Source organism: Pyrus communis, chromosome 14 (assembly GCF_963583255.1).
Source record: "Pyrus communis chromosome 14, drPyrComm1.1, whole genome shotgun sequence".
Classification (NCBI taxonomy): domain Eukaryota; kingdom Viridiplantae; phylum Streptophyta; class Magnoliopsida; order Rosales; family Rosaceae; genus Pyrus; species Pyrus communis.
Window position 1 is genome coordinate 21,486,432 of NC_084816.1, and position 140,369 is coordinate 21,626,800.

Below are 140,369 nucleotides of genomic sequence, written 5' to 3' on the forward strand. Positions count from 1 at the left end.
ATCCGCCTCGACCACCATAACCGACCACCATAACACAATTCATATCACCAAGCTAAAGCATCGACATATTCCTCAAATTCTTCACTTCCGGGCCTCCGGTCCCCAAATTCCACTCCCCGCCCAACAAAGAGAAATCACTTGGGACGAAAAGAATGGGGCGAGAAGACAGCGAGACAACTCAAAATCACATCAGACAGGAAAAACGTTCCACAGTTTGAAAAAGGAAACTATTTTCCTAGGTGTAACGAAAAAACTATTTTTCGGACAAGAACAGTCAACATTATTGGAAGGGAAGAGTAGTTTGTCAATCAAATAGCACCAAACCATCTAAAACGGAAAAAGCGGGACAGCGAAAACATAACACAACACTGTATTGGATGGATATAACAAGATACGATGTCGAAATGACTCCACTGGAGGGTACCGTCACATAAATTGATATTCAGCACAAATGTCTACTAAGAAAGAAAAAAAAACAATCTGAATACATAACAAGAACACCAAGGAAAACCCCACAATATTCACAACGTATAAAGGAACTAATGGATAAACACATCATAGTCATACGAGACCATAGGGAAACCCACAACTGTTGCAGTGTGGGTTAAAAACCAATGAAATGTAACCAATCTTTTTCACCAAAAAGAAAGCTTGAGATAACCTCACCAGCATAATTTTACAGCAAACATAAGTTGTAAACTCAATGTGGTAACCTATGTGCACTTGTAAGACACATATAACAGCAGCAAGCCCCCATCTTGAGAGCTCCGTACAAACAAAGTCATATCAATTATCAACTAAAGAAAGAGCAACAACCACCATACATGCATTCTCAAAGTAAAAGAAACATAAATCCCGTTATTATAAAAAACAAACTATACTTTATGGTAAAAAAACCTACAGAGCACATCAATTCCCGACAGAATACAGAAAACTAGTCTAATTCGGTCACTTTGGCTACCATAACTCGGAAATGACCTACATCTTAAAAGGTGCAGATGAAGAGGCGATAAAAGCACAGCTAATACAATCATCAAACCACAGCATATAGTCTGCAATCACGCAATCACCAGAACCATATAAAGCATCTGCGCCAACAAGCGGTCATACACCTGAATCAAACATCAATCAATAACTCAATCCATGTTCAATTGAACCATAAAGCACACAAACACATCAATTCAATAAACACGCCAACAGATCAAATCAATGACCCCTCAAAACACATTTCACACAACTTGAAATAAAATCAAAACGAATCACAGGGCATAGTGCTAGCTCATGTACCTTTAACACTAACATACAAAATCAAAACATCCTTGCTACCTTACCAAAATATTAGAAAATACTCACACAACTAGAGAACAATAAAATGATAAGATAATTCAAAAGTGACAAAAAAAAAAAAAAAAAAAAAAAAAAAAAAAAAAAAAAAACAAATAATACGACTGTATCAAAATTTAGAAGATGAATTCATCATCTTACAGCAAGCTATACTTCATTGAACATAAAAATAATTAAATAAAATTAACAACCAATAGTTGGCTTACATCAATAGAATACTGGAATGTGGAAATGTTTTGACGGTTTCATTGGTAAGTCAAGCTAAACTTTGCACTGACCAAGAAAAAAGCAAATCTTTCCTCAAATAAATGTATGAATGATATGAGGCAATCGTATGCATGATTTTTTGTTTTTAGGAGAAGAAAAGGCAATCACATAATGATCGCACTACTTCAATAACCCTCCAAATCAATTGTTACAAAAGCTCCACACACACATTATTAACCACAATTCCTAAAGCCAAATTTATATCACCCTTCGAATATTACAACTACAAAGATATGAATGCTTTGAATATTACACAGTGCGGTCACCAGAGCAACCACTAACCTCCAATAACAAATAAACAGCTCTTCGTAGAAAGCAGCGATTTAGCTCAAGTATTTGATACTGCATGTATGTTCTTAAATATACATATACATAATTCTGTATCATATACATATTTAAATATTTTTAGTACTAATATTCATGTCTCAAAGCCTACACTCGATTTGCAAGACGGAGAAAGCCCTATACTTTTTTTTTGCGTATTAAAACACTGGATGAAACCCACACGCTAAAATCTGACTATGAGCAAAGCTCATCATCCATGTAAGTCACTTGCTATACCTCCTATGGCATGTTTACTTGATTGGATTTGGGAAAGTGATGAATAGGAATGAATCTGGTTGTATAGGTATGGAATAAACTACCCTCATGTGATATCTTATTTTACAGTAAGACCCACTATTTTTTTTATTCCTCATGTCTTAGGCTCTTAGCAGACACAGAAAACGTCACTTATTGGAATCTATAGTGTTGGACTAATGACATTACTGTTGGACTCTATCACTTAAAGTTATGATAAGTTGCTCAATCAATCCCATCAAATTCCCAACAAAAACTGTATACAAATACATAAAATATAATAAAAGTCACAAAAGAGATAATTAAATTCCTTCTCAAGTATTAAGCTTCCACGCACATTGATCAAAGGAAAAAAATGCACACAACTCCATCCACACTCACCAAACAAAAAAGGCTTCACTATGTGGACTGGAGAAGCATCTTGTAAAGATTAAAGATTGTAATATCCATATTACTCCATAATTAAGGACTAAAAAGTTAACACTTAACACATAATTCAAATTTCAAGTCATATAAATTTCATCGGTTAAGAGAAAATAGAAAACACTAAAATTCATTTGGAAACTCAATTGCTAAAGTTCTTCACTAAATATGACCCAACATCATAAATTATAATGAAATATCCACATCTACTATTTTTGCTAAAATTAAAACTTTGGAGGCAACACAAAAAGTACTGTTAAATCATTTCATTGAAAATAAAAAACAAGAGAAATACTACAGAAAAGGGAAAACATCTTCGTCTTATGTAAAAATGAAACACTTGATCGCCTCTCAATCAACAAAAGCAAAGGGAATTCACGCAGAAGCATGAACAAAGACGTCCTAGGAACACATGTAAACAAAAGGAAAAAACAAATGCAATACACAATTAGTCTAAGCCACAAATTTTGTAGCGAAAGAACCAAAACAAGAAGCAGCAATCATACACAAGTATTCTAACCAGGCACCAAGAAATTCAACCTACACCACCAAGCTATACACATAATAGCAAAAGATAAAACAATGAAAATACCTCAGAAATAAGGTGGCACATTTGGGTACATGCCACCTTGAGGAACCCTTGGATGCGGGGATGTCCCAGCTTGCTGGTGGTGCTGATTCTGATATGCTGACAGGGCGTAGTGCCCGCCCTCTGGATACCTACCAGATGGTAGCCCACCTGAACTCGGAGGCAATCCATACAAAGATGACCCGGTACCCACACCCGGACCACCCCCAGCCGACCCAGCACCACCTAGTCCAACACCCAGCCCACCAGCACCACCTAAACCATAACCCCCAGGGCCGCCATAGTTACCATAAGGCCCACCCAACCCTCCATATCCGCCACCACCACCCAAACCCGAATTCACCTGGTTTCCAATACCAGACAACCCAGGCCCACCCAATGGATGGTGACCCAACGGAGGCTGGCCCTGAAGCCCACTGGTATACCCACCATAAGAACCAATTCCACCTGGGATGCCGTACTGCCCAGGAATCGAAGACGGTGGTGCCATCCCCATCCCATCGCCGTGCGTATTGGACCCACTCCCGGGTCCTTGACCCTGACCCGGCCCGTCTGACTTGCCCTTTTTCCCATCAATCGCCAATTTACAAGTCAATTGCCTCCCCTCGATGTTCTTCACCGGATCGACGAGTGCCGCCTGAGCCCCCTCCGGAGTCTTATACACAAACAGCGCATACCCCTTGCACTTCCCAGTCTGCTTATCAAAGCCTAGCGGCCCCTCCTCTATCTCCCCGTACAGGGCAAAATGGGCCAAGAGCTTATCCGACGGCATGTCGTACGGAACATTGGCCACATATATCTTCCGCAACGATACGTCGGCAACGTTGTTGGAGGCAGTGTTGGAGTTCGAATTCCCCGCGGAGGCGAGCTGCGTGACGGTCATGCGGCCGTCGATCTTCTTGCTCGGTTCTTTCAGGGCCATGAGAGCGCCGTCGACGTGGCGGAACGTGACGAACCCATAACCCTTGGATTTCCCGGTGGTTTTGTCGAGGATGACGATGGCCTCCTCGATCTCTCCGTAGGCGGAGAAGAGGGATCGGAGGCCCTCGGTGGTGGTGTCCCAGCCGAGGCCGCGGATGAAGAGCTTGCGCTGGGAGGCGTCGGGATCGGCGATGGAGCGGACGGCGTCGAGGACGTCGACGTGGCGGGAGAGGGCGTCCTGGAGAATGTCGAGGAGTTGATCGGGGGTGAATCGCTCGATGAGCCTGCGAGCGTCTTCGGGGGAGAGCTTGGGGGCGGAGGAGGGATCTGTGTCCAGAACGACACCGTTTTCGTCGAGCTTGCGCTTCTTGGTTGCGTCCATAGGGAGAAGAGAGAGAGAGAGAGAGAGAGAGAGAGGGAGGAGGAGGTGGTGAAGAGAGAGGATAAACCCTAACCCTTTGGGAAGAGGAAGAGAGCGGAGAGAGAGGGGTGAGGGGTTGGGAGTTTTCCGAGTAAGTGATTCTTCTGTGTGTTTTTATACCGGATGGATACCTTGGGCCTCTTCATATGAGTAAATATTCGAGTTAAATGGGCTTTGTCGAGAGTATGGGCTTTTCGTAGTATGGACTCGACGGGAACATATGTAGCTAGTTGGGCTTCTCGTGGTATATTCATGAAACATTTTTTTTTTTTTTTTTTTTTTTTTTAACGAACGATTTTATCTATGCTAAATAAGAGGAGTCGGGCTTAGTCTCACAATGAGTTAACAGTAATGTAGTTCAAATTCGGCTTTGGCAAGAACTGAACTTAAGACCTCTCACTTATAAGTGAAAATAAATATAACTAGACCGTAGTATTAAGTGACATGAACCATACTTTATTACTAGTTGGGATTTATATAAATGTGATTAATGTACAAGAAAAATGAGGCTGTATGGTGATTTTAGTGGTGGCATTGCATATCTGATACTGATTGAATAATAAGGGTTATGTAGCTCGGTTGATTAAGAGCATTCACTCCCAAACCCGAGCTTCCGAGTCTGATCACCTCGTCTCGTCTCGTGCCTGTATGGAATAATCTTGACAGGTGATTTACACACAGTTATGGATGTTTGCATTATTTTTTGGTTCATAATTTGTATGAATGAAATCAGCGTCTGATCGATGTTCGGGTTTCCATCAGGAGATTGGTTGCTCCATACTCAATTCTCAATCATGTTCCACTGGTTGGTTATATGGGGGAAGCCACTCACATTCGGCAGAACACAGAGAACTGGAGCTATTATTTACCTATTTTGTCACCCTTGGTTGCCTTTGTATCCTTCCCTAGACTTCACTGTTTGGGAGCCGCATGCATCAGTGCTGTCATGGGTGAAAATTGTGATATTATCAACATCCATCATTCTTTCCTCGACATAAATGCATACGAGGAGCAAAGTTTAAGCAAGGAGGTTCCATCAGTTAATGACAACGAGTCTCTGATGAGTATTAGGAAGGAAGAAAAGGAGAGACACAGACGGAAAATAATAGGACAAGCCAACAAAGGGAGGATACCATGGAACAAAGGCAGGAAACTTAGTTCAGGTACATAGAAACTGAGAGTAAATGTTTGTTGGATTTTAAACCTTCATAGTTTGGTTGAATCTGAAGTTTTGATCTTTCGTATAATGCTGAGACTTGTGAGTGACTCAAGCAGAGAACGATACAAGCGTTAAAAGACCCCAAGGGTGAAGTCATGTATGATTCAATGATATTTTCTTCGAATATTTATGCTTTTGAATCAGCATATAAGATTCAATCAGCTATTTTTCTTTGGAAAATTGCAATTTCATTGACATTCAATGTTTTCAGGTTAGAAAGAAGATGTTTGAGCATCCCTGTCCTCATAGGTACTAAGTCTTTGTCACATATACTCGTATGAAACATAAGAACTTCATAAATTAGATGGGTTGTCTCGTTATAATATCTAGCAACATTCTCACTTACCTTCTCATGTCAACCTTCTCACTTCCACTCATGCTACATGTAATTAATGAAGATGATGAAGAGTTGACAGTTCCTCAGGGGCTGAAACGTAACAAGAGATTAACTAAGGTAATTGCTAGTTAGCAGAAATTATGTAGTTCAATGTTGTTTGTTCGTGTCTTACTGCATTCTACTCTTTATTCTTAATGGCTTGACAGAAAGACTTTAACCGATGGCCGGGTTGCTGCTCAACGGGACATAAGCAAGCATGTCACATATCACATCTTTGGAGAAACTGGATCTAGAGTCTGTAAAGAGAGAGAAAATTCGAAAGAAGTTTCGATCGCAGACCAGATCAGAGCTGCCAAAAACAGAAAAATGGAACTAGCTATGGTAACCTCATCCTCTGTTAGCGCAGCGAATGAGAAACGAGGGGAGTGTGCTTAAGTTTCTACATTCCTAGGAACAGAGGAAATAGCGTATGGTAACCTCATCCCTTATTTGTTTACAAAGTTTCATGCCGAATTGCCAATATTACAACGAAGCGTTCATCGAGCTGAAGTGCAATATTCTTTTCATGAGAAAAATGTGTGTTCGGTGAACTGCCATTGCCGGAAGATATGTCTCACCTTCACACACATGAAATATCCGGCATGCCTTGCCAATATTTTAACATTGATCAAAAGCCTTGCGGGTGTGGTCGATGGATTTTATTTTTCAGATTTGGCTTCTATTTTCCAGTTTGGTCACAATTTTATTGATTACAATGTTGTGTTGTGGATGCAGAATCTACCGTAGAACCGTAGTCTATTCTCCAAGATAAGTTGAACAGCAGCATAACCGTATCTTTTCTTTGCTTTTCTTTCCGTAACCAGCACACTACAGGTCGTAGACTTCTTTCTACCGCTGAACTGCGTTATAATGGCGGTACGGTCGCAGTGGTCGCAATGGTGATATGGCGGTGATAGCGATGCTGGTAAAGTGAAAATGTCAGAACAAAGGACCAAACCATGCAATAGCTTATAAGAGAGTAGGGTACTCTCCACATAACCAATTAGTTTTATGATGAAACTTCAACTTTCTTACGGTATCAGAGCAAGTTAGCTCAAGTGTGGAGCCTAATGGCAACACGTGCTCCAAGTCACCTAATTTATGTTGTCTATGTGTTAAGCTTGAAAATTTGCCACACGTAAGGAGACGTGTGAGAATGTGATGACAAAGTTCCACACCGGTGAGGGACCAAACCATGCAAGGACTTACAAGGAGTTGAGTTATTCATCATATTGTCAATTGGTTTGTGGTGGAATCCCCAACTTTCTTCATGTGAGAATGTGTGGACAAAATTCCACATTGATGAAGGACCAAACCATGCAAGGGCTTATAAGAAGATGAGATACTCCTCAAATTGCCATGGTGGAACCCCCAACTTTCTTCATGTGAGAATGTGTGGACAAAATCCTACATTGGTGAAGGACTAAACTATGCAAGGGCTTATAAGAGGATAAGTTACTCCTCATATTGCCAATTGGTTTTGTAGTGGAACCTCAACTTTCTTCATAATGCCACTTGCCCAGCCCTAGAGGCAATATTAATTACGGTCAACAACTATTATGGCATAAAAACGGCATCTTAATGGATAGATACTGCAAGTATGATAGGTCAGATACAAAACTCAATGCTTTGAAAAAATGAGAAATGTCTAATCTTCCAAGAAAAATCGTTTCACCGGGAAATTAACTTGAACGTGTACACTAATTCATATGAAAAGTCCAGATGCATAATTATGGACCAAATCGAGGAATGAATTAACTTGAACGTGTATACTTATTCATATCGAGTACATTTTGAGACTTTTCAAGGTTGTGGTACTCGATATCCTATTTGTGCCCTTAATACACGGCAAGATGAACAACACTCACTGTTTCTCTACAATATATATGCATTTTAGCCAAATAATGTCATTTTGCTAGGTCAAATATGCATTTTAAGTTTTGAGATAAAGAACACTTACTACTTCTCTATTATTCTTAATTTGAAGTTGGGGCTTGGCAAGACTAGGCATGTTTGACAACGTTTTAAAAGTTACTAAAAGTGTTTGAAGATCACCTAAAGAGTTTTTAACAACGTTTGGCAAAAAAAAAAAGCTAACCGTAAATGTGAGTTAAAAAAAAAAAAAAAAACACTACTTGAAGTGCTTTTAGAAGGAAGCACATGAAGGAGATAAAATGCTTTTTTTTCTTCTAAAAAGCACTTAGCATTTTTTTTTTAATGTTTTCATGTGCTTCGGGCCTAATTAAGCTTATTATCTTTGTTGCTATCATCTCCCCATCTTGAATTCTCTTTAGTAGATCCAATTAGCGAAGGTCGTCGTTTGTGGTTTCTTTAGTGGAAAATCTCTATTCAACGTTGGGAAAAAAAAATTACATTGTGTGATTATGGTTGTTTGCCAAATGGTTGACAAATTGCATTGGGTTTTTTTTATAAATGCAGAGACTCGAGATCCTACAAAGACAAAAAGCATTAAACTGGTACCACAGCCTTCTAACACAATGGCAAATGGCTTCCTTTTCATGATCCTCTTATTCACGTCCATTATATCTACAAATATCCATGCATGCAACCAAACTGAACGTCACTCTCTCTTGTCCTTCTCCCTTACTCTATCCTCTTCTCCTTTAAATTGGACTTCCGTTAACTGCTGTCGTTGGGAAGGCATCGCTTGTAATTCGGAAGGTCAGGTCATCCATTTGCTCTTACCCTCAAAAGAGCTCGACGGAGATATTTTTACCTCGTCATTGTTACTTTGAAACCTCATGCATCTCACCCACTTGAATCTCTCCCACAATTCACTTCATGGTTCACTTGAAAATAAACACTTCTTGTCCTTGAATCGTCTTCAGGTTCTTGATTTGAGCTATAACCTTCTTTTTGGAGAACTGCCTTTGTCTCTAACATTCGACAACATCCGGACACTCGATTTGTCAAGCAATCGCTTCCATGGTCCAATTCCATCTTCGTTCTTCATGCATGCTTGGAAATTGACAAGTTTCAACATCAGCAACAATTCCTTCTCCAGGTACATCCCATCCTCTATATGTCTCCATTCTAACTCCATGATTAGAGTGTTGGATTTTTCCTCAAACCAATTCAGTGGCAACATTTACCGCGGTTTTGGGAGGTGTTTCGAGCTGCAAATTTTTCGTGCTGGTCACAATAATCTCTCAGGGCCACTTCAAGAAGATATCTATAATGCTATCAAACTCGAAGAAGTTTCAGTACCTCAGAATTCACTATATGGAGGCATTAGTGATAAAATTGTCAACCTCACCAACCTCGCATTCCTTGACCTCTCCTTCAATCAACTAAATGCAGTGCTCCCTCTCCGTTTGGGAAAGCTCTCCAGGTTAAAAATTGTAAAGCTCGATTTCAATGACCTACAAGGTCCGTTGCCCCAATCTTTGATGAATTGCACCAGCCTTGCAGAACTACATTTGGGACGAAATAACTTGGAAGGAGACATTACCAAGCTTAATTTCTCCAAACTTGTTCAACTTACTAAACTTGACCTGTATAGGAACAAATTCACTGGTAAGTTGCCAACAAGCCTTTACTCATGTAGATCCCTGAAGGCAATTCGATTAAGTTCGAACAATCTAGAGGGGCAAGTACAATCCGATATTCTTTCGTTGAACTCTCTGTCCTTCCTCTCTCTCAGTTACAACCGATTGGAAAATGTCACAGGAGCAATGAAGATATTGATGCATTGCAAAAGTCTTCGAGCACTAATCCTTTCGGACTCCTTTAACGGTGAAGGAATGCCATCTGACAATAATATGGTTGGTTTTGATGGATTCCGAAATCTACGACTTTTGAGCTTGGCGTATTGTGATCTCACTGGTCAAATACCTGATGGTTAGCAAAGCTAAAAAGCCTAGAGATCTTGGCTCTGGGAGGCAACAAAATCACAGGGACAATTCCTAGCTGGTTGGGGACTGATCTACCAAGACTTTTTCATAGGCTTGTGAATGAACCTTATTTCAGGTGAATTTCCGAAAGAACTTTGTAAAGTACCGGCTATGGTACATGAACCTGTTGCAGCTCAAGCAGACCATTATGATCTCGAATTTCCTCTTTACACGGTGATGAATCCCAATGGCTTTCGCCGTAGATGGTCTTGCAGATCGTCTAACTTTCCTCCATTCCTAGATCTTTCTTTCAACAACATTACCGGTAATATACCTACTGAGATCGGCCAACTGCAGGTTCTCCAAGGGTTATATCTAAACGACAACAACTTCTCAGGCATCATTCCAGAACAAATATCTAACCTTAAGAATTTAGAGGGTTTGGATCTCTCCAAGAATCGCTTGTCCGGAAAAATCCCATCATCTCTGGTGAGCCTTAATTTCTTGAAAAATTTTGATGTCTCTTACAATAATCTCGAAGGACCAATCCCAACAAGCACTCAGTTCCAAAGCTTCGAAGCTTCTGCATTTGACGGGAATCCAAAACTTTGTGGTGCTCCGCTTCCGAACAAGTGTCACATTGATGTGCATGATAAGAACAAACGAGATGATGATGAGGACAACCAAAATGATGAGGACGATCGGCATCAACTTCCATGGTTCTATGTTTCCGTTGTGTTGGGGTTTATTTTCGGATTCTGGGGAGTATGTGGTTCTTTGATCGCAAAGAAGACATGGAGATATGCATACTTTCAGTTCATAGACAATGTACAAGATAGGCTCTTTGTCATGTTAGCAGTGCGCATGAATAGGATGAAAAGATGGCTTAGCTAAATAATCTCTATTAATGATTTGTTTGCTCGGTTACATTTGAGGGTTTCTAACATAAAGCTATGATATGCATTTTATTTCATAATAAACGTCCCTATGTTATCAAAGTTATTGCTTTGTAAATGACTCGTAAATCTTGATTTGCAAATCCCACTAAAAAACAATATACGAAAGAACGGCAACACATAATCTTCACAGAAGACTGCGAGCGTCTTCGAGGGAAAGCTTGGGGGCGGAGGAGGGATCTGTGTCCAGAACGACACCGTTTTCGTCGAGCTTTCACTTCTTGGTTGCGTCCATTGGGAGGAGAGAGAGAGAGAGAGGAGGAGGAGAAGAGAGAGGATAAACCCTAACCCTTTGGGAAGAGGAAGAAAGCGGAGAGAGAGGGTGAGGGGTTGGGAGTTTTCCGAGCGGGTGATTCTTCTGTGTGTTTTTATACTGGATGGATACCTTGGGCCTCTTCATATGAGTAAATATTCGAGTTAAATGGGCTGTTGACGACAGTATGGGCTTTTCGTAGTATGGACTGGACCAGAACCTATGTATCTAGTTGGCTTCTCGTGGCAGTTTCATGAACCAGATATATATATATATATATATATATATATATTTTAACAAATGATTTTATATACACTAAAGGAGAAAAAGTAGGTTTTACCTTACAATAGGCTAACAGTAATGTGGTTCAAATTTTCCTTTGGCGAAAATCCAATCTAAGACCATACTATTAACTTACAAATGAAGATAAATACCATTAGACCATAATATTAAGTGGCATAAACCATACTTTATAGCTGGTTGGGATTTATATAAATGTGACTAATGTACAACAAAAATGAGGTTGTATGGTGATTTCAGTGGTGGCATTGCATATCTGATACTGATTGAATAATAAGGATTATATAGCTCTGTTAATTAAGAGCATTCACTCCCAAACCCGAGCTTCCGAGTTTGATCCCCTCGTCTCGTCTCGTCTCCTGCCTGTATGGAATAATCTTGACAGGTGATTTACACAGAGTCATGGATGTTTGCATTATTTTTTGTTTGATAATTTGTATGAATGAAATCAGCTTCTGATTGATGTTCGGGGTTGCCGTCTGGGGATTGGCTTCTCCATACTCAACTCTCAATCATGTTCCACTGGTTGGTTATGTGGGGGAAGCCACTAACATTCGGCAGAACACAGAGAACTGGAGCTATTATTTACCTATTTTGTCTCCCTTGGTTGCCTTTGTATCCTTCCCTAGACTTCACTGTTTGGGAGCCGCACGTATCAGTGCTGTCATGGGTGAAAATTGTGATATTATCAACATCCATCATTCTTTCCTCGACATAAATGCATACGAGGAGCAAAGTTTAAGCAAGGAGGTTCCATCAGTTAATGACAGCGAGTCTCTGATGAGTATTAGGAAGGAAGAAAAGGAGAGACACAGACGGAAAATAATAGGACAAGCCAACAAAGGGAGGATACCATGGAACAAAGGCAGGAAACATGGTTCAGGTACATAGAAACTGAGAGTAAATGTTTGTTGGATTTTAAACCTTCATAGTTTGGTTGAATCTGAAGTTTTGATCTTTCGTATAATGCTGAGACTTGTGAGTGACTCAAGCAGAGAACGATACAAGCGTTAAAAGACCCCAAGGGTGAAGTCATGTATGATTCAATGATATTTTCTTCGAATCAGCTATTTTTCTTTGGAAAATTGCAATTTCATTGACATTCAATGTTTTCAGGTTAGAAAGAAGATGTCTGAGCATCCCCGTCCTATGAGGTGCTAAGTCTTTGTCACATATACTCGTATGAAACATAATAACTTCATAAATCAGATGATTTGTGTTGTTATAATATCTAGCAACATTCTTGTCACATCCCGACCCGGGCGGGACCACTTCCCGGGCTCAACTCCACCGTAACACGATATTAACCGCTTTGGACCTCCAGTACACACTCACGGTTTTGTTTTTGGGAACTCACACGAGAACTTCCCGATGGGTCACCCATCCTGGGAATGCTCTCATGCGCTACTCGCTTAACTTCGGAATTCCTATGGAACCCGAAGCCAGTTAGCTCCCAAAAGGCCTCATGCTAGGTAAGGATGAGAATATACATATAAGGATCGCTCCCCAAGGTGATGTGGGATGTCACAATCCACCCCCCTTAGGGGCCCGACGTCCTCGTCGACACACACGCGACCAAGGTTAGGCTCTGATACCAAATTGTCACATCCCGACCCGGACGGGACCACTTCCCAGGCCCGACTCCACCGTAGCACAATATTGTCCGCTTTAGGCCCCCAGCACACCCTCATGGTTTTGTTTTTGGGAACTCACACGAGAACTTCCCGATAGGTCACCCATCCTGATAATGCTCTCATGCGCTACTCGCTTAACTTCGGAGTTCCTATGGAACCCGAAGCCAGTGAGCTCCCAAAAGGCCTCGTGCTAGGTAGGGATGAGAATATACATATAAGGATCGCTCCTGGATGATGTGGATGTCACAATTCTCACTTACCTTCTCATGTCAACCTTCTCGCTTCCACTCATGCTACATGTTGTATTCCACTAGCACGCGAACATAAGAGCAAAGAAAGTAGGACAAGCTAAAGCAAAAACGGTGGCAAGGCTTGATTGCGAAGAAGATGGAGTAATTAATGAAGATGATGAAGAGTTGACAGTTCCTCAAGGGCTGAAACGTAACAAGAGATTAACTAAGGTTAAATCACTCTCATCCCCTCTTATTTGTACTGTCACAGTTAAATCACGTCAATATTTTATATCACTATCATTTTTTGTCTTATTATCTCTATAAAAAAATTAATATAAAATGTTGACGTAGTTTAACTATGACCGCATAAAATAGAAGAAAATGAGAGCATATGAGAACTGAGAGGGCAGAGAAGCCGGGTCCAACCCAATAATCCCCATTCCCTTTATTTTCCACTATCTTTTCTTTCCTCTTTCCATAATGCCGTGTGTTCCGTCCACACTTTTATTTTATTTTATTTTTTCTTCTCTTTCTTTCCCACTTCCGTGTGTGCTCCTCCCTTCTGTCCGTTCCTCTGCCTTTTTTTTTTCTCTTCACCCGTTTAAGAATTGTATTATAAAGACAAGACTTACTATTTGATCCACCACAAGACAAGACTACTCCACTTAAAAGTATTCACTTTGGTTTAAAATCTTCTTTTCACAACAAAATGGCCGTCCTCCATTTTCGTTGTCCCCAACCTTATCTTTTTGGTCAGATAGAACCAAATGCTACGTTATTAAAATGTGCAGATGCAATTATTAATCTCTACTCCAACTAGATTCCACTAGATTTGGCTTTCAGTAACCTTTGAAGCCCATTTCCTGTGAGAGGACTACGACAGACGTATGCTTGATATGATTATCTTCAGCTGACCTCAAAAATTCAACCGTTTGCATACTTTTCTATTGTTAGGGAGTTACACTAGTTAATGACACTAATTATAGAATATTGGCCAATTGTCCGTTATGTTGTAACTCCATATTTATGTGTATATTTATGGTCTTTAAGATGTAAGCGTAGAGTATTAGCTACTTACTTGTATGCGTGTGTGTGTGTGTGTGTATAATGTAGATTGATGGTGTAATAACCAAGGAAAATCAGTTTCTACATCCACCAAACTCGATCATGCTACTCCTAGAAACACAAAATGGCAAAAGTATCCCAAATACTTAAAACTTCCAACTAAACTAGACAAGAAAACAAATATAAAAGGACGAAATATATAGTATAAAAATTGGTTCATCACGGTACCATAGTACCACTTGCCCATCTTCAAGGGGCTATCTTAATTACAATCAATAACTATTGATGCGTAAATACAGCATCTTAATGGACATTGCGAGGAGAAAAATGAGTGACGTCCAATCTTCAAAGAAAAATCATTTCAGCAGGAAAATAACGTAGAGCGTGGAATTTAATTCATATGAACAATACAAATGCATGCATTTAATTAGACCAAATTATTGAGCAATTCGAATACAGTTTGAGACTTTACGGTTGGGGTCTCCAATTTGTGCCCCTAATACACGGTGAGATGAACGACAGTTATTGCTTCTCTATGACATGGGCGTTTTAGCCATATAACTAGCAAGAGTGCCCGCGCGAGGCTGCGGGTTTTAAAACTGTATAAAATATATCACAAGTTTTAAATATACATGATAAACCGTACTACTTGTATATGTGTGGAAATCCAATTACAGCCCTGTCACATCCCGGCCCGGGGCGGATCACTTCCCGGGCCCGCTCCACCACCGTAGCACGATATTGTCCGCTTTGGGCCTACCATTCCCTCACGGTTTTGTTTTTGGGAACTCACGAGCAACTTCCCAGTGGGTCACCCATCATGGGATTGCTCAAGCCCTCTTCTCGCTTAACTTCGGAGTTTTTACGGAACTCGAAGCCAGTGAGCTCCCAAAAGGCCTCGTGCTAGGTAGGGATGAGAATATACATTTAAGGATCACTCCCCTGGGCGATGTGGGATGTCACAATCCACCCCCCTTAGGGGCCCAACGTCCTCGTCGGCACACCACGGCCAGGGTTAGGCTCTGATACCAAATTGTCACATCCTGGCCCGGGGCGGATCACTTCCCGGGCCCGCTCCATCACCGTAGCACGATATTGTCCGCTTTGGGCCTACCATTCCCTCACGGTTTTGTTTTTGGGAACTCACGAGCAACTTCCCAGTGGGTCACCCATCATGGGATTGCTCAAGCCCTCTTCTCGCTTAACTTCGGAGTTCCTACGGAACTCGAAGCCAGTGAGCTCCCAAAAGGCCTCGTGCTAGGTAGGGATGAGAATATACATTTAAGGATCACTCCCCTGGGCAATGTGGGATGTCACAAGCCCTATCTAAAATAAGAAACAATGAGTAGAGTTGAACTTCCTTAGTCAAATGAGTTTGTTTCTTCACTTTGTTCCTCCTTTCTTCTCATATATGCAAATGGTGGAAAATTTTAATTTTTAAGTTATTAACTTTTTAACATACATAAATCACCATTTACATAGGAACACGTGATGTACCACCTCGTGTGACGGCCATATTGAAAAATCTCTCGATAGAGGGTGGGTCGATGTTTGACGCGTGGAAAGGTAAAGTAAAAACAATGCGGTCTAAGCAGAGAAAGAAACGATGAAAGGCCCGAGTCTCGGAAGGGCAAAAGAGACTTTTTACTGTAGAAAGCCTAAACAGTATGTTATCCAAAGAAGAAACTGAGGGCATTTCTGTCCTTTCACTGTTAATGAACAGTGCTAGAGAACTGAATTTTAGTATATGTATAATATCATTTTGCTAGGTCAAATACGTGTTTTAAGTTTTGAGATATAGAAGAAAGAACACTCACTACTTCTCTATTCTTAATTTAGAGCTAGGCTTCGCAAAATTAGGCATGTTTAACTGCTTTTAAAGTAACTAAAAATGTTTTAAAATCGCCGAAAGAGTTTTTAACAACGTTGGCAAAAAATTGACAGTAATTTTGTGAGTTTTATAATAAAATAATAAAAACTACTTGAAATGCTCATAGAATGAAGCACTTGAAGCAGCTGAAGTGCTTTTTAGAAAAAAAAAACCACTTTTCCGTGTACTTGGGGCCTAATTAGGCTTCTTATCATAAAAAATTAGGCTTATTATCTTTTGTTGTTATCATCTGCCCCACCTTGAATTTTCTTTGGTAGATCCAACGAGCGAAGGTTGTCGTTTGTGGGTTCTTTAGTGGAATATCTCCATTCAGCGTCTTCAAGGGGTTGGAAATATTGCATTGTGTGGTTACGATTGTTTGCCAAATTCTCAGTCGGGATCTTGGAGGGCCCCTCGACTTCTAATGTGTGATTATGGTTGTTTTCTAATGTTGCAAAAGCTGCTTTTTCATCTAATCAAGCATCATTTTTTAAATGTAGAGACTCAAGATCGTGCTATATATATACGAAGACAAAAGGCATTGAACTGCAGCAAACCTTCAAACAAAATGGCTCATGGCTTCCTCCTCATAATCCTCTTATTCACGTCCATTATATCTCCCAATATCCACGCATGCAACCAAAATGAACGTAGCGCTCTCTTGTCCTTCAACCTCACTCTATCCTCTCCTCCTTTAAATTGGAGTTCCATTAACTGTTGTACTTGGGAAGGCATCACTTGTAATCCGGAAGGTCGGGTCACCCATTTCCTCTTACCCTCGAAGGGGCTACACGGAGTTATTTTTACCTCGTCATTCTCACTTGGAAACCTCACTCATCTCACCCACTTGAATCTCTCCCATAATTCACTTCACGGTTCACTTGAAAATAAACTCTTTGAGTCCTTGGATTCTCTTGAGATTCTTGATTTGAGCTATAACCTTCTTTTTGGAGTACTACCTTCGTCTCTAACATCTAGAAACATCCGGACACTCGATTTGTCAAGCAATCGCTTCCATGGTCCAATTCCGTCTTCGTTCTTCATGCATGCTTGGAATTTGACAAGTTTCAACGTCAGCAACAATGCCTTCTCCAGCTACATCCCATCCTCTATATGTCTCTTCTAACCCCTTGATTAGAGTGTTGGATTTTTCCTCAAACCAATTTAATGGCAACATTTTACGTGGTTTTGGGAGGTGTTCCGAGCTGCAGATCTTCCGTGCTGGTCACAATAATCTCTCAGGGCTACTTCCAGAAGATATCTATAATGCTACCAAACTCGAAGAAATTGCAGTACCTCTGAATTCACTATATGGAGGCATTAGTGAGAGAATTGTCAACCTCAACAACCTCGTAATCCTTGATCTCTCCTTCAATCAACTGAGCGGAGTACTCCCTCTCCGTTTGGGGAAGCTCTCCAGGTTAAAAATCATAAAGCTCGATTTCAACGACCTACAAGGTTCGTTGCCCCAATCTTTGATGAATTGCAGCAGCCTTGTAGAACTACGTTTGGCAAAAAATAACTTGGAAGGAGACATTACCAAGCTTAATTTCTCCAAACTTGTTCAACTTACTAAACTTGACCTGTATAGGAACAACTTCACTGGTAAGTTGCCAACAAGCCTTTACTCATGTAGATCCCTGAAAGCAATTCGATTAGCTTCGAACAATCTAGAGGGACAAATACAACCTGAGATTCTTTCGCTAAACTCTCTGTCCTTCCTCTCTCTGGTAGCCTCCGATTGGAAAATGTCACAGGAGCAATGAAGATATTGATGCATTGCAAAAGTCTTCAAATAGTCCTCCTTACGCATTCCTTTAATGGTGAAGGAATGCCATCCGACGATGACATGGTTAGTTTTGATGGATTTCGAAATCTTCGATTTTTGAGCTTGGCGCATTGTGATCTCACAGGTCGAATACCTGTATGGTTAGCAAAGCTAAAGAGCCTAGAGATCTTGGCTCTGGATGGCAACAAAATCACAGGGACAATTCCTAGCTGGTTGGGGATTGATCTACCAAGACTTTTTAATATAGGCTTGTCAATGAACCTTATTTCAGGTGAATTTCCGAAAGAACTTTGTAGACTACCGGCGTTGGTACATGAACTTATTGCAGCTCAAGCAGACCAATATGAACTCGAATTGCCAATCTACATTATGAACAATGGCCGGGTACTAGTTTCCTATGGATTACGCAGCCTATTGTATGGCTTTCCTTCATTGATAGATCTTTCTTCCAACAACATTACCGGTAATATACCGTCTGAGATCGGACAACTGCAGCTTCTCCAAGAGTTGTATCTATACGACAACAACTTCTCCGGCAACATTCCGGACCAAATGTCTAACCTTAAGATGTTAGAAGTTTTGGATCTCTCCGAGAATCACTTGTCGGGAAAAATCCCATCGTCTCTGGCGAGCCTTAATTTCTTGGCTATCTTTATTGTCTCATACAATAATCTCGAAGGACCAATCCCAACAAGCACTCAGCTCCAAAGCTTTGAAGCTTCTGCATTTGAGGGGAATCCAAAACTTTGCGGTGCACCGCTTCCAAACGAGTGTCGCATTGATGCGCATGATAAGAATAACCGAGATGATGAGGACGATGGGCATCAACTACCGTGGTTCTATATTTTCACTGTGTTCGGGTTTATTTTCGGATTCTGGGGAGTATGTGGTTCTTTGATCGTAAAGAAGACATGGAGATATGCATACTTTCGATTCACAGACAACGTACAAGATAGGCTCTATGTCATGTTAGCAGTGCGCATGAATAGGATGAAACGATGGCTTAGCTAAATAGAGTCATTTGTTTTTTCTCGGTTACATTTGAGGGTTTCGAATATAAACCTCTGTTATGTATTTTATTTTATAATAAACGTCCCTATGTTATCGAAGTTATTGCTTTGTAAATGACTCGTAAATCGTAATTTGCAAATCCCTCTCATATCGTGAAAAAACAATCTACGAAAGAATAGCAATACATAATCTTCACAGAGGACTGCAAATTAACATGTTCCATTTAACAAGGATCCCCATGCAGTCTGCTTTCTGTCAATATAAAGAACACTCACTAGTTCTCTATTATTAATTTAGAGTTGGGGCTTCGCAAGACTAGGCATGTTTGACAACTTTTTTAAAGTAACTAAAAGTGATTTAAGATCACCAAAAGAGCTTTTAACAATGTTTAACCAAAAAAGCTAACCGCAGCTGTGAGTTTAAAAAAAAAAAAAAAAAAAAAAAAAAAAGAGGCACTACGTGAAGTGCTTTTAGAAAGAAGCACATGAAACAACTAAGGTGCTTTCCGGGACAAAGCACTTAGCTTTTTGTTTTTATTTTTATTTTTTAAGTTTCCGTATGATTCGGGCCTAACTAAGCTTATTATCTTTGTTGCTATCATCTCATCGTGAATTCTCTTTAGTAAATCCAATGAGCGAAGGTCGTCGTTAGTGGTTTCTTTAGTGGAAAATCTCTATCCGAGGCCTTGAAGGGGTTGGAAAAAATTGCATTGTGTGATTATGCTTGTTTGCCAAATTCTCAGTTGGGTTTTTGGAGTACCCCTCGACTTCTAATGTGTAATTATGGTTGTTTTCTAATGTTGCCAAAGCTGCTTTTCCATCTAATGAAGCTTAATTTCTAAATGCTGACACTCGAGATCCTACTATATATACGAAGAGAGAAAAACATTGAGCTGCAGCAAGCCTTCTAACACAATGGCTCATGGCTTCCTTCTCATAATCCTCTTGTTCACGTCCATTATGTTGTGCCTTGGCTGATTATCTTCACCAACATACAAACCCACAGTTGAATAGTTTAAAATACAAGAAATAAAGACATCGAGAAATTTACGAGGTTCGGCAAAAAACCTGCCTACGCCCTCGGAGAGATATTGCTCTTCACTATGAGAAAAACAGTACAAGTTACACATGAGTTAAATCGACATAACCCAATCCCATATCCCTTGTACACCCACTCACAGAATTTTCCCAAGAGCCTCACTCTACCCCAAGAGTTCTTTCACAAGAGACCTTTCACTCTAACTCTCTTGATTTCTCTCTGCAACTCTCTCTCACCCGTGCCCTTATTGAGCCAAATGCTCTCACCTTCTCTTTTTATGCTTTTCTTAATCCAAGCCTTCTCCCACCCGAAAGCCAAATAATTATGGCTTTGAAAAAGCCACAAAACATGGCTTTGAAAAAGTCACAAAACATGGCTTTGAAAAAGCCACAAAACAAGGAACAAATCAAGCCACAAAACAAGGAAACATAATCCTCATCATGATGTTCCCTCATCAATATTGTTTTGTTTCCTAGCCTAATTTGGCCACTATCCAACACATTATATCTACAGATATCCTTGCATGCAACCAAAATGAACGTAGCTCTCTCTTGTTTCTCAACCTTACTCTATCATCTCCTCATTTAAATTGGACTTCCGTTAACTGCTGTAGTTGGGAAGGAATCACTTGTAATTTGGAAAGTCGGGTCACCCATTTGCTCTTACCATCGAAAGGGCTCGACGGAGTTATTTTTACCTTGTCATCCTCACTTGGAAACCTCACGCATCTCACCCAGTTGAATATCTCCCGCAATTCACTTCATGGTTCACTCGAAAATAAACTCTTTGAGTCCTTGGATTCTCTTGAGATTCTTGATTTGAGTTATAACCTTTTTTCAGGAAAGCTACCTTTGTCTCTAACATCCGGAAACATCCGGACACTCGATTTGTCAAGCAATTGCTTCCATGGTCCAATTCCATCTTCGTTCTTCATGCTTGCTTGGACTTTGACAAGTTTCAACGTCAGCAACAATGCCTTCTCCAGCTACATCCCGTCCTCTATATGTCTCCATTCTAACCACTTGATTAGAGTGTTGGATTTTTCCTCAAACCAATTCAGTGGCAACATTTTACCCGGTTTTGGGAGGTGTTCCGAGCTGCAGATTTTTTGTGCTGGTCACAATAATCTCTCAGGGCTACTTCCAGAAGATATCTATAATGCTACCAAACTCAAAGAAATTGCAGTACATATGAATTCACTATATGGAGGCATTAGTGAGAGAATTGTCAACCTCAGCAGCCTCGCAATCCTTGATCTCTCCTTCAATCAACTGAGCGGAGTACTCCCTCTCTATTTGGGGAAGCTATCCAGGTTAAAAATCATAACCCTCGATTTCAACGACCTACAAGGTCTTTTGCCCCAGTCTTTGATGAATTGCACCAGCCTTGTAGAACTACGGTTGGGACGAAATAACTTGGAAGGAGACATTACCAAGCTTAATTTCTCCAAACTTGTTCAACTTACTAAACTTGACCTGTATAGGAACAACTTCACTGGTAAGTTGCCAACAAGCCTGTACTCATGTAGATCCCTGAAAGCAGTTCGATTAGCTTCGAACAATCTAGAGGGACAAATACAACCTGAGATTCTTTCGCTAAACTCTTTGTCCTTCCTCTCTCTTAGTGAGCTCCGATTGGAAAATGTCATGGGAGCAATGAAGATATTGATGCATTGCAAAAGTCTTCAAATACTCATCCTTATGGATAACTTTAACGGTGAAGGAATGCCATCTGACGACGACATGGTTGGTTTTGATGGATTCCGAAATCTTCGAATTTTGAGCTTGCCATTTTGTGATCTCACCGGTCGACTAGCTGTATGGTTAGCAAAGCTAAAGAGTCTTGAGATCTTGGATCTGGCAGGTAACAAAATCACAGGGTCAATTCCTAGCTGGTTGGGGACTGATCTACCAAGGCTTTTTTCTATAAACTTGGCAATGAACCTTATTTCAGGTGAATTTCCGAAAGAACTTTGTAGAATACCGGTGTTGGTACATGAACCTATTGCAGCTCGAGCAGACCAATATGAACTCGAATTGCCAACGTACATTATGAACGATGGCCGGGTACTAATTTCCTATGGATTACGCCGCATATTGTATGGCTTTCCTTCATTGATAGAACTTTCTTCCAACAACATTACCGGTAATATACCGTCTGAGATCGGCCAACTGCAGCTACTCCAAGAGTTGTATCTAGACAACAACAACTTCTCCGGCAACATTCCAGACCAAATGTCTAACCTTAAGAAGTTAGAAGTTTTGAATCTCTCCAAGAATCACTTGTCCGGAAAAATCCCATCGTCTCTGGCGAGCCTCAATTTCTTGAATAGCTTTGTTGTCTCGTACAATAATCTTGAAGGTCCAATCCCAACAAGCACTCAGCTCCAAAGCTTTGAAGCTTCTGCATTTGAGGGGAATCCAAAACTTTGCGGTGCCCCACTTCCAAACGAGTGTCGCACTGATGCGCATGGTAAGAATAACCACGATGATGAGGATGATGGGCATCAACTTCCGTGGTTCTATATTTCGGCTGTGTTCGGGTTTGTTTTTGGATTCTAGGGAGTATGTGGTTCTTTGATCGTAAAGAAGACATGGAGGTATGCGTACTTTCAATTCATAGACAATGTACAGGATAGGCTCTATGTCATGTTAGCATTGCGCATGAATAGGATGAAACGATGGCTTAGCTAAATAGAGTTCTTTGTTTTTTCTCGGTTACATTTGGGGGTTTCGAATACTCTGTCATGTATTTTATTTTATAATAAACGTCCCTACGCTATCGAAGCTACTGCTTTGTAAATGACTCGTAAATCGTAATTTAAAAATCCCTCTCATATCCCTCCCACATTTCCAATCCCCTCTAACTTGGTCTCGATTCCTTGAGACTTGGAAATCCCTCACCCCAAACATAGCCAAAAGAAGTCAAAATTTTGATTCAGGGGCCAAACTGAGAATCGGGTTACCAAATTGACAATGTAACATGTCATTTTTCTAGCAAAATAACATCACCCCCAAAATATGCAAAAACAATCTACGAACGAATAGCAACACATAATCTTCAAAGAGTACTGCAAATTAACATGTTCCATTTAACAAGGATCCCCATGCAGTCTGCTTTCTGTCAATATGTGCACTACCTGAAAGAACTCATGCTGCGCACCAAAGTAAAGACACGACTAATCGCATAAGATGACCTTGAAAGTGTAATCATATTCGGATGAAAGGCAACCACGATCCGACCACAGCAATATGCCAATATTGCTCCTGATCACTCAATCACGACAATGGCCTATGATGCAGATGGTAAAAGGTTGGTATACCACTCCTTTCAAATGTTATTGCGACCTACACCTATATTCCAGGCAACAAGAAAATTCAATCTTTACATTAAACGCAATGCAGGCTCTTTTCATGCGGGACAAGTAAAGATGGAGAATCTCATGTTGTTGAATGGAATGAAAATGATGGTGTAATAAAGAGGAATTACGTAGGATTTCAAAAACCATCTTTGGGTGTTGTTCAGTTTGATACAAGCAAGAATAAGTATTTGGCTGTTGGCGATGACTATGCACTCAAAGTTTGGGGCATGGATAAAATCAATATTTTGACCACTGTTGATGCTGAAGGCGGTCTACCAGTAAGTTTCCTTTAAAACTATGAATAACGAGTAGTGACTATATTCTAACGAAGTTGCTATAATGCACAAGGGATTGCTTTATTTTTTAGGAAACTTGGATTCACAAAGGATACCACAATCTATTTGACCGAATCAAAATGGGACAGCAGTCTTGATGATCTGAAAGACATCTTCCCGAAGACGTATATCAAGGTGCACACATCTGTTATGCCTTGCATTTTTTACCATGTTTCAGTTTCTTTCCGAAACCCATATCATTGCAATGCTATTTCGGATGTAGATTTTGTACTTAATGAGTCTGGAATTCATTGCAGGATGGCATTATCCCAGCAGACAAGAAGTCAAAGTACCTGGATTCTGAATTAGTTATAGAAAGCTGCTTGGAACCCCTACTGGTGCATTTCTAGATCTGTTCTCTACTGTTCGAGAAAGCTGCTTCACTGCTTAAGAGAAGAGCAAGAGATAATGTGCACGAAAATTCCTGAAATCAGATACATATCAAACCAGGATGGACTCCTGCAGTTTGATAATTGTAGTATTTCATACTCTTTTTCTAAGGGGGTTGCAGCACAAAACTTTACGATTATGCAAGAGATACCGATATTGCTAATCACATGTTGTTTTCGGGCTTTTTTTTTTTTTTTTTTTTTTTTTTTTTGTGATTTTTATGTGGTGTTTATATGTGCAGGTGACAGTCGCCTTGAGGTTGGTCTCCAACGGTTTCTCATCAACTCATCTACCGAATCCACAAAACCAACTGCAGCTTCTTTGACTGAATGAACTGATGCCTTTACTGCCTGCTTGGACTTTTTCTTCACGGATCTGGTGAGTGATTTCTTCAGCAAATCCTAAATTTTTCTTGGATGATCTGGGTGTACGTGCGTGTGTGGAAATAATAAATGTTAAATTTGAATGTAAATTTGGTTGAAAGATTGATTTGTATTGAATTGAAATGATATATTGATGTGTTGTTAAGAATACAAGATAAAGCCTCTCTTATAGAGAAGCCGAGAAGGAGGCAAAGACGCAAGAAGCAATTAGTCGTGCCTCAATCACTCCAAATTTAAGGAGAGAAAGTAGCAGAAAGTGGAAAGGAAAAATAAGGAAAAAAAAAGGTGGGGTATGGTGGAGATGATGGTGTCCACGGAAAGCAAATAATGATGAATATAATTATTAATAATAAATGTATTTGGCTTCTATATATGTTCTCTTAAGACCAACTCCAAACCCAAATTACCCTCTAAAAGCCAAATTACCCTCCAAAATTTCCCCCCAAACCCACTCCAACTCAAGGGAAAATTTTGGGCTAAATGTTAAATGCTAAACCAATGCCAAATTTCCCCCAAAATTTAGCCCAGAAATCGGAATAGACTCCACCCAATATTTATCGGAATTTAAATTTTTTTTAGATTAAAATGTTCATAAAATTAATTTACGATAGTTTACATATTTATTTATTTTTTAAAAAAATTAATTTAACAAAAAAAAAGCCTAAGTTCATTCTTTAATAATCCCGGGCTAAAATTTTAGACTAGAACGGTTAGAGCAAAAAAACTGTTTCTGGGCTAAAAGCTAAATTTTTCGGGCTAAAAAATTTGGCTTTTATCCCAACCATTGGAGATGGTCTAATGTACATTATTTTTTGTATATTTCAGAATTTCAATGTATACAAAAGGAACAACCCTTGGAAGTGGAACTCCCTCCAAGGCCTCCCCTGAAGAGAAAGTGGAGGGGTCTATTGCATGTAAACATCTGCTTCAAATTTCTATGTTTCAATAATTTTTTTATGATTTTGTAGTATTCTTCGTATAATTTGCCATTGATTTTGGTTTTTTTTTTTGTGCATTTTTTAAGTGAATTTGGTCGTGAGTTTGGATTTTTGTCTATAATTTTTTTGGTAATTTCATTTTCTGCATTCTGATGTTTGTTTATAAAATTTTGGGCCATTTTAATTTCTTCGTTCTGTATTTATTTGCCAAAGGATTGACCAATGATATTCTGTATTTTGAACTGTAATTTGGATTTTGAAATGGTTTTCTGTGCAAGTTTAAATTTGGGTAACAACCACAAATCTTCATTACTCCTCAATGTTTGTCCATTGCAGCTTCAAATTATTTTAAAGCCATGTTTATGGAAGAAAAAAGGAGCTCCCAAGTTCCCAACCATGAAACCCAATAAAGGTAGTAGTCTTCTCTTTCATTGTCAACTTATTAGAAAATGATAACCTAACCATTGTTGTTTTCAACTTATTTGCTTAGTGTGAAGAAGTTGTTAGCCTTTGTTGTGGCCATAATTGATACACATTTCAATTCACCTTTTGTGAGTAATGTTTCAATCTTTCTCCATATTTCACACTCAATTGTTAATGGGAATTCAATATGCTGCCTTTATACGCCTGCAAAACTGTCTTATACATAATATCAAGTATGTTTTATATGTAGTTGTGGTAGCTGCAAGGAAATGAAATATTTGTGCTGATAATTGGTCGTTTAAATATATAGAAATAGAGAAGAAATATAAATGGAGCACCTAGGATATTTAACATTGTTTTCTTTTCTATGTAATTTTTCTCATGTTTAACATCTGCTTTTGCTTATGCATTTGATTCAAGTGCTATTTTTATTAGTGTTAATTTTGGGTTGCATATCCACAAACTAGCTCAGTTAATTTTGCTTAGTGTTGATGTATAAGGAGAACTCTCATTGCATCAACTTGAACAAACATTCTTCTACTTAGTTGCTTAGCTGCTGAAACAAGAACGATTTACCTTTTATGTTTTTTTGTTTAACTGCTAAAACAGGCTGGCTGACCTGCAGGACATATATTTTGCCATCTTAACTTCAAGGGCAATATTTGTGTAAAATGCATGTTGCTTAGGGAAACAAAGCATTTTTTGCAACCACATCTTTTGTAATCAACTCGGTTGAATGTATATAAAAGCCAAGCTGCTTATCTTGCCTACACCATTCACTCATCTAAGCCTTTTGTTTGTTCATGATTATATTGATTTTTTTTCAGGTTAAATGTGTCTTATGCATGTAGTTAAGACTAGTGCATTCAAGTCATGCAGCAACACGGGGGCATTTTACCAGTTCAAGCTAAAACGCATGCCACTACATGCAATTCATCCATGACGTTTGGATTAAATATAAACATGAGTGATTCATTAATCTTGGTGAAAATCCTTTTGGTAAACCATGTGATTCCCAAGAGAATGATATTTACGTTAGGAGAAATTACAATCCTCACTCACAAGAAGCATAACCAATTTTAACGTGACATTCGTTCAAAATTGCATCCGATGACTTTTCTAAACTTCTTAATGGTGATCAAGCATCAAGGCACATGTTTAATTCATTGATTGAAAATATCAAAGCAAGCATGTAACAACATATAAGCAATTAAAAGAGAAATCTACGTATTCAAGTTAAGGCTCATGGCCTCACTTTAACGAAAGGAAATTAGTTACACATACTTGTATTAATACATAAGAAATTATCTATGAAAAATCAAAGAAAGAAGACACCCTTTCTTACTAGACGAGCTCTCCATTCCTTTGCTCTCCTCTGCTCCTGACTTCCTCTCCTCTGCCCTTCAATGCTCTTCCACTGGCCTTTCGTCCGTTTCTCCCTATGCCTTTTGTTTTTCCTCTCCGAGTCTGTTCCTTCTCTTTTGCTCTCTCTTTGTCCAAGTAACTGTAAAGTTGCCAACCAAAACCCAATCGACCTGGCTTCTCTACCCTCCCAATTTCCATACACTCTCATCCTCTTTTATTTGTACTGTCACGGTTAAATCACGTCAATATTTTATATCACTATTGCTTTTTGTTTTATTATCTCTATAAAAAAATTAATATAAAATGTTAACGTAGTTTAACTATAACCGCACAAAATAGGAGAAGATGAAAGCATATCGGACTAAGAAGGCAGAGAAGTCGGGTCCAACCCAATAATCCCCATTCCCTTTATTTTCCACCATCTTTTCTTTCCTCTTTCCATAATGCCGTGTGTTCCGTCCACACTTTTATTTTATTTTATTTTTTCTTCTCTTTCTTTCCCACTTCCGTGTGTGCTCCTCCCTCCTGTCCGTTCCTCTGCCTTTTTTTTTTTTTTCTCTTCACGCGTTTAAGAATTGTATTATAAAGACAAGACTTACTATTTGAATTTTGATCCACCACAAGACAAGACTATTCCACTTAAAAGTATTCACTTTGGTTTGAAATCTTCTTTTCACAACAAAATGGTCGTCCTCCATTTTCATTGTCCCCAACCTTATCTTTTTGGTCAGATAGAACCAAATGCTACGTTATTAAAATGTGCAGATGCAATTATTAATCTCTACTCCAACTAGATTCCACTAGATTTGGCTTTCAGTAACGTTTGAAGCCCATTTCCTGTGAGAGGACTACGACAGACGTATGCTTGATATGATTATCTTCAGCTGACCTCAAAAATTCAACCGTTTGCATACCTTTCCATTGTTAGGGAGTTACACTAGTTAATGACACTAATTATAGAATATTGGCCAATTGTCCGTTATGTTGTAACTCCATATTTATGTGTATATTTATGGTCTTTAAGATGTAACCGTAGAGTATTAGCTACTTACTTGTATGTGTGTGTGTGTGTGTGTATAATGTAGATTGATGGTGTAATAACCAAGGAAAATCAGTTTCTACATCCACCAAACTCGATCATGCTACTCCTAGAAACACAAAATGGCAAAAGTATCCCAAATACTTAAAACTTCCAACTAAACTAGACAAGAAAACAAATATAAAAGGACGAAATATATAGTATAAAAACTGGTTCATCACGGTACCATAGTACCACTTGCCCATCTTCACGGGGCTATCTTAATTACGGTCAATAACTATTGATGCGTAAATACAGCATCTTAATGGACATTGCAAGTATGATGGATCAGATATGTAACTCAGTGGTGGAGAAAAATGAGTGACGTCCAATCTTCAAAGAAAAATCATTTCAGCAGGAAAATAACGTAGAGCGTGGAATTTAATTCATATGAACAATACAAATGCATGCATTTAATTAGACCAAATTATTGAGCAATTCGAATAGTTTGAGACTTTAAGGTTGGGGTCTCCAATTTGTGCCCCTAATACACGGTGAGATGAACGACAGTTATTGCTTCTCTATGACATGAGTGTTTTAGCCATATAACTAGCAAGAGTGTCCGCGCAATGCTGCATGTTTTAAAACTATATAAAATATATCACAAGTTTTAAATATACATGATAAACCGTACTACTTGTATATGTGTGGAAATCCAATTACAGCCCTATCTAAAATAAGAAACAATGAGTAGAGTTGAACTTCCTTAATCAAATGAGTTTGTTTCTTCACTTTGTTCCTCCTTTCTTCTCATATATGCAAATGGTGGAAAATTTTAATTTTTAAGTTATTAACATTTTAACATACATAAATCCTCATTTATATAGGAACACGTGATGTACCACCTCGTGTGACGGTCATATTGAAAAATCTCTCGATAGAGGGCGGGTCGATGTTTGACGCGTGGAAAGGTGAAGTAAAAACAATGCGGTCGAAGCAGAGAAAGAAACGATGAAAGGCCCGAGTCTCGGAAGGGCAAAAGAGACATTTTACTGTAGAAATCCTAAGCAGTATGTTATCCAAAGAAGAAACTGAGGGCATTTCTGTCCTTTCACTGTTAATGAACAGTGCTAGAGAACTGAATTTTAGTATATGTATAATATCATTTTGCTAGGTCAAATACGTGTTTTAAGTTTTGAGATACAGAAGAAAGAACACTCACTACTTCTCTATTCTTAATTTAGAACTAGGCTTCGCAAAATTAGGCATGTTTAACTGCTTTTAAAGTAACTAAAAATGTTTTAAAATCGCCGAAAGAGTTTTTAACGATATTGGCAAAAAATTGACAGTAATTTTGTGAGTTTTATAATAAAATAATAAAAACTACTTGAAATGCTCATAGAATGAAGCACTTGAAGCAGCTGAAGTGCTTTTTAGAAAAAAAAAAACCACTTGCATTTTTTTTTAAATGTTTCCATGTACTTGGGGCCTAATTAGGCTTCTTATCATAAAAAATTAGGCTTATTATCTTCATCTGCCCCACCTTGAATTTTCTTTGGTAGATCCAACGAGCGAAGGTTGACGTTTGTGGGTTCTTTAGTGGAAAATCTCCATTCGGCGTCTTCAAGGGGTTGGAAATATTGCATTGTGTGGTTACACTTGTTTGCCAAATTCTCAGTCGGGATCTTGGAGGGCCCCTCGACTTCTAATGTGTGATTATGGTTGTTTTCTAATGTTGCAAAAGCTGCTTTTTCATCTAATCAAGCATAATTTTTTAAATGTAGTGACTCAAGATCGTGCTATATATACGAAGACAAAAAGCATAGAACTGCAGCAAGCCTTCAAACAAAATGGCTCATGGCTTCCTCCTCATAATCCTCTTATTCACGTCCATTATATCTCCCAATATCCACGCATGCAACCAAAATGAACGTAGCTTTCTCTTGTCCTTCAACCTCACTCTATCCTCTCCTCCTTTAAATTGGACTTCCATTAACTGTTGTACTTGGGAAGGCATCACTTGTAATCCGGAAGGTCGGGTCACCCATTTGCTCTTACCCTCGAAGGGGCTACACGGAGTTATTTTTACCTCGTCATCCTCACTTGCAAACCTCACGCATCTCACCCACTTGAATCTCTCCCGCAATTCACTTCACGGTTCACTCAAAAATAGACTCTTTGAGTCCTTGAATTCTCTAAAGATTCTTGATTTGAGCTATAACCTTCTTTCTGGAGAGCTACCTTTGTCTCTAACATCCGGCAACATCCGGACACTCGATTTGTCAAGCAATCAGTTCCATGGTCCAATTCCATCTTCGTTCTTCATGCATGCTTGGAATTTGACAAGTTTCAACGTCAGCAACAATGCCTTTTCCAGGTACATCCCATCCTCTATATGTCTCCATTCTAACCCCTTGATTAAAGTGTTGGATTTTTCCTCAAACCAATTTAGTGGCAACATTTACCACGGTTTTGGGAGGTGTTCCGAGCTGCAGATTTTTCGTGCCGGCCACAATAATCTCTCAGGGCTACTTCCAGAAGATATCTATAATGCTACCAAACTCGAAGAAGTTGCAGTACATATGAATTCACTATATGGAGGCATTAGTGATAAAATTGTCAACCTCACCAACCTCGCAATCCTTGACCTCTCCTTCAATCAACTAAGCTCAGTGCTCCCTCTCCATTTGGGGAAGCTCTCCAGGTTAAAAATCGTAAAGCTAGATTTCAACGACCTACAAGGTTCATTGCCCCAATCTTTGATGAATTGCACCAGCCTTGTAGAACTACGTTTGGGACGAAATAACTTGGAAGGAGACATTACCAAGCTTAATTTCTCCAAACTTGTTCAACTTACTAAACTTGACCTGTATTGGAACAACTTCACTGGTAAGTTGCCAACAAGCCTTTACTCATGTAGATCCCTGAAAGCAATTCGATTAGGTTTGAACAATCTAGAGGGACAAATACAACCTGAGATTCTTTCGCTAAACTCTCTGTCCTTCCTCTCTCTTGGTGGCGGCCGATTGAAAAATGTCACGGGAGCAATGAAGATATTGATGCATTGCAAAAATCTTCAAAAACTCTTCCTTCCACAATCCTTTAATGGTGAAGGAATACCATCTGACGATGACATGGTTGGTTTTGATGGATTCCGAAATCTTCGATTGTTGAGCTTGTCGCATTGTGATCTCACCGGTCAAATACCTGTATGGTTATCAAAGCTAAAGAGTCTTGAGGTCTTGCTTCTGGCAGGTAACAAAATCACAGGGACAATTCCTAGCTGGTTTGGGACTGATCTACCAAGGCTTTTTTATATGAGCTTGGAATCAAACCTTATTTCAGGTGAATTTCCGAAAGAACTTTGTAGACTACCAGCGTTGGTACATGAACCTATTGCAGCTCAAGCAGACCAATATGATCTCGAATTGCCAAGCTACAGTTACAACCGGAGCGTAGGCCGCATATTGTTTGGCTTTCCTCCATTGATAAGTCTTTCTTCCAACAACATTACCGGTAATATACCGTCTGAGATCGGCCAACTACTGCTTCTACAAGAGTTGTATCTAGACGGCAACAACTTCTCCGGCAACATTCCAGACCAAATGTCTAACCTTAAGAACTTAGAAGCTTTGAATCTCTCCAAGAATCACTTGTCCGGAAAAATTCCATCGTCTCTGGCGAGCCTTAATTTCTTGAAGAGCTTTGATGTCTCGTACAATAATCTCGAAGGTTCAATCCCAACAAGCACTCAGCTCCAAAGCTTTGAAGCTTCTGCATTTGAGGGGAATCCAAAACTTTGCAGTGCACCGCTTCCAAACGAGTGTCGCATTGATGCGCATGATAAGAATAACCGAGATGATGAGGACGATGGGCATCGACTACCGTGGTTCTATATTTCAGCTGTGTTGGGGTTTATTTTCGGATTCTGGGGAGTATGTGGTTCTTTGATCTTAAAAAAGACATGGAGATATGCGTACTTTCAGTTCACAGACAATGTACAGGATAGGCTCTATCTCATGTTAGCAGTGCGCATGAATAGGATGAAACGATGGCTTAGCTAAATAGAGTTCTTTGTTTTTTCTCGGTTACATTTGAGGGTTTCGAATACTCTGTTATGTATTTTATTTTATAATAAACGTCCCTACGCTATCGAAGTTACTGCTTTGTAAATGAATCATAAATCGTAATTTAAAAATCCCTCTCATATCCCTCCCACATTTCCAATCCCCTCTAACTTGGTCTCGATTCCATGAGACTTGGAAATCCCTCACCCCAAAAGAAGTCAAAATTTTGATTCAGGGGCCAAACTGAGAATCGGGTTACCAAAATGACAATGTAACATGTCATTTTTCTAGCAAAATAACATCACCACCAAAATATTCAAAAACAATCTACGAACGAATAGCAACACATAATCTTCAGAGAGGACTGCAAATTAACATGTTCCATTTAACAAGGATCCCCATGCAGTCTGCTTTCTGTCAATATGTGCACTACCTGAAAGAACTCATGTTGCGCACCAAAGTAAAGACACGACTAATCGAATAAGATATGACCTTGAAAGTTTAATCATATTTGGATGAAAGGCAACCAGGTTCCAACCACAGCAATATGCCAAACAAAATATCATTCAAGACTAGAAACATTGAAACCGACAGCCCATCTCGAGCAACCTCCTCGTTTATCTACAACATGCCTACAAGACTCATCATACCGCAACTAGCCTCAAGCTTAGTAACGGTTTGGACCAGGATTGACTCCAGCATCCATGTCTGGCGTGTAGTTATTCTAGTATTGTCCAGGGTCCTTCCATCCTGCATTAGAAGGCGGAGCCATGTTTGTTGGCACGAGAAGCCCAAGTAGCTACATATGTTCCGGTCGAGTCCATACTACGAAAAGCCCATACTCTCGACAAAGCCCATTTAACTCGAATATTTACTCATATGAAGAGGCCCAAGGTATCCATCGTGAAACATAATTTTGTTTGTTTGTTTTTTTTTTTTTTTTTTTTTTTTTTGACAAACGATTTTATCTATGCTAAAGAAGAGGAGTCGGGTTTAGTCTCACAATGGGCTAACAGTAATGTGGTTCAAATTCGGCTTTGGCAAGAACCGAACTTAAGACCTCTCACTTATAAGTGAAGATAAATACAACTAGACCATAGTACTAAGTGGCATGAACCATACTTTATTGCTAGTTGGGATTTATATAAATGTGATTAATGTACAAGAAAATTGAGGTTGTATGGTGATTTTAGTGGTGGCATTGCATATCTGATACTGATTGAATAATAAGGGTTATGTAGCTCGGTTGATTAAGAGCATTCACTCCCAAACCCGAGCTTCCGAGTCTGATCACCTCGTCTCGTCTCCTGCCTGTATGGAATAATCTTGACAGGTGATTTACACACAGTTATGGATGTTTGCATTATTTTTTGGTTCATAATTTGTATGAATGAAATCAGCGTCTGATCGATGTTCGGGTTTCCGTCAGGAGATTGGTTGCTCCATACTCAACTCTCAATCATGTTCCACTGGTTGGTTATGTGGGGGAAGCCACTCACATTCGGTAGAACACAGAGAATTGCAGCTATTATTTACGTATTTTGTCTCCCTTGGTTGCCCTTGTATCCTTCCCTAGACTTCACTGTTTGGGAGCCGCACGCATCAGTGCTGTCATGGGTGAAAATTGTGATATTATCGACATCCATCATTCTTTCCTCGACATAAATGCATACGAGGAGGCAAAGAGGTTCCATCAGTTAATGACAGCGAGTCTCTGATGAGTATTAGGAAGGAAGAAAAGGAGAGACACAGACGGAAAATAATAGGACAAGCCAACAAAGGGAGGATACCATGGAACAAAGGCAGGAAACATAGTTCAGGTACATAGAAACTGAGAGTAAATGTTTGTTGGATTTTAAACCTTCATAGTTTGGTTGAATCTGAAGTTTTGAAGCAGAGAACGATACAAGCGTTAAAAGAGCCCAAGGGTGAAGTCACGTATGATTCAATGATATTTTCTTCGAATATTTATGCTTTTGAATCAGCATATAAGATTCAATCAGCTATTTTTCTTTGGGAAATTGCAATTCATTGACGTTCAATGTTTTTAGGTTAGAAAGAAGATGTCTGAGCATCCCCATCCTCATAGGTACAAAGTCTTTGTCACATATACTCGTATGAAACATAAGAACTTCATAAATTAGATGGGTTGTCTAGTTATAATTGTTGGAGTTTTGAGCTCCTTTAGTCCCACATCGGGGAACTCAAGGGAACTTGAGGTCCTCATATTAATTTAGTCACCTGTTAAGGTAGTCATCTTTATTAGTGATTAGGTGTTGGACCATTTGAAATAAGGATTGAGGTTTGGGCTATTAATTAAACAAGACAAGGACCTCGGGGCACTTGGAGCTTAAGAATTAAAATTAATCAGATCATTAATTTTAATTTTGAATAGATATAAAATAGCCTATATCCAAAAGGTATTTGAATAGATATAAAATAGCATGCATATCACTATTTCATCAAGTTTTGGTAGGCCTGAAGTCATTTAGAAGGGTATAATGCACACCTGTTAATGTATACAAGGGGCAACACCCAAGGTATCCATGGACATTCACCGAGTCTTGGTAGGCAGTTGGAGGGCATGTATGAAGCCAACTCTAATCTTCAAAAGGGAGCATCCAAGGTATCCATTGGGTGCTATCCATGGACATTCACGGAAGTTCGGAGAGTTAGCACCGAAGGTATCTATGGACGTTTACCAAAGTTCGGGGGGTCAGCTAACCCCCTGCCCCTCAATGCATCCGCCACTGAGAGTAGGGTACTCTTCATATAGCCAATTAGTTTTATGGTGTAACCTCAACTTTTTTACAGTATCAGAACAAGTTGGCCCAAGTGTGAAGCCTAATGGGAACAAGTGCTCCAAGTCACCTAATTTATGTTGTCTATGTGTTAGGCTTAAAATTTTGCCATACGTGAGGAGACGTGTGAGAATGTGATGACAAAGTTCCACATCGGTGAGAAACTAAACCATGCAAGGGCTTATAAGGAGTTAGGTTATTCCTCATATTGTCAATTGGTTTTAAGGTGGAACCCCCAACTTTCTTCATGTGAGAATGTGTGGACAAAGTCCCACATCGGTGAAGGACCAAACTATGCAAGAGCTTATAAGAAGATGAGCTACTCCTCATATTGCCGATTGGTTTTACAGTCGAACCTCAACTTTCTTCGTGATGCCACTTGCCCAGTCCTAGGGGCAATCTTAATTACATTCAACATCTATTGCAGCGTAAAAATGACATCTTAACAGCATCTTAATGGATAGTTAATGCAAGTATGATAGGTCAGATACAAAACTCAATGGTTTGGAAATATAAGAAATGTCAAATCTTCCAAGAAAAATCATTTCACCGGGGAAATTAACTTGAACGTGTATACTAATTCATATGAAAGGTCCAGATGCATGACATTTAATTAGCGGAGCAAATTATGGACCAAATCGAGTACATTTCGAGACTTTTCAAGGTTGTGGTCCTCGATATCCTATTTATGCCCCTAATACACGGTGGGATGAACAACACTCACTGTTTCTCTACAATATATAAGCATTTTAGCCAAATAATGTCATTTTGCTAGGTCAAATATGCATTTTAAGTTTTGAGACAAAGAGCACTCACTACTTCTCTATTCTTAATTTGGAATTGGGGCTTGGCAAGACTAGGCATGTTTGACAACGTTTTTAAAGTTACTACAAGCGTTTTAAGATCACCTAAAGAGCTTTTAACAACGTTTGGCAAAAAAAGCTAACCGTAAATGTGAGTTTTGAAAAAAAAACCATTACTTAAAATGCTTTTAAAAAGAAGCACATGAAGCTGATGCGAGATTTATACGCACACAAACTAAACCCTATTTGTGACAATTGTAGTAATGATGTAAGTAGGGATCGTTCTAACCGGGGATTAACTAGGGATGCTAAACACTTGACTCAAATAAATAAAACTAACTTTTAAAACACTAAGACAAACTAAAAGACTCAAAACAAGTTCAAAAGTCTCCAAATACTTAAAAACATAAAATAAGACAAATCAAATGATTAAGACTTAACAAAATAAGGGGGGGGGAAATTTGATTTGACGAAAATTGAAATAACAAAACAAGTTAATAAACTAAGCAAATTGTAAAACGAATAAACGTAAATATGAATGTGATGAAAATATGGATGATGGAATAGCCAAGGGGTTCTTATCCACACATGTTACACTTGCATACAAGATTGATTCTCAGTTGGTCTTTCGATAAATTATGAAACTCAATGCTCCAAGTTAATTAGGTCCGCTTAAATTAACTTTCAGATTTCCCTAGATTCATTGGATTGAATGGAATACGCATTACAACCAAATTATTCTTAATCAAAGTCCCTAACTATGGAATACGCATGATAGAGACATTCAACCAAGATCATTAAGTTCAATGAAAATTATAAGTGTTGACGAGGCATTCGTTACTATGGAATACGCATGAAACTTATGCCAAGAATTCGTTTAACGCGATTGTTTATAAGCAACCTCCACTACTTGTGAATATAAGTTCGTAACTATTAGGTGAAACTCACTTATATTCTAGCGTCATATTCATGCATGAAAATTAAGCGCGCATTCTTAATAAACGTACATAAATAAGTTATCAATCAAACGGTTAAACGAATCGAATCCACAACTTATGAAATTCCAACGAAAGTAATCAATTCATATTGCAAGTATAAACATAGTTTCGAATCACCCCCTAGCTAAAGGGGGGTTTAGTTCCTCATAACTTTGAAATCAAAGAAACACCTAAACATTCCAACAACTCAAAATTGAATTGTATGAACGTTTAGGCACTCTTCTCTTCCTCTTCGTTGTGGCACAAGATCTAAGGAGATGTTTAGGGCTTTAGGTGTATGTGGAATGGAGTGGGGAGTGGTTGGAGATGGAAGAATGGATTGATGGGGAAGGCACGGCACAAAAGGGAGTTTGTGTGTGTGAATGGATGATTTTCTTGAAATGGAAGAGTTGGAGTGGGGAGTGAATCCAATTTTCAATGAATGAGAATGCAAGGGTTTTTATAGGAGGAATTAGGGTTAATGGCTAATTAGAATAATGGGCTATGTGGTGGATGCGGCACTAATGGGAATTAATTAGGTTTTTAGGTGGCTGCCTTATATCAAATGGAGAATGGAGAAAAAAAGCTTAGGAATTAAATATTTGATGAATGGGAGACACGGCTTATGGAGTGAATAATGTCTTATGGTGGCTGATTTAATAAGGCTCTAGGGTTTCTTTTTGGTTTATTAGGGTCAAAAATAAATGGGGGGCCACGGCTTAGAAAAATAATGGGAGATGTTGCTTCGGCAAGATTTGTTTTTGGGAGTGAATGGCTGAATTTTATCTAGGGTGAAAAATTAGGTGCGGCTTAGATTTGAATAATAGGAATATGGTGGCTGAATGATTTAAAAATATGAATGCATGCAATGAATTAGGTCGGCTAGGGTTTAAGGTTAGGAAAGGTTACCAAAACGGGAAACCTAGGGTTAACTTTCCTACTTCAATTAGGAATCCTTGTTTGAGTAGGATTCCCCATTTTGGTAAGAATTCATCGTTGGAGTAGGAATTCGTCGTTTCATCAAGTCTTCAACTCATTCATTCCTCTTTCGCTCCAAAAGACTCCAATTTGCATCTTCTTGCACACTTTGGCCTTATAATCTGAAAATACACAAAAGTGGCCTTAAACACTCAAATAACTAAATAAACACAACATAAATGCACGAGAACAAGCTAATTAAGTCGCATGAATATGCTCCTATCAAATTCCCCCACACTTAACTTTTGCTAGTCCTCGAGCAAAACAAGACAACTAAAGTAAACAAGACGAAACGAAACAAACAAAACATAACCTAAACCTTCCAACGATTGCCTCAGGGATTTCCAATGAAACATGACATGTCAAAGATCATTACTCACATAGCTTTTAGTCTTCCTTCCCCTCAAGCACATACTTAATCATAGTCACCATTCACTAGTTCGCATTTAATCAATTAAAACACATTTGGAATGTAATAACATGCCTTCGAGAATTCCCTCAATTCCTCACTAGTTATGCACTCAATTTTCACTCAGATTTTCTGACTACACACCCTACACTAGTTATATGTGAGAAGATTGATGTAAACATGAAAGACTAGTACTCACATACGTTATAACAAAGAAAGCAATTTCTGGAGTAATTAAACGTGTTTAGATATGATCTCATGAATGGAACGCTACTACTTAGAACGAGAACCAGTGATTCCATAAGCTCATACCAAATTCAAACTCCACATATTGAATACATAACATCAAGATAGAAGTTGAGGGTTGTAACGGGGATAAGGGTAGTGGTTTAACAAAGAAAGGTAAAGTAAAACAAAGGTTCTTAAAGCAATAGTGAGCAAAGTATTGAATTAGGCACTTAGAATTTCCTTTAGAATGCAAAAATCAACTTTGAACACCCAAGGGGAAGTCACACAAAACTTAGGGCCATATTCAACTTTTTATTTTTTTTTATTTTTTATTTTTTATTTTTTATTTTTTATTTTTTTTTCATTCTTTGGCCGTGCCCTATTATCTTCCCCCACACTTATTTTCTGCAGTATATTGATCAAAAGGAGTTCATTCTAAGTCATGCTTCACTATCTTTTAAGAACAAGGGGTTAACAAAGAAAATAAGCTTGAAAAGGCTCAAAAGGGGTAATCCTACAATACATGTGAAAAGGGATAGGCTTTTTGGCTTTGGCTTGACTAACAACTTCATCTTATTGTATGTTATGCAATCAATATCATGCTTTGAATGAAACGGATATAAGTTCTAGCATTTAGTTCTATCATGATACAATTGCATTCTAAGTAGCAACCAAGCAAGGAATAATGAGATCATGCAACAACTTTAGAAAACAAAGAATCACAGAAAATAACTCTCCAAAGAAGGTAATGGCTCGAGTCTCACAGGGTCGTAGCGTTTGTTTGAGTTCCTTCCTTCAAGCATGTTACAAAAACGAATTTTTCTTTTATGATTGCATGTGAAGTCATATATTATAACCATAACCAAGCATATACCAAGAGTAAATCAAACTTTTCTCTATGTTTATAACTCTTTTTAACAGTCATGCAATTACAAACCAAATCCTTATCATTGTGTTGGAAGGTACCCTAAGACACAAACACACAAAAACGACTCAAAACACTCTTTTTAGGCTTTTCAAAACATATTTTTCAAATTTTTATGTGATTTTCGGAGTTATAAAAACAAAACATACTAAAACACTCTTAAACAACTTAAAAACACCTTAAAACAGTAAGGAACAACATTTGAAGTAATGGGTGATAAAATCCCACGAATTTGTATTAACAACATTAGTTACCCCCCCCCCACACTTAAATCAAACATTGTCCTCAATGTTTTAAGCATAGATTCACACAAAACATAAGTAAACACACAAAAAGCACTTAAACATATTAAACATGGCAGAATGTAATTAACAAAGAGAAGAGTTTAGAGACGCAAATCTGGTTATAGAGTGTAAATTCCATCTTCTCCTTGGTAATTGCATTGAGGCTTTGATCTTTGTGATTCCACAGGCTTACTCTTGAACTGCGCTGCTCCCATCGTTGATTTTCCTTTGTGCTACTCTTGAACTGGGCAGCAGGCTTCTTTTGGTCTCCCCCGAAGGTCTGAGCTTACTTTTTTTGTCTGTTTCTTTGTTCAATCTCTCCAATTCGTATTGAAGAGGGTTAGATGATACTCAGCATATGCAGTTGTTGCTTGTCTCCACATGCTTCAATGTATCATTTTCACTTGCCTTACTCGCTCCTCTTTGCAGAAGTGGTCCCTTCTCTGGAAGTGTGTCAACCGTTGAAGATGACTACTCGAGAGCAACTCTAGGTAAGCAATCAGGAATGGATTCCAGGCAGTCGGTTCCAGAACAGAAGACTGACTCCAAGTGCCTCTGATTGCTTTCGTTTACTTTGCCATGCGAGTAATAACAAGGACAAAGAAAAGGACAGGGAAAGAGCATGATATGAGATACTTTTGCTTTAGACCTTGATGATATAAGATACCTTTGCTTTTGAAGAAACAACGAACGAAGCAGCACATGTATTTGTTGTGGTTGTCTCCACATGCTTCGATCGACCGTTTCCTTCTGCCTCATTTGTACTCCAGGTTTCTGGTATCTTCTTTGGAGGAGAAAAAATTGAGTATTTCAAAAGGCTTTGCTGGGAGTGCGCCCTCAGAGGTGAGAAAGAGTTGGGCATTTTCTTCATGTCTGCCTTGCCATAAGAGATGAAGGTCGACATATATAGAGATAATATCAAGTGGTGGTACTGTTATTTTACCCTTGTCGACAGACATTTTGATCCCGCAAATCCGGCTTTTTGAAATAGTGACGCCCCTTCGATTTCTGAGCAGGCGCCCCTTCGATTTCTGAACGACACATGGTAGTGCAGATGCGGCTCCTTTTGACAAAGCTGCACGCGTTTTCTGACAAGCGGAGAAAGCGTCGCCGGACTTTGCGCTTGTCGGCTAAAGATGTGTAGTTGCGATGATGGCCTCCACGTGTTTTCTGAAAAGAAGAAATCTTTTGACAAAGTTGAACACGTCTTCTGAAAAGCCGAGAAAGCGTCGCCAAAATTACGCCGGAAATTCCGGCTTTTTGAATCGGTGGACGCGTCGCCTTGGCTTTTTATAGAGCTATCGATCACCACAACAAACACAATCTGAAGATTTCCCATTCTTGAAAATCGACTCCGGCCCTTTGAAATTTAACTCCTTCCACCCCTTCTCTTTGAACACTTTTGAAAAATGGCAAACTCATCGAACCTTAGCTTAGAATTGAGTCTCAGCAGTGATGCGGGCGCGCCGCGTCAAGGTAACGTATGGCGCCCTTCTTTCTTATCTTCTAACGGTCCTCTTACAGGTGAAGACTCCGTGATGCAGGACGCCACAATAGCTACAATAGTAGCTAGGAACCTCCTCACTCCAAAAGATAGTAGGCTGCTGTCAGGACGGTCCGATGAGTTGGCCGTTCAAGAGTCCCTCGCACTTAGTGTTCAGTGTGCGAGCTCTGTGTCCAACATGGGCCAACGCTTGCTTGCCCGCTCCCGTCAGGTGGAATCATTGATGGCGGAGGTGGAAAGTCTTAAGCAAGAGATCAAACTGCTTAAGTACGAGAATAGAAGTTTGCATGTGCTTGCAAATAACTATTCGTCGGGCATGAAGAGGAAGCTAGATGAGCTGCAAGAATCCAATGGTCGAATGCAAAGTGACCGTCAAAGTGACCGTCAAAGGCTTGCGGCTTTCTTCCAGAGGCACATTTTTCCTGGCTCATCAAGTGTTCCACCAAGTGTTGAGGCCTCGAATGATCCATTTTCAACGTCTCCCGCTTCGATGCCTCCTGCTCAGATGCCTCCCGCCACTAGAATGGTGCCACGTAGTGGGGCTTCAAGCAAACGACCTTTGTGAAAGTCACAGCCTATTATTTGTTTAGCAGTGCCTATCAATAAATCAAACATTTTCTCAATGTTCCAATCATATTCTCACACAATTAACAAACAAACAAACAAAATAACAACTAAACAACCTAACATGGCAGAAACGAAAAAGCAACAAAGAGAAGAGTTTTAGGAATCTGGAATTGGAGTGCTTTCTAAGTCTTCCTTTGTTGAATGCATGGGTTGCCTCCCAAGTAGCGCTTTCTTTTACGTCTTGCAGCCGGACGGTACCTCTGTTTAAGCTTGACTAGGTTCCACGGCATGGAGGGGTACCTCCTCCACGACATGCTCCTCAAACGTCTCGTAATAGGGCTTCAATCGATGCCCATTCACTTTGAATTCTTGCTGCGTCCTTGAACTTTTGATTTGCACTGCACCATGAGGGAAAACATTAGTGACAATAAAAGGACCAACCCATTTGGAACGCAACTTACCCGGAAACAATCGAAGGCGAGAATTGAACAACAACACTTTCTGCCCAATAGAGAACGTCTTGGCACGAATCATCTTGTCATGGAATGCCTTCGTTTTCTCCTTGTAAATCCTGGCATTCTCATATGCTTCATTTCGGATTTCATCAAGCTCACACAATTGAAGCTTCCTATGTAAACCTGCGGCATCAGGGTCCATATTGAACGTTTTGACGGCCCAATGTGCACGATGCTCTAATTCGACGAGGAGATGGCATGGCTTCCCATAGATGAGCCGAAAAGGTGACATCCCAATGGGGGTTTTGTAGGCAGTGCGATACGCCCACAATGCATCGTTTAAGCGCAAACTCCAATCCTTCCTTGTAGACCCCACGGTCTTCTCAAGAATTTGCTTGATTTCCCTATTTGAAACCTCGGCTTGCCCGCTCGTTTGAGGATGATAAGGTGTGGCCACCTTATGCGTGACATTGTATTTCTTGAGCAACGCCTCGATGGTTCGATTACAAAAATGGGAACCTCCATCACTGATTAGCACTCGTGGCATTCCAAACCTTGCAAAAATGTTAGTTTTCACAAAATCTGCAACCACTCGAGAATCATTAGTTCGGGTGGCTTTTGCTTCCACCCATTTCGACACATAGTCCACAGCAAGCAATATAAAAAGAAACCCATGTGACGAAGGAAAGGGACCCATAAAATCAATACCCCAAACATCAAAGATTTCAACACTAAAAATGGGGGTTTGCGGCATTTGTTGTTTAGGACCAATATTGCCCGTTCTTTGGCATCTATCACAAGACATGCAAAATGTTCTAGCATCCCTAAAGATGGTAGGCCAATAAAACCCACATTCTAAGACTTTAAGGGCAGTGCGTTGGGTGCCAAAATGTCCCCCACATGCATATGAATGACAGAATGTTAAAATAGATTGAAACTCAGATTCATTCACACAACGTCGTACAATCTGATCGGGACAAAATTTCCAGAGGTATGGGTCATCCCAAACATAAAACCTAGCATCCTTTTTAAGTTTATCACGTTGATTCCTATTAAGTGTGCTAGGGATATCTTTAGACACCAAAAAGTTCACCAAATCTGCATACCAAGGCTCACTTACCTGGATAGACATCAATTGCTCATCGGGGAAGGTTTCAGAAATTGGCAATGCTTCCTCATGCACCATTCGACTTAGGTGGTCAGCCACCACGTTCTCCACGCCCTTCTTATCTCGAATCTCAATGTCAAACTCTTGTAGAAGCAATATCCAACGAATTAGTCTAGGCTTGGCCTCCTTTTTCGTGAGCAAATACTTGAGAGCTGCATGATCCGTAAAAATAATAACTTTAGTACCAAGTAAGTAGGATCAGAACTTATCTAATGCAAATACCACAGCAAGTAATTCTTTTTCAGTGGTTGAGTAATTCAATTGAGCATCATTTAGTGTCCTAGATGCATAATAAATAACATGAGGTTGTTTGTTCTTTCGCTGCCCCAAAACAGCACCAATCGCATAGTCCGAAGCATCGCACATCAGCTCGAATGGAAGGCTCCAATCTGGAGGTGTGATAATGGGAGCCGAAGTGAGAGCTTCTTTTAAGTGCTTGAATGCCGTGGAGCATGCATCATCAAACTCGAAAACCACCTCTTTTTGAAGCAATTGGCATAGTGGTTGTGCAATCTTGGAGAAATCCTTTATGAAACGCCTATAAAAACCTGCGTGACCAAGAAACGAACGAACCTCTCTAACCGAAGTTGGAGAGGGTAAGTGACGAACAAGGTCCACCTTAGATTTATCCACTTCAATGCCTTTTTCAGAAATAATATGTCCTAGAACAATACCTTTCTTAACCATGAAGTGACATTTTTCCCAATTTAGCACAAGATTCGTTTTAACACAACGTTTCAAAATTAAGGTCAGATTATTCAAGCAATGATCGAATGAATTACCAAACACGCTAAAATCATCCATGAATATCTTAATGATCTTCTCCACATAATCAGAAAATATACTCACCATGCATCGTTGAAACGTCGCGGGGGCATTGCACAACCCAAATGGCATACGCCTATATGCAAAGGTGCCAAAGGGGCACGTGAAAGTTGTCTTTTCTTGGTCCTCAGGAGCTATCACAATTTGGTTATATCCGGAATATCCATCAAGAAAGCAATAAAATTTATAACCGGCTAACCTTTCTAGCATTTGGTCCAGGAATGGCAATGGAAAGTGATCCTTCCTTGTCATGGCATTTAACTTCCTGTAATCAATACAAACACGCCAACCTGTCACAACACGAGTGGGTACAAGCTCTTGTTCTTCATTCTTCACCACCGTGACTCCGGACTTCTTTGGAACAACCTGCACGGGTGACACCCAACGACTATCAGAAATAGGATATATAACACCACAATCAAGTAATTTTATAATTTCCTTTTTTACTACTTCCAACATGGGTGGATTAAGGCGACGTTGAGCTTCACGAGATGGCTTGGCTCCCTCCTCCAAAAGGATGCGATGCATGCATGTGGTGGGACTAATGCCTTTGATATCCGCCAAAGTCCATCCAATGGCAGATTTGTGCTCTTTTAACACCCTTATCAACTTGTCTTCTTCTTGGGTCGTGAGTGAGCTGGTAATGATGACAGGTAGTGTCTGATCTTCTCCCAAGAAAACATACTTCAAGTGACTAGGTAATGGCTTTAACTCAAGTGCAGGTGGCTGCACAATTGATGGAAGTAACTTGTTAGTCAAAACCGAATCTAAAATTGAGAGAGAAGACTTACCAGAGTGTGAGGGCAATGACTCGAGGGCAGTAACCATTTCAAGTACTTCACTACAAGGGGGCACGGCAATATGGTCAGATTCCATGCCATAGCTTGTAAGGATTCCCCCACCCTCAATTCTTGCTCATATGCCGTGCACTAATGCCACTTCAAGTGCATCTTCGTTCATTCGATCCAAATGCACCTGTGCCAAAGAATCAACAATGTCAATAGCAAAACAAGAATGGTCCTCAATTGGATATTTAATGGTTTCAGAAAGATTAAAATGAATAATGTCCCCATCAAATTCCATGGTTAATGTTCCCGTATACACATCTATCTTTGTTCTTGCTGTTTTCATGAATGGACGGCCTAGCAAGATTGGCAATGATGGAGCATGGCTCGAATCCTCCATTTCTAAGACATAAAAATCTGCAGGAAAGATAAGATGATTGACCTGTACTAAAACATCCTCAAGGACTCCCTTGGGATAAGCGTTAGAACGATCGGCCAATTGAATTATAACGCCATCTTTTTTTAACTCACCAAGGTGCATAGATGCATAAATGGAATATGGCATGACATTAATAGAAGCACCAAGATCTAACATGCATTGTTCAAATCTAGTGTTTCCAATTGTACATGGGATAGTAAAGCTCCCTGGATCCTTACACTTTGGAGGTAACTTTCGTTGCAAAACTGCGGATACATTTTCACTTACTTTGACAACTTCTTTGTTTGAAATTCTTTTCCTAGTTGTGCATAACTCTTTTAAAAACTTCGCATACCTGGGCACTTGCTTAATGGCATCAAGTAAAGGAATGTTTACTTGGACTTTTCGAAAGGTATCCAAAATGTCCTTTTCGCTTTCTTCCTTCTTTGATTGTGCAAATCTGCGAGGGAAAGGAACATTGGGCAGATTAGTGTTCGAAATCACAACATTTGGGACAACATTACCTGAGATGGACGGATGGGAAGGTTTAGATGGTTGCGGCTTGGGTGGTGCTACACTCGCCGTGGGGTCGGATTGCTCATCTTCCTTGTTTTGGGCAGATTCATGTGCTTTGCTTCCCGCTTCTTTTCCACTTCTTAGGGTGATAGCTTTTGCAGATTCGAAGCCACCCTTTGGATTGACCACCGTAGTGCTTGGTAACTTACCATTCTCACGAAATTGTCCCAAAAATTCGGCCATTTGTCCCATTTGTTTCTTTAGTTCATTCACCTCCTTTGCTTGGTTCTGCATTCCCTGCACCATTGTGGTTAATAATTGATATGTTTTATCATCATTCATAGACGTACCTGAGTTGGTTTGGGATGATTGTGCTTGAGGAGGTGGTTGTGGTGCCATTGGCCTTGGAAAGAAACCCGGAGGTTGTCGGAATCCACTTTGTTGGGCAGGTTGTTGTGCATCTCTCCATCTGAAATTTGGGTGATCTCTCCAACCTGGATTATATGTGTTAGAATATGGATCGTTCCTTGGTTGGTTTTGATTCCCATAGCCCATGGCATTGGCAGATTCCCACCCTCCGTTCTCAATTAATTGAGGGCATGTCTCGGATGGATGCCCTTGAATGGAGCATACACCACAGATTGTAGCTCCTTGCGCTTTGGGGCCCTCCACAAACTGCGACAACATAGATGTAAGGTTAGCCATTTGGGATTGTAATTCGGAAATAGAACTTACCTCATTTACATGATGTGGCTGTGGGGCGTCTCTCTGCCCAACACCTTCATATTGTTGTGCATTTAGAGCACGGTTTGCAATTAGGGTCTTGGCTGCCATAGGTGTTTTGTCCACCAATGCACCTCCCGCCGAAGCATCGAGCATTTGCCTTTCAATGGGAAGAAGGCCCTCATAGAAGTATTGAAGGAGAAGCTCCTCCTTCATTTGATGTTGAGGACATGATGCAACAAGGGCTTTAAAACGCTCGTAGTATGCCGGAAAAGATTCTCCTTGACTTTGTTGGATTCCGCTAATTTTCTTCCTTAAGAGAATGACTTTTGAAGTAGGGAAGAACTTCTCCAAGAACGCTCTCTTCATGCTCTCCCAAGAAGTAACGGTCCCGGGTGCCAATTCATAAAGCCAATCCTTAGCCTTTTCCACAAGAGAGAATGGAAAAGCCTTTATCATCAGAATGTTCCCATCAACATTTATGGGTGTCATGCTCGAACAAACAACCTCGAACTCCTTGAGATGCTTGTTGGGATCTTCCATGGAAAGCCCATGGTATTTCGGAATGTGGTGCAATAAGCTTGACTTCAACTCGAATTCATCAGTCTTGCCTTGGGCAGCCTCGGGGTATTGAATGTAAAGAGGGGCTGCATTGGCCAAACCCGAGGCAGAAAGCTCTTTGATGGTTCGATTGTCCATGGCCATGGTTGGTACTTCTTCTTTAACCCAATCCGTGGCTTCCTCTTCTACTTCAGGTTCGGGACTAGGAGGATTAGACTCTTGCAATTTCTTGTTCCTTCTCAAAGTCCTCTCGAAATCACCGTCAAAGTCGGAGATATGCTCACGAACAGGTTGTGAGCTACGGGTCATAAACTAGTACCTACACACAAAAGTAAACAAGATAAATAACCAACTTAATAGACTTGGCACAAGTAAGAAAACAAGTTGCCACAAAAAAAAAAAAAAAAAAAAACAAAACACATACACACGGTGCAAAAAAAATTAAAACAAAACAGAAACTAAACAATTTAAACAAGACTCAAGACAAGGGATTAGCAATTTTGCCAATCCCCGGCAACGGCGCCAAAATTTGATGCGAGATTTATACGCACACAAACTAAACCCTATTTGTGACAATTGTAGTAATGATGTAAGTAGGGATCGTTCTAACCGGGGATTAACTAGGGATGCTAAACACTTGACTCAAATAAATAAAACTAACTTTTAAAACACTAAGACAAACTAAAAGACTCAAAACAAGTTCAAAAGTCTCCAAATACTTAAAAACATAAAATAAGACAAATCAAATGATTAAGACTTAACAAAATAAGGGGGGGGGGGAAATTTGATTTGACGAAAATTGAAATAACAAAACAAGTTAATAAACTAAGCAAATTGTAAAACGAATAAACGTAAATATGAATGTGATGAAAATATGGATGATGGAATAGCCAAGGGGTTCTTCTCCACACATGTTACACTTGCATACAAGATTGATTCTCAGTTGGTCTTTCGATAAATTATGAAACTCAATGCTCCAAGTTAATTAGGTCCGCTTAAATTAACTTTCAGATTTCCCTAGATTCATTGGATTGAATGGAATACGCATTACAACCAAATTATTCTTAATCAAAGTCCCTAACTATGGAATACGCATGATAGAGACATTCAACCAAGATCATTAAGTTCAATGAAAATTATAAGTGTTGACGAGGCATTCGTTACTATGGAATACGCATGAAACTTATGCCAAGAATTCGTTTAACGCGATTGTTTATAAACAACCTCCACTACTTGTGAATATAAGTTCGTAACTATTAGGTGAAACTCACTTATATTCTAGCGTCATATTCATGCATGAAAATTAAGCGCGCATTCTTAATAAACGTACATAAATAAGTTATCAATCAAACGGTTAAACGAATCGAATCCACAACTTATGAAATTCCAACGAAAGTAATCAATTCATATTGCAAGTATAAACATAGTTTCGAATCACCCCCTAGCTAAAGGGGGGTTTAGTTCCTCATAACTTTGAAATCAAAGAAACACCTAAACATTCCAACAACTCAAAATTGAATTGTATGAACGTTTAGGCACTCTTCTCTTCCTCTTCGTTGTGGCACAAGATCTAAGGAGATGTTTAGGGCTTTAGGTGTATGTGGAATGGAGTGGGGAGTGGTTGGAGATGGAAGAATGGATTGATGGGGAAGGCACGGCACAAAAGGGAGTTTGTGTGTGTGAATGGATGATTTTCTTGAAATGGAAGAGTTGGAGTGGGGAGTGAATCCAATTTTCAATGAATGAGAATGCAAGGGTTTTTATAGGAGGAATTAGGGTTAATGGCTAATTAGAATAATGGGCTATGTGGTGGATGCGGCACTAATGGGAATTAATTAGGTTTTTAGGTGGCTGCCTTATATCAAATGGAGAATGGAGAAAAAAAGCTTAGGAATTAAATATTTGATGAATGGGAGACACGGCTTATGGAGTGAATAATGTCTTATGGTGGCTGATTTAATAAGGCTCTAGGGTTTCTTTTTGGTTTATTAGGGTCAAAAATAAATGGGGGGCCACGGCTTAGAAAAATAATGGGAGATGTTGCTTCGGCAAGATTTGTTTTTGGGAGTGAATGGCTGAATTTTATCTAGGGTGAAAAATAAGGTGCGGCTTAGATTTGAATAATAGGAATATGGTGGCTGAATGATTTAAAAATATGAATGCATGCAATGAATTAGGTCGGCTAGGGTTTAAGGTTAGGAAAGGTTACCAAAACGGGAAACCTAGGGTTAACTTTCCTACTTCAATTAGGAATCCTTGTTTGAGTAGGATTCCTCATTTTGGTAAGAATTCATCGTTGGAGTAGGAATTCGTCGTTTCATCAAGTCTTCAACTCATTCATTCCTCTTTCGCTCCAAAAGACTCCAATTTGCATCTTCTTGCACACTTTGGCCTTATAATCTGAAAATACACAAAAGTGGCCTTAAACACTCAAATAACTAAATAAACACAACATAAATGCACGAGAACAAGCTAATTAAGTCGCATGAATATGCTCCTATCAGAAGCAGCTAAAGTGCTTTTTTTTTTCTCTTTCTAAAAAGCACTTAGCATTGTTTTTTTAGTGTTTTCACGTGCTTCGGGCCTAATTAAGCTCATTATATTTGTTGCTATCATCTCCCCCATCTTGAATTCTCTTTAGTAGATCCAATGAGCGAAGGTCGTCGTTTGTGGTTTGTTTAATGGAAAATCTCTATTCAACGTCAGGAAAAAATTGCATTGTGTGATTATGGTTGTTTGCCAAATGGTTGCCAAATTGCATTGGGTTATTGGAGGACCCCTCGACTTCTAATGTGTAATTATGGCTGTTTCCAAATGTTTCAAAAGCTGCTTTTCCATCTAATGAAGCATAACCCCTAATAAAGAAAACTAGATTTTAATCCTTAAATAAAATAAAATTTAGAAAAATATCTTATACAAGATTAAACTTTGATTTTAGTCCCTAGACTCTATTTAATGCCAGCATATTAAATATCTCTATTTTTTTTATTTATAATTTTATGGTGTTCATAAATTAAATTTTATGAAAATATTATGAATTTTAATTCTCATTATGGTAAGTATCTTATATAAGCCAGACAATTCCTGACACGACCCGATAACCCGACACGACACGACACGAAATTAACAGGTGTTCGGATCGACACGATAACGAATCGGGTCATTATCAGGTAACCCGAAAAGCATCTGTTAAGATAACGGGTTGGTTCGGTTATACACATGGGTAACACAATACAAAATAAGCAAAATATTAATTTTATAATTTTATAATCCTAAAAAAATATTTTATATATTATATATATTAATTTAACAATTTTATACCCCTGAAAACTATAATAATTATATATATATATATATATATATATATATTAAATTAAATATTAAAAATTGGTGACCACTGGATTGGCTTAAATATACATATCATTCAATTTCTTAAGTGTTATACGTACAAACTAAATAAATTTAAATCTACTTAATAAATATATATATACACACATCATTGAACTTGATGGGATACAAATTCTACAAAACTAATTTGAACGATCCAACCATCAAACTTGTTTGTATATGCATCGAGATCGCATTAGCAAAAATCGCAAAAAAGAAACATTCAGAGATCAAGTAATGGAACAAAAAATTTTTAACGGTTATCAACGAAAAATCACGATTTAACGGTTATTTTAACTCTGATTTTGATGATTTTTTACAGCTACACTCCTTGACCCTTTACAAATACAATGAATGAACTCGATCTTCAATTTAAAATATTTACATTAGTGGATACTACAAAATCTTATGTTATACTTAATGAAAGTATGAATAAACTCTTAAGTGTTAGTGAATCTATTATTTTGATGGGATACGCATTCTACGAAACTAGTTTCAACGATCTAATCGTCAAACATGTTTGTATATACTTCGAGATCGCATACGCCAAAAATTGCAAAAAACAAACATTCAGATATCAAGTAACTAGACAAAACTTTTCGACAGTTATCAACGAAAAATCATGATTTAACGGTTATTTTAACTCCGATTTTGATGATTTTTTATAGCTACACTCCTTAACCCTATATGAATACAATGAATGCACTCGATCTTCAATTTAAAATATTTACACTAGTGGATACCACAAAATCTTATGTTATACTTAATGAAAGTATGAATAAACTCTTAAGTGTTAGTGAATCTATTGTTTTGATGGGATACGCATTCTATGAAACTAGTTTCAACGATCCAACCATCAAACATGTTTGTATATGCTTCGAGATCGCATACGCCAAAAGTTACAAAAAACAAACATTTAGAGATCAAGTAATGGGACAAAACGTTTCAACAGTTATCAACGAAAAATCACGATTTAACGGCTATTTTAACTCCGATTTGGATGATTTTTTACAGCTACACTCCTTGACCCTATATATATAATGAATGAACTTGATCTTCAATTCAAAATATTTACATTAGTGGATACCACAAAATGTTATGTTATACTTAATGAAAGTATAAATAAACTCTTAAGTGTTAGTGAATTTATCGTTTTGATGGCATACGCATTCTACGAAACTAATTTCAACGATCCAACCGTCAAACTTGTTTGTATATGCTTCGAGATCGCATAAATCACAAAAAACAAACATTCAAAGATCAAGTAACGGGACAAAACTTTTCGACGGTTATCAACGAAAAATCACGATTTAATGGTTATTTTAACTCTGATTTTGATGATTTTTTACAGCTACACTCCTTGACCTTATATGAATACAATGAATGAACTCGATAATAGTGGATACCACAAAATCTTATGTTATACTTAATGAAAGTATAAACAAACTCTTAAGTGTTAGTGAATTTATTGTTTTGATGAGATACGCATTCTACGAAACTCGTTTCAACGATCTAGCTGTCAAACATGTTTGTATATACTTCGAAATTGCATATGCCAAAAATTGCAAAAAACAAACATTCAGAGATCAAGTAACGGGAGAAACTTTTCGACGGTTATCAATGAAAAATCACGATTTAACGGTTATTTTAACTCCGATTTTGATAATTTTTTACAGCTACACTTCTTGACCATATACGAATACATTGGATTAACTCGATCTTCAATTTAAAATATTTACACCAGTGGATACCACAAAATCTTATGTTATACTAAATCAAAGTATGAATAAAACTCTTAAGTGTTAGTGAATCTATTGTTTATACTTCGAGATCGCATATGCCAAAAATTGGAAAAAACAAACATTCAGAGATCAAGTAACAAGACAAAACTTTTCAACGGTTATCAACGAAATCATGATTTAATGGTTATTTTAATTCCAATTTTGATGATTTTTTACAGCTATACTCCTTGACCCTATGTAAATACAACGAATAACTCGATCTTCAATTTAAAATATTTACACTAGTGGATACTACAAAATCTTATATTATACTTAATGAAAGTATGAATATAAACTCTAAGTATTAGTGAATCTATCATTTTAATGGGATACACATTCTACGAAATTAATTTCAACGATCCAACTGTCAAACATGTTTGTATATACTTCGAGATCGCATATGCCAAAAATTGCAAAAAACAAACATTCAGAGATCAAGTAATGGTTCAAAACTTTTCGACAGTTATCAACGAAAAATCAAGATTTAACAGTTATTTTATCTCTGATTTTGATGATTTTTTTACAGCTACACTCATTGACCCTATATGAATACAATGAATGAATTCGATCTTCAATTTATAATATTTAGCCTAGTGGATACCACAAAATCTTATGTTATACTTAATAAAAGTATAAATAAACTCTAAGTGTTAGTGAATCTATTATTTTGATGGGATATACATTCTATGAAAATAATTTCAACGATCCAATATTTAAACTTATTTGTATATGTTTCAAGATCACATATGCCAAAAATCGCAAAAAACAAACATTCAGAGATTAAGTAACGGGACAAAACTTTTTAACGATTATCAGCAAAAAATCTCGATTTAACGGCTATTTTAACTCCAATTTTGATGATTTTTAACAGCTACACTCCTTGACCCTATATGAATACAATGAATCAATTCGATCTTCAATTTAAAATATTTACACTAGTGGATACCACAAAATCTTATGTCATGATGATTGATGAAAATTGAGGATTTTGTAAAAGGAATAATATGCAAGCTTTGAGTTCCATTGGCAAGGTTTAAACTTTTGAGAAAGGCTTCACAACCTTGAAAACAAAAACTCTTTCATTTTGCATATCCTTGCACATTTAATATTTTGTAATAGACTAGTAGTGTATGAATGCTTGTTTATTAGGCTCTTATTTTCAAGTGTAGATGTAGTACATAAACGACAAATGTGTTTTAATGTTTTGAAGTGATATATATGTGGCAATATGTGGTATGTGAAAATTTAAGGAAAAAAATACATTTTTCTTAACGGGTCAGGTCACTTTACCCGTTGGGTAAAGTGACCCAACCAGTTAAGGACCCGTTAAGATAACGGGTGTGACACGACACGACTCGTTAAGATAACAAGTGTTACACGAAAACGACACAAACGCGACAAACACGACCCGTTTGCCAGGCCTAATCTTATATAAGAAAATATTTTCGTAAAGATTCGGTACACATGTTTTTGCATATTTTCTTATGTGCCACTAATTCATTACAATATATTTAGCTTCGAACATTTTGGTACACTAGGTTAGTATAATATATTTACGTAGATTAGGCAGGTTTGACTGTGCTTTTTAAAGTAACTAAATGTGATTTAAGATCGCCAAAATAACTTTTAACAGCGTTGGCAAAAAATTGACAGTAATGCTGTGAGTTTTATAATAAAATAATAAAAACTACTTGAAATGCTCATAGTATGAAGCACTTGAAGCAGCTGAACTGATGTGCTTTTTAGAAAAAAACACACTTTCATTTTTTTTTTAAATGTTTCCATGTACTTGGGGCCAAATTAGGCTCACTATCTTTGTTGTTATCGTCTGCCCCACCTTGAATTTTCCTTGGTAGATCTAACGAGCGAAGGTCGTCGTTTGTGCGTTCTTTAGTGGAAAATCTCTATTCGACGTCTTGAAGGGGTTGGAAATATTGCATTATGTGGTCGCCAAATTCTCAGTCGGGCTCTTGGAGGACCCCTTGACTTCTAATGTGTGGTTATGGTTGTTTTCTAATGTTGCGAAAGCTACTTTTCCATCTAATCAAGCATTTTTTAAGTGTAGAGATTCAAGATCCTGCTATATATACAAAGACAAAAAGCATTGAGCTGCAGCAAGCCTTCAAACACAATGGCTCATGGCTTCCTTCTCACAATCCTCTTATTCACGTCCATTATATCTCCAAATATCCACGCATGCAACCAAAATGAACGTAGCGCTCTCTTGTCCTTCAACCTCACTCTATCCTCTCCTCCTTTAAATTGGACTTCCATTAACTGTTGTACTTGGGAAGGCATCACTTGTAATCAGGAAGGTCGGGTCACCCATTTGCTCTTACCCTCGAAGGGGCTACACGGAGTTATTTTTACCTCGTCATCCTCACTTGGAAACCTCACTCATCTCACCCACTTGAATTTCTCCCATAATTCACTTCACGGTTCACTTGAAAATAAACTCTTTGAGTCCTTGGATTCTCTTGAGATTCTTGATTTGAGCTATAACCTTCTTTTTGGAGTGCTACCTTTGTCTCTAACATCTAGAAACATCCGGACACTTGATTTGTCAAGCAATCGCTTCCATGGTCCAATTCCGTCTTCGTTCTTCATGCATGCTTGGAATTTGACAAGTTTCAACGTCAGCAACAATGCCTTCTCCAGCTACATCCCATCCTCTATATGTCTCCATTCTAACCCCTTGATTAGAGTGTTGGATTTTTCCTCAAACCAATTTAATGGCAACATTTTACGTGGTTTTGGGAGGTGTTCCGAGCTGCAGATCTTCCGTGCTGGTCACAATAATCTCTCAGGGCTACTTCCAGAAGATATCTATAATGCTACCAAACTCGAAGAAATTGCAGTACCTCTGAATTCACTATATGGAGGCATTAGTGAGAGAATTGTCAACCTCAACAACCTCGTAATCCTTGATCTCTCCTTCAATCAACTGAGCGGAATACTCCCTCTCCGTTTGGGGAAGCTCTCCAGGTTAAAAATCATAAAGCTCGATTTCAACGACCTACAAGGTTCGTTGCCCCAATCTTTGATGAATTGCAGCAGCCTTGTAGAACTACGTTTGGCAAAAAATAACTTGGAAGGAGACATTACCAAGCTTAATTTCTCCAAACTTGTTCAACTTACTAAACTTGACCTGTATAGGAACAACTTCACTGGTAAGTTGCCAACAAGCCTTTACTCATGTAGATCCCTGAAAGCAATTCGATTAAGTTCGAACAATCTAGAGGGACAAATACAACCTGAGATTCTTTCGCTAAACTCTCTGTCCTTCCTCTCTCTTGGTAGCCTCCGATTGGAAAATGTCACAGGAGCAATGAAGATATTGATGCATTGCAAAAGTCTTCAAATACTCCTCCTTACGCATTCCTTTAATGGTGAAGGAATGCCATCTGACGATGACATGGTTAGTTTTGATGGATTTCGAAATCTTCGATTTTTGAGCTTGATGAATTGTGATCTCACAGGTCGAATACCTGTATGGTTAGCAAAGCTAAAGAGCCTACAGATCTTGGCTCTGGATGACAACAAAATCACAGGGACAATTCCTAGCTGGTTGGGGACTGATCTACCAAGACTTTTTTATATAGGCTTGTCAAAGAACCTTATTTCAGGTGAATTTCCGAAAGAACTTTGTAGACTACCGGCGTTGGTACATGAACTTATTGCAGCTCAAGCAGACCAATATTATATCGAATTGCCACTCTACATTACGAACTCGAGAGAGGTACTAATCACCTATGGAATACGCCGCATATTGTATGGCTTTCCTTCATTTATAGATCTTTCTTCCAACAACATTACCGGTAATATACCGTCTGAGATCGGCCAACTGCAGCTTCTCCAAGAGTTGCATCTAGACAACAACAACTTCTCCGGCAACATTCCTGACCAAATGTCTAACCTTATGAAGTTACAAGCTTTGAGTCTCTCCAAGAATCACTTGTCTGGAAAAATTCCATCATCTCTGGCGAGCCTTAATTTCTTGAAGAGCTTTGATGTCTCGTACAATAATCTCGAAGGTTCAATCCCAACAAGTACTCAGCTCCAAAGCTTTGAAGCTTCTGCATTTGAGGGGAATCCAAAACTTTGCGGTGCCCCACTTCCAAACAAGTGTCGCACTGATGCGCATGGTAAGAATAACCGCGATGATGAGGACGATGGGCATCAACTACCGTGGTTCTATATTTGGGCTGTGTTCGGGTTTATTTTTGGATTCTGGGGAGTATGTGGTTCTTTGATCGTAAAGAAGACATGGAGGTATGCGTACTTTCAGTTCACAGACAATGTACAGGATAGGCTCTATGCCATGTTAGCAGTGCGCATGAACAGGATGAAACGATGGCTTAACTAAATAGAGTTCTTTGTTTTTTCTCGGTTACATTTGGGGGTTTCGAATACTCTGTCATGTATTTTATTTTATAATAAACGTCCCTACGCTATCGAAGCTACTGCTTTGTAAATGACTCGTAAATCGTAATTTAGAAATCCCTCTCATATCCCTCCCACATTTCCAATCCCCTCTAACTTGGTCTCGATTCCTTGAGACTTGGAAATCCCTCACCCCAAACATAGCCAAAAGAAGTCAAAATTTTGATTCAGGGGCCAAACTGAGACTCGGGTTACCAAATTGACAATGTAACATGTCTTTTTTCTAGCAAAATAACATCACCCCCAAAATATGCAAAACCAATCTACGAACGAATAGCAACACATAATCTTCAGAGAGTACTGCAAATTAACATGTTCCATTTAACAAGGATCCCCATGCAGTCTGCTTTCTGTCAACATGTGCACTACCTGAAAGAACTCATGCTGCGCACCAAAGTAAAGACACGACTAATCGCATAAGATATGACCTTGAAAGTGTAATCATATTCGGATGAAAGGCAACCACGATCCAACCACAGCAATATGCCAAACGAAATATCATTCAAGACCAGAAACATTGAAACCTACAGCCCATCTCGAGCAACCTCCTCGTTTATCTACAACATGCCTTCAAGACTCATCATACCGCAACTAGCCTCAAGCTTAGTAACGGTTTGGACCAGGATTGACTCCAGCATCCCTGTCTGGCGTGTAGTTATTCTGGTATTGTCCAGGATCATTCCATCCTGCATTAGAAGGCGGAGCCATATTGTTTGGTGGCACCCCTCCCGGGTTATTGGGAGGCATCTGGTTGTAGTTGTTGGGCGGCATCTGATTGTAGCTGTTGGGAGGCGCCTGATTATAGCTGTTTGGTGGCCCAGAATTCCAGTTGTTGCTTGGCTGGGGATTATTGTAGTTGTTTGGTTGACCCATGTTGGGAGGTGGCATTGGAGCCCTGTTAGGGGGTGGAGGACCCATGTTGGGAGACATTGGAGCACTGTTGGGGGGTGGAGGACCCATGTTGGGAGACATTGGACCCCTGTTGGGGGGTGGAGGACCCATGTTGGCAGGTCCAGGTCCCGAATTTGGCCCAGCTTGATTAGGCATAGGAGATGGACCCGTATTCTGAAAATCACGATTCTGCATATTTTCCCTTCTCCTTTCAAAGTTCCTTGATCTGTCGAAGTTACGAGGTCTGTCATTACGCCTGTTTCTCTCATTTGCTCGACTATTGTTTCTTATCCATTCCTCATGGTACTTGGGATCATATGGCACTGCTTGGCCATTAATAAAAGGTTCACCTGCCAAAACAAACAAGAAAGCAAACAAATCGTGGATAAAAGAATTTTCCTACTTAACTTAGTTGAAAACAACATAGAAAAAGCTATACAATGTAGAAAAAAACACACGCTGTTTAATATTACTATAACACTCGGTACCCAGACCACAATTCTTGGGAGTACAGAAATTTTGAAATGAAAATTACCGTGGATCATTTTTTTCGGATGTAATCGACACGCGAAACTAGTTAGTTCAAAATTATGATATTTTACACAAAAACTCTGTACAAAATGACTAGGGTTGCAGAAAGCCTTCAACAGGGGTCTTTATATTTCACCGGTTCTACACACCACTAGCACTGCTGCCTAATAACTTTCACATCTGTCACATTCTAGAGCCTCAAACTATCCTTTGTCAGAAAAAATAAAGAAATAAATCTAAAATCAAAATATCATCAGACTGCCAGAGCAATTACGGAATGGAACTTATGACTTAAATGAATCAATTGCTATAAATAATTTGTTTTCTTTGAAATTCAACTAGAAGAAACAAGCATATCCGTACCTCCATAATCTTTGTTCTTAACATCCAAGTAGGAATCGGGAAGTACCCAACGGACTCCAGGCAACTCTGCAAGAATTTTACAAATACACACACACATATATATATGAGAACTCAGACACAAGAAAATAATAAAATCCCAACTTAGAAGCAGAATCACCTTTGATTTTGAGTGAAACCTCTTCAGATACAAGCGCCCCAAACGCATAATAGCACCTAGTTGAAACTGAGTAGATCTTCATTCTTGCTTCTTCCTCACTGCAGTTCAGCCGAATGCGTACAAGCAATGTAAACTTGGTTATATAAATCTTCATTACAAAATATAAATCACAGGAAACACAAACAATAGGAATACAGTACAATCCTATGTGCTTTTTGAAATGTGAAAGCCATGAATCTTACAAAAACTTTAGTCTGTAAGAAAAAAAAGTGATCAAGACCATGCTATAAGAAACATGATTAAGACCATACTATTTAAGAGATCATTAAGACCCTGCCACAAAGTGGGTTTATAGTTTAGATTTTGAATATCAAAAGCCTACAAAAAAGTTAATGAGTTTTGCTTTTGTTAGAACTTCAAAACATATAACCCAACATTAAGAAATTTAGCGCAACACACACATTTATGTGATATAAAAAAAATCAAGTCAAAAACCCTACAAAAATGATATAAAGGCCAATTGCAATTACAAAATCATTTTCTATCTTACAACAGAAAGCCATTAACTTAACCCAAAATACTACTGTAATCAAGAGCGAAAAAGAGAAAATTAAAAAGCTACAACTTAAAAAAAAAATACAGATACAAATTGAAAATTAATTAAGAAACAAATACACTATAAACACAGCCATATAAATTCTGAAACTCCATTTCCAATTCTGATTTCTCATAATCCAAAGACATTAAATTAGTGACGAGCTATCAAGCTCTTTTCAGTTTCGGATTAAACGGAGCAAACAAAATCAAAAATGAAAGAACACATTCTTGAAGATTGTTCACACGGAGAATGTTACTCTGCTGATGCCATTCATTCACACTAAAGCTTGTGAGCTTACACAACCATACAAAAACTAACCGTTAGAGGAGAGAGAGCCAAAACAATTCTTAGTTAATCTCAGCCCTCCATTCCGTCTAGCCTATGAGCTAAATACAAGTGTCCTATCGAATGCTTATGAGCTATGTAACTAATACTCTCCAATAACAACATTACAGTTGGAATTCAAACATAAACAGCGAACACATTTATATTTCAACAGTTTAGTGGCACCCCTCCCGGGTCATTAGGAGGCATCTGATTGTAGTTGTTGGGAGGGGTTCATGGCCCAGAATTGCAGTTGCTTGGCGGGGGATTATTGTAGTTGTTTGATGGACCCATGTTGGGAGGCGGCATTGGAGCCCTGTTCGGGGGTGGAGGACCCATGCTGGCAGATTCAGGTCCCGAATTTGGCCCAGCTTGATTAGGCACAGGAGATGGACCGGTATTCTGAAAATCACAATTCTGCATATTTTCCCTTCTCCTTCCAAAGTTACGAGGTCTGTCATTACGCCTATTTCTCTCATTTTCTTGACTATTGTTTCTTAGCAAGAAGAAAAGGAGAGACAGAGATGGAAAAAAAAAAAAAATTAATGCAGAGACTTGTGAGGATAACAAAGGCACAAAACGTAGTTCAGGTAAATAGAAACTGTGTGTAAATGTTGGTTGGATTTTAAACTTTCATCCATTTGGCTGAATCTGAAGTTTCGATCTTTCATATAATGCAGAGACTTGTGAGCGAATCAAGCAGAGAACAATAGAAGCCTTAAAAGACCCCAAGGTGAAGTCATGTAAGATTCAGTAAGTTTTATGATATTTTCTTCGAATATTTGTGCTTTTGAATTAGCATATAAGATTCAATCAGATTCAATCAACTATTTTCTAATGTTTTTCAGTGTTGTTTGCTCGCGTCTTACTGCATTCTACTCTTTATTCTTAATAGCTGGACAGAAAGACTTTAATAGATGGTCAAGTTGCTGCTCAACGGGACATAAGCATGTCACATAACTCACCTTTGGAGAAACTGGATCTAGAGCTTGTAAAGAGAGAAAATTCGAAAAGAAGTTTTGTTAGCAGACCAGACCAGAGCTGCCAAAAACAGAAAAATGGAAGTAGCTGTCGTAACCTCATCCTCTGTTAGCACAGCGAATGAGAAACCAGGGGAGTGTGCTTAAGTTTCTGCATTCCTAGGCACAGATGAAATAGCGTATGGAGGGTAACTTTTGTTCTTTCATAATTTACTTTGAAACAGATACAATTTGCTTGTTTTTGGTGTATATTAACGTTAGTTTTCTGGCGGCAACAAAGAGTTCATCGAGCTGCAATGCAATCTTTTCAAGAGAAAAATATGTGTACATACGGTGAAATGTCGTTGCTGTTAATTTTATCTCCCCTTCACACGCATGATATATCCGGCTTCCCCTGCCACCAGCATCCGGCTTGCCTTGCCAATAATTTAACATTGATCAGAAGCCGTGCGGCTGTAGGCGGTGGATTTTATTTTTCAGATTGGTTTCTCTTGTTCAATTTTGGTCACAATTTTGTTGATCTGCAAGGTTGTGCTGTGGATGCAAAATCTACGACAGAACCGTAGTCTATTTTCTCCAAGATCAATTGAACAGCAGCATGACCATATATTTTCTTTTCTTTTCATAAGATCGTAGACTTCTTCTTTCTGCAGCTGAACTCGGTTATAGTTGTTGTGTGGTGTGGTGTGGTGATTGCAGTGGTGGTGGGGCGGTGGTAGTGATGGTGGCGACAGTACCATGGTACCACGGTATGACTTGCCCATCTCAATGGGCAATCTAAATTACGGTCAATAACTTTTGCTGCGTAAATACGGCATCTTATTGGACATTGCCAGTATGATGCATCTTATTTTAATTCATATGAAAAATACAGATGCATGACATTTAATTAGTGGACCAAATTATGAAGCAATTCGAATACAGTTTGAGACTTTAAGGTTGGGGTCCCTGTGTCCAATTTGTGCCCCTAATACAAGGGGAGATGAACAACAATTAATGCTTCTCTGTGACATATGAGTGTTTTAGCGATATAATGTCATTTTGCTAGGTCAAATACGCGTTTTAAGTTTTGAGATAAAGAGCACTCACCACTTCTCTATTCTTAATTTTAGCTAGACTTCGCAAGACTAGACATGTTTGACCGTTCTTTTAAAGTAACTAAAAGTGTTCAAGATCATCAAAAGAGCTTTTAACAATGTTGACAAAAAATTGACTGTAATTTTGAAAGTTTTTATAATAAAATAAGAGAAACTACTTGAAATGCTTTTAGAAAGGAACACTTGAAGCAGCTGAAGCTGAAGTGCTTTTTATAAAAAAACACTAGCATTTTTTTTTTTAAGTTTCCATGTACTTGGGGCCTAATTAAGCTTATTATCCTTGTTGCTATCATCTGTCCTACCTTGAATTTTCTTTGGTAGATCCAATGAGCGAAGGTCGTCGTTTGTGGGTTCCTTAGTGGAAAATCTCTTTTCGACGTCTTGATTGGAAAAATTGCATTGTGTGGTTATGCTTGTTTGCCAAATTCTCAATTGGGATATTGGAGGACCCCTCGACTTCTAATGTGTGGTTATGGTTGTTTTCTAATGTTGCAAAAGCTGCTTTTCCATCTAATGAAGCATAATTTTTTAAAGGAAGTTTTAACAAAAAGCTTACAATACTGTTCATTTTAATGAAAAACCATATTTTTACACTAAAAAGTCAATTCTGGTACTATTCATTTTACCCTTTATTTTGTCCTTATCGTTAAAACTCAAAATTTTCAAACCCTTTTCATTAGTTTTCTTTTTTTTAAATGCAGAGACTCGAGATCCTGCTATATATATGAAGACAAAAAGCATTGAGCTGCAGCAAGCCTTCAAACACAATGGCTCATGGCTTCCTTCTCATGATCCTCTTATTCACGTCCATTATATCTCCTAATATCCATGCATGCAACCAAAATGATCATAGCTCTCTCTTGTCCTTCAACCTCACTCTATACTCTCCTCCTTTAAATTGGAATTCTGTTAATTGCTGTAGTTGGGAAGGCATCACGTGTAATCCGGAAGGTCGGGTCATCAATTTGCTCTTACCCTCGGAACGGCTCGACGGAGTTATTTTTACCTCGTCATCCTCACTTGCAAACCTCACGCATCTCACCCACTTGAATCTCTCCAGCAATTCACTTCACGGTTCACTCAAAAATAAACTCTTTGAGTCCTTGAATTCTCTTAAGATTCTTGATTTGAGCTATAACCTTCTTTCTGGAGAGCTACCTTTGTCTCTAACATCCGGCAACATCCGGACACTCGATTTGTCAAGCAATCACTTCCATGGTCCAATTCCATCTTCGTTCTTCATGCATGCTTGGAATTTGACAAGTTTCAACGTCAACAACAATTCCTTCTCCAGGTACATCCCATCCTCTATATGTCTCCATTCTAACCCCTTGATTAAAGTGTTGGATTTTTCCTCAAACCAATTCAGTGGCAACATTTACCTCGGTTTTGGGAGGTGTTCCGAGTTGCAGATTTTTCATGCTGGTCACAATAATCTCTCAGGGCTACTTCCAGAAGATATCTATAATGCTATCAAACTCGAAGAAGTTGCAATACCTCTAAATTCACTATATGGAGGCATTAGTGATAAAATTGTCAACCTCACCAACCTCGCAATCCTTGACCTCTCCTTCAATCAACTATGCGCAGTGCTCCCTCTCCGTTTGGGGAAGCTCTCCAGGTTAAAAATCGTAATGCTCAATTTCAACGACCTGCAAGGCCCGTTGCCCCAATCTTTGATGAATTGCACCAACCTTGTAGAACTACGTTTGGGACAAAATAACTTGGAAGGAAACATTGCGAAGCTTAATTTCTCTAAACGTGTTGAGCTTACCAAACTTGACCTGTATAGGAACAAGTTCATTGAACAATCTAGAGGGGCAAATACAATCCGAGATTCTTTCGTTGAACTCTCTGTCCTTCCTCTCTCTTAGTGACATGGAAAATGTCACTGGAGCAATGAAGATGTTGATGCATTGCAAAAGTCTTCGAGCACTAATCCTTTCATATTCCTTTAAAGGTGAAGGAATGCCATCTGACGATGACATGGTTCGTTTTGATGGATTTCAAAATCTTCGAATTTTTACCCTGCTGTTTTGTGATCTCACCGGTCGACTACCTCATGGTTAGCAAAGCTAAAGAGTCTAGTGATCTTGAGTCTGCAAGGTAACAAAATCACAGGGACAATTCCTAGCTGGCTGGGGACTGATCTACCAAGACTTTTTCAAATAAACTTGGCAATCAACCTTATTTCAGGTGAATTTCCAAAAGAACTTTTGTAGAGTACCGGCGTTGGTACATGAACCTGTTGCAGCTCAAGCAGACCATTATGAACTCGAATTGCCTCTTTACACGGTCGCACACAGCTTACCCCGCAGATTGTCTAACTTTCATCCAATGATAGATCTCTCTATCAACAACATTACCGGTAATATACCGCCTGAGATTGGCCAACTGCAGCTTCTCCAAGTGTTGCGTCTAGACGAGAACAACTTCTCCGGCAACATTCCAGATCAAATGTCTAACCTTAAGAACTTAGAATATTTGGATCTCTCCACGAATCACTTGTCCGGAAAAATCCCATCGTCTCTGGCGAGCCTTAATTTCTTAAAGGGAATTGATATCTCGTACAATAATCTCGAAGGTCCAATCCCAACAAGCACTCAGCTCCAAAGCTTTGAAGCTTCTGCATTTGAGGGGAATCCAAAACTTTGCGGTGCACCGCTTCCAAATGAGTTTCGTATGGATGCGCATGGTAGGAATAACCGCGATGATGAGGACGATGGGCATCGACTACCATGGTTCTATATTTCAGCTGTGTTCGGGTTTATTTTCGGATTCTGGGGAGTATTTGGTTCTTTGATCGTAAAGAAGACATGGAGATATGCGTACTTTCAGTTCACAAACAATGTACAGGATAGGCTCCATGTCATGTTAGCAGTGCGCATGAATAGGATGAAACGATGGCTTAGCTAAATAAAGTTCTTTGTTTTTTCTCGGTTACATTTGAGGGCTTCGAATATAAACCTATGTTATGTATTTTATTTTATAATAAACGTCCCTATGCTATCGAAGTTATTGCTTTGTAAATGACTCGTAATTCGTAATTCACAAATCCCTCTCATATCCCTCCCACATCTCCAATCCCCTCTAAATTGGTCTCGATTCCTTGAGACTTGGAAATCCCTCACCCCAAATATAGCCAAAAGAAGTCAAAAATTTGATTCAGGGACCAAACTGAGAATCGGGTTACCAAATTGACAACGTAACATGACATTTTTCTAGCAAAATAACATCATCACGAAAATATGCAAAAACCAATGTGAGAGGATAGCATGCAAAAACTGTAAGATTATCCCAAGGATCTAACAGCATGGTATTCGGATCACAGAAGAAAAAATATGCAGACCATATTCATATATGCATGTTGCATAGCATTAATGACATGCATATATATGATGACACGCCCCGACCTCGAGGTCCTACGGACATCGAGATGGTCACGTGCTGGCCGACACCTGAAGGGTGACGAAAGCCAATTAATTTAAACAAAAACTAAGAAATAATCTAAAGTACACAATAAAGGCTAAACACACAAATAAAAGTTCAACTTCTAAGTATTGAAATTAGGTAATACACAACACGTCCAGAGCATAAGTCTAACACAGAGTACAAGCAGAACTAAGATAGAGAAGTGCTATTACAATAGATGGCGAAACAGAGCGAATATAACACAAAATCACTGGTAGGGGAACGCCTCGTAGCTCAGGTCGTATTCCTCGTTCCTAGGTCCTGAAGGGGGCGCAAAACAAACATGAGTGGACCAAGTTGATATATATATATATATAATAAAACAGTTATCAACATACTAACCCCCAGGTTTTATGAAAACACATATATAATGAGAAACATAGGTTTTCCGAAACCTAGCATGTCGTACAATGTCTCAAATCATAATTTGCATAAAATAATAAACACTAGTGAATGTCCGATATAACTCTTCAGGCCCCATGCCGGCTCCCCGTCTCTGAGCAGACAGTCAAAGGAAAATACACTTCAGGCCCCTTGCCGGCTCCACGTCTCTAAGCAGACAGTCAGAGGAAAACACACTCCAGGCCCTATGCCAACACCAAACCGTCGCCCGGGACGAACCGGATCTATCCCTACGTCCCGTAGCGAAAATGACCACTAGGTAAGTACAAAACCAGTGAACATACATATATTGAAAATCAACTTCATAGTATAAAGTCATCCATCATCTATACTATAAAGAAGTGTTCTAAACATGTTCTAAATATCATATCGTCATCCATCAGATATTCTATAAGAACATGGGTTATAGGAAAAATAATATAATTCAAACTAGCCTCAATAAGCATGTTATTTCGTAAAACGTTTCATAAAACATAATCATCAAATCATGCTTTTCATGTATGCAATTCTACCATTAAAACATGCATTTTTTTTAAGGGGTCCACTTACCGTACACCAATGGTGCAAGCCGTACCAACCAGGAATAACGGAATCACTGCTAAGAATCGCACCTAAACACACAATTGATACTTTCAGTCAAACTCTACTCAAACGATTGAATTTGAGAAAACGAACATCGGAAACGGGTTTAGAACGTCGAAATTAGCCAAGGAGGGTCCCCGCACGAAAACTCAAAAAGTCAACGGTCAAAGTCAATGTTGACCGTTTACTGGTCAAAGTCAAAAGTCAACGCTGACCATTAACCCAGTCAACGTCAACGGGTCAGGGTCAACGGGTAAGGGTCACGGGTCACGGGTCACGGGTCAGGGTCAATGGGTTTGGGCTTTAGGGTTTGGGTTAGGATAATTGGGTTTAGGTTTTAGGTGGGCTGGGTTTGGGTTTGAAACCATATGGCCCAAAGGCCCAATTAAAAAGGGTAATGGGTTTGGCTAACAGGCCCTAAGGCCCAATTAAAAAGGGTAATGGGTTTGGCTAACAGGCCCTAAGGCCTTTGGGTTTTTAAAGAAACAAAAATAAAAACAAAAAAAGAAAGGGTTAGGGTTTTGGGCCAAAGACCAAAACAGGCCTAAAGCCCGTGGGGGGTGGAGAACGGCCCGAAGGCCTGGGTGCACCGGAGAAGGACGCCGGAGCTTTCACAGCTCCGGCCAACGCCAAACATGCAACCTAGACCCTGATCTAGGTACCAAAATGAAGCACTAGACGAGAGGAGTAGTTTTATACCTTTGGTTCGCTGTGAAACGGCCTGTGGTGGCCTGAAAACCCTTGGAAACCACACAACTCGCCGGAAATTTGGGTGAGCCTTCACCCGTGCCAAAAACACCACAAAACCTTGGAAATAAAGAACCCACTCTCAGTAAACACATCTAGGCCACGTCTAACATGAAGAAAAAGGAAGAAACAAGGCTTACCCAACCGAAAAAAATAACAAAACTCGCCGGAGGTGCTCGTGTCCTCCCGGCGCCGCGAGCAGGGGGGAGAGAGAGAGATGCAGTTGAATGGTGACGATGGTGACTCTCCCTGAGCTGGTGCAACTGTGGGTGTGTGTGTGTGTGTGTGCACTTTCACGGTGAAGAAGAAGGAGAGAAATGGGAGAGTTTCGAAGGAGAGAAGAAAGGTGCAGACAAAACAAGACAAAAGAAAGGAAAAGAAGAAAAAGAAAAAGAGGGAAGAAAGAAAGGGCGTCACGGCAGGTGGGGGGGGCAAAAGAGAAAAAGGGAAGGGAGTTGGGGTGCTGCCACGTGGCAGCCTAGGGATAGGATAAGAATTTAAATTTTTTAGATCTTGATTAGGTGACAAATTGAGGACTAAAGTGATAATTCTATAAATTTTTAGGGAGAATTACAGAATTATCCTTATAAGCAGGGGCGGGTGTAACATATGATCGTGAAATACTTACCTGTCGCCATGAGTGCTTTTGGTGCAAAGTTGAAGAAGTCTTCTACTTCCAATACCTCTTTATGAATTATACTATCGAAATAGGTTTGTAGTTTTGTGATTCGAACGGTATGGAAGTAGGGACTGCTTCTTGGTTATATATCTAGGATTTCTATCAATTCCACCCTATTAACGGAAAGGATATCCACCCTAATATCCTCTAATCAAATCAGAGTCCCTTCATGACTCTCATTCCTTGTATTATCCTAATAAAAGGCCCTAAATTGATTGCAAGTAATTAGGACTCCAATATGTTTATTCCTTTAAGGTTCCGAGAATCATGAAAGATTTCATTAACTTGATTGCCAAGTCAACTAATCTCTCAAAGATCCTTGGCATAATTCATTGCCATTCACAAATGATTTTACATTCTCCCACTTGCATGTCAATGAGAACCCCTTAATGAGATAAAAATATATGGTGATCACTAGAGTCCACTAAAATATGCAATCATGCCCTTTTACAGTAACCTGTCACCCTTGAAATTAAGTGCAGAACCAAGGAAATAAAAATACAAATGAAATTGTATTTTTCCTCCATGATCACATAAACACTTATCTCAAAGGTATTGTGTTACTAATGAGATCATGATGTATAGAACTAGCAGTCAAAATTCCAGTTCCCTATAATACAAACTGATTCATCCATTAGTACAAAATTATATGTCAAAGAAATTTCAAATATTAATTCTTCAATCCAATAGTCAAATAACAATCCAAAATAACTTGAAAGAAACAACTATCAATCAATCGAGTGCTTACTCCCACTCATTAATTGAATCAAAAGACTCTCTAATGCCCATATTGTGAACATGCCGTTTAAAGACTCCCACTAATAAAGCCTTTGTCATTGGATCAGCTGTCATAATCTCAGTGTTGATGTGTTGAATATCCACTGTTCCTTTTCTCACTTCATCTCTAACTTTTAAACTTTTAGATACTTTATGTCCATCACCATCAGTCTACAAGCTAACGATCTTTTGTTGTTTTTCGAAAAGAATACTGATGCCTTGTTGTCGCAGTATATCCTTAGTGGTTTCTCAATATTATCAATGACCCTTAGTTCCTTCACCATATTTCTCAACCAAATAGCTTGTTTAGTTGCTGCATAACATCCGATAAATTCAGCTTCCATAGTGGAAGATGCAATAGTGCTTTGTTTTGCACTCTTCCACGAGACAGCTCCGCCTGCGAGTAAGAAAATATAACTGTTGGTTGATTTTCTGTCATCCACACATCCAGCCAAATCCGAATCTATGTATGCCACTAACTGCAGGTTATCAACATAGCTATAAGTCAACATGTAGTCCATTGTCCTCTTCAAATACCTGAGAACTTTCTTGGCTGCAATCCAATGAGCTGTACCAGAATTTGATTGAAATCTTCCTAACACACTCACTGCAAATGCCAAGTCAGGCCTAATGCACACTTGAGCATACATTAAACTGCCAACTAAAGATGCATAGGGCTTGTCCTTCATGCTTTCCTTCTCCAACTCATTTTTGGAACTTTGTTCAGTACTCATTTTATCCCCTTTTCCAATAGGCAAGTCTCCACTGGAGCACTTTTTCATGTTATATCTTCTGATGACTCTGTCAATGTATTTTTTTTGAGAAAGACCAAGGACTCTTATGTTACGATCTCGTATTCTTTCAATGCCGAGCACAAACTGAGCTTCACCCAAATCTTTCATATCAAAGTTTTGTCAACAGTTTCTTGGTTGCATGTAACAATGATATATCTGAGCTTGCCAATTGTATATCATCGACATATAAAACCAAGAATATAAACTTAGAGTCACTGACCTTCAAATACACACATTCATCCATCCTGTTTTCCTGAAAACCTGTTGCTGTCATAACTTGATCAAACTTCTTGTTCCACTGTCTTGAAGCTTGTTTTAGCCCATAAATGGACTTGTTTAATTTGCAGACCAATGATTCCTTCCCCCTTTCAACAAATCCTGGTGGTTGTGCCATGTAAATGTCTTCCTTCAAGTCTCCAAGGAAGGCAGTCTTGACATCCGTTTGATGAAGCTCGAGATCAAAGTGTGCCGTAAGAGCTAGAATAACTCTCACGGAATCCTTGGTTGACACTGAAGAAAAGGTTTCATTGTAATCGAATCCTTCTCTCTGAGTAAATCCTTTAGCCACCAATCTTGCTTTATGTTCGTCAATTTGTCCCTGAGAGTCTTTTTTTGTTTTGTAGACCCATTTACAGCCTACCACTTTTGTAACATGCTGATCATTTGGGACTAAGGTCCATACATTATTTTTGTGCATCGAGTGCAGTTCTTCTTCCATAGCTGCATACCATAGCTTTGATCTAGCACTCGAGACTGCTTGATTGAAAGAGGTAGGATCATCATCATCTCCTATATTATGCTCAGCTTCATTGAGGTACACAAAGTCTAAGGAAATGTTAGCTTTTCGATTACTTTGAGATCTTCTTATATTCTGTGCTTCCTGTTGAACTTCAGTTGGTATATGGAATGATGCAGCTGCTGCCTCATTGAATGCAGTAGATAGTGATGCTGTGGTGACCTTAGTTAGTGCAGGCATATTTGCATTATCAGTGTAGTCAGGAAGCATTGCCGCACTCTTGAAAATTAACTGTCACTTTGGAGCAGCATTGGTTGAGATATTTCAGTAACTTGGACAGTGGTTTCTTGGAGATCAAGTAATGGTAGACTTGTTTCTTCAAAGTCAGGTGCTACTCTTATTGAATCGCAGATGGAGCTTTCTTCGATAAATTTGGCATTATTAGTCTTCATAATGCGAGTGCTAGAATTGGGACAATAAAATCTGAATCCTTTAGACTTATCTGGATAGCTAATAAACCAACAGCTAGTTGTTCTTGGATCCAACTTCTTCTAATTAGGGTTATGGAACCTGGCCTCAGCTTTACATCCCCACACATGGAAGTGATGAAAGCTAGGTTTTCTCCCCGTCCAGCATTCAAAAGGCACCAACTTTACTGACTTACTTGGAACACGGTTCAAAATGCAATTAGAAGTCTTCAATGCTTCTCCCCAAAGAAAACTCGGCAGCAATGAGTGTGCAAGCATTGATCGAACCATGTCCTTGAGAGTTTTGTTCTTTCTTTCTACCACTCCATTTTGGTGTGGAGTTCCAGGGGTTGTGTACTGAGCACTAATGCCATTTTGTTCAAGGTAAGTTGCAAAAGGTCCCTTATGCTGTCTAGTTTCAGTATACCTGCCAAAATACTCACCACCTCTATCGGATCTCACAATCTTAATTCATTTTTCAAGTTGTTTTTCAACCTCCAAATGAAATATTTTAAAACAATCAAGTGCTAAAGACTTATTAGAAATCAAAAACACATATGAAAACCTTGAAAAATCATCAATAAAAGTGATGTAATAACTGTTCCCACAGATTGTTTTATTTGGAAATGGTCCACAGATATCAGTATGAATTATTTCTAGCAAGTTTTGACTTCTATTTGAACCTAACTTTCTTGTATTCGTATGTTTTCCCTTAAAACAGTCAATACACTCCTTGAAATCACTGAAATCTAACTGTGGCAATAAGTGTTGTTGAGAAAGTGCTAACAATCTTTCTTTTGAAATGTGTCCCAATCTTTTATGCCAAAGTATTGATGATTTTTCAGAAGTTATCTTGCTTTTAGAACCGTTTAGTGACACATTAAAACACTCATTGTAATAACTACAATCCATTTGCCACATGTCAGTTTTGAGAAATGCACTGCCAAGCAAGGTGTTGATATTATGTGAATGGAAAAACTTTACACTTTCATTGTCTCCAACAAAGGTAATTCCTGACTCAACTAACTTTGATGTTGAAATTAAACTCCTTCGCATTGAAGGTACAAATAAAACTGGACTTAAATTCAAAATAAAACCAGACGCTAAAAGCAACTTGACACTGCCAACAGACTCCATAGCCACCTTGCTCTCATTTCCCACAAAAACGTTGTAGACGTCATTGTTTACCTCCCTTGTTTCCCCCTGCAAAGAATTGGTTATGTGGATGGAGCATCCAGTGTCAAACCACCAGCTTTGAAGGGGAATAAAAACTAAATTTGACTCAACACAAACAAAAACATTGATACTTTTACGTTTCTTAACAAGCCAGTTTTTGAAACCAATGCAATTCTTCCTCATATGGCCTGTTTCTTTGCAGAAATAACACTCTTTTTCTTTATCAATTTCAGTGTTCACAGGTTTAAGTTTGTGAGATCCTTTAAAAGTGTTAGTATTCTTAATTGAAGGGAAAGAATTGACCTTTTTCTTCTTGTTGGCAGCATTCACAGGACTAGCATTTAGAGCCTTTGTGCCTTTTTCAGTTTGAACAAAATGCACTTCTACAGTCTTATCAATTTTAAGCCTGTCTTCTTCTTGAGCACAGATTGAGATTAACTCGTCAATGCCCCACTTGTCTTTCGAAGTGTTATAGGACACCTTGAGCTGACCATATTTTGCAGGTAGTGAATTCAGTGCCATATGCACTGATCAGTTACAGCCACTTCAAGGTCTTTGAGTTTTTGAGCAAGGTCTGCCATTTTGACAATGTGCTCACGCACACTCCCAACTCCATCGAAATTCATGGAAGTGAGTTGAGTAAGAAAGGTGCCAGCCTCAGCCTTTTCTGATTCTTTGAATTTTTCCCCAATAGCAGCAAGAAAAGCCTTAGCATTGGTATGCTTTGGGATTCCTCCTTTCACTGACTGAGCCATGGCCTTTTTCATTATCATCATTAACATCCTATTTGCTCTTTCCCGTCTTTCAAACTTGACTCTTTGATCTGCAATGCTTGCATCAGTGATTGCTGCAGGCTGATCTTCTCTCAAAGCCAAATCCAGGTCCATCAGTCCCAGCACTATTTCAATGTCCTCTTTCCACTTCTTAAAATTCAAACCAGTCAATGTTTCAATATTGGTAAAATTGAGTGACGTGGTATGAGGTACTACATCCAGCGAACAAGCAATTTATGAATATTTGATATAAATTTTATGACAGATATAGAGAAGAACCTTAATACAAGTTTCCTCATTTCTTCAACAGCATATAAACACAACAACATCTTTGGACTGAAGTTGCTTATATTAGTTTTGCATAATCCAAACATAGAACACAAGGGCAACATATATATATATATATATATATATATATATATCCAACACTTTTGAGCAGATGGATTACATAATCTTGTCATTTCCATGCTCCATTATACACTAACTCATTTGAATTTCAACAATAGTAATTAAACACCTATAGGCAGATTAATAATTTCAAATTTATCAAATGAGTCAGGTCCAATCATTTGGACAACAAGCAATCAAAGCACACTAAACACTTTTGAGCAGATTAGCCATTTTGATTCTTGTAATCAATTTTACATTATATTCATCAGTATAACATTGATGAACAAATGTTCTTCTAGCCAGGTTATGACCCATGTTCTTTACTTCTTTCTTTTTCGTTTATATCTGTCGATGGTTAAAACAGCAGCAATATATATGCAACTTCATAGTTTATGCATGAAGATTACAGGACAATATCATCAACCCAGCGGAAGTTTATTATCACAGGAATCTATCATCCCCGGATCATATCTGTAAGACCTAATATTGAACCCTAACCACACTATGTGGCTCTGATACCACATGTAAAATTATCCCAAGGATCTAACAGCATGGTATTAGGATCACAGAGGAAACAATATGCAGACCATATTCACATATGCATGTTGCATGGCAAATGACATGCATATATATGATCGTGAAATACTTACCTGTCTCAATGAGTGCTTCTGGTGCAAAGTTGAAGAAGTCTTCTACTTCCAATACCTCTTTATGAATTATACTAGCGAAATAGGTTTGTAGTTTTGTGATTCGGACGGTATGGAAGCAGGGACTGCTTCTTGGTTACATATCTAGGGTTTCTATCGATTCTACCCTATTAACGGAAAGGATATCCACCCTAATATTCTCTAATCAAATCAGAGTCCCCTCATGACTCTCATTCCTTGTATTCTCCTAATAAAAGGCCTTAAATTGATTGCAAGTAATTAGGACTCCAATATGTTTATTCCTTTAAGGTTCCGAGAATCATGAAAGATTTCATTAACTTGATTGCCAAGTCAACTAATCTCTCAAAGATCCTCGGCATAATTCATTGCCATTCACAAATGATTTTACAAAAACAATCTAGAAAAGAATAGCAACACATAATCTTCACAGAGGACTGCAAATTAACATGTTCCATTTAACAAGGATCCCCATGCAGTCTGCTTTCTGTCAATATGTGCACTACCTGAAAGAACTCATACCGCGCAACAAAGTACAGACACGACTAATCGCATAAGATATGACCTTGAAAGTGTAATCATATTTGGATAAAATGCAACAAGGTTCCGACCACAGCAATATGCCAAACGAAATATCATTCAAGACCAGCAGCATTGCAACCTACAGCCCATCTCGAGCAACCTCCTCGTTTATCTACAACATGCCTACAAGACTCATCATACTGCAACTGGCCTCAAGCTTAGTAATGGTTTGGACCAGGATTGACTCCAACATCCCTGTCTGGCATGTAGTTATTCTGGTATTGTCCAGGATCATTCCGTCCTGCATTAGGAGGTGGAGCCATGTTCTTTGGTGGCACCCCTCTCCGGTTATTGGGAGGCATCTGATTGTAGTTGTTAGGCGGCATCTAATTGTGGCTGTTGGGGGGCGCCTGATTATAGCTGATTAGTGGCCCAGAATTCCAGTTGTTGCTTGGCTGGGGATTATTGTAGTTGTTTGGTGGACCCATGTTGGGAGGCGGCATTGGAGTCCTGTTGGGGGTGGAGGACCCATGTTGGGAGATATTGGAGCCCTGTTAGGGGGTGGAGGACCCATGTTGGGGGACATTGGACCCCTGTTGGGGGGTGGAGGACCCATGTTGGCAAGTCCAGGTCCTGAATTTGGCCCAGCTTGATTAGGCATAGGAGATGGACCCATATTCTAAAAATCACGATTCTGCATATTTTACCTTCTCCTTTCAAAGTTCCTTGATCTGTCAAAGTTACTAGGTCTGTCATTACGTCTGTTTCTCCCATTTGCTCGACTATTGTTTCTTATCCATTCCTCATGGTACTTGGGATCATATGGCACTGCTTGGCCATTAATAAAAGGTTAACCTGCCAAAACAAACAAGAAAGCAGACAAATCATGAATAAAAGAATTTTCCTCGTTAACTTAGTTGAAAAGGCTATACAATGTAGAAAAAACACACGCTGTTTAATATTACTATAACACTTAGTACCCGGACCACAATTCTTGGGAGTACAGAAATTTTGAAATGAAAATTACCGTGGATCATTTTTTTTCGGATGCAATCGACACACGAAACTGGTTAGTTCAAAATTATGATATTTTACATGAAAACACTATACTCAATACTGACTAGGGTTGCAGAAAGCCTTCAACAGGGGTTTTTATATTTCACCGGTTCTACACGCCACTAGCACTGCTGCCACATCAACTGCCTAATAACTTTCATCGGTAACAGTCTAGAGCCTCAAACTATCCTTTGTCAGAAAAAATAAAGAAATAAACCTAAAATCAAAATAGCATCAGACTGCCAGAGCGATTACGGAATGAGACTTATGACTTAAATGAATCAATTGCTATAAATAATTTGTTCTTCTTTGAAATGCAACTTGAAGAAACATGCATATATGTACCTCCATAATCTTTGTTTTTAACATCTAAGTAAGAATCAGGAACCTCCATAATCTTTGTTCTTATGGGTTGTCGTTATAATATCTAGCAACATTTTCACTTCTACTCATGCCAATCAAACACAATTTCTAAATTAGCCCCTTTATCACCGCGAACAAACCACCACCTCGTCCACGCCAAGAATCCACCAGACAACAGTAATAACCACCCCAGTCCCTGACCGTCGAATTAATCAGCGACGCCCCATCTCTTCTCCCTCTTCCTATCTTTTTTTCTCATATTTCCTCGATTTCTCTACTCTTACTTCGACATGGAAGCCGAAGGATGTTCGGCGGCAACTCAACCTCAAATCGGTGTGTCCAACCCCGTTCTAATTATGTTGAAGTGGTCGGCCTTCCTGTGTTCTTATCCTTTATGTCGTGCTCTGTGAGTGGCTAAGTCTCCAAAGTACATACTAACATGGTAGGTACATAATTGCACACAAAATTTGACTTCTATGTAGCGCCGAGTCCAAGGCAAAGACGTGTTCTTCACTCGGACGTGTTTGGGGCCGGCGTTTGAAATGGAAACGGTTGCAGCTCGTCCCTGAATCAAAATTTGTCTACTCTTACTTCGACATGGAAGCCGAAGGATGTTAGGCGGCAACTCAACCTCAAATTGGTGTGTCCAACCCCGTTCTAATTATGCTGAAGTGGTCGGCCTTCCTGTGTTCTTATCCTTTATGTCGTGCTCTGTGAGTGGCTGAGTCCCCAAAGTACATACTAACATGGTACATAATTGCACACAAAATTTGACTTCTATGTAGCGCCGAGTCCAAGGTAAAAACGCGTTCTTCACTCGGACGTGTTTGGGGCCGGCATTTGAAATGGAAACGGTTGCAGCTCGTCCCTGAATCAAAATTTGTCTACTCTTACTTCGACATGGAAGCCGAAGGATGTTCGACGGCAACTCAACCTCAAATCGGTGTGTCCAACCCCGTTCTAATTATGCTAAAGTGGTCGGCCTTCCTGTGTTCTTATCCTTTATGTCGTGTTCTGTGAGTGGCTGAGTCCCCAAAGTACATACTAACATGGTACATAATTGCACACAAAATTTGACTTCTATGTAGCGCCGAGTCCAAGGTAAAGACGCGTTCTTCACTCGGACGTGTTTGGGGCCGGCATTTGAAATGGAAACGGTTGCAATCGTCCCTGAATCAAAATTTGTCTACTCTTACTTTGACATGGAAGCCGAAGGATGTTCGGCGACAACTCAACCTCAAATCGGTGTGTCCAACCCGTTCTAATTGTGCTGAAGTGGTCGGTTTTCCTGTGTTCTTATCCTTTATGTCGTGCTCTATGGGTGGCTGAGTCCCTATAGTACATACTAACATGGTACATAATTGCACACAAAATTTGACTTCTATGTAGCGCCGAGTCCAAGGCAAAGACGCGTTCTTCACTTGGACGTGTTTGGGGACAGCGTTTGAAATGGAAACGGTTGAGGGAGAAATTTTTTATTTCATGGGTAGAAAGCATAGCAGAGGCGGCTGGTTTGGTATTGATGTGCTTTGAAAAAAAGCTGATTCTGTTATGCTGTGAGAATAAGCAGCTGTGAAATAAAGCAGCAGAGTGTTTAGTAAACTTTTTTGTAAAAGTGTTTTTGAAAAAAAAAACAGTATTATAGTGTTTGGTAAACTTTTATGTAAAACAGATGTGAAAAAAAAACCGATTTTTCAAAGCTGGGTTTTGCACCTTCTTGTTTTTGGCTTTTTTTCACCCAAAACTGTGAAAAAAAACTGAAGCTGAATGTTTACCAAACACAAAAACAGCTCCCAGCTTTTTTCATAATCACCTCAGTACTAAACCAGGTCTAAGTAAGGTGGGAGTGGACAGAAAGAGTTGTGTTGTGGTAGCTATATATGGGAAAATAAAAACAAGAGTTACATCTCCAACAGCTTCAGCACGCTGCAGAAAGAAATAAGCATAGACAAAGGAGATGTCAAAGAAAAGAGCAAAGAAAGAAGAACAAGTTAAAGTAAAAATGGTGGGAAGGCTTGATTGTTAGCGCAGCGAATGAGAAACCAGGGGAGTGTGCTCAAGTTTCTGCATTCATAGGGGCAGAGGAAATAGCGTATGATAACCTCATCCCTTATTTGTTTACAAGGTTTCATGCCAAATGGCCTATATTACAACGAAGCATCGACCTGAAGTGCAATCTTTGTTAAAGATCAATACCAGCCTTTTATATGTAAGGAAAACTAATTAAAATAGTTTAAAAATTTTGAGTTTTAACGATAATGACAAAATAAATGGTAAAATGAATAGTACCAGATTTGATTTTTTAGTATACAAATGTGGTTTTTCGTTAAAGTGAACAGTATCGCGGACTTTTTATTAAAACTCATTTATATATATGAGATACTTGCTATCGTAACTATGAAAGAAGAAAGCAAACAAAGAGATAGTAGCAACCAAAAAAGTAGGCAACCAAGTAAAAAAGTGAGAAGTTTTGTAAGTGAGTAGTCATTGAATTTTATTTTTCGGATTTGGCTTCTATTTTCCATTTTGGTCACAATTTTATTGATTTGCAACGTTGTGTTGCGGATGTAGAATCTACTGTAGAACCGTAGTCTATCTTCTTCAAGATAAGTTGGACAGCAGCATGACCATATCTTTTCTTTCCTTAGCTAGTGATAGGATTTTTATCACCTACAAAAGTAGAGATAAAAACACTTGAGAGATAAAAACATTTAAAATACTTACAAGAGAACAAGGTAATTGTAGTATAAACGGCTCAAGTAAGGTCATTATAAACATGAATTATTTAAAACAATTTATGCAAAACCCAATCTTAATTAATTACTTGAAACAAAGTTTTGTAAAAAAATTGATTTTAAGACCAAAAACAGAAAAAAAAAAAACGAATTTAATTAAAAATATTAAACAAATCGGCAATGGTAAAATAAACTAAAATAAAATAGTTTTGAAAATTAATTAGGATTCCACCGTCACTTTAACAATTCTTCGTAATTCTTCCAGTTACTTATGAATTGCCCATGCATATTTTGAAAGTTAGGTTTACCTAAAGTATATTCTACTTGGACCTTTAACCTAGAACGTATATCAAACATGCAACATGTCCGAACGTTCGGATCAAATGTGAACATAAAAGACTCAATAAGTTTTATGAAAACCTTTTGAAAAATCATGCAACCCTTAGAGCACTTTCAGCCTAACAAATATCCCTTAGGGGATTATTGATTTAATCCCCTCTTGGGATAGTTGATTTAGTACCAGTTGGTACTGCTTAACTTTAAAAAAAAAAAGGGTATCAAAAAAGCTCCCTGCACTTTTGTGTTTCGTAAACTTCTAAAATCAGTTTTTTTTTTCACAATTTTGGATGAAAAAAAAAAACTGAAAAGCCAAAGCAACAAAAGCTAGCTTTGGAAAACCGAGTTTTGGTGCTTCCACAACTTCTACGAAAACCTAATTTCCCCAAAAGTGCTAAGCCCTTTAAACTTTCAAGCACCCAAAATGACCTTAAACAATTAAATAATTTACACATCTACCAACTGGAAGTCTGGAAGGACGTCCTTTCTCCCATATCTCGTCTGTACACTCCCACACCGACAAACCCACACCAAAACAACACCACCATCTTTTCTGGCAAGACAAGATTAGGATTCAAATTTGGTATTTGCAACGTGGACTTTCCCAGATCATACCACATCATGCGCTCTTCTGTAAGTCCGATTCTACCCCCAAATTCGAAGCTTCGGACATCTGGATCCTCATAAAATGCCCTGCTTCTTCGTATTTCTAAAAATTAGGAGAGCCAGTGACTAATCTGATCTTCATTTTCTTCCAGAATCCCTAACCCTTAAAATTGTAGGTTTGCTCCTCTCTCTCCCTCCCTAAAAAACACTTCAAAACCCACAAACCCAGTGAAAAAGATGAAAGGTTAGGCGGAGAAATGACACAGAAAAATCCAGTAAGGAAGATGAGAGGTTAGACGGAGAAAACAAGGGTAAGATATGTTAGACAGAAAGGAAATAGGGTCTAATTGATGACTCTAGAAATTCTAGAAGGATTCTAAATAAAAAAAGTTATAATAAAGAGTTATAAATAAATAAAAAAAAGGTTATAATAAAAAGTTACAAATAAGAGCAGTTCCACCATGGTGTTTAACCCAGTGGACTGGGGATGGAACAGGGCCAAATAGGCCGAGGGATAAGGTCCAGCGTATGCCAGCCCAAGGGACAGGCCAGGGCCGAGTAACATGCCCGGCAGGGATTGCCAGCCTGAGAGCTCAAAGGCGACCTGACGCAAGGCTGATGTCGCCCAGACGTCAACCACGTATTTTATTTTTTTCTATCAGGCGCGTGGGCTTTAAGCGCGCGTCGTCTGATAAGATTTCAGAAGCGGGGCCCGCAACGCATTCTGAAAATGTTACCGTTAGGAAGCCACGTGGCTTCCCCTCGTCCGTTGGATTTCCAACGGTAACAAAATTTTAAAAACCTTATTTAATTTCAGCCGTTGGATCTCAGATTAACGGTCCACGTTATTCGCCCTTATAAATTAAAAAAAAACAGTTTAAAATTCTGAAATGTTACCGTTGTACCACGTGGCACAATCTGGAGTGTAGGAATTCAATTTTTTTTAATCCAACGGTAGAGATTAATTAGGTGAGTAAAAAAAATTTTAAAAATGTAAAAATTAATAAAAATCCGGAAAAAAAAATTTGAAAAATTAAAAAAAAAAAAATTTACTTTTCTATAAATACCTTATCATTATCTTCTACCTTACACCACAATTTCATATTTTCTCAACTACTTTCAACCACATTCTTATCTTTCTCTCAAAGTTTCAATCCAATTTTTTTCCAACAAAATGACTACTGATGCAGTTACGAATTGGATGCTTTTTGAAGATGTTGCGTTGTGTACTAGCTGAGTTGAAGTTACTCATGATTCTCGTACAGGTAATGAGATGCAGTTGCAAAAAATGTGGAGTCTTATTCATACCAGTTTTCTTGGGAAAACTGGTGGGAAAATAACCAAGGAATCGATGTCCAGTCGTTGAAAACTACTTAGCCAATCATTTAGTACGTGGAGAGACGCATTGGCACATGCTAGTAGTAATCTTCGAAGTGGGGAAAATTTAGCGGATCAGGTAACAATATATTAATTATTTGTTTGTACTATACCCAAATTTACATTATAATTATTTGTTTGTATTATTTATTTGTTAGCTACCTTCATTATAATTATTTGTTTGTATTATTTATTTGTTACCTACTTTCATTGTAATTATTTGTTTGTATTATTTATTTGTTACCTACTTTCATTATAATTATTTATTTTCCCGCATTATGTAGACACTTCAAAAACAATCTTGGTATACTGCCAAATCTAAAAACCACAAGCAATCATTCAACTGGTGGGAATGTTGGAATATTGTCAAAGATTGTCCTAAATTCAGAGTTGTGCCTGTTGGTCCCAAAGTTTTCATGAACAGCACCCCTCTACACTCTATGCCCTATCATTGCTCGCATGTTCGTGAAGATGACGCAAAATAAGTGCCCGAAATGCCCCCTGAACAAGCGTCGGGGTCGACCCATTATCCAATTAGGCCTCAAGGTAAAAAGGCTTCAAAGATAAAAGGGAGTGCTTCCAAGAACGATTATGCAAAGTATATGGAAGAACTTGCTCGCCAAGGTGAATTGAGTTTGGCATAGGAAATGGCTAAAATTGAGGCTGATAAAGCTAGAGAAGAGGCAAAAGTTACTGCTATTGAGAGAGAATTTCAAGCTAATAAGAAAGAAAGAGAACTACTTAGGCAAGAAATGGACCAGGTTAAAGAAGAAAGAATGGCATTTAAATAATGGCATGATCATTTAAATAATGGCATTTTGCTAGGTCAAATACGCATCTTAATTTTTGAGATAAAGAACACTCACTAGTTCTCTATTCTTAATTTGGAGTTGGGGCTTCACAAGACTAGGCGTGTTTGACAACTTTTTTAAAGTAACTAAAAGTGATTTAAGATCACCAAAAGAGTTTTTAACAACGTTTGACAAAAAAAGCTAACCACAACTGTGAGTTAAAAACAAACAAACAAAAAAAAAAAAAAAAAAAAAGAAAGAGGCACTACGTGATGTGCTTTTAGAAAGAAGCACATGAAGCAACTAAAGTGCTTTCCGGGAAAAAGCACTTAGAAGTTTTTTTTTTATTTTTTATTAAACTTTCCATGTGATTCGGGCCTAACTAAGCTTATTATCTTTGTTGCTATCATCTCCCCAATCTTGAATTCTCTTTAGTAGATCCAATGAGCGAAGGTCGTCGTTAGTGGTTTCTTTAGTGGAAAATCTCTATTCGAGGCCTTGAAGGGGTTGGGAAAATTGCATTGTGTGATTATGCTTGTTTGCCAAATTCTTAGTTGGGTTATTGGAGTACCCCTCGACTTCTAATGTGCAATTATGGTTGTTTTCTAATGTTGCCAAAGCTGCTTTTCCATCTAATGAAGCTTAATTTCTAATTGCAGACACTCGAGATCCTATTATATATACGAAGAGAGAAAAGCATTGAGCTGCAGCAAGCCTTCTAACACAATGGCTCATGGCTTCCTTCTCATAATCCTCTTGTTCACGTCCATTATATCTACAAATATCCATGCATGCAACCAAAATGAACGTAGCGCTCTCTTGTCCTTCAACCTCACTCTATCCTCTCCTCCTTTAAATTGGACTTCCATTAACTGCTGTACTTGGGAAGGCATCACTTGTAATCCGGAAGGTCGGGTCACCCATTTGCTCTTACCCTCGAAGGGGCTACACGGAGTTATTTTTACCTCGTCATCCTCACTTGGAAACCTCACTCATCTCACCCACTTGAATCTCTCCCATAATTCACTTCACGGTTCACTTGAAAATAAACTCTTTGAGTCCTTGGATTCTCTTGAGATTCTTGATTTGAGCTATAACCTTCTTTTTGGAGTGCTACCTTTGTCTCTAACATCTAGAAACATCCGGACACTCGATTTGTCAAGCAATCGCTTCCATGGTCCAATTCCGTCTTCGTTCTTCATGCTTGCTTGGAATTTGACAAGTTTCAACGTCAGCAACAATGCCTTCTCCAGCTACATCCCATCCTCTATATGTCTCCATTCTAACCCCTTGATTAGAGTGTTGGATTTTTCCTCAAACCAATTTAATGGCAACATTTTACGTGGTTTTGGGAGGTGTTCCGAGCTGCAGATCTTCCTTGCTGGTCACAATAATCTCTCAGGGCTACTTCCAGAAGATATCTATAATGCTACCAAACTCGAAGAAATTGCAGTACCTCAGAATTCACTATATGGAGGCATTAGTGAGAGAATTGTCAACCTCAACAACCTCGTAATCCTTGATCTCTCCTTCAATCAACTGAGCGGAGTACTCCCTCTCCGTTTGGGGAAGCTCTCCAGGTTAAAAATCATAAAGCTCGATTTCAACGACCTACAAGGTTCGTTGCCCCAATCTTTGATGAATTGCAGCAGCCTTGTAGAACTACGTTTGGCAAAAAATAACTTGGAAGGAGACATTACCAAGCTTAATTTCTCCAAACTTGTTCAACTTACTAAACTTGACCTGTATAGGAACAACTTCACTGGTAAGTTGCCAACAAGCCTTTACTCATGTAGATCCCTGAAAGCAATTCGATTAGCTTTGAACAATCTAGAGGGACAAATACAACCTGAGATTCTTTCGCTAAACTCTCTGTCCTTCCTCTCTCTTGGTAGCCTCCGATTGGAAAATGTCACAGGAGCAATGAAGATATTGATGCATTGCAAAAGTCTTCAAATACTCCTCCTTACGCATTCCTTTAATGGTGAAGGAATGCCATCTGACGATGACATGGTTAGTTTTGATGGATTTCGAAATCTTCGATTTTTGAGCTTGGCGCATTGTGATCTCACAGGTCGAATACCTGTATGGTTAGCAAAGCTAAAGAGCCTAGAGATCTTGGCTCTGGATGGCAACAAAATCACAGGGACAATTCCTAGCTGGTTGGGGACTGATCTACCAAGACTTTTTAATATAGGCTTGTCAATGAACCTTATTTCAGGTGAATTTCCGAAAGAACTTTGTAGACTACCGGCGTTGGTACATGAACTTATTGCAGCTCAAGCAGACCAATATGATATCGAATTGCCACTCTACATTAAGACCTCGAGCGGGGTACTAATCACCTATGGATTACGCCGCATATTGTATGGCTTTCCTTCATTGATAGATCTTTCTTCCAACAACATTACCGGTAATATACCGTCTGAGATCGGCCAACTGCAGCTTCTCCAAGAGTTGCAACTAGACAACAACAACTTCTCCGGCAACATTCCAGACCAAATGTCTAACCTTAAGAACTTAGAAGCTTTGAATCTCTCCAATAATCACTTGTCCGGAAAAATTCCATCGTCTCTGGCAAGCCTTAATTTCTTGAAGAGCTTTGATGTCTCGTACAATAATCTCGAAGGTTCAATCCCAACAAGCACTCAGCTCCAAAGCTTTGAAGCTTCTGCATTTGAGGGGAATCCAAAACTTTGCGGTGCCCCACTTCCAAACGAGTGTCGCACTGATGCGCATGGTAAGAATAACCGCGATGATGAGGACGATGGGCATCAACTACCGTGGTTCTATATTTCGGCTGTGTTCGGGTTTATTTTTGGATTCTGGGGAGTATGTGGTTCTTTGATCGTAAAGAAGACATGGAGGTATGCATACTTTCAGTTCACAGACAATGTACAGGATAGGCTCTATGTCATGTTAGCAGTGCGCATGAATAGGATGAAACGATGGCTTAGCTAAATAGAGTTCTTTGTTTTTTCTCGGTTACATTTGGGGGTTTCGAATACTCTGTCATGTATTTTATTTTATAATAACGTCCCTACGCTATCGAAGCTACTGCTTTGTAAATGACTCGTAAATCGTAATTTAAAAATCCCTCTCATATCCCTCCCACATTTCCAATCCCCTCTAACTTGGTCTCGATTCCTTGAGACTTGGAAATCCCTCACCCCAAACATAGCCAAAAGAAGTCAAAATTTTGATTCAGGGGCCAAACTGAGAATCGGGTTACCAAATTGACAATGTAACATGTCATTTTTCTGGCAGAATAACATCACCCCCAAAATATGCAAAAACAATCTACGAACGAATAGCAACACATAATCTTCAGAGAGTACTGCAAATTAACATGTTCCATTTAACAAGGATCCCCACGCAGTCTGCTTTCTGTCAATATATGCACTACCTGAAAGAACTCAGGCTGCGCACCAAGTAAAGACACGACTAATCGCATAAGATATGACCTTGAAAGTGTAATCATATTCGGATGAAAGGCAACCACGATCCGACCACAGCAATATGCCAAACGAAATATCATTCAAGACCAGAACCATTGAAACCTACAGCCCATCTTGAGCAACCTCCTCGTTTATCTACAACATGCCTTCAAGACTCATCATACCGCAACTAGCCTCAAGCTTAGTAACGGTTTGGACCAGGATTGACTCCAGCATCCCTGTCTGGCGTGTAGTTATTCTGGTATTGTCCAGGGTCATTCCATTCTGCATTAGAAGGCGGAGCCATGTTGTTTGGTGGCACCCCTCCTGGGTTATTGGGAGGCATCTGATTGTAGTTGTTGGGCGGCATCTGATTGTAGCTGTTGGGAGGCGCCTGGTTGTAGCTGTTGGGAGGCGCCTGGTTATAGCTGTTTGGTGGCCCAGAATTCCAGTTGTTGCTTGGCTGGGGATTATTGTAGTTGTTTGGTTGACCCATGTTGGGAGGTGGCATTGGAGCCCTGTTCGGGGGTGGAGGACCCATGTTGGGAGACATTGGAGCCCTGTTGGGGGGTGGAGGACCCATGTTGGGAGACATTGGACCCCTGTTGGGGGGTGGAGGACCCATGTTGGCAGGTCCAGGTCCCGAATTTGGCCCAGCTTGATTAGGCATAGGAGATGGACCCGTATTCTGAAAATCACGATTCTGCATATTTTCCCTTCTCCTTTCAAAGTTCCTTGATCTGTCAAAGTTACGAGGTCTGTCATTACGCCTGTTTCTCTCATTTGCTCGACTATTGTTTCTTATCCATTCCTCATGGTATTTGGGATCATATGGCACTGCTTGGCCATTAATAAAAGGTTCACCTGCCAAAACAAACAAGAAAGCAGACAAATCGTGGATAAAAGAATTTTCCTGGTTAACTTAGTTGAAAACAACATAGAAAAAGCTATACAATGTAGAAAAAACACACGCTGTTTAATATTACTATAACACTTGGTACCCAGACCACAATTCTTGGGAGTACAGAAATTTTGAAATGAAAATTACCGTGGAACATTTTTCTCAGATGTAATCGACACGCGAAACTAGTTAGTTAAAAATTATGATATTTTACACAAAAACTCTGTACAAAATGACTAGGGTTGCAGAAAGCCTTCAACAGAGGTCTTTATATTTAACCGGTTCTACACACCACTAGCACTGCTACAACATCAACTGCCTAATAACTTTCATCTGTAACATTCTAGAGCCTCAAACTATCCTTTGTCAGAAAAAATAAAGAAATAAATCTAAAATCAAAATATCATCAGACTGCCAGAGCAATTACGGAATGGAACTTATGACTTAAATGAATCAATTGCTATAAATAGTTTGTTTTCTTTGAAATTCAACTTGAAGAAACAAGCATATCCGTACCTCCATAATCTTTGTTCTTAACATCCAAGTAGGAATCAGGAAGTACCCAACGGACTCCAGGCAACTCTGCAAGAATTTTACAAATACACGCACATATATATATATGAGAACTCAGACACAAGAAAATAATAACATCCCAACTTAGAAGCAGAATCACCTTTGATTTTGAGTGAAACCTCTTCAGATACAAGCGCCCCAAACGCATAATAGCACCTAGTTGAAACTGAGTAGATCTTCATTCTTGCTTCTTCCTCACTGCAGTTCAGCCGAATGCGTACAAGCAATGTAAACTTGGTTATATAAATCTTCATTACAAAATATAAATCACAGGAAACACAAACAATAGGAATACAGTACAATCCTATGTGCTTTTTGAAATGTGAAAGCCATGAATCTTACAAAAACATTAGTCTGTAAAAAAAAAAAAAAAAAAAAAAAAAAAAAAAAAAAAAAAAAAAAGTGATCAAGACCATGCTATAAGAAACATGATTAAGACCATACTATTTAAGAGATCATTAAGACCCTGCCACAAAGTGGGTTTATAGTTTAGATTTTGAATATCAAAAGCCTACAAAAAAGTTAATGAGTTTTGCTTTTGTTAGAACTTCAAAACATATAACCCAACATTAAGAATTGCACCCCCAAATTTCAGCGGAAATATATAGAAACAAAAGAAATTTAGCGCAACACACACATTTATGTGATATAAAAAAATCAAGTTAAAAACCCTACAAAAATGATATAAAGGCCAATTGCAATTACAAAATCATTTCCTATCTTACAACAGAAAGCCAATAACTTTTACAGCTGCATACAACAGAAAGCCATTAACGGTATTAAGAAAATGTTCATATATTATGTTATACACCATAATCGAGTCGGTGTATAACACAAATAAACTAATATCCTACAACAAGATAAATGCCAGAAAGTAGCATGAGCATACAACCCTCCCCCAATAGAGAAACCACCTCTTGTATTTTCTCAAACAAAAGTTTCCTGGAGCAATTCAAATCAACTTATCCCAAAACACTACTGTAATCATGAGCGAAAAAGAGAAAATTAAAAGGCAACAACTTTGAAAAAACAAATACAGATATAAATTGAAAATGAATTAAAGATACAAATACACTATAAACACAGACATATAAATTCTAAAATTCCATTTCCAATTTTCATTTCTCATAATCCAAAGACATTAAAAGTAAGAAAAATGATTGAATCAGACAGAAATTAATAGTAGGTGTTACCTTCCGACGACGGTAGCCAGGGTTTTGATGTAGCTATTGATGATCTCATCCCTAGTGATATCACCCTGAGGGGCCTCCATGACAACCAACCAGTGCTCGAAGTCACACCCATCGAGGAGGATCGTCTCCTTGGGAGGCCGGTTCGACCAGTTAGGGTTCGGGTCCCTGAGCGACGACGTAGTCGATCTGGTCGACAAGCACCGGACGATTGCAGGGGAGAGCCTTCCGGCGGAAGCCATGACTCCGGCGAGAGGGCGGAGGCGGTGGAGGAGAGAAAGCGAAGAAGAGCGAGATTGGGCGGCGGTGGTGGATAGGGAAGTGGCGGAGGTGGCGGTGGAGAGGGAGCGAGAGAGAAATGAAGCCATGGCTTGGGACTTGGGAATCGAGCGAGAGAAGAAATGGGTCGCCATGGTTGATCGCGACGAGGGTTTGGGGCTCTGATAAACCCTCAGTGGGAGATAAGGGCAGTGTTAGGGTTTTGGCGGAGGTTTTATAGCAGCGACTGAGTGATGATAAATACCCCTCGATTTTCAATTTATCAGTATATCTCAAAATGGCATTCCAATTATCTTCTTATCTTTTTCAGTTATTTATGCATTCAAATTTTTTTTTTTCATTTTTTTTTTTTTTTTTACAAATGACAACTTTATTGAATTAAATTATTAGTTGTAAGAGAGGGATGTCGGTGGGGATCAAAATCGCATTGTGATGTATGAGTATGATTATTTTCTATTTTCTACCACTGCAGTAAAGTGTTATCTGCTTTTCATTTTCTAAACGTGCTAGGAGAAAAATTTGAATGTAACAATCAAATAAATTGGATGACCATGCAATTTTACAAAGGTACAAACTTCTCGATATTTAAGTACAATCTAGCTCTCTGTTAATCTTTGAGATTCTTTGTCTTTCGATTGAAGTGATTTAGTAATTTAAAAACAGTATTAAAGGTTTTAAGCGATATTTTTCTCAAAAAAAAAATATCTTTCGTAAAGACTAATGAAGCACATCTGATGTACTTTCTTAAGAAATCACTTAAACTAAAAGTGATTCTACATAATCATCATGTTTAACTTCTTATATGATTATGTTTAATTATGATTAATCCAATAATCATAAATAATAAAAAAATATGTGTGACAAGCTTAAAATTTCGTGTGAAAATCACTTTCCCGACTGTAAGCCTCTTCTTTCTTACTTTGGCAAGCCCATAACCAAGATGGGCTTCGCTCACACTCAATGTCAATTAGATGCAATTGACTAATTGGTCAAATATTGAAAAATTCCCACCAAACTGGCATGATACGGTGATGAGTTAGAGTGGGGCAGATAGTGAAGCAACCAACATCAGCCCTACACAGTCAATATTCTGCTCACCTGAATGAACTTCCCAAAAGGAGTCATGGATTTTCTTCTTTTGGGTTTTCACCAAACCCTCCGGCAAAGTTACGAGAAATTTATATGCGTACCTGAAACACAAGTCACGTGGTGTATTATTTTATATGTTGTAATAAGCGTAAACAACGAATCAACTGGTTATCATTTAAGTGGAATAGTAATGTTACGTGACTGTGTTCCAAGTACACATAAAAGTTACGCCAAAATTTATGTTTGCCAACAAGAAAACTAGAAAGTGAAAATATCAAAGCTTTGGCTTCTCCTCTACGAACCCTAACTTGTACAGCAAACACACAGTTTGGTGTGTTAGCTCATCTCCTCTATTTCATACACACTATCCCACAAATATCCCATTTTCTCTCTCACTTCCACTCGTCCCCGCAATATGGAGTTGCCTGTGAAAATGCCTGTCTCCGGCAGCCATATAACACCATACAGAATTGAAACCAGAAACTTGTGCTACAAACTATCGACCCGATTTTATGAAATGAAGCACCTGTGTTGCAGTGACAGTTCGAGGACTGTTCCGAAGTTCATCTTGAAGGATGTGAGTTGTGAAGCAAGGCCTGCAGAGATCACTGCAATTGCTGGCCCTAGTGGGGCTGGAAAAACCACACTGCTAGATATTCTTGCTGGGAAGATATCCCCAAAGAAAATGGGTGGTCAGGTGCTGGTGAATGATCAGCCTATGGACACGAAAAGTTTCCGCAGAATGTCGGGCTATGTCACACAGGATGATGCCCTATTTCCGTTACTTACAGTTGAAGAAACGCTCGTGTACAGTGCTCTATTGAGGCTTCCTGGTGGGAGAAAAGAGGCTGCAGATAAAGTGAGGAAGCTGATGAAGGAGCTCGGGCTGGAACATGTCGCGGGTTCAAGAATCGGTTGGGGATCAAACAATGGGATTTCAGGTGGTGAAAGGCGCAGGGTTTCGATTGGAGTTGATTTAGTTCATGATCCAGCTGTGGTTTTGATTGATGAACCAACTTCAGGGTTGGATTCTGCCTCAGCTTTCCATGTAGTCTCATTGCTCAAAACAATGGTGTTCAATCAGGGTAAAACTATCGTTCTGACCATTCACCAACCAGGTTTTCGAATCCTAGAGATGTTCGATCGCATTGTTTTGCTTTCGAATGGAGCTGTCATGCACAATGGATCACTACATCTTCTCAAACAAAGGCTCAATTTTGTTGGCCATCGTATCCCCAACCATGTCAACTTGCTCGAATTCGCCATTGATGTTATCAAGAGCTTGGAGGGTACACAAACAACAGAAGCCTTGCACAACCAATGTTTCAGGCCTCTGGAACAAAGGCTTGTATGCTCTAATAACTTGGAAAAGAAGCTTCTAGTCTACCCGAATTCTCGTCCCCGGGAAGTTGTTATACTAGGGCAAAGATTTTGTAGCAACATATTTAGAACCAATCAATTGTTTGTCACAAGAGTCATACAAGCCTTGGTAGCTGGATTCGTACTGGGAAGCATTTTCTTTAATGATGGAAGGGAAAAAGGGAGCATTGCCTTGCAAACACAAACTGGATTTTTCGCCTTCAGCCTCACTTTCTTGCTGTCTTCCACCACAGAAGGCCTGCCGATTTTCTTACAAGAGCGAAGAATACTAATGAGTGAGACTTCCAGGGGAGCATATAGAGTTTCCTCCTATGTCATAGCAAACACCCTCATTTTTCTCCCCTTCCTTTTGATGGTCTGTTTTTTGTTCACTGCACCGGTTTACTGGCTAGTCGGATTGAGGAGGGACATTGATGGATTCCTCTACTTCTCTCTGGTGGTCTGGATGGTTCTTCTGATGTCCAATTCTGTTGTGGCCTGCTTCAGTGCTCTCGTGCCGAACTTCATCATGGGCAGTTCCCTGATTTCTGGGCTCATGGGAGCTTTCTTTCTCTTTTCGGGCTACTTCATTTCGAAGGACAGACTCCCACGCTACTGGATGTTCATGCACTACTTGTCTCTTTTCAAGTACCCGTTCGAGTGCTTTATGATAAATGAGTATGGAGGGGAGCAGGGAAGGAGATGCATTCAACAGATTGACAAGGAAGGATGCAATCTTTTCGGGGACGGATTCTTGAGACAGCAGGGTTTGAAAGATGCACAGAAATGGAGCAATTTAGGTGTGATGCTGGGTTTCGTAATTGGTTATAGAGTGCTTTGCTTTCTCATTCTGTGGTGCAGATGCTGCAGAAATAGAAACTAGCTAGCTATATATACTTACACAAAAGATAAACAATCACTTGTGCTGTTTCTGTTTCAAATTCTTTTGAATAATTCTTTGAGGATGATCAAACTATAGTATCGTCTTCGCACGAAAATGTTCAGCTTTCATGAAATATTAACCATAACATCCAGTTTCGATTTGATTGATGTTTCGAGTTTTCGTATGCCTTTGAAACATGTTGATTCACGCCGAGTCCACTCCGAAAGTTCTACTTTTTATCCCGTTTCAAAGTTCATGGATAGTACATTATCCATAACAAAACATTATCCAGAAAAATAGTTCTTGCACAAACAGATGCTGCCATGAGAGGGAGAAGGCTTTTGCGAGGATGTTTCTGCTGCGGGAGAGGACAGAAGGCTAGAACAGCCCAGTTAAAAGATGACGTGTGTTTAATTTGACAACCAGTTTTTATTTCTTGATCACATTTCGATCCATATGATTCATTGAAAAATGAGTAAATAATGTGGATTTTGCCTACGACAATTCGAAAGAAACTGTTTTGGGACGACAATGGGGCAATGCCGACACAATACCTGGACTCGAAGAAAAGGATGAAAGAATTGTATATAAAGTCGAGCTTTCTTCACACACCAAAAAAACTGAAATTTGATTGACTACAAACATTTTACACCTGAAAAGTATGGCTAGTTCTTTGGAAGACATTCGTGGAAACAGCTTATTTGCAAAGTAAGGGTAAGGTTGTGTACAATAGACGTTTCACTCCAACCCTCGCAAAGCGGGGAGCCTTTGTTGGCTTGGGGTCGCTCTTTCACTTGTTTCCCTAAACAAACTAGAAGAATTATTATGCCTACAGCCTGACCAAACCAGAGGGAATACGAAAACTGGATTCTGCCTGCCCTAATTGCTTCGGTCATATATAGAATTGAAGGTCATAGTAGCAAATGATGTGGTGGCGGTCTCTGATGAAGATGATGAATTGATAAACCTCCCTGAGTCGGATATCGTGTGAGATGGATTTCTTGCTTTGGCCTTTTCTCTCTCGCATTCTCTCTGCTCCATAAATTCAGAAAGCAGTCCTGGTTTCGATATCTGCCCCTCATTCACATCTAATGCACCCGTCAGCATTTGAACAACAGTAGACATGGATGGTCGGAGCTTGGGCATGTCTTGAATGCAGAGAAGGCCAATCTTTAGGAATCTGCAAGCCTCCTCAACGTCGAAGTCTCTATTCAATGATGCATCTACTAACTCCACCAGCTGCCCCTTCTGATGGTGTTCCCACGCCTGCAACAGGAACTTGGATTTCATAAGTCTGCTCAAGGTTCTAGTAATTGCAAAGTTATTATTCAATACATGTTTCAACAAGAGATGATGACTAGCTGGGGCACGTAGCTATCTAAAACAAGAAAAGCAGAAGTTTAGAGGAATAATTGAAAATAAATGCGAAGTTGCAAGGAATACACATTTGATGCTCATGCTATAAACTAGCGCTTCAAGCATTCACTTGATCAAAAATTTGTATGGCAGGTTCATCAAGGTTCATCACCCCTGCGCATGTTATTGTTATAAATCGTTGATCGTTTATTTAGCATTACTCTAATTTATTGAACAAGGAAAAGCTACAAACCAGTCCAAAAGCTTCAATTTAGTCATGGAATGCAATATTACAGAAAGGTCCATACCCGTGCCAGAAGATATTGTTCTTTGGGTGGTAAATGTCTGTTTGTGTTACACCTCCCACAAACAATTTCCAACAGTAAAATGCCAAAACTGTAGATGTCTGATTTCCTTGTCACTTGACTTCGTATCGCATACTCAGGCGCCAAGTAGCCTCTGCAGAAATCAAACAGGGAACCAAACATGTCAATATGATTACAAGTAATTTGAAAAATGTAAAAAAGAGAAAGTAGAGAGAGAGGGGGAAAGAGAAGTGAAAATTTATGGGCGGGACATCAATTAGTTACATTCTCGGATAAACTTATTGAAAGAGACTAGCATTGGAAATGGCAAACTTACGTTGTTCCAGCAACACGAGTGCTAAGATGGGTCAAGTTAGGTGCAATAAACTTTGCAAGACCAAAATCTGAAATTTTTGGTGAGAGGTCTTTATCAAGGAGAATATTGCTTGCTTTAATGTCTCTGTGAATAATATGAGGGCTAACCTCCTCATGGAGATAAGCGAGCCCCCTTGCAACACCAATGCAAATTTTACACCTTGTAGGCCAAGTAAATTGGATACTGCTGTAGCCTCTACCTATAAAGTACAGAAGGATGAAGTCCTTACCAATACAAAATCATTCATTCAAATAAGGAACAAGTAACATTGCTTACCAAGAAGTGTTTGTGCTAGGCTATTATTCTCGAGATAGCCATAAACCAATATTCTGTGATCTCCTTCTGCACAGCAACCATATAGCTTAACTAGGTTATCATGTTCAACGGTTGCAATCACCTCGATTTCTGTCAAAAATTCCTCAGACCCTTGACTAGACTCTGTTGACAATACTTTTATAGCCGCCAAAGTGCCATCCTTGAGTGTTCCCTGATCAAACACATTTTGAAATAATTTCTTAGCCCGTAGAGGTAAAAGTAAACAAAAAAGTCTTTAGCACAATTCGGTACTCAAAGACCGAGTATTCCTCAAAACTCATAAGCAAATAACTTTAGGAGCAATTACCTTGTACACGGAGCCAAAGCCTCCCTGACCAATTTTATTTTCTTTACAGAAGTTCTCAGTGGCAATTTGCAGTTCCTTGTAAGTGTACTGTTTGACATTCAAAGCGCCTGAAACCACTGTACCCACAGGAATCTATTAGACTCTTTTTGGTAGATGAAGATAGAATGGTAAACCTCTAACAGAAGTTAGGTCCCATTTTGTTCAAAATGATGACAACCAAATTCAAGTTAAAGCTAAGACTTACTAACAGCATTTAGTTCAACAGCATGTACATTGAACAAAGTAAACAAAAGAAGATTTCATCCAAAAAAAATATTGAGTGCGTGATAAAAAGCAAAATCAAATAAAACATAAGTAGTTGATTTAGCATGACCATTTGACTTCCTGAAAAGGCCAGGTTGTCCAAGTTCTGAAAGAAGCCTGGTCATCCATAAAAAAGAATGATTATCTGAATGGAAGCAAATTGGTAGTTTGGGCTTTAAGTAGTCGCAGACTTAAAACGGGTTCATAAATCAGTAACGCTAATGAAATTAAAGTGCTTAACATAGAAAATGCTCCTCCCATTTGAAGATCCATGTATGAACTAGAAAAGTCCTCCATCCATTTCACAATTGCACTGAGCAGCTAATTTGACAGATAGCATTGTGCCTAAGTAACTAATATTGACACTGAAAGTATGTGCATAATCTCTATAAAAGGAACGACAGAATAAACACGTGCACAGTCTACCTTTGTCGATTTCAACAGGCCGACTAACAAATGGAGCTTCCTTCTTTTTAAACAAGCAAGAGAAACAAGACATCACCAGCTTTTTATGTTGGCCAATATCACCAATCGATCAAAATCGTTGCCCTGTCAAAGTACACAAGCAAACATAAACTTTTTGTGATGTAACTACAACTGCATGATCTGTTAGATTTAGGAGGAAGACAGATGAGTAATCAGGAATGCATTAGTCATTATTCACTTAGATAAGAAGAAACTCTAAAAAAAAGTGAAACTTATAAACTCAAATTGCAAATCAAGGTGGCCTCTTTAATCTACATGTACTATCTAGCAACTGGTATACATGAATACCCGCAGCATTGTAAATCATTGTGTAAACTATGATTAAAGATGCTTGCATATGCGCTAGCCACGTGCTTACTGAAACTCACTGTAATTTCAGTAGCAAAGTAAGTTTGCACATCCTCTGTACCACATGATAAGTTTTAACTATAGCCTACACCTGTTTTCTATGAAACATTCAATGCTCCTTACTTAAGGCATCAAAAGACAAAACAAAATAAAAATCCCACCCATCTGAACTGCCAGAAGTTAAGGGGAAACACTAGAGAGATACCCCGACACAGTAAGGTCTCGACACAGTAAGGTCTGGGACTGCACCGAGTAATGCCATAGACTCTTATGCCCCATAAGATCAATCAGAAGTTCAGTTCTCTAGCCGAGTCCTTCAGTTCAATCGATTATCAATACTTACACCAACTACTAAAGTAATTCAAGGAAAATGGACCCAACTCCGCATTAACACGAAACTTCCTGCATCCCTCAATACTTTAGGCCTAAAATCGGAATTCGATAATCAAATGCTACAATTCAGCTCATGGCAGCTTAGCAACTAGCAGAGGCTAGAATTAGAAACATGGTTTCATGATAGGAATTTGGAAAGAAATTATTTGTCAGCCAATGAAATGTGATTGTGTAGTCAACTATCCTTCTGATTGTCATTGCACTCAATTATAAGACAAACAAACAGAAGACATCTATCGTTTTGACCAACTTTCAAATTAAAAAGTCAACCTAGGCGGCACCAAAATTGAAATTGCAGAAGAAGAAGAAGAAGAAGAATTTGCTTCAACATTAATTACCTTACAAATTGGCAATCAATTGCACTTGGGTTTTGCTAATATTTCAACCTTGAAGTATCCCTCTGCAGAAGAGAAACTAAAACCAACGTAATAAGAATATTTGGATTGGTCAGAATATGATATTTCCATATTTTTTTTCGGAAGCATAGCAACTGTAAAGAGAAACCCACCATTCTTTTGGGTTGAAGAACCCAGCTGAGGCCGCAAACAGATCCAAAAGCCTATCTTTCTTCTCGTTCTCTCCAATGGATAAATCAGAAAGTAAAAAAGTCTTGGCTTTTCTTACATTTTCTCAGCTCCCAAACGCAAAACTGCATGTAAAACCCAGATAAAATGCAAGGTTTTCACATCGACTGTGGTGACTGCAACAGAAATGAAGAGAGAGATATGGACAAAATAAATTTATGAAATTGGATGCTAAATTTTGATTATATATGATAAATTCTACTGGTAATGTTTGGAATTGACTATTCTTCCTTTTGGCATTGACTTGCAGGCACACGGTTTGGAAATGGTATGGAATTTTCTTTTTCTTAATTTTTGGGTTTTGCTTCCACGAGAATGCTTGAAATCGTTTCCAACTTTTTAAATATAATAAACAAGTTGTACTTAAAAATTAAAATCTTGTTCGACTCTCAAACGTATTATTTTTCTATTTAGACAATTTTACACAATGATATTATAGTTAAGTTGTACGAATGCGAACTATGATAAGTAGTTGAGTGAAAAAGTGCAAACATCAGTTTCGTAAAAGAAACGAAAGGTCCTAAGTTTGATACTTTGTAAAATGCGAATCTGTTTAATCGTGACAACAGGTAGGATGCAATTCTCAATTAGTTTCCTTTGGATAAAACAATGATGAATAATTGTGGTTTTCCGCCAGTTATTCTCCTTTTAAAAAAGGAAACAAATGTAGGCTATAGTAAACTTATCATGTGGAATCTCATTAAGTAACACCTGATTAACCGTTGAAGTTAAAATACCTCAATTAGTCCTATTGCAAGTGTTATCACCAACCAACTCTTATGCAAACACACGTTGAAAGTATACTATAAAATATGGAATGTCGTTAAGTGACACCTCAATAATCTGTTATAAAATTTAATTCTTTACGTATAAGAAGTTACAGAATTATTTACCTGTACACCCAAGCAATTCATTCCCAAGCAATTCATTCTTTTTATCATTATCTAAATTTTATTATCAAAATTGTACTTAATTTGAAAACATGACTATGCTTGTAAGTAATATTCTAAAAAATAAAAGCAACGGTAAAAAGTCATCAGAAAATTTGACAAAAACCCATGCAGGTGATTAATCATTGTAAACTGAAGGGAGACAAAAAACAATTGGATCCTTTTTGACCCAAAAATAGTATCGTGACAGGGAGCCGACAACTTGATGCTAATTTATTAGTTTCTTGACAGAGGGACCCTGAATGAAGAGTGCCTAATACAAATTACAATAAGTAAGGCTGTAAAAGCGCTAGGTGCTAATTGAACGGCGTGGCTTATGCTGTTTTTTAATTTAATTAAATTTATTGTACAGAATATAAATGAATGATTACTTATAGTTATAAAATATGTAATTGTAGGGGTATGATATCTACACATTCTTTTTTACTTTTCTCATACATTTTTGGTTTTCGTTCATCGGATCGAATGAATTGAAGAAGATCAACGGACAAAAATTAACAAGAGATGTGTGAGAAGTAAAAAAGGATGTGTGGATAGCACATCCCTAATTGTATTGAGATATATAAATTGCAAAATAGAATGAGATATAAATTAAAAAGTATTAGAACATATTGAAAACATGAGAAACAAGAATTATTATCCAAGTATTCAACAAGTTTCTTATAATTTATTGAAAAAATAAAATGCAAAAATAAAAGTTATCTCTTTTCTGTCTAAGCGAGAGTCGTGATTTATGCAGGCACCTAAGCAGGTCTAGACGCTCTTTCTTAAAGTTCTAATGCCTAGGGATTAATAGGAGCGGTAGCCAACCGTCTAGCGCCTAAGCAGGGTTTAGACGGCGCTAGGCGAGGAATTTGAGAACAATGACAATAAGCAAGCTCAATAAAAATTGCGGATAGCCAAAAACTCAATCAGCAGAAATATAAAAGATGAAATAAAAATTAACGATCTACAGGATAGAGATCTAGTTTGTCTTAAGACAAAAGACAATGATAAACACCAAGGAATCGGCATACAACTTCAGAAATACGATGAAGAACGCCGAGAAAACAAAGCTAAGCTACTAAAAATGAGAAGCAGATAAAAAAACAAGAAATAAACGGGGATCGCCAACAATCCCAACCAAAGGAAGGGCTCCGCGACGAGATCGAATATGTGCGAGAGAGAGTAGGATTCTTTTCCCTTATACTGCTATTCATTTTCATTTTTTCCTCTCACATTCTTTTTTATGTTTTATTCTTTATATATAAAAAATTCAAAACAAGATGTAAACGTGGCGTAATCGCAACCGTTTAAATATGAGAAGATAAAAAAAAAAAATATTAGGAGGGGAGAGAATCATACTCCATGAGAGAGAGTAGGCAGGAGCGATATTAGTAAACAATATCCAATGAAATCAATTGAACCGAACTTTTTTTCTTTCATTTTTTCGGATAATTGAACTAAGAGATGTTAAAATGATAGTCTCTGGTATTTTAAATGCTTCACCATTTTGCTACTTTCACTTTATATATAAAGAAGAGATGTTAGCCGCCGCCAAAAGCGTCATCCGAAATCTTGAAACATCTTTCGAAAGATAGAACGAAGACTTTTGACCACTTTGTAAAAAAAATAATTAGGAAAAGTATTTTCCCACATATCCCAAATGTCGTTGAGGGCTCCTAACCTGTTAATTTAAAAAGAGGACATGTTATCTAGAAAATATGAATTTTCTCTACTAATTAATCACGTGTGAACAATTTTAAACTTCAACTAGCTAGCCACCAATGGTAGCCAACCATGAGTAACACCATGACATATTCTTTGTTTACATTATTAAAGTAATTGAGTAACATTTTCTGACTAAATAATTTTTACGTTTGGTTGTTAAATTATTTGAGTAATCAACTGCGTAATATGATTAACCTACCACAACAAAACATGTCAAAATGTTAAATCAAATTATATTTATAATCATTAGCTATTAGTTTAGTCAGAGCCGACTCTAAATAAGCACAAGTGGTGCCACCTCACAAGTTCCAAATTAGAAAGGCGCCCCTCATTTTTCATTTTTTGCATGCATTTATATATATATATATATATATATATATATATATAATTTTTTTTTAAAATTTGTAGATAGTTTACAAAATGAGTTGTTAGCGTGTCTTTGTCCTTATGCTACTTTATATCCTCCTAGAAGTGGTTTTGAAACCTGCCACAACTGTTTTTTCATTTTTATTTACTTCTTTATAACTAAATGCATGAATTTTAACAAAAAAATAAACAAAAATTCGAGCCATGAACCTCTTAAAATTAATGGAAAACAACAATACACCGTAACATCAATTGGTTTGATAAAATTGTTTGTCCTATACAATTTATAGAAAATGCAATTGAAGAGAAAATAACTATCACAGCATTATTTTGGATTTTCGATTTACTTTCGTACGTGATCGGCCCTGAGTCTAATAATATTTCATCGTCAAATTACCGATAATGCTTAGTTGTCAAGTTGTTAAACATCAAGTTCTTGTCATGGGTATTTTTTTATTTAAATTTATTATATTATCCTTTTTTGAGAAGATTTTTATTTTTGTAAAGTCCATTTTTGAGAAGATGACGCTTAGCAGACACTTTCTTTGATAATTCAATGCAAAACACGTCAAACATCAATTAATGTTCCTGGATTGTTTTCTTCTGTCTGTTAGGATATTGGAAGTTAGCGTTTGTAATTTAGTTCCACAATTTCCAACAAAATAAATTCACTTCTCCACGTCTTCCGGCTCTCAAAAAAGTGAACCGTTGGTTCTTTAAAAGAAGAAGAAAAAAAAAAACCAGTTTAATTATCATGTCGTTTTTTGTTTTTAATTTTGTATAAGACACATAGAAGAAATGAAACGTAAAAACAAAATAGTTATCAAATGTGAAATACGTAGGTCTGCCTAAGGGTGCAACTCATGCGGATTGGGTGGGTTGGAAGGTCAACTCAATCATAACTCAACTTTTACAATTCGAGCTCGGGTTCGGGTTAGGTTTCATTCGGGTTCGTTTGGGCTCAGGTTTAATTGAATTAGGATTTACTTGAGTTGGGTTCGGATTGCCCAACTTTTTCAAATTTAATCTTGTAACAATTTAGTTTCTAAAAATTCTTAAAAAAATTAAGCCAAATAGCATCAAAACTAGCTAACTTTAATTTCATAACTTCATCTACTATAAAGCTTTAGGATTTAAATACTACAAATATAACCTTATTCCCTAGGAGCTTAAATAATTATAAAGGGTAATTTACTAAAAAAAAAAAATATTAGAAAGCGCGTTGATTCTTGGACTGGGCTCACTTGGGTGTAGTATGAGCATTAATTGATATGGGTTACAATCTGGTAACCAATCAATGAACAGGTTAAAATTAAGTTAGATTCAGACGGATTATAACTAAAAAAAAAAAACCCATTAGTTCGGGTTTAAAGTAGGATTGAACATGAACGGGTTTGGATTGACGCAACCCAAGTTAGGTCTGCCTACAACAACGATGATACTACAAAACTACAGATGAACTCTTTTATGGTTCTAACAGACTGTTCAGTACAAAACTACAGACGAACTCTTTTTTTTTTTGGGTTCTAACAGAGACTGTTCAGTACAAGACTACAGATGAGCAATACCAAAGCCAGTTCTCTACACATTTATTTATACACGAACTCCGTAAAGCACAAAGGATTCACACTGAAATATGAATCCAGCTTTCCGTTTTTGGTAGTCCCGGGCCGAAAGTATGGGGATGCAACTTATACCAGAACATGAGCTCTAAGGATGAACGAAAAGAAGGAGTTTCGCGAGCTCTATTGCTTCCTTGCGGCCAAGAAACTTCTCAACAATTCCAAAAGCGAACTCCATTGAAGTTCCTGGTCCTCTGCTGGTGATGAGGTTGCCGTCAACCACCACCCTGTTCTCGATTTCACTTTTATCTGACAGCTTGTTGCACATTGCGGGGAACGCTGTCGCCTTTTTGCCCTGGATCAAAGAACAAAGCTCACTAAGTGGTTTCAGCAACATCAAAAATTTAAATAGCAAACACTAAAGTGGAAAAGGCATATAAAAAGTTGATATTTTAAAACGTTTCTAAAATGCAGTGATGGACGCATATGAGATTTGAATGTAAATAAGTTCCTGAACGAGTTTGAACGATGCAAGAAGCAGAAAGGTTCGGTGAAATGATTATAATGTTAGGTCCAGTTAGTACACTACTCAATTACAAGAGGGGCAGCCAGAATTGGGCCAACGTTAATGGAATTGCACAAAATTGTACATGCGATTATTAGGTTGTTCAACGTTGAAAGCATACCTTGAGTAGGGCATGGGGTTCCAAAACTAGAGCTGGGGAGGCACATATTGCTCCATAAGGTCTCTGTGATACCCTCTGCTTTTTTAACAAATTCACGAGCTTTTCCGATTTTGCAAATGCTTGGGCACCACCAAGTCCACCCTGATCAAAAAAATACGAATATTGTTTGACAAATCAATAGGGTAAAGAGAAACTGTTAAACAGTAGAAAGCTGGAAACCCTACTTACAGGCAAGACAATCAGGTCATACGAAAGTTTGATAGCTTCATCGAGGGACATATCTGCCTCCAGTTTAACTTTGCGGGAAGCAATAATTTATAGTTTATCCTCTACAGAGGCCACCACAACATCTGCTTTGGCCCATCGTAGAATATCAATGATTATAATAGCTTCCATTTCCTCTGTGCCATTCGCAATAGGTACAAGAATCTAAAGGATAACAAAGACAAAAGAAGTTATAACTTACAAAGCACATTATACCTTAAACAATTGTTGAAATTCGAAAGGATCCTAGAGATATTTGCAAATGTAAATCACCACCAAGTAAAGCACTCCAGTATAGCCCCTTTTTTAGGTTGCTTACAACAAGATTTGAACTTGAATTTACACTTCCTACCCTATCTGAATGCAACTTGAGCTAAAGCCCAATAAAGTAGACAAAGAAATCCACACACAATGGTGTTCTCAAACTTCGTCCAACAAAAGCCCAATAAAGTAAGGACAATGCTAGGGAGACCAAACTTTTAAACCAAACTTGCAAACCAAATGATGTGTCCCCAATAGGAAATAAGCACGTTAATCAATACTTGAGAAATAATCCAATCAATAACCACATCATTTGGTTTCAAAATTTAGTCTCCCTAGCCTTACGCATAAAGTAAAGTAACAGCATGCAATGTACAATAAAATGGATAAGAATATAAAAAATTCACCTTAGGGGAATCACTGGCAGTCCACTCAACTGAGTTTAGCTCAGTTATGACATATTCATCCCCATGGTTGGACCGCATCACCTGAGTACAAAAACACTGTTACAGACCCACCACAAACAAAACCGAAACAGCATTCTAAACTGCAGAGTCTAGGGCTTCAGCCAGTTGGGCCGTTAATCAAGGGTAGCAGGTGAAGCCAGATAACAACAGAATCATATTTGTTTCAATTTTCCCAGACAATGAATAGCTTTGAAGTCGGTAGACAAGAAAGCCACCTGCAGAATGACACCACCAAAAGCTAGCAATAACCACCTCCACCCAATCAATGACAAGGTAGACCTTTAAAAATACAAGCCGTGTACAAGCAGCAGTTCAAGCATACATGTTACTGGATCGAGCTTATTTTATATACAAGGAAGAAGTTAAGCTCAAAAAGGTCCATATAGATAGATATTTAAAGCCCACAAGTATAACAAAGTAGCCCCTTTTTCATTTAAGTACTCACAATATCATCTACTGAATACTCTATCCTAAGTTTTCTTATATACGAACCTCGAATGGTTTTATTTTCCTTTTTGTCAAATATATTAGCAAAAATATAAATTTCAGCCTCTGGGGTCTTTACCATCTTTTCTCAATTCAATTAAAAATACCAGTTTATTCAATCCACACATTTCTAGACTATGGTAAATTCCAATGAATCTCCATTTCTCATCGTTTCCCTTAATCTTTGTCTTCATTGTACTAAATCTGCAATGATTAGAGTGCCCAAGGGAAATTATCATCAAACCTTTTTTCTTATATTCTATGCATCCATTTTTTTTCCCTTTTAAATTGGGGTGAGGGATTGAAGAATAACACAACCAATCAAAACGAAGAACATTGAGAAAGTATATACCAGTGGCCCAGAAACTTCATCAGCTTTTTCTTTCCCATACAATTGCTCGACCAGTGCAACAGCAAACTCCATGGTAGTACCAGGTCCACGACTTGTCACAACTTTGCCATCCACCTGCACTCTTGATTCAACAGCGATTGCACCAGATGCTAATTGCTCCATAAAAGGTGGATAACCAGTTGCCTGTTAAAAACCAATAGAGCCCAAAAGTTCAGAGTTAGTCATCAAAAACGGCAAAAAACACTAATTAAAATTTTATAATTAATGAAACATTGGAGGTTCTTAGAGATCTTACTTTCAGTCCCTTCAACACGCCCCATGATGCAAGTGCCACTGCAGGTGAAGCACAGATTGCAGCGTAGAGTTTCCCATCTGCAGCCTGCTTCTTCACCAAGCTTTCCAGAACCTCACTATTCTTAAGATTAGCAGCACCAGGGATGCCTCCCTACAGCATAAAAACGGATATAATAAAATTCAAGTGTACCTAAAAAGGAGTAGTACAATGCAACAAGAAAACATTAAAGCAGAATTGGAGAAGCCGGTGAGAGCACGATACACACAACGATGGATAAAATCCTTATTCCACCCCATACAATACGGATTACATCAGCAGTTCAGCTTCGTCTGGACATTACTTGGAAATTAAATAGTGGCATTAGGCAACACATTAATTTGGGCGTGACGGACCAAAATCCCACACTCAAAGAAGTTAAACACATCTGCTTCAAGCAAAAAATTCTTCAGGTAAATCGAAACAAACTGCACGTTTTAAGTGATATTAGCCAAGTTTGAAAATTGAAGTAATATGAGCCAAGTTTTACACTTTGCATTCGATTGTATCAGCACTTTCAGAAACAAACAAAAGTAGCCACATTTCAAATTTCTAATACACAAATAGTAACAGAAGCATACATATGCATATACTGTAAATATACATATACATATACAAATACAAATACGAAAAGAGGGAGAGAGTGTACGGGTAGAGCGATGAGATCGAAAACAGTTTGGCTACAATCCGAAATCAAAGCATCAGCGACGATCTTAACGCCGTGGTAACCATCAACCCGAAGCTGCTTCTCCACAGAAGCCACAGTAACATCGGCCCCAGCTCGCCGCAGAACATCGACGGTGATCACCGCCTCAATCGCCTCCGTGCCGTTCGCAATCGGAACCAAAACCTGCGCCACAGTCAAAATCTCACTCACAAGCAAACACAATCATCGAATTAAAAAAAGAAAAAGAAAAGAAGATGAGCTGATTAGCGTGGTGATTAGTGAGGTGATTAGTGGATGATTGTGATCACCTTCTTAGCAGGAGAATCGGAAGCCATAGCTGCAGAGACGGAGGAAGAGGAGAAGAAGCACTTTCAGAGAAGAGGGACTGAGGGTTTGAGTTTGGAAATTAAAAAGAGGAGAGTGGGGCAAGAGAAATGGAGATATTTTTTCGTAAAACACGTGTCATCGTATAAATAATGAAATATGTTTATTAAAATATTAAATTTTACTATTTATATAAAAATAAGCAATGCATCATTTGTGTTTTTGGTCACATAAAAAAATTTCAGAGAAATGAGAGAGGAGGGGTTAAGACCATCTCCTTCAAATTTTAAACATAAAATTTGAATTTGATAGTTTATGTGGTAATTTGACATCTTTTAAAATTTTATCCTTAATCTGATATATCAAATTAAATTATTATTTTATTACAATATTTTCTTTTCATAATTGCTATTATATATTTAATATTTTTACATATATAAATAATTGATAATAAAAATTCATGTGAGGACTAGTATTAGTCCCAGATTCCAGCTCCTTCAGTATGGAAATACATAAAATAGCAGAGGATGGTGCGTGCTTTCATTGCTCACCTGAGCTTTTTCGTTAAAAAAAACCCAAAAGATTGTCCTCCACACTCGATTTCATACACTGAATTCTCAACTCCTGACATTTCAGTTTCCCCGGAAAATGGCAACCCAAATCACAAACGGCGATGGAGTCGCCAGAGTCTCCGCTCTCAACTGCATCGATCGCTCGAGCTCCGACACCCACCAATCCGTCTCTTTACTCAAACAGGTTAGTAACTTACGACTCCCGCATAAATTCTTCAACTTTTTTTTCTGGGTTTTGAAGATTTTATGTTTTTCTAATCTGGGTAGTGAAGAAAAACTGAGTTATGGGTTGCTTTAGGCATGTTTGGATTGCTGGTTTTGCTACCTGGTGGTCATGGAATAAGCGAGGAGTTCATGGCGGAGGTGGATAAGGGAGGGGACGAAATTTGCACAGAGATGGAAAACACACAGGAAAGAGAATGGAGGAGAGAAGAAAACAATAAAAAAAAAATTTAATAATTAACTAAAAAGCATGTGAAGCTGCTGTCAAATTTAACATCAGGAGGAAGAGATGTTATTCTATGGCCTGGTTTGGTACTGAGTTGATTCTGAAAAAAGTTGGTATAAAAAAAAAGTTAGGAGCTATTTTTGTGTTTGGTAAACATTCAACTTCAGCTTTTTTTCACAGTTTTGGATGAAAAAAAGACAAAAACAAGAAGCTGCAAAACCCAGCTTTGAAAAACCAGTTTTTTTCACATCTGTTTTACATAAAAGTTTACCAAACACTATAATACTGTTTTTTTTACAAAAACACTTTTACAAAAAAGTTTACCAAACACTCTGTTACTTTGTTTCACAGCTGCTTATTCTCACAGCACAGCAGAAACACATTTTTTTAAAAGCACGGCAATACCAAACTAATCATATATCATGCCACAACAGATATGACTTCTCGATTAGAATTCATTGTTGATGTTTTTTGTTACCGTTATTGCTGATATTGACAGCAAGAGAGGGATGTCATTATATATCATGTCACAACAGATTTGACTTCTCGATTAGAAATTATTGTTGATGTCTTTTGTTACGATTATTGCTGATTTTGACATTTTTTTAAATGTCATCTGGCCTTCCGGGTTCCGAGGTTTCGCGTTGTTTCTAGAAGATAGCTAGCCTATGATGGTTGTGTGGGTTCGGATGTGGATATGCCTATATGGCGGACGTGAGTTTTGCTTTGTGGGCTAATCTTTGGGCCGATCTGGACCCAGAAGTCCAAATCTTATCTTTTATATCCCAATTTGTCTTCATGCAACCAAAAGCCCATCCGAAAAAAAAAAAAAAAAAAAAAAAAAAAAAACACTACTTGGCTGCTGCAAATTCAGTAGCAACTTCTGTTTTTATCTAATTACAAATGGACACGTGTCCAATCTGTATTTAAAATTTTAATTGTTTGGACACACATTCATCTGTGTTGAGTGGAAGCAGAAGTTGTTGCAGAATTTGCAACATCCAAGTAGTGTTCAAAGAAAAAAAAAAACATGAAAACTTCCTCTATGAGTCCATCCATCCCGACTGACTATTATATTGCTCGCAACTATCCGGTCGGGATGAGGACTAATAAAGAAAGAATCAATTTTTGTAAAAATAATTAATATAAAGTTATCAAAAAGTATATTAGGAAAATATTGGTGCTAAACACGATTTATTGTCTTCATTTTTGAAAAATTTTATCGAATGAAATTTACCAAATTTATTCTCATATCCTATAAATAAATAAAATTTCATTTCACTTTTGTTTTAAACGTTACCAAACAAGCTTTAAATATGGGGTACTAACACGTATCAACAGAAAAAATATGGAGAAAATTAGAATGCCTTACATCTTTTCTATAGTTGTTAGATTAAACATTCATCCCTTATAAAGATTTGATTAAGGTGCCTTGATCAATTACCATCTCAATAATTTTCTATGTGACAGCCCGTTCCGGAATTTTCGAACCGTAGGGATGAAATGACGATTTTGCCCCTAGTGTGATTTTTCGTTGTGCGGTTGTTTTTGGATTGTTGTTGGCAGGTTGTGGACCACACACACACTCTCCCACATTTCTCTCACCCTTTCCCTGCCCTGCACCCCCTGTCCCGAGCCTTTCTCTCCCCCATTTCCTATTCCATTTGTACGGATACACCCAGAAACCCTCCTAATCTTCACAGATCGAGGAAACAAAGTATATATTCATGCTCGTGAGGTCCGTAGAAGCTCAACCATACCCATTTTCAGGTAAGGATACCTTCGTTTTCACGTCGAACTCGGGATACCCCAATTTTGTCACTGTTCATGCACACGTTAATTCTTGTGTTTTTTGGAATTTCAAGCTTGTAGGAAGCTTGGTGAGGTCCTTAGGAGGCTCGGGGCGGTTCGTTTGAAGGTTTTGGACGTCGGGATCGTGAGTTACAAGGTTGGCCGGAGTTGGTGGTGTTTTTCCGGCGAGATTCCGTGGATTTTAGTACTTGAAAGTGGTATGAATTTGTTCCTCTCGTTGTAAGCTTCATTTTGGTACCAATTTTGTGAAATTTGGTTGAAAAAACGAAGAAGATATGAAGTTTTGAAATTTTCACGATTTTCCGGCGCCGGCGACGGCGACGGCGTCGGAGCCTCGCCGGAGAAGACAACGGAATATTCCTAACGGCGTTAACGAAATCCGTTAAAGTTAACGGAATATTCCTGACGGTGTTAACTGACGCCGTCAGTGTGCCAGGCACGTGCCTGCGTGTGGCCGGCGCGTGGGGGGGTGTGCGGCGATGAAAAATTTTTCTAAAAATATGGGGATGTTCCTGAGGTTGAGGAGATCACATTGGTATATTCATACACCCTATTTGAGCATTGTATGAAAAGCTATTTCATAAGGTTGGTTATGTGTTTCAAAATTAACGTTTTTATAATTGTTTTGCATATAGGTGAGACCTATCCCGAGGACGAGCGTTGTCACTCGAGGTAAGGGGGTTACGACCCTTCTACATACTAGTGAGTGGACTTTTGGTTTTCCGTATATACGTATATACTTATGTTTTTCCCAGGAATTGATTTGAAACATTATACATTTATATGCCATGCCTATTGTTTGTCATTTATTTACGCATTATGAGTCGCATACGTTTATATATGTTTGGTGCTGCGGACGCACATGTAAGTGCCAGATGAGTTATGATTTATGTTTACGTTCAGTAGTGATTTGAGATGCATAAAGAGCTCATAACATGCACCCTCGGTGTTAGTGCTCCCGCCCAGAGTTGGGCACGGTCCTTCACGTGATGTTCACCTCCCAATATATACCAAATATACCATAAAACCATAAAACCAAATATACCAAATATACCAAATATACCAAATATACCAAATGTACCATAAAACCAAATATACCCATTGTTATGTAACCCTTTTGATACATTTAGATTTCAAATGTACAGATAAACCAAATGTGCCCATTATCTGGTAACCCTTTTGGTATGTTGAGATTCCAAATGTACCAAAAGACCAAATGAACAAAAAATCACAAATGTACCACAAAACCAAATGTCTCTATCTGATAACCGTTTTGATACATTTACATTCCAAATGTACAGAGAAATACAAAAAATCAAATCCACTATAAAACTAAATGTGTCCATATTAGGTAACTAGATGTAGCTATATAATCAAACAAATCTTTATTATGTGTTGAGTTTTCTAAATAATAAAATCTGACAATTTTTTTTATAAATATTCTACTATATTCACAAAAAACAAAAAAGTAAAATTATAACAAACAATAAAAAAATGCATAGAAATGGATAATAAATGCATACATACAAGGATAAGAGGAAAAGAAAAAAAAAAAAAAACGAAATGTCCAAAAAAAGTTGTGAAAAACTAAAATTCTAAACAAAATAAATTTATGTGAAAAACTGAAATTAATAACCAAAATTTTAGGAAAATGCTTGATCAAAATTTCAAAAGAAGTGTATGTTTAGTCTAAAGAATTAAAAAACGAGGCGCCTATATCAAAACGCCCAAAAAATATGAGATACACAAATTAACTAAAAAAAAGTTGGATTAGGATAAATTTTGTCATTGCATGGGTGACAAATAGTGTAATAACATTGAATTTTACTGGCATTTATTTCAATTATTACTCTGAGCTAGTTCATACAAAGCGCTATCTATACTTATCTTTTTTATTTAAAAAAACCTCAATGGTACGAGGAATATATTATTAACAATGAATTCTTTTTATTAAAAGCGTTGTTCGTGGTCTGTTCCACAATTTTTATTGAAGCCACTTTAAATGAATTGCAAGTAGAAAGTTACAAACAAATTAGCATGAGATGAGATGTACACTCACATCATAGGTTTAAACTCTTACAGTCTTTCGTACGTACATGGTACACCACACAATAAAACTAGCAAGGGTATATTGTATTTTTTGATTCCGTACATCGTGGAAGTACGCTAAGACAATGTTTTGTCTTTAAGCAATTATAGTAAGAAAGTTCGAAACAGTGCAATCGGTCTTTATACTTGTAGAAAAGATGAATTATCTTACTATTGAAGTTTTGGTGATTCGTAATTACTCGCAATAAACATACCTGATGTATATAATTCGTGAATTATTACATGCATCAAAAGTTCACCATTGCATTAAAAAAAAAAAAAAAATTCATAACGATCTTTCTTATTACTGATAAAAGTATAATTGAACCCAAACAAGCAACCGAAACTCAAACAACCTATAAATGCCAACAAACCATAACATGATACATTGTCTTAACACTCATCCGAGCAGATCGAGCGCACAAACCCAACATCATGAGAGAGAGAGATATCGGAAATATAACACCATCCTTTACCATGATCAGCGTGACCAAATATTATAAACCCTACTTTTGGGGGCTGGTGTTTATGGGGTTCAAAATATGCAAGGAGACAAAGCATAGTGGGTTTGACGAGAGAGACAGAGAGATGAGATGACATGGGCTGCTCACATGGAAGATGATAGCATGAGATTTAGGAGGGAGGGGGAGAGAGAGAGAGAGAGGAGAGAGAGGGGAGTGTACATGTACATGGCATCTGTTGTACATGGAGCACTTTCCGGGTTATCAAAAGCCCTTATTCTGCTGGAGTTTTTTGCTGTCTACCGTTACGGCTAGACTGTTAAGTGATAAAAAGCAGACCCCCTTTTCCCCTCTCTCTCTCTCCCCCTCTCTCTTCTTATCTCCTCTCTCACTCAAACCCATTATCTCTTTCTCCTCCAATTTCAAAACCCTAATCCCAATTTCCTGCTCGGATCTTCTTTGCATGTCGATTGGGAAATGCATCGCTAGGTGAGTTTGTTTAAACCTCATTGTTTCTCTCCCAATTGGATTGTTTTTCAGCTGATTTGTCACTAATTGGAAAAACCCTTTTGAGTTTTTCACCAATTGTTCAATCCCTAACACCAGTTTTGTGCATCTATCAGCTCTGCATGTTGATCAGGAAATGCATTGCATTGGTGAGCTACCTTTCTGGGTTTTTGTTCATTTGTTCGTTTATCTGGTTTATTCTGTTGTGTGAATATGTTCAATGGCGGGGGAGTGAATTGTGGTTTCTTCAACCAGGAAATGTGATTTTATCAGGATTTATCTGATGGGTTTTGATCTGCATAATCATGGGATATTTTAGGATTTTTTTTGCTTTTGATGTTTCATTCATTTCTGGTAATGGGTTTAAATTTGTTGATTAGTTTTCGTTTTCGTGGGTGTGTATGAGTTTTCATGTCCTTGGGATCCAATGCATGGGTGATATATATATATCCTGTTGTTGTCTCGGAAATCTCCCTCTGTCTCTATTACTGATGTGCAATATTGGGATATTTTCTACCGGTGAAGAATTCCTCATAAGGTTTATTATGATTACTAATTTTTGATTCAAGCTCAATGGTTCTACTCGTTTATTTCATGTGCATTTAGAGAGTGCTAATAATAACAAAAATTTACTGCGTGCCTTGAGCTGTATCTGTATTCTGTAATGATACAAACTAAGAGAGTGTCCTTTCATTTTTTTTTTTTTTCTTTTCGAGTTTATGAAAGTATAAAAGAGGTTGCATTGTTTCTGGGGGAATTGAACCATCTGTGTACCTTCATGGGGTTGCAGTCCTTGATCGAGGCATTAGACTGTTTTATGTCATTGTGTGTGTTTATTTCCTGACTAGGTTAATATTGGAAATGACCGTCTTGTTAGGAAAAGGATAGTTTAGAACATGGAATGTTAAGGGGAGAAAGTTTCTTTATCTATTTCCTCGAACTAGGCTTTTGGTATGAAATGCATGGCACCAATATATTACTAATTACTAATATCTTCTTTTTATCTATAAAAATCAAAACAACTCATTGTATTTATGATTTTCTTTCTGGAACTGAAGGTTAGTTGGCAATTTTGTTGATTTATCAATCATAGTAACGTGCACTACCTAAATCTTGGTTGTGATGTGTGTTTTGGGACGTAACTAGTTCCTCTTCAACATGCACGTAAAACAGGACGATTGCTTTAAAGAATTTAGACAATTTTGTTTTCAAGTTTTTATGCAAAGGGAGCTGGTTATATACAAAACTAAGGGAGCTTATTATCTACAAAACTGTCTCCCCACGTAAAAACCATCTCCCAATACGCAAAAACCATCTACCCTGTAACTACCAACGCTTATCACTCTAAAATAAATGCATGTCATTGTTTAAAATGTATAGTGAGTTGAGTTACAAGTAAGCATTTTCGACATTTTCAAATTTTATACAAGTCCAATAATATCCTTGTTTTTTGTCAAAATTTTATTTTATTTAAGCAATCTTTTATCCATTTTTTTCCTCGTTGAATACTGAATGTACTAATGTAAAATGGTTCTAATATCTCCATTTTACGTAATTCCCCCTCTTTTCAAGACTGCAGACGTTTACTTATGTATGCAGGATACATGAAGGGTATTTCTAACATGAATTGTGGTGTCCTGTCAATGAGAAACTACATCATTAATAATATTTTTGAAGATTCTTCCTTCCTATTAAGCAGTGGCAAAACTAGAATTTTTTCATTAGGGGGACCGTTTATGATTTAACTGAAACTAAATAAGAGCCAAATGCATTTTTGATATAATTTTTTTATCTTATTTTGGACGATCTTTCAATTATAGTACATACATTCATGTAGAAAAATGAATATTGGCGAAGTGGTGTATAGCAGCCTAGTGAACTGGTGAAAGCAATGTACGGAAATCACGAGGTAAATATGAGTGCATATTGGCGTATCTTATGTAAGTTAGATTTGGAATCCACTGATTATATCTTTCTTCATTGTCCATACACTTTGGGTTTGTGGTTGAAGCTGGACAGTGAAGCTCACATTTTGTTTGGAAGGGTAAGAAAGTGAAGGTGATGTGGGGTTGCAGAATTCTCGCTGTGTTTTGGGGGGTATGGATGGAGAGAAATTTTTGAAGATTATGTAGGAGCTGGTTTTCCGGAGCTTTGGGATAGAATTAGGTTTTTGTCAGCCCTCTGGGCTGCCATTTCTTCTGAGTTCAGGGGAATTTCTCTCTCCTGAATTTAGGTAGATTAGAAGGCGGCTTCCTTTTAGTTTGCGTTAGTGCATTCTTCAGCTTTGTGGAGTTGTCTTTTTCTATTTTTGTTTCTGCTTGGGTGGTTTGCGTGACCACCCTTTATGCTGTTTGACTGTTTCTCCTTCTTTCCTCTTTTAATAAAGTCGTCTCTTTATAAATAAAAAATGGCGTTGACTTGTTTAATTAGTAATCTTATATTTAAATTTTATATAAATTACTGTTTAAACAACACAGATTATGTGAGACTAAAGATTTGAAAGACTAGTTGTCTTTCCACGTGTGAGAATTTGAGTCAGATAAGGTTCCTATTGTTTATGTTGTAAAAGTTCCTCTTCTTTGTTATTATAATAATTAATTAGTTTGATGTGATTGCAAATGTTATTCATGTGAAGTTAAGAATAGTAAAACACAGCGAGAAATCTTATTTGGTTGACAATAGTAATTAAATGCATTTTGCATTTAGGTCTAGGCAATGGAGTTCTATGTTGCCACTTGTTTGGTAAAATGTTATATAAGTTATGTTATCATTTACTAATTATGGGAATTATACACACACCCGCACGTACCAAAATGTCTCATAAGGGCCTTAATTAAATTTTTAGATGAGATCATGTTTCTTGACCGTTAGATCATAGATGGGTTTAGGGTTTAAGGAGAGAGAGTTATGATGTCTTGCCTCCTGCTTATGAAAAAAAAAACAGCATGTGTGTTTGTGTGTAGAGAGAGAGAGTTATGATATTTGCTTAATGGTTTGACATGTTCTATTGCCATAATGTGAATAAGAATTAAGTGTTTAGGAGTTTGTTTTTTCTTGTTTTCTTTTCTTTTTAGATGCTTTTGATGCTCCTGTTGCATTTTACCTAGTTTCTATAGGAGTTCCAACATTTATAGGTCTGTCAGTGACTCAGTAATCAGTGTCAAATTGGTGTGAATTAAGCCCAATCTGAATATGAATTCTATTTATCCATATACGTTTGAATGAAGTTGAAATCTGAAAGAACGTCCACAAACTCAAACTCAATCAAGATTTGAATATTTGCATTGTATGTACATACTAAAAGATTTAAATGGATTAAAAAAATATTCTAGTTGGAGCTTGATCTGATTATGGTCAGCTGCTACGAATTAAGTTTAAATTAACGGCTGGATCTGTTGATCTGTTAGGGTATCGATTCTTAGAGGGATATATGGATTGCATTTGAATTTTGATTGGTATCTGTAATGTAAGTGTTCGAGTTATTTTGTGATTTTCCTTATTGGAGGGAAGGGAGTTTGGCTGTTTTGTCTTTCAAAAGCTATAGAGTTAATGGAAGAATTGAGGTTTATATTCAGTTTTGTCGTACACCGCTAGGAGTGATTTTTGGATGTTGTTAATTATATGAGTTCTACATCCCAAGTTTTTAATGCACTTTTCCTTGTGATTGTAGATTCTTCAACAGTAGTTGGATTGTTTGAGCTAAAACATCAGCTTTGAATGATGACATTGATGAGGAACACTACGTTGTTTTATATGCAGTGATTTGTGAATGAAGGCCATGTAGTATTGCCTTTTCTGATGTTGGATATATATATATATATATATATTTATATATATTCACTAAAGAAAGGAAGAGACTGAACAAGTTTGCTCTCAATTAGTAGAGATGTTATTTTCCAAGTACGGAGATTTCCATGGCTTTGGGGTTGGCAGTTGTTAAATGACTTTACCTGTACTTCAGTATTTATAGTGATTTTGTCAAGGGCAGATTCCAGATTTTCAGCAGCAGTTAAACAGAGGAATATACAGCAGGGTAGATCTCACCTTTCGTGCTGATGGTTATATGTAGTGCAAATCAGGAAACTTAAGGAAGACTGGTAAAGTGGAACTGCTGTGAGTTGACAGAGATGTTTCTCAGCAAAGAAATTGACGATTTGCATGATGATGGGTTTGAAGGATCGAAAAATGAGCACTGTATATTCACAGAGGCTTTCTTTGGTCAAGACATTGGTCGTACTAGTAATAGATGTCTTGTTACTGGAATGATTAACTTTGAATGTGAGTCAAGTAAGAACACTGATGGAGCACCGTCTCCAAACAGTGAAAACTCAGTTGTAACGAGTCACTCCTCAAAAAATATCTGTTTAGAGGAGTTTTATAAAGCAGCCGAAGATTTTAGAGAAACCTCTGCACCAGGGTTTTCCTTGGACAGATCTGCTTTGTTAGATAGGAATGGTGATGATGCGACTGTTAATAGAATGACGTTTTCAGTTGATGAGCTTCCTAATACCAAACCTGGTTTAGGAAGGGTCACATCTGGTCTAGCTTCAAACTCTGTCTCTGAAACAGTGACATTTCGTTTGGTTGAATCTTCTAGCCAGGGAGTCACGTCTAGTTGTTATCTGTTTAAGCAACATGCAGAACTTAACAAACTGGGCGTAGCAGGTGACCCAGATGTTTCAAAGTGCAGATTGCGAAACTCAGATGGGGACGATAGAAAGGAAGTCTGCCTAAGTAAAGCTATTGCTTCACATGAGAACTTCTTGACCAGGCTTCTGGTTGCAAGTCCATTAGCCACTGTTATGGATAAATCCAGAACTCCTCTACATTCTGAGGGAAAGCCCAACGGATTTGAATCTTCTGTTTTGGATGTCTCCAATGTTGCCTTGAAGATGGAGAATAGTAGGGACCCTCGTCCGCTTCTCCGATATCATGTTGTTCGCTTGCTTGAAGCTGCTGGATGGCATATTGAGAGGCGAAAAAGACCTAGTAGAAATTATATGGAGACTGTTTATATAACACCTAAGGGAAGGTTAATTTGGGAACTCCCCAAAGCTTGGCGGTTATGTGGAGAAATTCTGTTAGCAGATGGGTACAGTATGCTGCAGGAAGATACAAAGGAGTGGGCCAATATCAGTCAGTTCTGGTCAGATCTGTCTGGTGTTTTAGTAAATATTGAGAAAGAGATTCATCATCCACAACCTGCTACTGCATTGGCTTACTGGTGGAGGCTTTTAGATCCTTTTGTGGTTGTCGTGTTTATTGAGAGAAAGATTGGTAGTCTAAGAAAGGGAGAGATAGTTAAAGCAACTGAAAGTATAGCTGATTCGAACCGTAAGATTGATTCTGCTTTGGCCTTGACTAGTGCCAATAACATAGAAAGTCATTTTACTAAGGAAGATGTGTCAGCTCCTCTCTGTGATTCCACACTGGCTAGGAGGGTTGGATTGGCAGTTTCTAAGCGAGATTACAATGCCTGTGGGAAATCTGGTAATGAAAGTTCCTCAAAACATTGCGGACAGACAAGTAATGAGGAAGTGAAATTTCTTATGGGACTATCTATTTATTCAGCTATTGCAGAAAGTCATTGCTTGGTGAATGCTGGTAATAGAGTTGAAAATGGGTTCTCTGGGAAAATAACTTGTCCGGATTCCTTACCAGTTTGTGGGTCTGGTGGCATTTGTATTCAGTCAGCTACTCATCGAGATGATCCCATTACTTCTAGAAATTGTAACAATGTGCATGGAGGTTCTGAAGCTGTCTCGCCTCACCAAGATGGCAATGCAAATTCCCCTGGCTCTAATAAACAGAGTTCTGGACTTGATTTAGAAACGCCTAAGGAAGTTATGGAAGACACCTCAGTGGATTCTTCTGAGGAAAAAGATGAATTGGAGGGAGGCAAGGTTGATGATAAGCTGGAAAGTGCTCAGAAGGGATCATTAGATAACCAAGGAAACTACACAATTGATGTTCTGAAAAGAAAAACACGTAGGAAGTCTAAAAAGATATCTGAAATTGAACCAAGCTCGTTATACCGAAGTGGCCTTTTAGATTTTACTTCAAGTGAGAATGCTGATTCCCTGTGTATTGATGCTAATGGTACCCAGTCAAAGTCGACAGAGGTCCAAGATGAATTTACAGGCAATAAAAGATGCAAAGGAAGTCGCAAGATGTACTTACCTACCGACTCTTGCCAGCAACAGATTGGGAGAAAAAGTTCAAAGTTGATGAAGATTTCACGTGAATGTGATGATGTCCAGACTGGAAGAAGTAAATCATTTAAATGCCAAATTGAAGATGATGACTTGTTGGTTTCAGCTATTATAAAAAATAAAGATTTTAGGACAACGCATGCTCAATATTCTTCTAGAAAGAAAGCCTACAAATCAAGAGCTCATAAGAAAGGTAAAACTAAAAGCCAAAAGAGTCATTGCAAGTTGCTTCCAAGAAGCCTGGGCAGTGGGGGAAAGCACTTTAAGGATGGAAAATGGCATTCTGTAGGAGTGAAAACAGTTTTGTCTTGGTTAATTGATGCTGGTGTCTTATCTCCAGATGATGTGATTCAGTATCGGAATCCTAAGGATGGTGGTGTCCTTATAGATGGTCTGGTTACTAGGGATGGCATTTTTTGCAAGTGTTGCAGTAAAGTAGTTTCAGTTTCTGAGTTCAAGAGTCATGGTGGGTTCAAACAGAATCGTCCATGTTTGAATCTTTTCATGGAATCTGGTCAGTCCTTCACCTTATGCCAGCTTCAGGCTTGGTCAGCTGAATACAAGACCAGGAAAAAGAGCACCCACGTCGTGCGAGATGATGCAAATGATCAAAATGATGATTCATGTGGACTTTGTGGTGATGGTGGCGAGCTGATATGCTGTGATAATTGCCCCTCTACTTTTCATCAGGCTTGTTTATCTCTGCAGGTTTGTTTTTGCTGATTTTTAGATACGTTTTGTTTATTTTTCCTGAAACTTCCTCCTTATTTTTTGTATCCATTCCATTCTATGTTTTTATAACTTTTGCACGGTTGGTTCTAGCGCCTCTAAATGTTTTCATAACTAATTATGCTTCTGTTCAGCTTAAACATTTCGTTAAGAAAATATGTCTATTTCCATATTTTCACACAATTAGATTACTAATTATTAACTTTTTATATTTTATTCATAGAAGGATTCTTGTTGATTTGCGACTGTTTTGGAGTTTATACTTGTTTTTCTCTTAATGTAAACTAATCATCTGTTTTTGCTTTTGAACTTCAGGAGCTCCCTGAAGGCAACTGGTATTGCTCGAATTGCACCTGTTGGATATGTGGTGATTTCGTCAATGATAAGGGGGCTTCGAGTCCTGATGGATTTAAGTGTTCACAGTGTGAGCATAAATGTAATTTTCTTGTTTCTAGATTATCTTTCTTGTAACTAAAACTGTTTTCGGTACATGTAGATAAATTGAAGTTTTATGTGGTATGTACATGTCTAACTATAACATGGTGCCTAATATTCTCTTCGATCGCAAAGATGGTATATTGGTGTTCTAATATTTATTAGAAAAATAAAAGGATAATTACCCTTCTTAGATTTATAGAAGTTAATTTTCCACAATTTCCTTCGATGGATATTCAACACCAAAATGTGATCTATTTTTATCCATATTTTCTCGTTGGTAGATTTTAATTTATATTCGCTAGAGAGCATTAGAAGCTTGTTGGAGTTGATTAAAAACATAAGTATTATATATGAAAGTGGACAATAAATTGCCATAAAAAGTAACTTGGTTATGTGTTTTCATACTATATAGTCTCTGTAAGGAAGTTCAACCCATTTTTGCCTATTAGACTACAAGGAATTGATTTTTTATTTCATGTTATTGTTTATTATCTCTGTTCTAATTAATCTCCTCTCTGTTATTAACTTATCAGTGGCCATCTTGTGATTAAGTTGAACTTACCCTTTTATTTATGTTCTTTTTTTTCTTCTTTCCATTGTCTAGCTTACCTTATAATTCTTTTATAAACAGATCATGCGGCATGCCTGAAAGATAAATGTACCTACGGAACCATACCGGATACTTATTTCTGTAATAGAAGCTGTCAGGAGGTAATTTTATATTATCTTATGAATAAAATTTCAATCAAGGAGGATTTGTCAGGATTTACACAAAAATAAATTAATGAGTTTTCCTGGCTTCTAGTTTTTTTCCTTGGGTGAATTAAGGACTTCCTTCAAATACTTATTTTCTTTTTACGTAAATGAAATATAGTGGATTTCCTTTCCTAAAACGTCATCCTACAACTTTTTGCACGTTTGTGATGAACCTTATTTGGCTATAGGGAACCGGTGATAGAGTCAAGTAGTTGTTTCTTTGTTCATTGTGATTTGTTTCTTCCAAGTTGTCATAATTGTTATGAAAGAGCAATGTGATCAAATTTGCTTACTGTTTTAGGCCAAAAGAGAGCGTTTTGAATTTATTAGTCTTCATTTGCTATTCTTACTGGTTTTCATTAATTCGAATACTAATTTTAATGGTTGTGTGTAGGCTTATTCTGGTCTTCAATCTCGCGTTGGCTGCATTAATCATTTTGCTGATGGATTTTCATGGACACTACTTAGATGCATTCATGATGACCAAAAGGGTCATTCTGCTCAACGGTTTGCTCTTAAAGCAGAATGCAATACAAAACTAGCTGTTTCTCTTACAATAATGGAGGAATGCTTTTTGTCAATGGTTGATCCAAGAACAGGCATAGACATGATACCCCATGTTTTGTACAATTGGGGGTGAGATCATCTCTTTATTAAAGAATCGTGATTATTTTCCGACTTGATAAGTAGGGCTCTTAAAAGTGTAGCTTTGAACAGTTATATCTAAAATATTACTTCCTCTTGCAATTTGCTGTAATTTGGTTTAAGTGAAGTTGCTTGTCAAATATCATTTGTATTCATGAAAATACTTATTGCTATTTTTGTGTAACTTTCAGGTCAGAGTTTGCACGTTTGAATTTTCAAGGCTTTTACACTGCAGTCTTGGAGAAAGATGATGCATTGGTATCTGTAGCATCCATCAGGTAGTACGAAATTAAGCTGTTTGTGATGTTATGTTATGTAATGTTTATATGTTAGTTGGTCCGTTCTTTTGATCTTCGTTTTGTTTAGGTTTCTCACCAGTATTTTGTTCTAATGTTTCTTTCTTCAGCTTGCATCCGCATTAATCTATTGTCTGTTATCTGTTAGCATGTTTTTCTTTCTTGTGAAAAATAAAAACTTCCTCGTTGATTGCTAGCTGTGCAGTTCAGTGACATTGTGGTTTTGACTTCGTGAATGAATTATTAATGCTCCCTTGGAGCATCTTCAACATCTCCAACCAGAGTCAATTCCACGGTGGAGAGGTCTAATTGACACAATTAGGCAACTCTTAAATATTAGGCCCACTTGCGTTGAATAATAATAAAGTGCTATATTGATTTGACTTCTTGGGTGGAGTAGGGGCTATGCATATTTGCCACATGTGGTGTCGTTTGGCTGCACTCTAGAGGTGTATGAGTTTTACGTACGGTGTACGTCATGGGAGTGGGTACAGGACCAGGTACTTCAGAGGTTTTCAACACTTGGCATTGAAATATCTCTGCATGCATCGCCATCATTTTGATGCACGTACAAAGCTGTGCAGACGCACACCGTTTGAGCTTTTCCACTGTTCTTCTCAGCTCCCCTGTCTTTACCAACCCAAGTTTTCTGAGTTTCTTAGTGCTTCATTGTTTTGATTTTGAACTTCTGACATATTTTGCCAACTTTGTTTGTTGCAGGGTGCATGGAACAACAGTTGCAGAGATGCCGCTCATTGCAACTTGCAGTAATTTCCGTCGCCAGGGAATGTGCCGACGCCTTCTGACTGCGATTGAAGAGGTATGGATGTAGAATATGTAGTTCATGGCATCTTCCTTGAAATAATTGGATTTATTTTTCTGCCAAAGATACACAATATATCAGGATTTATACCTATTTATGGAAACGTAGTTTACAAGTCTTCCTTTATTTCTAAATTCAGGATCAAGTAATATTCTTAATTTCTTAGAAATAAAAGTAGGATCGATCTGTGTATAGGTCGGACCTCTGATTTTAGAATTCACTGGTCCAGCAGATATTCGTCATTTGAGTCTTTTTAATTGGTTCATATTATTAATATGTTTCTTTCTCCGTGTGATTGTAGATGCTAATATCTTTTAAGGTTGAAAAGCTTGTCGTAGCTGCCATTCCCGATTTGGTAGAGACGTGGACTCAGGGTTTTGGCTTTGTACCCATAGAAGGCGACGAGAAGCGTAGTTTGAACAAGATCAACTTGATGGTCTTTCCTGGAACAATGCTGCTCAAAAAACCCTTGTACGAAAATCAAAAAGCACATAGGCATTCAGGTAAGTTATTCTTTTCCCCTCCTCGGGCATGTTCGGGAGCCTAATGTATGGCGTTCTGCTAATGACACTGATGTTAAAACAGAAGCAGAAATGGAAACCAACAGAGTTGTTCCTGATGCGGAGTTAGAAGTCGGTTCTGAAGCTGAATTCAACGATGCTATCCAGCCATCGGAGGGAACCGGTTGTCAGATCGAAGAAGGCTGGGAATCTGAACTTGGTACCAAGGAAGCAGAAGTTATGGGAAGCAAGAATGTGCAACGTGAAGCCGAAGGAAGCACTTTGCAGGGCGAATTTTCAAAGCTGTCTAGTGAAGAAGTGGCAGATCTAACATTAGGAAATAGTGACGGGCGTGAAACCGTGACTAATGTTGAATCCTTGAAAATGTATGATGAAATACAGCAGCAGCTTCCTTTGGACGAATAATCGCAGGAAAAAAAAAAAAAAGGCGATGTTGAAATGAATAAAATGGTTTAAGTTAGTGTCTTGTGCTCAAATGAAATATTCTGTGAGGGGCGTTGTCTTCAAGAAAGATTGGACCGTCGAGAAAACCAATGTTCTTGCTCAACTTTTTTTTTTTTTTATAACTTTGATCTTGTTTGTTGACATTCGTTGTGTAGGGTACAGAACAAACTTTGATATTAGGTTTTAACCAATATGACACTATAAATCCAAAGTTTGAAATTTACATCTTAAAAACAGTGTTGGGATCAAGTTGAAGAAAATAGATTATAAGTAAAAAAAATTTCAATCCTATGTATGGAAGCAGCATCATCCTAGCGTCCCGTGTTAATGATGCAACACCATGTTGAAAAAACTTGCACGCATCGATGTGTCGTTGGCCATGTAAAGGTAGGGCGTTCCACTTAAATCTCACATTTTATTATTTGAATTTAGAATCCTGATTTCTTTCAAGAACAATTTTTTCGATACAACCATTTTCATACTAAAAAATTATCACTGGACTAAAAATTATTTGGTGATTTTTTTGTCATAAATGAACGCCTAAAAATCCTCGCCTAGGCGCTAAGCAGTTGGCCACCACCTCGATTAATCATAAACGTTTGAAAATTAAGAAAGAGTGCCTAGACCTACACAGGCGCCTTCCTAGGCACCCACTTAGGTCGTGACTGTCACTTAGATAGAAAATAGATCACTTTCATTTTGCATTTTATTTTTCCAATAAATTGTAAGAGATTCGTTACAACAATGGTTGACCAGTGAGATTAAAACTAAATCCACCTGTGACAGCCCGTCCCGAATTATTCGTATTGTAGGTGCGAAATGACGGTTTTGCCCTTAGTGGTTATGTTCGTTGTGTGGTTGTTTTGGGGATTTGGTTGGCTGCATCTGGACCCCACACACACACCCACACCCTCATCCTCATCTCCTTCCTTGTCCCGTCTCTCTTTCTCTCTTCTTCTTCTTCTTCGTACGGACCAAGACCAAATCCTTCAAAAACGTTGTAGATCGAGGTGGAAAACTATACCTTTGTGTTCGTGAGGATCATATGAGTTCAACCATACCCATTTCAGGTAGGAAATCCTTCGATTTCACGTCGAACCATGGAACCCCGATTATGGTTCCTGTTCATGCACACGTGAAATGTTGTTTTTTAGGGAATTTTAAGTTTGTAGGAAGCTTAGTGAGGTCCTTAGGAAGCTTGGGGTGGTTCGTTGGAAGGATTTGAACGTCGGGATTGTGACTTGCAGGTTTGGCCGGATTTTGTGAAGTTTCTCCGGCGAGATCTGTGAATTTCAGGGCTTGAAAGTGGTAAGGTTTTGTTCTACTTGTTGTAAGCTTCATTTGGTGCCAATTTCATGGAATTTGGTTGAAAAACTAGTGAGAAACGAAGGTTTGAAGTTTTTCCGGTTTTCCGGCGACGTCGACGGCACCGGAGGTGTGCCGGAGAAGAAGACGAAATATTCCGTCAGTTTGGACGGAATATTCCTAACGGCGTTAGGTTAACTTTAACGGAATCTGTTAGTTTTAACGGAATATTCCTGACGGCGTTAACTGACGTCGTCAGTGTGCTTGGCACCTGGCTGCGCGTGGCCAATGCGTCTGGCCGTGCCTTGGCCGGCACGTGGAAAGTTAGAAAATTATTTTTAAAATATGGGGATGTTCATGAGGTTGAGTAAATCACATTGGTGTATTCATACACCCTACTTGAGCTTTGTATGAGAAGTTATTACCTAGTTTTGGTTATGTGCTTTAAATTAACGTTTTTATAGTTGTTTCGCATATAGGTGAGACCTATCCCGAGGACGAGCGTAGTCACTCGAGGCAAGGGGGTTACGACCCTTCTACATACCAGTGATTGGGCTTTTGGTTTTCCGTATATACCTATATACTTGTGGTTTTCCCAAAAAATGAAATGGAATGTTTATATGTTTTAAATGTCATGCATAGCGTTTGCCTATTTATTTATGCATTAGTAGTTGCATATATGTATGTTTGGTGCTGCAGACGCACAAGTAAGTGTCAGGTAAGTTATGGTTTATGATGATGTTTAGTAGTTATGTGAGATGCATAGAGAGCTCATAACTTGCACCCCCAGTGTTAGTGCTCCTGCCCAGATTAGAGCACAGTCATTCACGTGATGTTCACCTCTCGCACCACACGCTCATCTTGGATCCAAGTTAGGTGGTTCCGACTCATAGGTGACCCGCGATTATTCGCCCAATCTTCACGTGATCGTAGCACTTGAGCGTATTTATTTACACCCAGTCCTGTCATACAGACCACTTTAGGTGGTTTCGATTCGTGTGCAGGTATAGTTAGTGAGTAGGGGATTTGAGCTCTAGATTCAGCCGTACAGGTCACGTTAGGTGACTTCAGCTGACATATTACATTTCATTGATTGACATTACCTGAGCTATGTACATTTTATGTGGAGGCATTCGACATGGCATATTTCTGTGCATGTTTTCTATATATGCGTATATTCTATTTGCTGGGAAACTATACAGGTTTTACGGCGAGGGCTTAGAACTTTTGTTAATGAAATGATTTTGAAAAGCTTTGTTTTTGCCCACTCACATTTTCTGTTTTGCGCCCCTCCAGGTTCTAGTTTGGATTGCTCTTTTGGTGGCTTATGAGGAATTCACGGCATATCTGACAGATTATCACCAGTGTAGGACCCCCTCTGGGTGTGTTTAGTTAGTATTTGTTTCTCTGGACTGCACTAGGTTTTCTGTGCTCTGAATATTGTTTTTCACACTTACACTTGCACATGTATGTTAACTACTCTGGGTGTAGTTTGATTTTTATTTGTTCATACTTTTATTATTATTCTTAGCTTCCGCACTGTGCACATGGTTACGTCACCCTCATGTGACGGCCAGCATGCCCTGATTTCGGTCGGGGTGTGTCACTACCCCATATTGGTAGCACCTTATATTGCTCCACCCTGGCACCAATGCTTTGTGCAAGCAACAATGGTTGATGTGTGCGTCAACCCCACCTCGTTTTGTGTGCCGCATTTACGCCTAACCGCTAGGCCCTTGTTTGCCGCTTGACTAGTGCCTAAAACCTTTTAGAACCTTTTAAATAGAAAACAAATTAAGAGAACAATTTTTCCAATTTCCCATTTTAACTTTTATTATTTCATTTAGCCAATTTTTCACTTAGACCAACTCCAATGGTTGGATAAAACTTATACCCGCCCAAAGCTTAGCCAATCATTGGGAAAAAAAGGTTGGATTAAAACTTATTGTTAGGCCAAATTTAGCCCAGAAAATGAGCTAAGGTTAGTAGCAAGGACTTAGTTGCTGACGTTGTCGGCCACTTGCGGAAAGACCGACTACAAATTTTTTATCAGACAACACACGTAGTTGGATCAACAGCCTATATTCAATTTTTTTTATGTATAAAAAAAATAAACTCTATATATACATTAAATCTGACATTTGAGATAGAATACGAGCAAATTTAACGGTAAAAAAAATTCTAACAACTCAAAATTAAATCCAAGGCTAAAACAATTAAAAATTTTATTTAAATCACAATTCACCCATACTCTATAAATACCTATGCATTTGTTCAAACATCCACACAAACTTCACTTCCATCAAACAAATTTTTTCTTTCTACCCACCTATTTATTTGTGTCTAAGAATGGGGCAGGCTGTGTGGTTTTCCACGTTTTTTCATGTGGTGCATATGTGTAAAAATGAGGTAGGTTTGGTGATTTTTCATTATTTTACAGAATATAAATATTTTTAGGTTGAAATGTCCATAAAGATACATTAGGACAATTTACATAAATTTTATTTTTGAAAAAGTTACCGAAAAATATTAGACTAAAATCATTTCTTAATAATTTTGAGCTAAAATTTTAAGCCAAAACCATTAGAGTAGAAAACCATTTCTTGGTTTAGAACCAAAAAATTTAGGTTTAAACCATAACTATTAGAGTTGGTCTTAAGGTACATTTCATTTAATGTCACATTTTTTTTTTTTTTAACAAACGATATTATTTACACGATGGGGAGGGGATGGACTTAACCTTACAATAGGCTAGCAATAATGTAATTCAAATTCACCTTTGACGAGAATTGAACCTAAGACCTATCATTTACAAGTGAAGAGGAATATCACTGGATCGTAATACTAAGTGGTCATTTAATCACATTTTAATAATGAAAAATTAAGAAAAAAATATACCTAAGAATGTACCCACCCAAGTTGGTCTTAAGCTAGGAGGATCCTCGTCTGATCCTCTTTGTAAGGATCATTCAACCACATCCGTTCATCATGCATCGTACGATTAGAAATCATTGTAATTTTTTAATTTAAAATTAAATGTAAACAATACCTGATAAAAACTGACCGTACGATGCACGATCAATGAATATAATTGAATGATCCCTAAAATCCTCATAAAGAAAATTCGACAATGATCCCCTCCCGATCTTAGGGGACGTCTTTGATTAACAAAAAAAGAAAAGGTACATATTCATTAGCGAGAGGTCAACTGACGTAAGTATGTACCTAACTAACTTCACCCACTAAATTGACCCAAAAAAAAAAAGTAATTCACTAAATTGACCAAAAAAAAAAAAAAAAAGATCTACCTCACCAAAAAATTATGAAAAAAAAAAAAATGGTTTGTATCTAAACCAAATTGGAAATGTAGTTATTAATTTTCCAAAACGCAAGAATAAAATCAAGTTATGAAAAGATTCAAAAACGGAAATCACCAAGCTCCGGAGTCCGGACTTCAGACCAGTAACGTTAACGGCCAGTAACGGTAACGATTGAGGATTCCTTCTCTTACAGATCACTCCCAAGAACCCTAGATTTTCTAGGGTTTCTCCCTCCCTCTCTGAAGCTCCAAAACGATGCCTTCATCCCCTAAGTTCTTCCACGCGCGCCAACCTCCCTCCGCTCTCAGACCAACCGTCCTGATCGTCGCCTTTTCCCTCGTAATCGGACTCTCCGGTTTCATCGTCGGAATCGTCTCGGTTCTCCACCCGAGCCAGTACAACTGCCTGATCGGCAGCGCCAGATCGGTGAAGGTGGTTTGGGAAACAAGTGGCGGCGGCGGTACCAGCAGCAGCACTCAAAACGGTCTCGTTTTGGGGGTTGGAGATGGAAATGATGATAACAAGAGGCACAAAGTGATGGGCTTTGTGGGGATTCAAACCGGGTTCCGATCCACGGGTCGCAGACAGTCCTTGAGGAAGACTTGGATGCCGTCCGATGCACTGGGCCTTCAACGGTATCAATTTTATTTAAATATGTTTTCATTCATATCAGCAATTTGAATCCTAATTCACATCATTCTAATGTGAAAATGGCTGAAATGATCAATTTACAAATCTCAATTGCTGAAATGATCACTTTTCAGTATCTAATGTCGTTAATATTTGATCAATATATGTGGACAAGATTTGATTTGATGAGTTCAATAATTGAGATTTCCAAACGATCATTTTGGTCAATTTCCCGATTTTAACAGCATATATTGTTTGTTGCAAATTGTGGTCCTAGGAAAATGATTATTGATTTTGAACTTTGATTTAGACGATGTTATATGCTAGAGTGGCTTGAAAAATTCGAAAGCTTGGTAATTGTGATTGTGTTGTTTGGTATTGATTGGAAAAGTGGGGTTGCAGCTTGGAAGAAGCCACTGGTTTGGCTTTCAGGTTTGTGATTGGTAAAACCAAGGATAAAGCAGAGATGGCGGAACTCGCCAAAGAGGTGGCTAAATTTGATGATTTCCTGCTATTGGATATTGAAGAGGAGTACAGTAAGCTCCCCTACAAAACGTTAGTTCTGGATTACTTATAGTCATCTTTCATGCCCCTAGTTTATTACTGAAGTGTCAAAATGAAAATGTCGTTTGTTTCTATTGCAGGTTGGCTTTCTTCAAAGTTGCCTATGCACTTTATGATGCTGACTTCTATGTTAAAGCTGATGACGACATATACTTAAGGCCAGGTGAGTAGATTTGTAAAGATTATCCATATCATATTTAGTGTGTCTAATACGTTATTTTCATTCTGAGATTTTTTGGAGTAATGCAATCACTTTGCATTGATATTTTCAGATCGCCTTTCACTGCTCTTGGCAAAAGAGCGTTCTCACTCTCAGACATACCTTGGGTGCATGAAAAAGGGCCCCGTCTTCACAGACCCAAAGCTTAAGTGGTTAGTTCTGTTTCTTTCATGATTTGGTTGTCTTTTCTCTGGCGTAATCCTTAAACTTTATTATTTTATTTTTTTTATAAATATTTTATGCCTTTATTAGTCTGTGCAACTACTTGATTTAAGACTATTGTGGAATCATTTGGGGAAGTGTAACTGAAAGTAAAGTGTCCAGTTATCCTGCATCCAAGTGAAAATGGTTCACAGATAACCAGAACTTTCAATTATCTTTTCTTCCAGCAGTAAAATGATCTGATCGATGAAAGTATTGCAGGTATGAGCCACTTTCCTATTTGCTTGGAAGCGAGTACTTTCTCCATGCCTATGGTCCAATATATGCTCTTTCTGCTGATGTTGTTGCAAGTTTGGTTGCTCTTAGAAACAACAGGCAAGTTTTAACTCATCAACCAAACTTTGCTTATTTAGTTCATATGTGCCCTTAGATGTATGCACCGGAAAGTTATTGTTTGTTATTATGTGTTTTTCGGTCTCTCTTAGTCTCTTACCATATATATATGGTGGGAAGCTGATGGCATGATCTTAATCAGAGATCTTGAATGATTGAAAAAGTTTCATCTTTACTTTTCTCTTTGATCTAGTTAGTTGGTGTCAGTATGATTATTTTACCCTCGGGAACAATTAAGCCCTAGGCATGACCACTCCATTATCCCTTGAGACAAGTCCCGGTTGGCTGAACATGTCCCTTTTTAATGCCAACTTCCCATAAGTTGTTTAAGTTGTCAATTTTATCCGTTGGAAGCAGTTTAACTTATAACCATGTACATAGTGCTGGGAAGGTTAAGGGGTGGCTGCTTTCAGTTCTCCTTCTATTGTTTTATCTTTAGGCTTAAGAGGAGTTCTTGAAACCTAATGGAGAGGTGACAAAACCCTATACTTTTCATTACAAAACCAATAAACCCGAAAGATTCCTCTTTGATCCAATTGGTGGGTGTTGGTAATGTTATTCAGCCATATATGGCCAGTTTAAGTTGTTCTACGATATTTAGGAGACACTATTATATGGTACATGTCTATATACTTGCTGTTGTGTCATATTCTTTTACTTTCCTGAACAATGAGTGCCTCTTAGATCTGACCACTCTTTTATCACTTGAGCTAAGTCCTGGGTGTTTGAACAGTTTCCATTATTAGTTGTTTAATTGTTTATGAGATTGATAGGTTTGCAGGACAGTAGGATCTTGACTTATAACCTTGACTGTATTTGTTTGTCGGGATGTATGTATGTGAAGAAGTGGCCAGTGTTGAGTTTTATTGGCTTTTTGTGCCTCTGGGAGAAAATTCTGGCCATTAAGGCTACAAGTACTTTAGCGAATGCTTAGTTCGACTAAAATAAAGACGGGGTGAAGTTTATGTGGTCATGGTACCTCGTCATTAGCATTCTTCATAAAGCATTTCTAGGTCATTGTCCATGGCTTAATAAACCTAGTCCAACTCCAATTGTTACTAATGAGAGACTCATAAGGGCAGCTTGAATATCAAGTGGTTTTATGCTTGTGATACCACCTCCAATGATGTAACCCTTGCCCCCACGGTTAAAGTATTCTAGTTGGGATTTCTATAACCTTCTCATTATCCTATCCTAAGACATGATTGTCTTAAGTTAACTCATGTTAAGCTATTTGGTTTGTGTTTTTCCCATTAAATTCAAATATCAAGAAAATAAATTATTCAATTTGAATAGATCCTTACATCTCTGCCAATTTCCTACCCCGTAACATAGCTCATTTTGTACCATCTTCTGTGTAATTACAGTTTTCGAATGTTTAGCAATGAGGATGTCACAATTGGTGCGTGGATGCTTGCAATGAATGTTAACCATGAGAACAATAAAGCATTGTGCTCACAGGAGTGTACACCATCATCAATCGCTGTGTGGGATATTCCGAAGTGCTCTGGTTGGTGTTTCTTCTCCTTTAATAAATTTTAGAGACTGTTTTAGTAATCTCCGGTAATCAAACACCATATTCTAAAATTGCATTCGAGATCGGTGTTCAAAGACATAAAAAATTTCATCTTATGCAGAGACCCATTTTAATACAACCGAATAGGTTTGGACTTCAAGAAGTATTGTATTTCATATCCCGTTGTCCCAGATATTTTATCGGCCTTCAGAGCCACATGATTTAACTTGGGAATGAATGAAAGTAACTAACCATAGGGAATAATATTCTGTCTTGAAAAGGAAAACTCTTATAGAAAAACTAGGAGTGGTTTTAAATAAACCACAAAGGTTTATATCTTGGAATGAGAAAATGAAAACTGAAAGTAAGTGTTGAGCAATTTCTTGAAAAAGGTATAACTGGATTGGACATTTCACGTTAATATATAAGTAAGCGTACATGGTTTTATAGTGCTATTGTTAATGCAGGGCTCTGCAATCCAGAAACCAAATTGCTAGAACTCCACCAGATGGACAGCTGCTCAAAAACTCCGACGGTGGAATCTGATGATTAGTAGCCTTGCATTGCGTTGTTTGCTCTTGAAGTGGATCAACTGAGGAGTTATTTTTGGGTATGCGCATCCTTCCGTTACCTGACGATATCATTCTTTTGTTTTTCCCTGTGTAGTAAGATCACAGAAATATACACATTTTTTGAAGGGTCCCAGAGAGGGATATGATGAGAAGAGGGTGTAGGAAAAGGGTATGGCCCGTACCGGGTCATAGTTACAGGATTTAGGACGACAGATAGTAATCAGGGTTGTAATCATTTGTCAGCTTTTCTAATCTTATATCATTCTTTAGAATTTTGACTTCAGATCTTTAAACATCATTGAGCATTGCACTTAAGTTCGGATGAAAAATTTTCTTCCTTTTTTTAATATTTAAACGTAGATCGAGAATGAAGGTGACTGGAAGTAGAAACCCTGTTTTCCTTCATCCTTTCTGTACTAGTTTTAACAAGGTACACATTAAGAGATATATCTTGAAAACTTGGGGTGTTTAGTGGGTTCTTTTTCAGCATGTGTCATTCCATCCCTACTGCTCTCTGCAATGTCTATCGATAGGATTACCTCAAATCCGAAAACAGCCCCATTTTTCTTTCCTTTGAATGCATCTCCGTGGATATACGCAAACATGAAAAGCTGGAAACTTGGACTGTATTTTTCTCTTTGAAACCTCATAGGAACCTTCATCCAGATACAAATGTTCTTCCAAGTTTTCGCTTCTATTTGAAATCTTAGATCATGTCATACCCTCAAGTTTTCACCTGGATAAAATTCAAGTCGTTGTAAGCTATAAACCTCAAGCTCTTGCCCTTCCATCGTCATAGTCAAAACTCGTTCACCATCAAGGACAATGTAAACGCTTTCATTTGCCAAACTTAATGCTCTCTAGCTCCTACCCTTGATCCTCTCATGCTAAAGCTCTGTTCTCAGTTTGTCCAAGCAATTGAATTTCTTAGGAAGGGAACTTACCAGACCGGATCAGACCAGACCAGACTGATCACTCAATGGATTGATTTCGTTTGCTTATGCTATTACTTTAGAGTTCTAACTTCTAAACCAAATCCAAAAGTATTTTCTCTAAGAGCGTTTTCTGTCATTTTAAAAGCACTTCTAAACGAGTCTGTTTGTGTTTGTCAAATATGTCAAATGCATAAGCTTTATACATGTAATATGTTGTGTTGGTGTTGGTGGTCTCCACTCTCACCGTCCAACCCTAAACATGACCCCACTTGTTCAACTTGAGTTAGCATTTTAAAACTAGATTACTCAAGTTTGTTCCCTACAATACATAAACCCAAAAATTAAATTTGATGAGTTTATTATTAGGAGTTGCAAAAATCCAGTGGAATTAATGACTAAACCAATAATTACATTCGATAATTGAGCTTGAAATCCAAGTTGAAATATTGAATATAAAACTTGAGTAATGGATAAGTTTATGACATTGATCATGCCTATGAGATTTCTTGATGAAGACAACATGTACTAGGTTAATAATGTAGAAATGATTTTCGGAGTCTCGTTTTTACTTTATACATATCTCCTTTTATATCTACTCTTTAATTCTCTTTTGATTTATTCAATCCGATTAAAACGGAAGTTCAAGTAATGGAAAAATGAGCGCGAAAATCTTTTTCCGAAAATCTAATGACTCATGATTTGAGCACACTTATTCTGATTGGCCCCGGTGAAAATTTGAAAAGATGTTATTCAGCATATTTTAGTTCTTGATAGGGCTTGATATAGTAATACATGGGCCATGGGCATGCACTTCGGTTGGGCTACAAGTCCAAGCCAGGCCCAACTGCCTTAAATCAGCATGAAGAGCACCTCTTGTTCACAACTAGTGCTAGAATGCTTGTTTTAAGATCCATTTATGATATGACGCCTTGTAGTTCACGTGATTAATAATATTTACTCATGCACTCGACATTTTGTATTTAACTCTGTCATTTTGCAATATTGCTTGTATAAAGAAAAAAAAGTCCATTTTAGACAATTAGTGCCAAAAGTTACGAGTCATTTCTAATTTAAAAGGTTTACAACTCACATGATTAATAGCATTTATCTGTTGCACCCGAGATGATCGCTTGTATCAGAAAAATAGAAATGAAAAAAAAAAAAACAACTCATTTCTGACTTTAGTCACACTTTAGACTTTAGGAAAGAAATAAAATAAAACAAAGAGGTGCAGTGTGAGAGCATTCCACCATTTGATTATTTATATGAGCTACTAATCTGAGCCGAAGAACATCATTTAGTGGGTTCTGGTTTAAGTATTTGGTGAGCTTAGTCCAGCACTAATTAATCCATAATTTCAATCCCATTATGGTTATTCCCTTCATATGTCTCTCTAAACATCTCATTGTATATAACATATATACAAGCCCTTTCAAGGAAGACATCTTCATTTTTTGAAAAAAAAAAAATATTAGGAATTAGTTGTTCGATTCACTCTACGTCAAATTTTAACGATCTGAATCGTCTATTTGTAAGTTTCAATTGCAAGTCCTTACAAAATTTCCATTCAATTCGAACCCATTTCCTCAATTATTTGTCACGATGAAATTTAAATATTTTTTAGAACATAGCGTCCTCAATTAGATTTTTTAAAATTTTTACCATAAAAAATATTTTACAAAAATAATCTGCAAAGTACAACTTAAAAAATAAACGATTTAAATATTTAAAATTCGATATATTGTGAGCTCTGTAACTAATTCATTTTTTTCAAAATGGAATACCTTTCGTCAAAAGCCTTTGTGTGTGTGTGTGTGTGTGTGTGTGTGTGTGTAAGTGTGTAGTGTGAACAAGATTTAGATTTGACCTTTTATTAGTCAGCTGGTTTGTAAATTATAATATATAAGATGTTGGGTCAGAATTTAAAATTCAGAAAGTCACCAATATTTCCCATATTAATATTATAATAAAATGGGCATCACGTGCCTTCCCTCAGCCAGTCAGCCTCCTCATTTCCCTCAAATGCAACGCATCATGCCATCGTGCACGCTTCAAAACCTCTTCCCTTCTGACATGCTCTGCTTCAATGTTCAACTTGGGAAGAGATCATTTCCAGATCACTTCCACTAAAACACACCGATCAAATAATTTAGATTTTTGAAATTTAATTCAACGATTACAAATAAGAGATCTCTTTAAAAATTATAATAATTTTAGTCGTTGAATCAAATTTCATTAGTCCTGATTAATTGATTGGTGAATTTTGATGAAAGAAATCCGGTGTTTAATATACTATTAAAGCTGTGTACTTATTATTTTATATTTCTTATTTTATTGGAAAGAGAAATGTTATAAAGACTCTTTCAATATTGAGATTCTTCATACTCTCTACTACTTATGTTTTTCGCATAATATATTATAATATTAGTCTAGAAATTAACATTAAAATATGATGTGACAAAGAATACATAGAAAGTTCCGCTTTGAAAGATTCTCAATAGCATTTCTCGATTGGAAATATTATTTGGTGTCTCTGATTGCAAAGTGTTATGTTTCTTTTCTCTCTATTTGTTTACAGCCATGTGATTGTTTACATTAAAAAAACACATAAAATTCAAAGAATATTGAAAATAAAAGTGAATGATTGGTAATATTGAGTGAATTTGAATGGACTAGAAGGGTTAGACATGAAATAAGAAAAGAAAAAAAATACTTAACTCTTATAATCCTACCATTTTGTGGGGATTGGAAATAAAATTTTACTTAATGAGTAATTCATTATGTCTTAAAATGGACAAATTTCTCAGTTTTGTTCATTCAACAGCTTGAATTTACGAGTGATTTAATTTTAGGTACAACAAACTATGTGTTTATTTTCTCTCATTAAATGACTAGTTACATAATAATAATAAAGGAAAACTAATAAAAAGGGTTTGAAAACTTTGAGTTTTAACGATAATGATAAAATAAAAGGTAAAGTGAATAGTACTAGGATTAACTTTTTAATGTAAAAATATGATTTTTCGTTAAGATAAACAATACCGTAAATTTTTCATTAAAGTTCTCTAATAAGAATTCATAACAGTATATAGTTGATGATTAACAAATCTTTTCTTTGACTGACTCCTTGAATTTGACAAAAAGAAAAAAATAAAGGACTCAAAAGTCAAAACTGCCAACATTTGTTCTTGGAGCTACATATCATTGCTATATATATCACCAATTCATAAAGATAAAAATATAACCTACACAAGATTCAAGAAACAAGACATTCAATTGAACGAAGAAAAAGTAAAAAAATTGAATATATATTTAGAGAAATGCTAAGCAGGCTTTGTTAAAGTGAGATTTTTCATGGATTCTGTGTCATTTCACAGTTTAACGTCAATTTCAGTGTCATTATTGTAAATATTTTGCTAAAAACGTAATGTGATAGAGAATTAAAAAAGAATCTCACTTTTGAAAGAATCTCTTCGGTATATATATATAGAAATAACAACTAAGCCATGAGGACTGAAAACAATGACTGGACAATGAGGTTGAGGACAAATTAACAACTAAGCCATGAGGAAATTCATCAGCCCTTTTCCCCAACACATTAGGAATAGGAAGGAGAAGGAATCCAAGGTGAGAGAGACCAACACTGTATAAGTTTACAACGCATGTGGTTTACTGGTCCTTTTGCTAATTATTCAGACAGTTTTAATGTACCCTCCAAACACATCACTATCTAATCCAATCCAATCAGACCTAGCTAGCTTAAACATTATCCAATCCCATTGAGCAAACAAAAGGAAAAAGGACTATCCAAAGACATCTGGCTACCATTCGCTGAGTCCAATGGAAGTCCAGGATCAATTATCAAATCCATCATGATCATGTGCCAGCTTGTTTTTAGTTTTTGTATGAAATTATTTGTACAAGTTACATTATCTTGTAATCTCGTTGTAACTGAAAGCTATATATTATAACTTTATATATGAAAAGTAGATATACAACACATTCAACATTAACTACATTTGCCACTAACTGATCAAAGTTTAAAACGGATATATTATTAAAACAAGGAACAAATTCAAGTTCGAGAAGAACAATCAGCATAGCGAAACTTTGTTATGGCATTTACCAAGAAGTTACAACATGATAGTTACAAAATCATTTTTTGTTTGTGATTGAAAGTTGGATTTGATATCTTTTTTTATACAGCACATTCAATACTAACCATGCTACATCTAACACTAACTGATCAAAGTTAAAAACGGATAACATAGTCAGAAAAAGCGAACGAATCCAAGTTCAAAAAGAACAATCAACATAGCGTAATAGTTTCTATAATCAACAAAGACGAGAAGGGAATTCGAACTATGAATCGCGGAATGTGAAACATGACATTGGTGAATGGTTGAAGAAATGAAGCAAACTCAAAACGTGGGTCCAAAGTATTGGAAGCAGTTTGCTGGTTAAGTGAAATATGTAGGGGGACGTGAAAGCTTTGAGGGGGAGAGATGTTTCAAACCTTGTTGTGAACGAAGCAATCCCTCTCTGTCCTTCGAATAGGTCTGACAGACTGACACTAACGATTATTGTGTCTTCCTTAGTTAATTCATCAAAACCGCACTGTTTACGTCTGAGGGAGGAGGATCACGCGATCGAAAGAAAGCTTATAATTCTAAGTTTCCCTGCACCCTTCATCAATGGCTTTAAATTTGTCTTCTTGGTAAAACCAAGTGGCCTCGAGTACTATACTATCTATTATTGCTGCAAATTTTGACAGAAATTAATTGCTCATGGAAATACTGAAATAGTTCGTGAAACAATTTCAAATTACTTAGGCTCGTCCAGTATCTAGGATCGTATGGATAACTTAATATATTTAAAGTATGTTGAATGACGAAATTGTGTACAAGTTTAAGGAAAAAGATGGATTACTTGTGAATGAAACTGTAGACATCGAAATTTCAGTAAAACAAATGTTCACCAATGCATTAAAGTTTTGACGTGTCAAGGCATACATGGCATACGCCACGTGTTGTACAAATTGTACACATGGCGTGTGACTCAACAAAATAGGAAGAAATACCCTTGAAGGATTAAACAAGTTTTTCTTCTCAATTTGGGCAATGACAAGGTAAGCACACTTCAATCCATTACGGATCAAAGCAAGTTTTTCTCATTTGGACAATGACAAAGCATACACATTTCAAGTTTAAAATGGTATTAAGTGGGAAATTAGGCCATAAGTTACACCACTTCAATTTCAATATTGCATTAAGTGGGAAATTAGGCCATAAGTTACACCACTTCAATTTCAATATTGCATTAAGTGGGAAAATTAGGCAATGGTGCTTGGAAAGGAAAAAAATATTTTGTGGTGGTGATTCATTCTCAAAGCCTATAAATAGGCTTCTCCATCAAGGTATCAAGCATCAAGGAATTCACAAATACATTTCTCTACTCCAAAATTAGAAGAGAATTCCCCAAATCCTTGAAGCTTTGAAACTCTAAAGCTTTCAAGCAAATTCCGAAGGATCAAGAAAGCTCTCTTCGTTCTTCGTTAAATCCTCTTTCAAGATCAAGCCCCGACGGCCCTTGAAGAAAGTGTTCATCCGTTCATCCTAAGCATAAGCCCCCAACGGCCCTTTGGATCAACAACCTCAACAAATCCACACATCCAATCGTTCTTCAAGATTAAGCCCAAAAGCCCTTGAAGATCCGCTCATCCATCAACCTTCAAGATCAAGCCCAAAAGCCCTTGAAGAAATCCACACAACCATTATTCAAGATCAAGCCCCGACGGCCCTTGAAGAAAGTGTTCATCGTTCATCCTAAGATCAAGCCCCAACGGCCCTTTGGATCAACAACCTCAACAAATCCACACATCCAATCGTTCTTCAAGATTAAGCCCAAAAGCCCTTGAAGATCCGCTCATCCATCAACCTTCAAGATCAAGCCCAAAAGCCCTTGAAGAAATCCACACAACCATTATTCAAGATCAAGCCCCGACGGCCCTTGAAGAAAGTGTTCATCGTTCATCCTAAGATCAAGCCCCAACGACCCTTTGGATCAACAACCTCAACAAATCCACACATCCAATCGTTCTTCAAGATTAAGCCCAAAAACCCTTGAAGATCCGCTCATCCATCAACCTTTAAGATCAAGCCCAAAAGCCCTTGAAGAAATCCACACAACCATTATTCAAGATCAAGCCCCGACGGCCCTTGAAGAAAGTGTTCATCCGTTCATCAACTGTTCATCCTTAGATCAAGCCCCGACGGCCCTTGGATCAACAAATCTACATCTTACGGAGATAGAATCAGAGGACCAAATTTGAGAGAGATCGTAACCCCAAAATCATAAACACAAAAATATTATTTTGTACACGTTTATTCTGGTTTCTTGTTTCAAGGAATCTTTCGTGTTCACAAATTTGGCACGCCCGGTGGGATCATCTCTACCTCTCATCTCTGTCTCCGTTCAAGATATTTAAGCACAGTCCATGGCTTCAAACAAAGAACAAGTCATGACTATCGGCACTACCTCCATTGAAAAACAGTTGGTTCAGATGAAGGAAACAATTGCAAGGCTGCTAAAGACTGCAGAGGAGAAAAACTTGCAAACCGCCGGACTCATCAACCGTCTGGAGGCGCAACATGGCGTCAAAGTGAAACCAAGCTCTCTTCCAACTAAGAAGACCGAAGAAGGCTTTAACCCAAATGCCTACGAACTCATGTCAAAGGCTAGGCATGACTTTGCTTCCTCTTCAAATCTTGGAAAGAAGGTTTCAAACACCGTCAACGACAAAGATCGTGACCTCACCAAAACTCAAAAGAAGTTGAAGGAGCATGGTTACGGAGTTGACAACAACCAAAGCACACCTCCAAAATCAATGGCATCAAGCAAGGGACAAGCCGTTCTTGCAACCACCAAGGGAAGAAGCATAAGCACTTCCGCCGCAAATGGAGCATCCATTGGTGCCACAACCACTTCTCAACATGCCGCTGCAAAGTTGGTACTGCTAAGCAAGCAAGAGCAGCATCAAAGGCGCGAGTCGGTCATCCACCTGACCTTGATGGGGGCACCAAAGCATGCTATTGAGGCACACAAGATGACACCCCAAAATGGCCAATGGGGTGCTTCATCAGCACTATGGATGTCTGAAGGAAAGTCATGTCTATTGGTTGCACAAGTCATGACCATCGGCGTCACCTCTGTTGAAGAACAACTGGCTCAAATGAGCAAAGCAATTGCAAAGCTTACACAGACTGTGGAAGAGAAGGACTTGCAGATTGCCGCACTTGTCAACCAACTAGATGCGCTGCCCGACGTGAAAGTCGACCCAAATGTTGGCCTATTAAAGAAAGAAGTCGACGAAGAAGAGGAGCCTCCAGTGGAGAAAGTCGAAGAGAAGCTGAAGCTAGACCAAGCAACGGCGTTCATGGAATCTCTCTCTATCCAGCAGCTACAGGAGATGATCGCAAGCACTGTCAAGACACAGTACGAAGGAAGCTCGCATGACTCCGTACTGTACTCAAAGCCTTACTCCAAGAAGATTGATGCTTTGAAGATGCCAAGGGGTTATCAGCCCCCAAAATTCATGCAGTTCGATGGAAAAGGCAACCCGAAGCAACATGTCGCCCATTTCATTGAAACTTGCAACAATGCTGGGACAGAGGGAGACTACCTTGTCAAACAGTTCGTACGTTCGCTGAAAAGTAATGCTTTTGACTGGTACACCGACCTCGAACCCGAGTCTATCAACAGTTGGGACCAGCTAGAAAGGGAATTCCTCAACCGTTTCTACAGCACTCGTCGTACTGTAAGCATGCTAGAGCTGACCAGTACGAAACAGTGGAGAGATGAACCTGTCATCAACTACATAAATAGATGGCGCTCCTTAAGTCTGGATTGTAAAGATCGGCTTTCTGAAACCTCTGCCATTGAGATGTGCGTTCAAGGCATGCAGTGGGGACTACACTACATCCTTCAAGGCATCAAACCACGAACATTTGAGGAGTTAGCCACCCGCGCCCATGATATGGAGTTAAGCATCACCCGTCATGGGAAGAAAGAACAGATCGCCGACTACAAGAATGACAAAGTTTTGGGGCCAAAGGTGGATAAGGCTGCGTGGAAACCCACCAAGGAAGCAATGACGGTCAACACAACTCCAGTCAAAACCCATACACGAGGCAAGGCGATTCAAACCGAAGCTTTTCGTGATCAAGAGATACGTAGACGCACTTTGAAGGAGCTTGAGGAGAAGACTTATCCATTCCCCGACTCTGACGTGATTGCCATGTTGAAAGACTTGCTTGACAAAAAGGTGATCAACCTACCTGAGTGCAAACGGCCGGAAGAGATGAACCGTACTGACAGTCCAAGGTACTGTGGATTCCACCGCTTCATTGGTCATCCGACGGAAAAGTGCTTTGTGCTAAAAGATCTCATCATGAAGTTGGCTCAGAAAGGGATCATCGAGCTAGATCTTAATGATGTGGTGAAGTCAAACTATACCACCGTCACTTCTGGCTCTTTGAACTCAAAATCTTCACCTCAACCGCTGGGGGCATGCTCCAAAACCATGTCAGTCACGTCAAGTGAAGTTGAAGGATGGACTCATGTCACTCCGAAGAAAATGCACAAGAAACATAGGTCTCCTCCACAAGTTCACCAATCGGAAAGGGGGCAAAGCAGCTACCGTCAACCTTCAAAGCTACATGAAAGTGTTGAGGATGAGGAAGTTATGACACAAAGATCGTCCGTTGCCATCACAATGCGCGATTTCTTCCCCAAAGACTTCTTCAATCACTCGGTCAAGACTCCTTGCTATGAAGATTGCAAGGAATGCCTCTCTAAGATCGTTTGACAAATTCAACCAACGCTCCTCGTTCGCACGAGCCTAAAAGGCGACAACCAACGCTCCTCGTTCGCACGAGCCTAAAAGGCGACAACCAACGCTCCTCGTTCGCACGAGCCTAAAAGGCGACAACCAAAGCTCCTCGTTCGCACGAGCCTAAAAGGTGACAACAAACGCTCCTTGCCTGCACGAGCTGAAACTGCAAACGGCACCAAAACGCTCCTGGCCCGCAAGAGCATAAACTGCGTACGGCAAAATCATCATCAAAACCATCACTCATTTGAACTACGTTATGACTTGATCTCTTCTTTGGAAGAGTACGTAGGCAACTTGAAACTTCAAAACTTCAAGTACAGTCACATCAAAATAAATAAATAAATGTTTCATTAAAAGAAAGTCAATTTTATTACAAAAGGAAAAAAAAAAAAAAAAAAGATGGAGCTTTCACAAAGGATGTTCACGTGAAGCCCCATTACTTGGCAAAACTCTAGAAGCGGAAGGCATCGGAGCAGAAGGCATCGGAGCGGGAGGCATTGAAGCTAGAGCATTCCAGGCCTCAATACTGGGTAGAACGCTGGATGACCCAGGAAAAATGTGCCTCTGGAGGAAAGCCGCAAACCTTTGACGGTCACTTTGGATTCGACCTTCAGATTCTTGCAGCTCATCAAGTTTCCTCTTCATGCCCGTCGAATAGTTGTTTGCAAGCACGTGCAAACTTCTATTCTCATACTTAAGCAGTTTGATCTCCTGCTTAAGATTTTCAACATCTGCCATCAACGATTCAACCTGACGGGAGCAAGCAAGCAGGCGTTGGCCCATGTTGGACACAGAGCCTGCACACTGAACACTAAGAGCGAGGGACTCTTGAATGGCCAACAAATCGGACC

The 140,369-nt window shown here is 38.3% G+C and overlaps 17 protein-coding genes, 1 long non-coding RNA gene and 2 pseudogenes across 22 annotated transcripts; 11 read left to right on the forward strand and 9 right to left on the reverse strand.

Annotated features, from left to right (window-relative positions):
* Window positions 1–838: 838 nt before the first annotated feature.
* Window positions 839–4,625, reverse strand: LOC137715302 (UBP1-associated protein 2C-like). Its single transcript, XM_068454581.1, has 2 exons — window positions 3,206–4,625; window positions 839–1,112 (listed from the first exon to the last, which is right to left on the reverse strand). Exon 1 carries the CDS (start codon window positions 4,503–4,505, stop codon window positions 3,207–3,209), a length of 1,299 nt encoding a protein of 432 aa, XP_068310682.1. The 5' UTR covers window positions 4,506–4,625; the 3' UTR covers window positions 839–1,112; window position 3,206.
* A 733-nt stretch (window positions 4,626–5,358) lies between these two features.
* Window positions 5,359–10,887, forward strand: LOC137714572 (receptor-like protein 2). Its single transcript, XM_068453758.1, has 5 exons — window positions 5,359–5,707; window positions 5,908–5,974; window positions 6,307–6,481; window positions 8,989–10,000; window positions 10,130–10,887. The coding sequence occupies exons 1-5, from the start codon at window positions 5,359–5,361 to the stop codon at window positions 10,885–10,887; spliced, it is 2,361 nt and encodes a 786-aa protein (XP_068309859.1).
* Window positions 10,888–16,872: 5,985 nt separating this feature from the next.
* Window positions 16,873–19,183, forward strand: LOC137716605 (receptor-like protein 2; annotated as a pseudogene).
* Window positions 19,184–21,332: 2,149 nt separating this feature from the next.
* LOC137714573 (receptor-like protein 2) lies at window positions 21,333–22,703 on the forward strand. Its single transcript, XM_068453759.1, has one exon. It carries the CDS (start codon window positions 21,333–21,335, stop codon window positions 22,701–22,703), a length of 1,371 nt encoding a protein of 456 aa, XP_068309860.1.
* A 350-nt stretch (window positions 22,704–23,053) lies between these two features.
* On the reverse strand, window positions 23,054–59,055 carry LOC137715483 (multiple organellar RNA editing factor 8, chloroplastic/mitochondrial-like). 2 transcript variants are annotated; one of them, XR_011065570.1, is made up of 4 exons: window positions 58,903–59,055; window positions 58,746–58,811; window positions 57,389–58,201; window positions 23,054–23,338 (listed from the first exon to the last, which is right to left on the reverse strand). XR_011065570.1 is itself a non-coding variant. In XM_068454828.1 (3 exons), the coding sequence occupies exons 1-3, from the start codon at window positions 58,982–58,984 to the stop codon at window positions 57,564–57,566; spliced, it is 786 nt and encodes a 261-aa protein (XP_068310929.1). In that variant the 5' UTR covers window positions 58,985–59,055; the 3' UTR covers window positions 57,102–57,563. The 2 variants fall into 2 exon arrangements, 1 of the variants encoding a protein (XP_068310929.1); XM_068454828.1 differs by lacking the exon at window positions 23,054–23,338 and having other exon boundaries at window positions 57,102–58,201.
* Window positions 23,552–24,415, forward strand: LOC137714134 (uncharacterized). Its single transcript, XR_011065402.1, has 3 exons — window positions 23,552–23,781; window positions 23,871–23,973; window positions 24,096–24,415. It is a non-coding gene; the product is annotated as an uncharacterized lncRNA (long non-coding RNA).
* On the forward strand, window positions 30,205–32,484 carry LOC137716604 (receptor-like protein 2). Its single transcript, XM_068456051.1, has one exon. It carries the CDS (start codon window positions 30,206–30,208, stop codon window positions 32,417–32,419), a length of 2,214 nt encoding a protein of 737 aa, XP_068312152.1. The 5' UTR covers window position 30,205; the 3' UTR covers window positions 32,420–32,484.
* Window positions 54,173–56,883, forward strand: LOC137714574 (receptor-like protein 2). The gene is made up of 2 exons (XM_068453761.1): window positions 54,173–54,177; window positions 54,633–56,883. The coding sequence occupies exons 1-2, from the start codon at window positions 54,173–54,175 to the stop codon at window positions 56,881–56,883; spliced, it is 2,256 nt and encodes a 751-aa protein (XP_068309862.1).
* Window positions 59,056–62,668: 3,613 nt separating the features above from the next.
* LOC137714575 (receptor-like protein 3) lies at window positions 62,669–64,817 on the forward strand. Its single transcript, XM_068453762.1, has 3 exons — window positions 62,669–63,687; window positions 63,776–63,890; window positions 64,098–64,817. The coding sequence occupies exons 1-3, from the start codon at window positions 62,669–62,671 to the stop codon at window positions 64,815–64,817; spliced, it is 1,854 nt and encodes a 617-aa protein (XP_068309863.1).
* Window positions 64,818–68,693: 3,876 nt separating this feature from the next.
* LOC137714576 (secreted RxLR effector protein 161-like) lies at window positions 68,694–69,461 on the reverse strand. Its single transcript, XM_068453763.1, has one exon. The coding sequence runs from the start codon at window positions 69,459–69,461 to the stop codon at window positions 68,694–68,696; it is 768 nt and encodes a 255-aa protein (XP_068309864.1).
* Window positions 69,462–72,244: 2,783 nt separating this feature from the next.
* Window positions 72,245–72,619, reverse strand: LOC137714577 (uncharacterized). Its single transcript, XM_068453764.1, has one exon. It carries the CDS (start codon window positions 72,617–72,619, stop codon window positions 72,245–72,247), a length of 375 nt encoding a protein of 124 aa, XP_068309865.1.
* Window positions 72,620–73,880: 1,261 nt separating this feature from the next.
* LOC137714578 (multiple organellar RNA editing factor 8, chloroplastic/mitochondrial-like) lies at window positions 73,881–75,532 on the reverse strand (annotated as a pseudogene).
* A 5,670-nt stretch (window positions 75,533–81,202) lies between these two features.
* LOC137714580 (receptor-like protein 2) lies at window positions 81,203–84,444 on the forward strand. The gene is made up of 2 exons (XM_068453765.1): window positions 81,203–81,300; window positions 82,006–84,444. The coding sequence occupies exons 1-2, from the start codon at window positions 81,203–81,205 to the stop codon at window positions 84,305–84,307; spliced, it is 2,400 nt and encodes a 799-aa protein (XP_068309866.1). The 3' UTR covers window positions 84,308–84,444.
* Window positions 84,445–84,574: 130 nt separating this feature from the next.
* LOC137715813 (multiple organellar RNA editing factor 8, chloroplastic/mitochondrial-like) lies at window positions 84,575–87,973 on the reverse strand. Its single transcript, XM_068455161.1, has 4 exons — window positions 87,451–87,973; window positions 86,358–86,455; window positions 86,201–86,266; window positions 84,575–85,647 (listed from the first exon to the last, which is right to left on the reverse strand). Exons 1-4 carry the CDS (start codon window positions 87,858–87,860, stop codon window positions 84,986–84,988), a joined length of 1,236 nt encoding a protein of 411 aa, XP_068311262.1. The 5' UTR covers window positions 87,861–87,973; the 3' UTR covers window positions 84,575–84,985.
* A 996-nt stretch (window positions 87,974–88,969) lies between these two features.
* Window positions 88,970–91,057, forward strand: LOC137714161 (ABC transporter G family member 10-like). The gene has a single exon (XM_068453438.1). The coding sequence runs from the start codon at window positions 89,231–89,233 to the stop codon at window positions 91,055–91,057; it is 1,827 nt and encodes a 608-aa protein (XP_068309539.1). The 5' UTR covers window positions 88,970–89,230.
* Window positions 91,058–91,367: 310 nt separating this feature from the next.
* Window positions 91,368–96,045, reverse strand: LOC137715452 (cold-responsive protein kinase 1-like). Of its 2 annotated transcripts, none has more exons than XM_068454788.1 (8): window positions 95,755–96,045; window positions 95,585–95,646; window positions 94,446–94,568; window positions 93,717–93,832; window positions 93,371–93,581; window positions 93,056–93,293; window positions 92,722–92,872; window positions 91,368–92,323 (listed from the first exon to the last, which is right to left on the reverse strand). In XM_068454788.1, the coding sequence occupies exons 3-8, from the start codon at window positions 94,516–94,518 to the stop codon at window positions 91,937–91,939; spliced, it is 1,176 nt and encodes a 391-aa protein (XP_068310889.1). In that variant the 5' UTR covers window positions 94,519–94,568; window positions 95,585–95,646; window positions 95,755–96,045; the 3' UTR covers window positions 91,368–91,936. The 2 variants fall into 2 exon arrangements, with proteins under 2 accessions (XP_068310889.1, XP_068310888.1); XM_068454787.1 differs by having other exon boundaries at window positions 95,585–95,660.
* Window positions 96,046–100,214: 4,169 nt separating this feature from the next.
* Window positions 100,215–104,384, reverse strand: LOC137715250 (protein DJ-1 homolog B-like). 2 transcript variants are annotated; one of them, XM_068454503.1, is made up of 8 exons: window positions 104,241–104,384; window positions 103,915–104,115; window positions 103,230–103,379; window positions 102,935–103,117; window positions 102,037–102,117; window positions 101,333–101,533; window positions 101,105–101,245; window positions 100,215–100,773 (listed from the first exon to the last, which is right to left on the reverse strand). In XM_068454503.1, exons 1-6 carry the CDS (start codon window positions 104,265–104,267, stop codon window positions 101,420–101,422), a joined length of 756 nt encoding a protein of 251 aa, XP_068310604.1. In that variant the 5' UTR covers window positions 104,268–104,384; the 3' UTR covers window positions 100,215–100,773; window positions 101,105–101,245; window positions 101,333–101,419. The 2 variants fall into 2 exon arrangements, with proteins under 2 accessions (XP_068310604.1, XP_068310606.1); XM_068454505.1 differs by lacking the exons at window positions 100,215–100,773; window positions 101,105–101,245; window positions 101,333–101,533; window positions 102,037–102,117 and adding an exon at window positions 102,124–102,311.
* On the reverse strand, window positions 100,567–101,383 carry LOC137714581 (protein DJ-1 homolog B-like). Its single transcript, XM_068453766.1, has 3 exons — window positions 101,333–101,383; window positions 101,105–101,245; window positions 100,567–100,773 (listed from the first exon to the last, which is right to left on the reverse strand). Exons 1-3 carry the CDS (start codon window positions 101,381–101,383, stop codon window positions 100,567–100,569), a joined length of 399 nt encoding a protein of 132 aa, XP_068309867.1.
* Window positions 104,385–109,572: 5,188 nt separating the features above from the next.
* Window positions 109,573–121,204, forward strand: LOC137715369 (increased DNA methylation 1-like). Of its 2 annotated transcripts, XM_068454672.1 has the most exons (10): window positions 109,577–110,126; window positions 110,261–110,293; window positions 113,815–117,064; window positions 117,401–117,521; window positions 118,155–118,234; window positions 118,674–118,915; window positions 119,116–119,202; window positions 119,941–120,040; window positions 120,345–120,546; window positions 120,629–121,204. In XM_068454672.1, exons 3-10 carry the CDS (start codon window positions 114,272–114,274, stop codon window positions 120,967–120,969), a joined length of 3,966 nt encoding a protein of 1,321 aa, XP_068310773.1. In that variant the 5' UTR covers window positions 109,577–110,126; window positions 110,261–110,293; window positions 113,815–114,271; the 3' UTR covers window positions 120,970–121,204. The 2 variants fall into 2 exon arrangements, with proteins under 2 accessions (XP_068310774.1, XP_068310773.1); XM_068454673.1 differs by lacking the exons at window positions 119,941–120,040; window positions 120,345–120,546; window positions 120,629–121,204 and adding an exon at window positions 119,621–119,924 and having other exon boundaries at window positions 109,573–110,126.
* Window positions 121,205–125,636: 4,432 nt separating this feature from the next.
* Window positions 125,637–129,968, forward strand: LOC137715816 (probable beta-1,3-galactosyltransferase 13). Its single transcript, XM_068455164.1, has 7 exons — window positions 125,637–126,268; window positions 126,666–126,818; window positions 126,908–126,990; window positions 127,100–127,199; window positions 127,471–127,584; window positions 128,970–129,112; window positions 129,586–129,968. Exons 1-7 carry the CDS (start codon window positions 125,889–125,891, stop codon window positions 129,669–129,671), a joined length of 1,059 nt encoding a protein of 352 aa, XP_068311265.1. The 5' UTR covers window positions 125,637–125,888; the 3' UTR covers window positions 129,672–129,968.
* Window positions 129,969–140,369: the final 10,401 nt, after the last annotated feature.

What these genes read in the sequence shown, in the direction of transcription:
- LOC137715302 (XM_068454581.1), bottom strand. Translation starts at nt 4,505, where the DNA reads ATGGACGCAACCAAGAAGCGCAAGCTCGACGAAAACGGTGTCGTTCTG.
- LOC137714572 (XM_068453758.1), top strand. Translation starts at nt 5,359, where the DNA reads ATGGGGGAAGCCACTCACATTCGGCAGAACACAGAGAACTGGAGCTAT. An exon ending in AGGCAGGAAACTTAGTTCAG is followed by an intron (nt 5,708 to 5,907) that starts GTACATAGAAAC and finishes CTTTTGAATCAG; the next exon opens with CATATAAGATTCAATCAGCT. An exon ending in GAAAAATGGAACTAGCTATG is followed by an intron (nt 6,482 to 8,988) that starts GTAACCTCATCC and finishes AATCGTCTTCAG; the next exon opens with GTTCTTGATTTGAGCTATAA.
- LOC137714573 (XM_068453759.1), top strand. Translation starts at nt 21,333, where the DNA reads ATGAATTCACTATATGGAGGCATTAGTGAGAGAATTGTCAACCTCAGC.
- LOC137716604 (XM_068456051.1), top strand. Translation starts at nt 30,206, where the DNA reads ATGGCTCATGGCTTCCTCCTCATAATCCTCTTATTCACGTCCATTATA.
- LOC137715483 (XM_068454828.1), bottom strand. Translation starts at nt 58,984, where the DNA reads ATGAAGATCTACTCAGTTTCAACTAGGTGCTATTATGCGTTTGGGGCG. An exon ending in GGTTTCACTCAAAATCAAAG is followed by an intron (nt 58,812 to 58,902) that starts GTGATTCTGCTT and finishes AAATTCTTGCAG; the next exon opens with AGTTGCCTGGAGTCCGTTGG. An exon ending in TAAGAACAAAGATTATGGAG is followed by an intron (nt 58,202 to 58,745) that starts GTACGGATATGC and finishes TTGTTTTGGCAG; the next exon opens with GTGAACCTTTTATTAATGGC.
- LOC137714575 (XM_068453762.1), top strand. Translation starts at nt 62,669, where the DNA reads ATGGCTCATGGCTTCCTTCTCATGATCCTCTTATTCACGTCCATTATA. An exon ending in GAGCTTACCAAACTTGACCT is followed by an intron (nt 63,688 to 63,775) that starts GTATAGGAACAA and finishes CCTCTCTCTTAG; the next exon opens with TGACATGGAAAATGTCACTG. An exon ending in TGCCATCTGACGATGACATG is followed by an intron (nt 63,891 to 64,097) that starts GTTCGTTTTGAT and finishes ACCTTATTTCAG; the next exon opens with GTGAATTTCCAAAAGAACTT.
- LOC137714576 (XM_068453763.1), bottom strand. Translation starts at nt 69,461, where the DNA reads ATGAAAGATTTGGGTGAAGCTCAGTTTGTGCTCGGCATTGAAAGAATA.
- LOC137714577 (XM_068453764.1), bottom strand. Translation starts at nt 72,619, where the DNA reads ATGGACCTGGATTTGGCTTTGAGAGAAGATCAGCCTGCAGCAATCACT.
- LOC137714580 (XM_068453765.1), top strand. Translation starts at nt 81,203, where the DNA reads ATGGCTAAAATTGAGGCTGATAAAGCTAGAGAAGAGGCAAAAGTTACT. An exon ending in AAAGAAAGAGAACTACTTAG is followed by an intron (nt 81,301 to 82,005) that starts GCAAGAAATGGA and finishes TTCTAATTGCAG; the next exon opens with ACACTCGAGATCCTATTATA.
- LOC137715813 (XM_068455161.1), bottom strand. Translation starts at nt 87,860, where the DNA reads ATGGCGACCCATTTCTTCTCTCGCTCGATTCCCAAGTCCCAAGCCATG. An exon ending in GGTTTCACTCAAAATCAAAG is followed by an intron (nt 86,267 to 86,357) that starts GTGATTCTGCTT and finishes AAATTCTTGCAG; the next exon opens with AGTTGCCTGGAGTCCGTTGG. An exon ending in TAAGAACAAAGATTATGGAG is followed by an intron (nt 85,648 to 86,200) that starts GTACGGATATGC and finishes TTGTTTTGGCAG; the next exon opens with GTGAACCTTTTATTAATGGC.
- LOC137714161 (XM_068453438.1), top strand. Translation starts at nt 89,231, where the DNA reads ATGGAGTTGCCTGTGAAAATGCCTGTCTCCGGCAGCCATATAACACCA.
- LOC137715452 (XM_068454788.1), bottom strand. Translation starts at nt 94,518, where the DNA reads ATGTCTTGTTTCTCTTGCTTGTTTAAAAAGAAGGAAGCTCCATTTGTT. An exon ending in GCTTTGGCTCCGTGTACAAG is followed by an intron (nt 93,582 to 93,716) that starts GTAATTGCTCCT and finishes GTGTTTGATCAG; the next exon opens with GGAACACTCAAGGATGGCAC. An exon ending in CCTAGCACAAACACTTCTTG is followed by an intron (nt 93,294 to 93,370) that starts GTAAGCAATGTT and finishes TGTACTTTATAG; the next exon opens with GTAGAGGCTACAGCAGTATC.
- LOC137714581 (XM_068453766.1), bottom strand. Translation starts at nt 101,383, where the DNA reads ATGTCCCTCGATGAAGCTATCAAACTTTCGTATGACCTGATTGTCTTG. An exon ending in ATGACCTGATTGTCTTGCCT is followed by an intron (nt 101,246 to 101,332) that starts GTAAGTAGGGTT and finishes TTTTTTGATCAG; the next exon opens with GGTGGACTTGGTGGTGCCCA. An exon ending in AACCCCATGCCCTACTCAAG is followed by an intron (nt 100,774 to 101,104) that starts GTATGCTTTCAA and finishes TCTTTGATCCAG; the next exon opens with GGCAAAAAGGCGACAGCGTT.
- LOC137715250 (XM_068454503.1), bottom strand. Translation starts at nt 104,267, where the DNA reads ATGGCTTCCGATTCTCCTGCTAAGAAG. An exon ending in GCGTGTTGAAGGGACTGAAA is followed by an intron (nt 103,118 to 103,229) that starts GTAAGATCTCTA and finishes GGTTTTTAACAG; the next exon opens with GCAACTGGTTATCCACCTTT. An exon ending in CTGCCAGTGATTCCCCTAAG is followed by an intron (nt 101,534 to 102,036) that starts GTGAATTTTTTA and finishes GTTATCCTTTAG; the next exon opens with ATTCTTGTACCTATTGCGAA.
- LOC137715369 (XM_068454672.1), top strand. Translation starts at nt 114,272, where the DNA reads ATGTTTCTCAGCAAAGAAATTGACGATTTGCATGATGATGGGTTTGAA. An exon ending in AGGCTTGTTTATCTCTGCAG is followed by an intron (nt 117,065 to 117,400) that starts GTTTGTTTTTGC and finishes TTTGAACTTCAG; the next exon opens with GAGCTCCCTGAAGGCAACTG. An exon ending in TTCACAGTGTGAGCATAAAT is followed by an intron (nt 117,522 to 118,154) that starts GTAATTTTCTTG and finishes TTTTATAAACAG; the next exon opens with ATCATGCGGCATGCCTGAAA.
- LOC137715816 (XM_068455164.1), top strand. Translation starts at nt 125,889, where the DNA reads ATGCCTTCATCCCCTAAGTTCTTCCACGCGCGCCAACCTCCCTCCGCT. An exon ending in GATGCACTGGGCCTTCAACG is followed by an intron (nt 126,269 to 126,665) that starts GTATCAATTTTA and finishes GTGGGGTTGCAG; the next exon opens with CTTGGAAGAAGCCACTGGTT. An exon ending in CGACATATACTTAAGGCCAG is followed by an intron (nt 126,991 to 127,099) that starts GTGAGTAGATTT and finishes TGATATTTTCAG; the next exon opens with ATCGCCTTTCACTGCTCTTG.